General features: G+C 34.4%; 1 protein-coding gene across 2 annotated transcripts; it reads right to left on the bottom strand.

Moving 5' to 3' along the window:
- Positions 1 to 63,971: 63,971 nt before the first annotated feature.
- On the bottom strand, positions 63,972 to 141,161 carry ABCD2 (ATP binding cassette subfamily D member 2). Of its 2 annotated transcripts, none has more exons than XM_027093463.1 (10): positions 139,793 to 141,161; positions 138,111 to 138,291; positions 125,517 to 125,632; positions 122,621 to 122,789; positions 121,797 to 121,891; positions 118,185 to 118,330; positions 93,535 to 93,680; positions 83,421 to 83,505; positions 74,914 to 75,039; positions 63,972 to 65,369 (listed from the first exon to the last, which is right to left on the bottom strand). In XM_027093463.1, exons 1-10 carry the CDS (start codon positions 140,726 to 140,728, stop codon positions 65,150 to 65,152), a joined length of 2,220 nt encoding a protein of 739 aa, XP_026949264.1. In that variant the 5' UTR covers positions 140,729 to 141,161; the 3' UTR covers positions 63,972 to 65,149. The 2 variants fall into 2 exon arrangements, with proteins under 2 accessions (XP_026949264.1, XP_026949263.1); XM_027093462.1 differs by having other exon boundaries at positions 65,150 to 65,369; positions 125,517 to 125,638; positions 139,793 to 140,728.
- Between the last annotated feature and the right edge of the window lie 609 nt (positions 141,162 to 141,770).

The raw sequence follows: 141,770 nt of genomic DNA, 5'->3' as shown, positions 1-141,770 counted from the left end.
ATATATATATATATATATATATATATAAAGTCACTGTGCAATACACCTGAAGCTAACACAATGTTGTAAATCAATTATACTTTGTTTAAAAAGAGTAAAGTGTACATTAAAAAAAAGAATAATTTTGCCTGGATATTTGCAGGGTTTTGCTGGCTTGTTTTTGCTTTGCTTTTGCTTTTACAAATTTCTGGAAATCTGAAGTTTCTGGATTATGTATGGACTGCTAGAATTAAGATTTATGAGGATGGAGGTTATGTTCTTCCCTGCCGAACTCTCAGCATTTCATCCTGAGCTCTGTAAATATCTAAATTAAAGAATGAAGTAAAGGGAAGAAATATATTATTTTTTGTTTGAAGCTTGGTCTGATTATATATGAAGTCCTAGAATTCATAAACTGCCTTTATCTTTCTTTTACTGCCTCTTCTTTTTTGCAGTACGTGGGTCACTCACTGTTGTGGCCTCTCCCGTTGTGGAGCAAGGCTCCGGACGCGCAGGCTCAGCGGCCATGGCTCACGGGCCTGGCCGCTCCGCCGCATGTGGGATCTTCCCGGACTGGGGCACAAACCCGTGTCCCCTGCAACGGTAGGCAGACTCTCAACCACTGCGCCACCAGGGAAGCCCCTGCCACTTCTATAGAATTAGAAGGATATCTCCAGAGCCATGGATTACTGCAGGATCCCTCTATGAAATGCCTCTGCTTCCTTTCCCTTTATTGTTAGATGTGCTCCTAGAGGGCTTTAAGTTACTGATTAGGGGATGAGGTTCCAGAGTTTATAGAAGAAACTTTGAAGGCAGCTTTGTTGCTCATTTCAAGTGTGACATTGGGCATGTTACTAAACCTCTCCCAATGTTCGATTTCCTGTAAAATGGGGATAGTAATAATTCCTATCCCAGAAGGCTATAGAGGGTGATAAATGAGATAATTCATCTAAAACATTTAGTGCTGCTTGGCACCAAAGGAATCACTCAATAAATATTAGGTATTATCATTATTATTACTAGTACTACAATTATATGTCTATTTAACTGTAAGTTCCATGAGAGCAATAACCATTATTTTTTAAGCTTCATACCTAGCATAGTATTTGGTACATGTGTGTTGAACTGAACTATGCTTATGATCTACAGAGAGAAATGTGAAGAATAAATATTCTTCATTTTTTCCTGATCTCTTGGATGGGGAAGTGTAGGAAGAAAACAATAAGTTTGGCCTATTGAACCATAAGGGCTGATTGCCTGATCTATATTTCTAAATTAAAAGTTAAATTCCCCAATATTTAAAGCTGTGGAAATTGCCTTATAACATCAAAGTGAGAAAACTTAAATTTGAGCAAAAGCCAAGCAAGGATACTTGCATGCCTATGATCTGTTTTTCCTTGCATATACTTCTTAGTTTTAAAAGCAATACAGGTGAAGTAAGAGATGATCAGGAAGAGAGAGGATGAAGTGCTAGAGAAATGTGTTTATTTACTTTATTTCACCCTGTTATTACATTAAGGGAATATTCCAGTTGTCTTTGTAGCAAAGCAATTTCCCCCACCCACATAGAAAACTATCACAAGGTGATTCTTCCACCATGGCTAGATGCAAATCTTTCCACATTACTTGGAAGAAGTTTCAAGAAAGTTTCCTTAAATAAACTCACTGTGTAAATGCATGATAATAATGAGTTGTAAGTTCATTAGAACTTCTTCCCCACTCATGAATTGTGAATTCCTTGCCAAATCAACCTTTATTTGCACAACTGCATGTTTTAAACAACACATACTAAGTGCCATAAGTGGGGATAGTGATATTTTAAAATTCTCAATACAATTGATTTTTCTGAATTCCTTATGCAGCATAATAAAAGAATTTAAAATCTCATATATAGTCCACTTTGAGTACCCTCTTAGAGCTGTCAGCCCATAACTCAACTGATAAAGTGACTCCACCAGACTACAGTGGAGCCCATTAAAACATTACATCATGCTGTACACACTGAACCAAGAAAGGATCTTCTCGTATGGTACCTCCATGAGTAGCTTGTCCAGTGAATATTTCAATGACTCAAGCAGTAATGATTCTACTCTTGCTTGAGAAAATATTTTGTAAGCTACTTATCTTGGTCTTAGGAAATTGAGACACATTGACTCTTCGAGCTACACAAAACATTTGTGATCATCAAGTCCAATCCTCTTGTTTTTGAAGCTTATCCAGGATCTAGTTGGTGGAAGAACTGGAACTAAAGCCCAGGTTTTCTGTTCTTTTCACTCCCTGACACTGATTCCTATTTATTTAATGTAAAAATAAGTGAGTTTATTTATATCACTCTGTTCCTTCTGTAATATAATTAAGGATGTATTTTCCAAGCAATTGTTTTCACATGAGAAAGTTCTTCAATTTCATATTTATGTTTTTGATGATATAGTATCTCTTCAGTTTTTAAAATATGCAAAAATTTAGAATTTTTTCTCTTTCAGATAAATGGTCATTTGATAAAAATTTATTACATTTAAGTTCTTTAAAATACTAAAACTAAGTGAAATTAGTGCTACTCAGTGAAATGTCAGTTACTGATTTGGGGAATGTAGCCTAGGACCCATATTTTAAAGTAAGACTTAGGTATAAACATATGGACATGAATGAATATCTACGTTTTTACAACATTGTAGGTAACTGTTTCATTGTGTAGTAAACTTACAATCCCATTCTTTTCCAGTGACTATACTAGCAATGCAAATATAATTTGAAGTTATAATTTCATTTCTCTTAAGTAGTCTGTGAAAACTTAGGCATTAAAATTCTTAAGATTGTCCATATAGAGTCAAATATTTTCCATGTGACTCTTATGGCATGAAATTCATGAGGGTCACATGCCCTTAACTGCTTTAGGGAGCATAGCCCTTGAGATGACTCTGTTTCTCTCAGAATTCTATAAGGCTTTTCCTTTATGAACAGCATCTGACTCCTCAACCCAAGGGACAAAAATCTCACTGGCTAAAACATCCAAGGAATTATTTGTCCTCTTTATTACCATCATCAAATAAGTTCTCCTCTTAGAATAGTATCAAATCCAGACTGCATCATCCCCCTGTAACCTAGAGTGACATATCTAGGGTTTGGAGTCAGAACAGACCTGGGTTTAAATGCTGACCCTACCACTTAATAGCTGTGTCACTGTGGGAAAATTAAGGAATCTTGCAGTGCCACAGTTTACTAATGTGTTTAGAAGACAATAATTCCTACCTTTCAAGGTGTATGTACATAAAGTAATATATATAATCTGCCGGCAGATAATGCCTAAAACATAGTTGGTTCTGAATAAGTTTTATGACTTATATTATTACCCTTTATACAACAAGTAATCCCTGCCTTCTAAGTCTTCAGGTACTTAAAAATCCTCACATTTCAAATGACCAAAACTAATGCTGATCATTAGGTGGCCATATTTTCTCAATATTTCTTTCTAGGCTATTTTATCTTCTTTTTAACACTTAGCTATCACATTTCTGGCATGTGCTCATTATGGTAAGACTTTTTAGTCTAGTGCTTTCCCTCTGTGGAAGACCAGAATCCTTAATTATGTACTTCCCCTTAGCCACATAACCAGGAATTTTGGAGCCCCTTAAGAAGATTAATTCAACTTGCTACCTTTGTCATAAATTAATTGACATTATGTGCATGGGTTTATTTCTGGGCTGTCTATTTTTTCCATTGGTCTATGTGTCTGTGTTTGTGCCAATACCATACTGTTTTGATGACTATACTTTTACAGCATAGTTTGAAGTCATGGAATGTGATACCTTCAGCTTTGTTCTTCTTTCTCAAGATTGCTTTGGATATTTGAGGTCTTTTGTGGTTCCACTACAATTTTTAGAATTCCTTGTTCTAGTTCTGTGAAAAATGCCATGGGTATTTTAATAGGAGCTGCACTGAATCTGTAGATTGCTTTGGGTAGTATGGGCATTTTAACAATATTAATTCTTCCAACCCAAGAACACAGGATATCTTTCTATTTATTTGTGCCATCTTCAATTTCTTTCATCAGTGTCTTATAGTTTTCAGAATATGGGTCTTTCACCTCCTTGGTTAAATTTACTCTTAGGTATTTTATTCTTTTTAATGCAATTGTAAGTGAAATTTTTTCTTAATTTCTCTTTCTGATAGTTATTCTTATATAAAAATATAACTGATTTCTTTATATTTACTTTGGGTGAAATAGGTGAAGGGGATTAAAAGATACCAGTTATAAAATAAATGTCATACTGGAATGTAATGTACAGCACAGGGGAAATAGTCAATAATATTGTAATAACTGCATGGTGTGTAATGTATTAAAATATCAAATCACTGTTGTACACCTGCAACTATACTTCAATAAAAACAAAAACAAACAAACAAAACCTGATACCATTTCTGCACCAAAGCTGCCTTTATTTTAGACTGCTGAACTGAGGGCTGTTTTATCAGCAAATCAATGGCAAATCTGGATGTGGAAGCCAACAAGCTAGATTACCAGCTCTTTGTGACACTGAAAGAACACTTCCATTGACTGATTTCTTCTTCTGTGGGGTTTCAACAATACCTTAGTGAGAATCTGCCTAGAGACAGGAGCACCTTCCTGTATTTCGATATGATGCATCCGCACACTCACAGACAATTCTGGATTGGCCTTAACTGAAGAAATGGGAAGCCGAGCACTCTACTTAAGAATGGCAAGTCAACCTAACTAATAATTGCACTTACTTCTAGCTTTCCTACAGCAATAGTACTTCGTCTGTATTACTTAACCACTGAATATTTATGGTGTGGGTTTTTCTGCTTAGAAATAACTAGCTAATATTTATCAAATCCAATTTAGTTTTATTAGATAACTTAATTTTGTCTAATTTTCCAGATCCTTAGCATAATAAATAATCTGGCTCTAATTTCAATATATTTCCCCTTGGCACATAAATGGAAATGTCTCCATATTCTTCAGCACTTAGTGATTTTTGTTTGTTTGTTTCCTCATGGAGGCTGAAAGGAAGAGAAAATATACCCTAAATTAATAAATGCTTATGTGATTTACTTTAATAATTCAGTTTTGTGCCAAAGCCCAGAATGAATTATCCTTTATAAACATTAATAATTTAGTTTTGTGCCAAAGCCCAGAATGAATTATCCTTTATAGACAATCTCTAAAACTATGAATTTAATGTTTTAATAGTTGAATGTTATTAATGAGTGATGAAGAGAGATTTGAATAGAGAAAAATTATCAAAATTATCAAATGCAATATTTATGTAACTTATAATATATATAACTATTACCTAGGTGTGTGTATGTGTGTGTGTGTATATAAAATACATTGTTGAGGTAAATTTTGAATTGAAGCAAAATTTAATCCTATGATACAGACTGCTTATGGAGACACTATACCTATGAGGGTTTACATATCATTTTCTTGGCATTTTGAATTTGGGCTCCTCAATAATTAAAAATATTTTCCCTCCCAGTATAAGCTCAGTTATGTTTAAATGTGTAATTTTTAAATGGAGGAAATAAATAGAAAAATAAACCAAATACTCTCCTGTTCAACCATCATTATTTATTACCTCAGATCTTCAGCCTGATGAGCACTTTTGCTTTATAAAATCTGTCAATCACTCTAAAGTGTTTATCTGCAGGTTTGGAATAAGGAGAATTTAATCTGAAAATAACCCAGTTCATCCTCAACAATTTGGAGGTTCTGAATTACCTATCCTAATATACAATTTTAGTTCATAATATTGGTACATACTTAATAACAAATATGCAGAATTCCTGTGGCTGTTTATTCTTTGTGATAAAATTCAAGATAGATTGTACTATAAATTTTTTTCTTGATTATTCATAAATATAGAGGGTGAGAAAAAAAGTATTAAGCTGAAATAGAGTTTTTAAAAACTTATGTTTGCTCTCATTTAATGCTATCAAACTGTTGAGACATTACCAAGAGCATGTTTTTCTAGCTAGTAAGCTATGTTCAGAAATGCTTTCCAGTTTAATACAAATACATGCATTCAGAAAAGGAAATTGCTGTGTCAGGTGTTGTTAGGTCCCAGGCAGATTGTTTCCTGTTTTGGAAACCACTGTGCCCAGTCATTCAGAGCTAAGATGATTCTATTTGCCCTCTAAAAGGGGAATTGGCTAGCTCAGTGAGAATGACTTCCAAATATTTCAGTGGAATTGAAGCTTAGCGTGTAAGACTCACTAGATACCTAAATATAAAACCATTTTGCTCTTTTCCTATAAATTGAAAATCTGCATTTTTATATTCTGTGATTTTTTACTTCTTTCATAATTAGTATCTTCATACCAAAAGAATTTAAATTTTAATTTATGCTATCAATCTTATGAAATCTCTTCTAGTAAGATGAAACGTAATTTTATAGTTACAGGAAATTCTTGGCTACTCACATTGATAGAGACTCAAAGTTTTGGAGATCATATTTTAGTCAGTAACCCACTTTCCCAATCATGTTTTCTATATAATCTGTTATTAATAAGCAAATTAATTGATGTAAATTTTATATTACTCCCGACTTTTACAATATAATTTGCTTTGTATACCCAACACTCTAACCTTCTTTCCTTTGGTAAATGCATTATATATATTTTTTTTGTAGAAATTTTCCTCTGACCACCTTTTTCTAGTAAGAGCTGCCAGTTACTACCCAGTCACCTCTAGTTACAGTGATTGCACCAAGCCAGGCTAATAGCAAGCATTCCCCACGATTTTTCTAATTTAATCAGGGAAGGGACATGTGTACGGAGATATTTGTTTACTAGATGCATTAACTAATTTGGGAATTTTCTGTGATCATTTATTATTTAGTGTTTTTATAAATTGATAACAAATTTCCTCCTTACATAACAAAACTAGAAAGAAACATATTGTTATATTTGCACCTTATGTTAATATGGAATTTAACATTTTTAGGTAACCAAACGTGTTTTATTTTATTACCACTAAGTTTGTAAAGTTTTCTTGCTGCAGTGTTTGATTAATGCTCTCAATAATAGATTACACTAATACTTTCCAAGTTTTGAGCATTTGTTCATTTACTTTTGCCAAGTAGTAGATCATGTGGCTTCAACTCTGCAATGATAGAAAATGGCAATTATTTTGCTGAGTTAATTCTGGAAAGTAATAATTCCTACCTAATAAGCAGAATTCAGTAACAAGGAGACTATTTCCTCACTTCCTTGCTTTGTTTAAGGCTCAGGACCACCTACTGAGTGGGTGAAGTTAGAAAGGCTATTTGCAATTGCTTTTAAAAAGAAAAAAAATTTATGCACCTGTTGTACAGCTGTAGTGACAGCCTAAGAGGGACAAAGCAATGAGGGAGTGTGCTCAGTAGTTATTTCTTTCACATGAGGTGCAAATGCTTTGCTGTTTTAAGAATTCACATACAAAGCATGAGACTAACAATATCCTCAATGAATTTTTCTGTGAGAGAGTCTATTCTGCCTTTCATCTTTAATTTGTGGAAAGTAATAAAGTGTAGCTGATTTCCAAAGGTATTCATAGGATAACTTCATAAAAGAGCTCATAGAATGAAAAAAATTTTAAGGGAAAAATGAGAGAAAAACAGAGAAAGTGATTTTTGAGCCACTTCCATCATCATGGAAAGTTCTATTGAACAATATCGCTCTGGAGAGATTCCTTTTTTATAAAAATACAGTTTCAAATAGAGCTTTGGATAAAATTATTAGATTCATTCCCAGTTTTATTTTCTCTTAGATCTTAAGATTTGTCTATCAAAAATAGAACAAAACCCAAAAATCATGATATGTTTTTACACTGGAATATTACTGAGCAATAAAAATGAACAAATTATAGGTACACACAAATATGGATAAACCTTATCTTTTTATTTTTTATTTTATTTATTTATTTATTTTTGCGGTACACGGGCCTCTCACTGTTGTGGCCTCTCCCGTTGTGGAGCACAGGCTCCGGACGCGCAGGCTCAGCGGCCATGGCTCACGGGCCCAGCCGCTCTGTGGCATGTGGGATCTTCCCGGACCAGGGCACGAACCTGTGTCCCCTGCATTGGCAGGTGGACTCTCAACCACTGCGCCACCAGGGAAGCCCTTATCTTTTTTTTAAAAAAAATTATTTATTTATTTATTTGGTTGCACCAGGTCTTAGTTGAGGCATACGGGATCTTCGTTGCCACATGCAGGATCTTCATTGTGGCATATGGGATTTTTGTTTTTTAGTTGTGGCGGCATTCAGGATCTTTAGTTGTGGCATATAAACTCTTAGCTGTGGCATGTGGGATCTAGTTCCCTGATCAGGGATCTAATCCAGGCCCCCTACATTGGGAGCGTGGAGTCTTAGCCACTGGACCACCAGGGAAATCCCTGGATAAAACTTATAATTGTAACGTTGAGCAAAAGATTTAAGATACAAAAGAAAACTATTAGTATATATCCCTTTACATAAAGTTCAGAAAGAGGGATGTATACACAGTTGGTAAAAACAACTATAACAAAATCAAGGAAGGAATTATTATAAAATCATAATAATGGTTATGGGCAGAAGGCAGAGGGAGGAGGATATACTCTAGAAAGCATACATGGGTGGGCTTGTAGGTTGCCAGCAATGTTCTATTTCCTACCTTGTGTGGCAGTAACATCTGCGTTTTTCTATAAACTCTCTTGAATGTGTTCTATTTTGCAGTAAAAATAAGCTAAAAACCACTGTCATAGTTAGTTGAAACTGCCTACTTTTTTGAAGATATAAAATAATTTTTAAACTGATACACTGAGGGATTATTTATAACTGCATGAAGTGTACAGATTTTTAGTATGCAAGCTACAGTGTTACCTTTTAGTGATGAGAGGAAATCCTTCATTTAAAAAATGTAGGCAGTAGATTATGGTACACATACTTAAGTAGAAATAAGACGTTATTTCTTGTTCCCTGGTGGTTTACATAAATTGGATGGCATATTTTTATTCTATAAGCATCTAGATGCTCTAAATATCTTTACTAAGTTTGCTTTCATTTTCTTCTAGATGTCATGTCAAATAAAAGATTAATTGAGGTGTTTATGGATTTAAAAGTTGATACTGATTCAGTTGGAAGCATTAATTAAGAATAAGTTAGCACAAAAAATTCTCCTACTATCACTAAATCCAGATTAGACTCAAAATTTTCAGTTGAAAATGCTTCACGTATTCAAAATAATCTCTTGTGCTATAAAATGTAAGGCTTTGGAGGCTTCATCCTCAGATAATTGTACAGCAAGAAGGATGATTTGCACTCAATTATTCCTATAACCCGAGGTGGTTATTTATAAGGAGATAAACCTGAATATATATAAGAACCCATGATTTGGAGCCTAACTACTCTTCCAACTTAATTCCTTGCTCCTCTACACTTCCCACTATGAGCTGATGGATATTAAGCTACTTGATGTTTTGTATCTCCATGCCTTCAACTGTTGTGTGAAGATTCCTTTGGTTACATGTTAGAAAAGTCAATTCAAGCTAGGTTAGGAGAAAGTAAATTTAAAAAAAAGTTTGAAAAAGATATTAAATACTTACTGTACAATTCCAAATCAGAAGTAGTAAATATTATTAAAATTTGATGATGTGGTTCCCACCGCATGGACTGACCCCATGCAAAAACACCTGCAACAGTTGTGGTTGAGCCTTACAGCCAGTCATACTAGGGGGCCAGCCCAGCACACAAGCATACATGTAGTATTCATAGCCCAGCCACAACAAGAGGGTACATGCAACCCAAACATGGGACACTTCTGGAGTACCTGGTTCTGGTGGCCAGGGGAACCATGCTACTGGGTCCCACATAAAGCCACTCTTTCAAGACTGGGAGATATAGCTAATCTACCTAATATAGAGAAACAAACACAAAAAAGAGCTAACTAAAATGAGGCTACAAAGGAAAAATTTCCAAGAGAAAGGACAAGCCAAAACCTCAGAAAAAAAAAAACTAAACAAGACAAAGATAAACAAGCTACCAGAAAAAGAGTTAAAAATGGTCATAAGGATAGTAGCTGAACTCAGGAGAAGAATGGAGGAATACAGTGAGAACTTCAACAAAGAGATAGAAAATGTAAGAAAGAATCAATGACAGCTGAAGGATACAATAACTGAAATTTAAAAAAATATGCTAGAGGGAATCAATAGCAGATTAGATGATGAAGAAAAGCATATTAGTAATCTGGAAGACAGGGTAGTAGAAATCACCCAAGTAGAATAGCACAAAGAAAATAGGTTTTTGAAAAGTGAGACTAGCTTAAGGGATTTATAGTACAACATCAAGTGTACTAACATTCATATTATAGGGACCCCACAAGGAGAAGAGAGAGAGAAAGGGACAGAAAACATATTTGAAGACATAATGGTTTAAAGCTTTCCTAACCTGATGAAAGAAGTAGACATCCAAGATCAGGAAACAAAGAAGTCCCAAACAAGATGAACTTGAAGAGATTCACACTATGACACATTATAATTAAAATGTCAAAAGTTAGAGACAGAGAATCTTAAAAGGAGCAAGAGAAAAACGTATAGTTATATAAAGGGGAGACACCAAAACAGTATCAGCTGAATTTTCAGCAGAAAATTTATAAGCCAGATGGGAGTGACACAACATATTCAAAGTGTTGAAAGAAAAAAACTCACAAAGGAGAATACTCTATCCAGCAAGGTTATCATTCAGAACTGAAGGAGAGATAAAAGTGTTTCCCAGACAAACAAAAGCTAAAAAAAGTTTATCACCACAAACCACCCCCCTTACAAGAAATGTTAAATGTACTTGTTCAAACTGAAAAGAAGAACAAAAACTAGATATACAAAAAAGTATGAAAGAAAAAATCTCACTGATAAAGGCAAACATATAGTAAAGGTATTGATCAAATACCTATATAGCTACAAGGCTAAAAGAAAAAAGTAATACAATTATCTACATCCACAATAATTAGTTAAGGGATACACAAACAAAAAGATGTAAAATATAGCATGAAAACCATAAAACATAGTGGGAGGAGTAAAAATGTAGTGCTTTTAGAATTCACTCAAGCTTAAGCAGCCATCAACTTAAAATAGACTGACACATACATAGGTTGTTATATAAAAACCTCATGGTAACCACAAACCAAGAACCAATAATAGGTAAACAAAAATGAAAGAGAAAGGAATCCAAATATAGCACTGAAGAAAGTAATCAAATTGAAAGTGTAGAGAGCAAGAGAAAAAGAAAGGAATAGGGAACTACAAAAACTACCAGAAAACAAGTAACAAAATGGCAATAAATATATACCTCTTAATAATCACTTTAAATGTCTATGGACTAAATGTCCCAATCAAAAGACATAGGGTGGCTGATTGGATAAAAAACAACACCCATCTATATGCTACTTACAGGAGATTCACATCAGAGCTAAAGACACACACAGACTGAAAGTAGGGGATGAAAAAAGATATTTCATTCAAATGGAACCAGAAAGAAACCTGGGTGGCAATATTTATTTCAGACAAAATAGACTTTGATACAAAGACTGTAACAAAAGACAAAGAAGGGTATTACACAATGATAAATCAACCAACAGTAAGATATACTACTTATAAGTATATGCATTGTAGGAGCACCTAAATACATAAAGCAAATATTAGCAGACTTAAAAGATGAAATGGACAATAATAAAATAGTAGTAGGAGACTTTAACATCCCACTTATATCAATGGATAGGTTATCTAGACAGAAAATCTATAAGGAAACATTGACCTTAATGACACATTAGAGCATATGACTTAATATATATGTATAGAACATTCCATCCCAAAGCAGAAGAATACACATTCTTTTCAAGTGCACATGGAACATTCTCCAGAATACATCACATGTTAGGTCAACAAACAAGTCTCAATACATTTAAAAAGACTGAAATCATATCAAGCATCTTATCCAACTACTACAGTATAAAAATAGAAATCAAATACAGGAAAAAATAGGATAAAACACACAATCATTTGGAGTATAAACAACTTGCTACTAAACAACGAATAGGTTGCTAAAGATATCATTGAGGAAATAAAACCATACCTTGTGACAAATAAATATGGAAACCCAATGGTCCAAAATCTTTGGAATGTAGCAAAAGCAGTTCTAGGAGAAAAGTTCATGTAATACAGGCTTACCACAGGAAATAAGAAAAATCTCAAATAACTATATAACCTTACATCTAACAGAACTAGAAAAAGAAGAAGAACAAAACTAAATGTTTGTAGAAGAAAGAAAATATTAAAGATCAGAGAGAAATAAATGAAATAAAGACTAAAAAACAACAGAAAAGATCAATAAAACTAAGATCTGGTTCTTTGAAAATATTAACTAGATTGACAAACCTTTAGCTACATTCATCAAGAAAAAAGAGAGGGCCCAAATAAATAAATTCAGAAATGAAAGAGAGGTTGCAACTGACATCACAGAAATGCAAAGGATCATAAGAGATTGCTATGAACAATTATATGTCAACAAATTGGACAACCTGCAAGAAATGGGTAAATTCCTAGAAACATATAGTCTTTGACGACTGAATCAGGAAGAAATAAAAAATCTGAACAGACCAGTCATTAATAATGAAATTGAATCATTAATCAAAAATTCTCAACAAAAGAAAGTCATGGACCAGACAGCTTCACAGGTGAACTGTACATTTAAAAAAGAGTTAATATCTATCTTCTCCAACTATTTCAAAAAATTAAAGATAAAGGAATGCTCTCAGCCTCATTCTATGAGGCCAGTATCACCCTGATACCTAAACCAGACAAAGACAGTACAAAAAAAAAAAGAAAAAGTAAAAGAAATTTACAGGCCAATATCACTGATGAACATAGATGTAAAAGTTCTCAACAAAATACTAGCAAACCAAATTCAACAATACTTTAGAAATATCGTACACCATGATCAAGTGGGATTTATCCCAGTGGCTCAAGGATGATTCAATATCTGCAAATTGATCAATGTGATATACCACATTAAAGTGAAAGGTAACAAATCTTAAGATCATCTCAAGATAGAGAAAAAGCATTTGATAAAATTCATATCCATTTATGATAAAAACTCTCAGCAAAGTGGGTATAGAGGAAACATGCTGCAACATAATATAAGCCATATAAGCTAAACACACAACAAACAGCATATTCAGCATGAAAAGCTGAAAGCATTTTCTCTAAGATCAGGGAGAGGACAAGGATGCCTACTCTTGCCACTTTTATTCAATATAGTATTGGAAGTCCTAGCTATAATAATGAGAAAAGAAAAAGAAATAAAAGAATTCAAAATTGGAAAGGGAGAAGTAAAACTGTCACTGTCTGCAGATAACATAAAACTATATATAGAATACCCCAAAGATGCAACCTATTAAAACTAATAAATGAATTCAGTAAGTTACAGAATGCAAAATTATTATATAAAAATATGTTGCCTTTCTATACACTGTCAATGATCTGTAACAAGATACATTTTTTTATAAATTGCATCAAAAGAATAAAATACCTAGGAATAAATTTAACCAAGGTGTATGAAGACCTGAAAACTCTAAGACTGATGAATTAAATTAAAGATGATGCAAATAAATTGAAAGATATATTGTGCTCATAGATTGGCAGAATTAATATTGCTGAAATACCCATGCTACCCAAAGCAACCTACAGATTCAATGCAACCCTTATAAAAACACCCATGACATTTTTTTTAAAGAAATAGAGAAAATAATTCTAAAATGTGTATGGAAACACAAAAGACCCCAAATAGCCAAAACAATCTTGAGAAAGAAAAACAAATCTAGAAATACCACAATCCCTGATTTCAAACCATACTTTAAAGCTATAATAATCAAATTCGTATGGTATGGGCACAAAAACAGACACATAGATCAATGGAGCAAAATAGAGAGCCCAGAAATAAACTCATGCTTATATGATCATTTAAACTATGAAAAATGAGGCAAGAATATATGATGGGGAAAAGACAACCTCTCTTAAATAAGTATTGTTGGGAAAACTGGACAGCTACATGCAAAAGAATCAAACTAGACCACTTTCTTACACCATAACAAAAATAAACTCAAAGTGGATTAAAACCTTAAAAATATAAGACATGAAACCATAAAATATTTATCCTAGAATAAAACATAGAAAACCCTTTAACATTATTCTTAGTAGTATTTTTTTTTTAATCTCTCTCCTCAGGCAAGGGAAACAAAAAGCAAAAATATATAAATGGGACTCCTTAAACGAAAAAGCTTTTGCACGGTGTAGGAAACTATGAACATAACAAAAAAGCAACCTACTGAATGGGAAAAGATATTTACAAATGATATATCTGATAAGGGAACAATATCTAAAATTTGTTTTAAAAATTTATACAACTCAAAATCAAACAAACAATTCAATTAAAAAATGGGCAGAGGACCTGAATAGTCATTTTTCCAGAAGACATATAGTTGGCCAACAGGCACATGAAAAGAAGTTCAACATCATTAATCAATTTTCAGGGAAGTGCAAGTGAAAACCACAATGAGATACCACCTCACTCCTGTCAGAATCGCTATCATCAAAAAAAAAAAAAAAAGAAAAGAAAAAAGTGGTCAGAAGAGCCTAGGGGCAAGATGGGAATAAAGATGCAGACCTACTAGAGAATGGACTTGAGGATATGGAGAGGGGGAAGGGTAAGCTGGGACAAAATGAGAGAGTGGCATGGACATATATACACTACCAAACGTAAAATAGATAGCTAGTGGAAAGCAGTCACATAGCACAGGGAGATCAGCTAGGTGCTTTGTGATCACCTAGAGGGGTGGGATAGGGAGGGTGGGAGGGAGGGAGTTGCAAGAGGGAAGAGATATGGGGACATATGTATAACTGATTCACTTTGTTATAAAGCAGAAACTAACACACCATTGTAGAGAAATTATACTCAAATAAAGATGTTAAAAAAAAAGACAACAAATAACAAGAGTGATGAAGATGTGGAGAAAAGGGAACCATTGTGCACTGTTGGTGGGAATGTAAATTGGTATTGCCATTATGGAAATCAGTATGGAGGTTCCTCAAAAAATAGAAAAATATAACTATCACGTGATTCAGCAAATCCACTTCTGAGTATTTACCCAAGGAAAACAAAAACACTAATTAGAAAGGATATATGCACCTCTGTGTTCATTGCAGCACTATTTACAATAGCCAGGATATGGAATCAACCTGAGTGTCTATTGATACATGAATGGATAAAGAAGATGTGGTATATATACATACACACAATGGAATATTACTCAACCATAAAAATTTGAAATCTTGTCATTTTCAGCAACATGGATGGACCTAGATAGTATTATGCCAAGTTAAATTAATCAGACAAAGACAAATACCATATCATTCCACTTATTTGTGGAACGTAGAAAACAAAACAAACAAAACTGAAACAGAAACAAACTCATGGAGACAGAGAAACTAGTGATTGCCAGAGGGAAGGGTGTTAGGGGTTTGGGAGAAATGGGTGAAAGGAATTAAGAGGTACAAACTTCCAGTTATAATGTCACAGGGTTTAATAAATTTTTATGGTAATAGATGGTAGCTAGACTTATTAGGGTCATCATTATGTAATGTGTTTTAATGTCAAATCACTTTGCTGTATACCTAAAATTAAGATAATATTGCAGGTCAACTATACTTCAATAAAAAGAAAAATATTTGGCTTTGGATATTCACAAATTTTACGTATACTCCATGGGTAATTTTTTCTTCACATGAGATGATACCATTTATATTGCTCTTCCAATGTTTTTTTTCATTTAATGAACAACATTCCAAGACATTATTAAAGAGTAAATTAGATGAATTCCTCATTTTGTAATGGCTGCATTGTGTAGTTTGACATATAGTTACAGTTTTAAACAAGAATTTATGGACATTATACTGGGACTATCTCATGCAAAATTCAAGGTAAAGTCAAACAACTATCAGGGAGAATAGAGGAAACAAGGAAACTCTGCAGCTGGAATCCTTTGACATTCCTTCTAGAGCTGTGTGATTATTATGTCTCTCAGGTAAAATTCCTCGAAGAGTATTGGGCTGGTCTAGCTGAAGTCAGGTGCTACACTTTTTCCAATGAGGTTTGACCAAGGGGTCAGGATCACATAGAAAATAACGTGGCTGCCAACAACCAATACCTGAGGTGGGATGCAGAGCCTATGTCTTAATTTTGTCTTTCTGGTGTTTATCCAGTGTCTTACCATCTCCATAGAAAGAGTTGTGACAAAGTATCTCTCTGTAATAAGTTGTCCTCCCCTAATATTTTCCCTTTACTTCAGTGTTTTACTGATATCATGTGCTAAATTAAAATATTATTTGTGTGACAGGCCCTGAAATTCAGGTTCAGAGTAGGCCAGCCCTGTGAGCAGCAATGAGAGGAGGGAAAGGAAGCCTGTATGAGACCTGAGTCATAGATCCTTGCTTTCCGTATCCAATACACCCTCCCCCATTTGCTTTGTCTAGCTCCCAACCTGCATGTCCAACTGCTTACCAATACCTTCATCTAGACATACAATGGATACTTCAAATCAGCATTTCCAACACTGAATTAACTTCTTTTCACAGATTTCTACTTGTTCTGGCTTACCTCAATTAATAGCACCTCCAGACAACTCCTTCCTCACTCTGCTTTCCAATCAGTCACCAACTCCTGTCAGTTCTTCCTTTACGGCCTCTCAAATCACTCCACTTTTCTCCAGTCCATTGGCAGTGTGCTAGTTTCGGCTACCATATTCTCTAGTCTGGACAACTGCAATCTCTAACTCATCTAACTTATCTATTGCTTCCAGTCATGCTCCCTACAATCAGTTCTCAACCCTGCAGCAAGTGACAACAAAATTTTTCTTGCAACTATTCTCTCTTCAGAATAAAACCGGGAGTCCCTAGCAGAGCCTGACACAGGATAGCATCGCTCAGTCAGCTAGGCATTCCACAAATTGCCATCTTCTTCCATCTTAGCCTCTATCTTCCTTCCTTATTACCCTTTTTCTCTATTTTCTTTTAGCTCCCTGATTTCTTGCCTCTAGAGCAATGATTCTGAGCTTTGACTGCACATTAGAAAACTCACCTGGAGAACTTTAAAAAATCCTATCACCCTGGTCATCCCAAGCCAAGTAAATCAGAACCTCTGGGGGAGGAACCCAGGGATCAATACGTTTTTAAAGCTTCCCAGATGATTACAACGTGCATCCAAGTTTGCGAGCCTCTGCATCTTGTTTATGTTTTCTTCCTCTACCTGACCCAATCCCTATCCCCGCTTTGTTTATTCTCTCTCCCCCTCCCCAAGCTGCCTAGCTCCTACTCATCCTATAGATTTTAGCTTATAACATGGGTGCACCGGGAAACCCTTCTTAACCACAAGGAATAAATTATGGGAATAGACGCAGAATTTTGAACAATAAAACTCTCAAGATCTCTAAATTCATATCTATAAATTATCCTTTGGACCATTTGATATCTATGTAATACATATTTTGCAGATTTAACTGTGTTTATCAGGCCAACAATATACATTCCTTAATTTATTACCAACTGTCAGAGTTTGTTCTAGATGATTTGTCTACATTATCTCATTTAATAATAAATGAGATTTATTTATGATTTTCAACAATCTTAAGGAAGTATTCAAATCCTATTTTATTGCTGAGAAAACTGAAGCTTGGACAATTTAATACATTTCCCAAATAAACACTAAAACTAAAGTCTAGATACCAATACAAGTCACAAAAAAGCAGAATATAAAATATTTCCCAGTCTAATTTTTTTTTAAAAATCAAAGTACTGTGTAGTAGCAAAAACATAATTTGCAGATATGTATTTTGAGTTTCAACTTTTCTAAAAATTTAAATGTCACAGAATAAGTCAATTTTCATTGTAGTATAAAATTAATCAGACACAGTTAGTTGTTACATATTTTACAAAATATAATCTGTTGATCAAGTTACCTGGTTTTTTCCTGATCAACCCTTTTTTATAAAACTCCTGGCAATGAAGTTGATGCATTATTGAGATAAATTGTATGTCTTTTTAAAATAAATTATGTCTTTCTGTTGGTTTGAGTGCTGTAAAAAAAATCACAGTATGGTGAATAAAAAGTTTTGAAATCCTTTAAACAAGAAACTTTTTTGAAATGTATGGTTTTTTTTTTTGTTTGTTTGTTTGTTTGTTTGTTTGCAGTACGTGGGCCTCTCACTGTTGTGGCCTCTCCCGTTGTGGAGCACAGGCTCCGGACACACAGGCTCAGCGGCCATGGCTCACAGGCCCAGCCACTCTGCTGCATGTGGGATCTTCCCGGACCGGGGCACGAACCCGTGTCCCCTGCATCGGCAGGCGGACTCTCAACCACTGTGCCACCAGGGAAGCCCGAAATGTATGTTTTTTAAATGTTAGATGCTTATGGAAAAAACTACTCAGCGGCATAGCAGAAGAATAATAAAAATGCCTAAATATCAGCTAATGATTTTACGACATACACCAGTGTGTCTGATAAGCACAAGATTCAGATGAGGGAAATGTCAACTTAGTTTATTTTGCTTTAAATTAGGAAACAGTTCCTTTACAGTTCTAATGTATACTTAATGGGGAGCCTTGTAAAAACAACAGTTAGGAATAAAAGCTTAAAACAAGATTTTTAGCAGTTTTAATGCTTCAGAGATCTTTGTATCTACTGCATTGTTAATAGACATTAAGGTTTCAGAACCAGAACATATACCTCATCCTTTTTATTCACTATCACTTCCTCTCTCCTCTCCTCTTCTCCCCTCCCCTTAGTGCTCATAATCTCTCTTTATTTTTTCCAGCTTGCTCTGTGTGCTTACCTCCTGTATAATTACCATAAATAATCAGCAATATAGGAGTGGTGTGGTACAAATGGCACACCTTGGTTGTGTTGTCAGCAACCACTTCAAGTGGTGGTAGTCTAAACATTTGCACTCTTCTTGTCACAATGTCTCATATTTAAGTATTTCATCACAAGTAATTCTTTTAAAATCCAGTAGGTAAAATATCTGTATGTCTCTCCATGGTTAATACCTGACCCATAAGCCACCTTTCCCTATCCATTGAAGTGTTGACTGGCCAAAACACTTGACTCTACATGCCTGGAAAGGGTGTTAGCTACAGCTCAGAATTATTCCTTCAAATTAAAACAAAGCACAAGAAACCAAAATTGTTCTTCCCTATTAAGAAGTGAGCAGAGGAAAACAGAGGATTTGTTTAGCTGTAAACCAAGTAAAACCAGGGCTATGGTACCTTCTACTTTGCCAAGGCTAAAGTAAGGCCATGACTTCAGGGATTACAAGATTCCAGGAAGGGAACAACCTGGCACTTTCTGGAGCCAGTTATTAATGTGATAGATAAAAAAATAGCAGAGGTTCCCAGTAAATAATAAAATATTCAGGAAAATCCCTTATTATTTGTTTCTTTGCCCATTCCCTGTCTTCACTGCCAGACTCAAGATTCTGGAGTTACTATTTCCCCTCCTTGTGCTCTGTTGAGTATTCTGTGGGTCTTCCCAGCTACAAGACAATTTTTCATCCCCAGTCTTCCCAAAGAAAGTGTGAGCTTCTTTAGCATGTAATAATGAATTCCCAGTTTTGAAGAGGTAGAAAGCTCTAATTTCCAAATCACTAGTACTACTCCGCACCCTCCTCCATCCCCACACATATATGGGGCCCAAGATGTGTAAAAGGACAAAATTATACTGTTAGATAGTACTGTACAAACTAGTCAGATTCCCTAACTCAAAAGTGAAGAAATTGTGGGTGAGAGAATTCATTTGCTCAAATTCACACTAGTTACTGGCTAACTAGAATAGGATTTAGAGTTCCAGTTGAGTATATTTCCTAACTATTTATCTTAGTAAACTAATTTTGTTTACAAAATTTTATGACATCTTTTAATATAAGTTGGAGACACCTGTGTCATCACAAAACTCGGGGTGGGATCACTGCCAAAGAGAAGCATAGGATTTAATTGAAATTTTAAAAAATTCAATTTGTGCTGTGCTTATTCACAAGCTTCACTGATGCCAGATTTTTTTCCTTCAGTGTCTGGGTTTTGTTGGCACAAAAAATTACTCCCCTGGGTGATCTGTTTCTTTTCATAAATTTGCAATGCAATTTCAAATGTTGCATTTTCTTGCATTTCCTTTGATTTGTCATTGTCATCCTTTCCAGTATTGACTAACCATTGCACATCGTTTTCTTTTTTTTTAATTTAATTTATTTATTTTATTTATTTTTGGCTGTTTTGGGTCTTCGTTGCTGCAGGTGGGCTTTCTCTAGTTGTGGCGAGTGGGAGCTACTCTTCTTTGCAGTTCACGGGCTTCTCACTGCGGTGGCTTCTCTTGTTGCGGAGCATGGGTTCTAGGCAGTGGGCTTCAGTATTTGTGACCCGCGGGCTCAGTAGTTGTGGTGCACGGGCTTAGTTGCTCTGCAGCATGTAGGATCTTCCTGGACCAGGGATCTAATCCATGTCCCCTGCATTGGCAGGAGGATTCTTAACCACTGTGCCACCAGGGAAGCCCGCACACCCTGTTTTCAAACAAGATGGTACAGCTTCCTCAGAGAAACTACTGAGAAACTTGAGGAAGATTACCTGCTTATCTAAGGTAATTGCCTCTTAACTCTCTGTTTTTTGTAGCTCTTCTTCTTGACCCAGGTAGGTGGCTTCTGGAATAAACCAACTGGACCAAACCCATTCTGAAAACCTGTCTTAAGAGGTCTTATATCAGCTTTGCTTCACACTCATTTGCCAAACATCAAATAGATCCCTTCTCCTCTTCCTTAGGTCTCCAATGACCAGCTGATTTAGATGTAGACTTCATGAAGTCCATGCATAATTGTTCTTACTTTGAAGCATTTAGTTCAATGACATATCTATGATGTATCTATGTTAAGTGCTAGCTCTGTAAGCACATGTGATGAGTGCTTCCCAAACGTAATTCCAATATGCAATTCCAGATTCTCCAGTATCCAGGACACCCAACAGGTACTACAAAATATTACTTAGCTGCAGCCTGTGCTCTGGATCATGACACTTCTTCAATCCCAACCAGACCTTTACATTGGAAACTATAGATATCGTTTTCCCTACTTTTAAATTTAGATATAACTAAAACATTGCATGCTTATCTTTCAGACTGTGAGTTCCTTAAGGACAATGACTATAGAGTATTTAACTTTGACTTCCCAGTGACTAAAAGCCTGATGTTTTAAGGGTATTTAATAAATGATGAATCAATAAATGAATGAATAAATAAGAAATGAATGAATGTGCTTCAAATCCCTCCCATACAAAGATAATGCTATTGATATTATACATTAATTAAGGCCAATTTTCTCTTCTGTGATAATTGTTTCTTTGCCCTTTCCCTACCACAGCTCCCTTTCTTCATCTCCACCTCAAAAGGAACTATCCCTTTTCTGCTATGGTCCAACACTGTAGGAAACTGCAAGGCTTGTAGAAGATGCTGGTTTCATATATCAAAATAATAATTTGGCATGGCCTAATAAATTATCGGATATTAATCAGGGACAATAATCAGAATTCCAATCTGTAAGCAAAACTAACATTCTTCATTAACAGATTATCTGGGGCCTGAGCATTGAAAGGGGGCACACCATTTCAAAGTTAGGGAAGCTAGACTGGAACTCAGTTAGGAAAGGAATTGGAAGCAGAGTAAGACGGAGTTATAATACCAACTGGTGCAAAAATAGATGGGAACTTCTAAATGCAACCACAGAGACAACTCATATCTTCCCCACCCCCTGAAAGGAGATTGGATTGTTGATGGTTACTCAGCAACCACACTCTTTTGCACATACCCATCTCAGTGACTTCTCACTTTTTTCCCTTTTAGAGCTGCCTTTGATATTCATTTATTACTCACATTTCAGATATCAGCAAATGTACAGTTTGTTCTGAAATCTGAACCCTACTCAAGATGGTCCATCTGCTACAGAGAGTTCTGTGTCACTGACCACACAGACTAAGGACAATAGCTATGGCAGAGTATTTAAAATGTACAAATCCTTCACTGCTGAGTTCCACTTCTAGAAATTTAATCTAAGGAAATATTCAGAAATGTGCTCACACTGATTTCTCATTATTTATAATGTCAAAAAACTGGAAACAATCTTAAATAAAGTTGTACACTAGAAATTGGTTTAGTAAATTATGATACCTCCATACAATCAAATACCTTCAACTAAAAATCAAGTCATGATGCCATATTAACATTTTTATTATCATGAAAACCTGATTATCATATATTCTTTTAAAATGCATACTATTGAGTTATTTTATTACATATGTAAATATGCACATGAAAAAATCCTAGAAGGATAAAAGTAAAATGTTAACAGTGGTTATCTTTGGGTGGTAAGATTATAGTAAGCATTAATAACTTTTTAGTTTTGGGGCATTTTCCTAGGTTTCTGATTTGAAAATATATTAACTAAAGCATTAATTTAAAAAAATAGAACAGGCAAAAGAGGAGATTAACTATTTGTTGGGAATTCAAGAGCAATGAAATTTCTCCCTTGTCTTCAAAATTATCTCTGCAATAAGCTTATTGATGTCTAAAATTTAAATTTAGAGACTCATTTCTTTGTTCTTACTATCTTTTGCTATCTTTCAATATCTATATTGAAAATATATCTAAAAGGCAAAACATTCATTCCACTAAGCATTTATACAGATAGGAGGCCAATGCTTTTTAAGCTATGTCTGTGAAATCAATTTATTAGATCTTAGCTTGAATATGAAATAAATTAAATGGAGTAGAATAGAAAATATCTGAGTTTATCCTTCCTAATAAAGGAAGGTATTATTTCAGGATACTTTAACTTCAGTTATATATGTGTGTATCGGGACATGAGGTAAAATGTATTCTTTATGGAAGGACATGGTTGATCAGTTTGAAATTCACTGTGATAGTGTGAACACATAGACTAGATCTTCTGAAATGTGTTTTTGATGGTGGCAGAAGATATTTGTGAAAGGGCACTGGATGCTTCAAGTAGTTGAAAGGGAAATTCCTAGGTTTTAAGAATGCAGAAAGGGAGATGAGAGTATCAAAGGACACAATTCATTCTGTGGCTGTCTTTAGCTCCCTTTGGCTCCCCTGGGGAAACTAAAATATAGCACAGAACCCCATTCAGCAGTTGTAGCGGATAGAACTTTTATAGTTACTAAAGTTTAGGAGTATAGGATCAGTGTAACTCATTGAGCTCTTTAAGATCTTATTATCTGTTGGTATCTACAATTTGTTGGTACTTGTTCTGTGGTGTGAAAGTGAAACCATACACCTCAGGTTAGGATTTGAACCCAAGGGCTGGGACTCAAACCCAGCCAAAATCCATATTGGGACTTGAACCCATGGTCTTTTAATTAGAATTGTTCACCTGGTGTCAGGGCTTACTGCGGCTCAGGTTCTTTGTGTTTCACTGCAGAATGAATTCAGCAAGAAGCAAAGTGATAGGCAAGAAGTAGATTTATTAATATAGGATGCTTGTGAGAGATGTAAGTGAGCAGGCAAGGGGGCTCTGCCCCAAGAATTAAGTAGGCTACATTTTTATAATCAAAAGAAAGTGGGGAGGGGAAGAAGACCAACTTCTTCCTCATTCTTTGAGTAGATGTCAGGCTTACATCATTAGCTCCTTCTCAACGAGCAGGAGAGTGTTTGACCCTATAAGGTCAAACTAGGACTGTCTTGGCACTTATTCAAATCAGCAGAAGGGTGGTACTATATACTAAAATATGTTAAGTCATCTCAGGTTTCAGTATAATGAGAGTCTTCCTTCTACTTTGGAATGTCACCTTTCCCTTGGTTATTCCTATCCTTGGTTCTAAGGATCATTATCTTGCTGGACTGAACTAGCAGAATGCAGGCCTCATTTTTTCACTTAATGACCTGGGGCCTTTCTTGTGCTTTTATTGATGGCTTTATAATTAAGCAAGCCTGCTTTGTTCCACAACGTTCTGATAGTTTTCTTGAGTGATCATTAATGTACAGTGGTTTCCCAAAGTTCCCTCTATGTATAATCCCCTAATGGGATTTCTAAAACTACCTGTGTAACTATCCTACTCTTTCCCTATCAAAAGTGGTACTAATCTGTATAAACCACATTTATGGTAACTGAATGATCAAATATATTAATATACTTCCAAATAACATAAGGAAGAGACTGTAGTGCCTTCTTTGACCTTCTAGAATCCAAGATTCTAAACAGTTTGGGAAGTCAAAATTTATCCTGACTTCTTATTCTGCACCAGTTCATGGATTTGCATCCTTTCTTGGATATTCTTTGTTGCTATACAGCCCAGAACTTCTCATCTGAGCAAAGGAATCTGGGGAAAAATACAGTAAATTGTCATGATTTTATGTGTTGCCTCTTCAATGGATATTTGCATTCAAAGGAGGACCTAGTACTGTTGAGAAAGATCTTTAGCACACAAAAATGAGTCCAATCTGTGACAGACCAGGAATAGATCTGTAGTGGATATTTCTCATGCTTTGACCTTTGTAATCTTTTGACATCCTCCCCCAAGGTAGACATCTAAGCCACAGACAAGTGACCTTAGCTCTGCTAATCACATGCATTCAGTTGAGACTTTCAGTTGGAGGAGAGTATGTGAGGAGGCAGGCATTGTATTAAATACATTTTTCTAGTGAAGGTGGTTGCAGTGGCATACAGTTTTCAGGGGGGCAGTCGTAGAGTCCTTGGTATCTAATGCCCAAGGTCAGTGGTGTGAGTTGGGTTGTCTGTGCCCAGTAGGAGAGCAATGAGATCTTGGCTGTAGTGGTTCTGCAATGTGATTGGGGCTTTGTTTCTGGCTGCATTGTTTACAAACCTGAAATCTGTGCCATTTCTAGTATCTGTTAACATACTTCTTGCTGTTTAAATTAGTTAGAATGAGTTTTGTTGTTTGTGACTAAAAACTTCAGTTGGTTACTGTCTTCCTTCAAATCATATTATGTAGACAAAGGTGGGCAAACTATGGGAAAATCCACCGGTGATGTCAGATGGTTCTTCCATGTACGTTATCTAATACTTACCTATGTATATTTTCTTTTTGGGAAGGACAGAGAACAACTGATGGAAATCTATTATTTAACTTTTAATTATTTGTATAAGTGATGTTTGGTTAGAGTTCTTAAAGGTGAATTATTGAAGACTAGGATGAAGACCTTGAGATATAAGTCAACTCTTCCTTTTGACATTTGCTGGAATGACTACTTTTTTTCATGTTTTGTTCTACTAGGAAGAAATTGTATTATTGAATTTACACTAATTAATGGATTCTGTTCATGTGTACAAGAAATAAAGTAAAAGAGTTATAAAGTAGATAAGAAGATAAAAAATTTAAAAATGACATCCTTTTATTCATTCATTATAGTCTTTAAACTATAGAACATTACAAGCAAAATAAAAATTTCAAAGTTGTTTTCACTTTTGTATTGACCCAGTCTATCTGATAAATAATACAAAAGTATAATTTAATCTACTGCTTGGCACGTAGAGATCAACAAATACTTTTAACTAAAAGAATAAATGGCTTAGTAAGGAGAACCGAAGGTCATGCAATTTTCATTAATTCAATGGGCTTTACAATCACAACAGCCAAACTTGCTGCACCATTGCTTCAAGAATTCTGCTCAATTCACATATTGGGAGGAGCATAGTGAAAACCAAACATTCAGGTCATTAAAATGTTACACAGAAAAGACAATTTTAAAGTTTTTATTCAATATGCATTAGTGTGTGTGTGTGTTTTCTTTTTTAAAACTATTTCTACTTTTAATTCTGAAAGATGAAGCTAATCATTTAGGAATTGTCATATTACCTTTTTCTTATAATTTGCTAAGTGGAAGAGTTTTTGAGATTAGGCTTAAGTCTTCTAAGGCCCAATAAGCAGATGAGTAAATATCAGTGACTAACATTTGAACTTTAATCATGATTATGATGGTTTAAGTTTTTATTAGCCACTTCTACTATAACTCTCATGAGCAAAGAATCTGAGTTTTGGTGCTATTTATGAAGAAAAATGGCTTCAACATTGCAATACACAGAATGAAAGCATTGTGTGTACCATGAGACTTTTTAGGTACATATCAAATTAGTGTAACTGTTAATTACATTTGGAAAAATGGGAGGAAAGTATAGATTGAAAATTCTGACCTGGAGTAGGCTGACAGTGAAAATAATTAAATAAAGTAAAATACATCTTGTCAACTCAAAAACTATCTATTTTCAAGGTTTTCTGGGTTAGACGGCATTTTTCAAATTGCTTTGAACTAATGTCTTTGAAATGTTTGCAAAACTACTTAGAGAAGCTGAGCTGATGTTTCTTAAGCAAGGAGCTGGAAGGAAAAGAAGGGTGGTAGCAGGCTGCTGAAGTAAAACACTTCTGCACGGAGTCAAGTTTATGGTGGCATTAAAGAGCAAAACTCTGGAGCTGGACAGATTTGGTCTCTGTGTTATTTAATCTCTCTATTTTTCAGTTTCCATATTATTAAATGCACTTACCCTTCAGGATTTTAAGTGTTAAATGAAAAGTACTTTGCATAGTACATGGAATGTAATAAACTCCATAATAAATGGTGATGATGTGGTAATAATAAAGGTAATGATAATGCTATTTTGAGGGAAGCAGGCAAGAGGAGGGCAGTGTTTTTTATATGTGCTTGTCAATTCTCATGCTGCACATAGACCTACTAAAGCAGAACTTCAGGGCTTGGGACCTAAAAAAATATATATATATATATATATTTTTTTTTTTTTTTTGCGGTATGCGGACCTCACTGTTGTGGCCTCTCTCGCTGGGGAGCAGAGGCTCTGGATGCACAGGTTCAACGGCCGTGGCTCACGGACCCAGGTGCTCTGTGGCATGTGGGATCTTTCTGAATTGGGGCATGAACCCATGTCCCCTGCATCGGCAGGTGGACTCTCAACCACTGCGCCACCAGGGAAACCCTAAAAATATATATTTTAAAAAATCCCCTGGAGACTGTATTAATAGGCTAACTTTGACGACCACTGGAATTTAGTAAAGGTTGCTGGCATCTTATTGACTTTTGTGGTGTGAAGAAAACTGTAACCAAGAAAAGAACTCATACTTCTTTACACCTATGTGAATCTCTAGATGTGATATGAAACTACCTTACGGCTACACACAAAGCTTGTGTGTTAGCTTAAATAATCTCTTCAATTAAAAAATAAGTAAATAAACAGATCTTAACATTCTTAAGACCAATAAACACATTGAAAAAGCAAATAGCTAAGCCTATGTTGATTCATAAATAATATCTCTGACCAGTGAAGGTATCAGCTGTGGGTGGTTTGGAACTCAAGTGAGACCTGAGGCAGAGTTTACAAACACTATTTTCCTTCATATTCCTAATAGTTGTCCTCTAATCCTATTCTAGAAAGCTCAGTGTCACCATGGGGCTGCAATCCTAACTCTGACCCCATAGTTTTCTTCTCTGACAGATAAGGTGGACCCATGGACACTTCTCTGCATCCTTAAGTGGATAAGACCAAGCTCTGGGGGTAAAAAGTGTTGTTGAGGATGTGGAGAAAAAGGAACCCTTGTGCACTGTTGGTGAGAATTTGGGCAGCCACTATGGAAAACAGTATGATAGACTCCAGCAATCCCACTTCTGGGTATATATCCAAAGTTATTAAAATTAGGATTTCAAAAAGATATCTGTACTCCCATATTTATTGCAACATTATTCACAATAGTCAATATATGGAAACAACATAAGTGTCCATCAAAAGATGGATGGATAAAGAATATGTAGTAGGGCTTCCCTGGTGGCGCAGTGGTTGAGAGTCCACCTGCCAATGCAGGGGACACAAGTTCGTGCCCCGGTCCGGGAAGATCCCACATGCCGTGGAGCAGCTGGGTCCGTGAGCCTTGGCTGCTGAGCCTGTATGTCCAGAGCCTGTGCTCTGCAACGGGAGAGGCCACAACAGTGAGAGGCCTGTGTATCGCAAAAAAAAAAAAAAAAAAAAAAAAAGAATATGTAGTATATACATTGAAATATATACAATGAAATATTATTCAACTTTGAGAAAGAAGGAAATCCTGCCATTTGCAACAACTTGTGTGCACCTTGAGGGCATTATGCTAAGTGAAATAAGTCAGACAGAGAAAGACAAATACTGTATAATATCCATTATACGTGGAATCTCAAAAAGCCAAATTCATAGAAAGAGAGAGTAAAGTAGTGGTTACCATGGCTTGGGGTGGGGAAAATGGGGAGATGTTGGTTAAAGGGTACAAACTTCCAATTATAAGATTAACACAGGATTAAATATACAGGATTATATTTAATTACATAATTAAATATATTAAATCCTGTATATTAAATATACAGGATTATATTTATATTATGCTGTATATTTAATCCTCAGAATATATAAGATTTTCTGTGTATATAAGATTTTATATGCACAGAAAAATATCTATAATCTATGCTTATAGTTAATATTGCTGTATTATATACTTGGAAGTTGCTAAGAGACATCTTAAAAATTCTCACCACAAAAAAGAAACAGTAAATATGTGACAGGACCAAGGTGTTAGCTAATGATACAGTGGTACAGATTTTGCAATATATAAATGTATCAAATCAACACATTGTACACCTAACCTTACACAATGTTATATATCTATTTCTCAATAAAGCTGGGAAGAAAGGACTAAACTCTGAGATATCAGTGAATGTTTACTGGACTGTAAAATAAAGCAAATGAAAATTGCTTCACTTATTTTAAATGACTGTGAAGATTTACTGAAGTCCATGCATTTGCTCCCAAACTTGAGTCCATGCAATGCATTTATTTTAGGTACTTTTGGAATAATTTGTATTCTCTGAAATTCTCAATTCTTGTATTCTCAAGTCAGTCACATGTTCTGAGATATAGTCTACATAGGAGCATTACCTACTGTGATATACTCAAGTTTACCACTCAGGGAAAAACGTCCTTTTAAAACATAATTTTAAAAGGATAAATCTGACTTCTGGAAGATTGAGAGGGAACTAGACAATGACGCTTTAGCAGCACTTTTTGGTGAGCATCAAAGACAAGACAATAACATTAATAATGTAACATTTGTATAACACTTTACAATTTAGAAAAGGCTTTGCAAATGCTGTTTTACATTTTGAGTTTTGAGAACACTTATTTTATTTAGTTTGATTTCTGTAGTCAAAAAGAAAAGGAAAAGAGAGCAACATTAAGGAATTACCCGCCCAAATATACAGGTATTAACTGCTGGAGTTGGATCTTTAGTTTCAATGCTCTATTGACTAAATGATGTTCATGACTTCAAGTCCAATATTTGCATTGTAAAAAGTTTATATGATCACGGTTTGTGTGTAGTAAAGAAATACTAGCTTATCAACTTTTGGTGTTGATTCTAAAATTAAGTATGATAGTTCCTTTACAGAGGTTTTACTAATTGGGTCAAGGAGCTAACTTATTGAATCCTCAACTAGGAGATAACTTCGTATCACAATTCATAGTGTTTCATAATATCCTCTGTGTCCACATAGAAATTTCATTGGTTTCAACAATTCTTTCTCAACAGATAGTTAGAAAAAGAAAGCTACCATATTAAGCACACAGATATATTGCAGAGATTCTTGTATGAGGAATAAAATTCTAAAATTAAAAGGGTAATAATAAAATTCTCATTGAATTAATTACATAGAATGAGACTCAGATCCAATAATAATTACATAGTGTTTTAATAACACTCTATAATCTCTAACTAGATAATTCAAACATCTTCCCTACAAAGTAGTGTGAATATTATCTTTGTGGTTTAGAATAATCATTTCTGATAAAATGTTTTTATAAAAATCATGCCACTTCATTGTATTTATAGCTTGTTTCTTCTCACTAATTTAAAGAACTTAACTTAGACATTAATTAAGCCGTCTGTCATGATTCTGTAGCCATGTGTTAATTTTCTGATAGGTATGGAGGGGAATAGAGGAGAGGCATAGATTTACACTATAGGATATGTATACATATACAAATGCGTGTGTGTGCACCTATGCTAGATTGTGAAAACACACATATACACACATATACATAACCTGTGTAATTCATAAAGTCTCTCAGAATGTACTACTAACCATTTTAAATGGAAATCATTGGGAGCTGAAAGGGTGGCATGAAAAAATATTTGTAGAAATGAACTAAAGAAGAGGTAGCAACTTTCTTAACCTGAACTAGATACAACAGCAAATCATTTTTGGTTTTGTTCTATTGTTGGCATACTCCTTTAGCTCCAGCAAACTTTTCTGATAATGATACCTAACCAAAGAAGGCAGCATATATTTTAAGAGCACTGGTTTTGGAGTTCAAAGACCTGGTAACATTAGGGAAACACCTTGACCATCATTTTCCTCATATGTAAAATGAAACTAATTATCTAATTAGTGATTATAGAGTGTTAGGTGAAATGGTATGAAGTAAATCAAAACTGAAAGGGACACAAAATCATGCTTATGACAGTTGATTAGAAAATAGTAAGCAATCACTGCAATTCCCTTGGCTTTTTAATGGAGCATATATTTCAACTAAACTTGAATGTAATTTAACTGTAATATTGTTTAAGTCTATAGTAGAAATGTGCATTTTCTAGATTCAGGACACAAATTCTTTTCCTTAATTAAAAAAAATTATGCCTTGTTTAAAATCTCCAACAATAAAGGCAAAACACACTCTTGAGTGCTTGTCTGTTCCCACAGAATATCCTCTCAGAGAATTTAACTTCTGTCTTCAATTTTCAGAATGAGTGGAGAAAATTTAACTTTATATGACATTTCCTTTCCTTTTATTTTTCAAATTATGAGAGATTTCAAACTTACGAAAAGTAATAATAGTAGCAAATAGTGGCACCAGGTTTGGTTCTCAAGCATTTTACATGTATTGAGTCATTAGATTTTCACAGTAACACTTTGAGGCAAATACATCAATTCTCTTCATTTTACAAGTGAAAAAAGTGAGGTTTGATGTAAGGTAGCTAATAAACAGCAGAACTGGGATGTGAATGCAGGTCACGTGACTCTGCAGTCTGGGTCTTAACCATGTCACAATACTATCTACTTTGTAAAAAGAGAAAGTAAGCCTCAAAATATGATAAATGTTAAATTTTGCCATGTTTTCTCCAGATTACTTTCTTCTTTGGGTGGCAGTAAGAAGATGATAAACAGAACAGAGGTAGTTGACCCCCATCTTGTGCCCCTTTCCAAATTCAATATCCTCCACAGAGCATTTCCACAGAGGCAACATTAGTCAGGAAACTAGTAGTTTCTTCATCAGTGGCACAGTGTGTCTTTGAAAATTTAAGCCTGAAAATGCCATAAGTATATTAGAAAATTTGGTTTAAAAAGTTTAATTACTAGTTAGATGTTAAAAAAATCATTAAGTTGTTTTACAATTTTTGGTGGACAATTTGTTCTTCATTAGAAACATTTATCTTCCATTATACTAGAAGAAAATAGAAAGAACTGTATAAAATTCAGAACCAATTCAGCCTGATTTTATCACAATTCAGTCATTATAATAAACTCCTTATACAACATTCTTCTTTCCAAAGTATGCATTCTTTATGGGTTTTACTGTGGTACTCAATAGCAAGACTTTTATTATCAGTGTTTCTGCATAATTTAGATAGTGAATTTAAGAGTTAAGATTTAAGAATTTCCACAGGGAGAAATTAAGATGGTGGGGTAAAAGGATATGGAGGTCACCTCCTCCCATGAACACACCAAAAATACATCTACATGTGGAACAATTCTCATTGAAAACTAACTGGAAACTGGCAGAAGGACTCTTATACAACAAAGGCTGAAAGAAAGATACACATGTAATTGGAATGAGAAGACCTGTGCCCCTGGGAGGAGACTCAGAGTAATAGGTAGATTGCATGAGTGAACACCTGCTCTGGAGAGTGAAAGGGTTGAGCCACAGACTGGGCATCCCAATCCTGAGGCCCTATGCATAGTAGACAAGCCCCTTTGGCTGGTTGGAGAACTTCTGGAACAGATAGAAATGCTGGAGAATCAGGGACTCCACTAGAGAGGAGTGTGCAGGTGCTGGATGCCCTCAAGCAAGGCAGAGAGGGATCTGCCCTAGAAGCTGCTAGGATTCCCAAGAAACTGCTTCACCATGCTCCCCAGCCCGAGGTGAGTGAATGCCCAGACCCCACTCGCTCTATGCCACAGTGCAACACTGGATCTAGGGTGACTGGAACCTGGGAAAAGACATGACCTTGGGGCACAGAGGTAACCTGGTCCTCAGGCAGAGCCCAGGTGGGGCAGCAGTGGTGTTGGCATTTACTCAAGTGGTACACTAGAAGCAGCCCAGACTTCTGATGATGAAAAGCTGAAAACTTTCCTGCTAAATTCAGGAACAAGACAAGGATGCCCACTCTCACCGCTTCTATTTGACAAAGTATTGGAAGTACTAGCCACAGCAGTCAGACAAGAAAAAGAAATAAAATGTATCCAAATTGGAAGAGAAGAATCAAAACTGTCACTATTTGCACTACACTACACACTACATAGTGAACCCTAAAGTCTCCACACAAAAACTACTAGAACTAATAAATGATTTCAACAAGGTAGCAGGATACGAGTAATATACAGAAATCAGTTGTGTTTCTATACATTAATAATGAGATATCAGAAAGAGAAAGTAAAAAAAAAACCCCAATCCAGTTTCATCAGAAGAAAGAAAGAAAGAAACCTAGGAATTAACTGAACCAAGAAAGTGAAAGACCTATACTCTGAAAACTATAAAACATTGATGAAGGAAATTGAAGATAATACAAAGAAATGGAAAGATAACCTGTGCTCTGGGATTGAAAGGATTAATATTGTTAAAATGGCAATACTACCTAAAGCAATCTACAAATTTAACAAGATTCCTATCGAAATACCTATTATATTTTTCACAGAATTAGAACAAACAATCCTAAAATTCATTCCAAGACCCCCGTTGATTTCCCAAGTGATTTTGTGAAAAAATTAGAGGTTATCACTCTCCCAGACTTTACACTACATAGCAACAGTAAACAGAACAGCAAGGTACTGGCTCAATAACAGACATATAAATCAATAGAACAAAATAGAGAGCCCCGAAATAAACCCATGTTCCTGTGGTAAATTAATCTATGACAGAGGAGGGAAGAATATACAGTGGAGAAAAGAGAGTCTCTTCAATAAGTGGTGCTGGGAAAACTGGAAAGCTACGTGTAAAACAATGAGATTTGAATATTCCCTCACACTAAATACAAAAATAAACTCAAAATGGTTTAAAGACCAAATGTAAGACATGAAAATATTAAACTCCTAGAAGAGAACACAGGGAGAACTATATTTGAAACAAATAGTAGCAAAGGACAAAATGACAAAGATAAACTACGGAATGGGAGAAAAGATTTGCAAATGATATGACTGACAGGTGTTAATATCCAGAATATACAAATAGCGCATACAATTCAGTATCAAAGAGGAAACAATACAATAAAAAAATGGGCAGAAGATTTGACTAAACATTTTTGCAAAGAAGGCATACAGATGGCCAACAGGCACATGAAATGATGCTCATTGCTAATTTTTAGAGAAATACAAATCAAAACCACAATGAAATGTCACCTCACACCTGTCAGAATGACTATTATCCAAAAGACCACAATAACAAATGTTGCAGAGGATGTAGATAAAAGGGAACACTTGTACGCTGTTTGTGAGAATGTAAATTTGTGCAGCCACTATGGAAAACAGTATGGAGATTCCTCCAAAAGCTAAAGATAGAATTATCATATGATTCAGCAATTCCTCTCATGGATATATATCTGAAGAAGACAAAAACACTGATTCAAAAAGATACATACACCACAATGTTCATAGCAGCACTGTTTACAATAACCAAGACATGGGAGCAAACCAAGTGCTCATCAACAGAGGAATGGATAGAGAAAATGTGGTGTTTATATACTATGGAATACTACTCAACCATAAAAAAAGAATGAAATACTACCATTTGCAACAATGTCGATGGATGTAGAGAATATTATGCTTAGTCAGATAAGTCAGACAGAGAAAGACAAATACTGTATGTTTTCACTTATATGTGGAATCTAAAAAATAATACAAATGAATGTTATGAAAAACAGAAACAGACACACAGATATAGAAAACAAACTTATGGTTACCAAAGGGGATAAGGGGATAAGGAAGGGGGGAGGGACAAATTAGGGGTATGAGATCAACAGATACAAACTACTCTCTATAAGTAGTATAGTTAAGTAATAAGGATATATTGTATAGCACAGGGAATTATAGCCATTATCTTGTAATAACTTGTGATGGAGTATAATCTGACAAAATACTGAGTCACTATCCTGTACACCTAAAACTAATATACTATTATAAATCAACTATACTTCAAAAAAATAAATAAAACATAATAAAATACACAAAGAGAATTTAATATCTCATATTTTTATATAGCAAACTGTTTTCCCTACATTAGGAAAAATTCATATTTTTCTTACTGCCCAGCTCCTCCTTTAGAATAGGATTTTTATGATTTGTTGAGGTCTAATTGTCCATTTTTCTTAGTGCTTTTAAAAGTCTTGGCAATGTATTTTTAGCACTTTGGAAAGTTAAAGCAAAGTTTTATCTGGCTAGTTAATGGTTAGTATAATATCTACAATCCAATGATTTATGAATGTGAGCTAAAGATTTCCCTTTTTGACAAGATATATTCAAGCTCCATTTAAAGCATTTAAAGTCATTTAACAAACATTTAACAAACATCTAACAAGTCATTTTAAGTCATTTTTTAAGTCATTTAACAAACATCTAACAAGCTCCAGTTCCAGGCATTCCATTCTAGTGGGAGATTTTGTATTTTATTGGATTTGTCATCTCTGTCTTAAGTGTCCATAAAAATGGATTGTTTTCATACATTAAAATGAAGCTACTGACCTTGTTTAGGAGAGTGTGCTCATGAAATGGCATTTGAATACCAAGGATGTGCTTGCCTGAGCTATTAGTACTCTTTAATCTGTTATAAATCAGTTTTTCTCTCATGAAAAATGCTTCATTTAGGGATCCAACAAAAAGGTAATGAAGTCAGATAAATTTATCAGCCACTATTAAAGCTCCAACTCAGGTCTTTAATATTTTAAAACAGATGTCCTGTTATCTTATTAAGAAAGCAATCTAATTTCTATACATTTTGATATGAAATAAAAACAAAATAAAAGACCTTCTACTTATATATTCCTTTCTTGAGGTCTTAGAATAATTAAGATATTTTAAGAAAGATTCTTGTATAATTACTACTGTCAAATTAGTATTTTATATCAAATGTGAGACTGACAAAGATGTGCATTTTAAAATGGGTTGTTCAGTCTAGCCACAGTACATACTTTTACAACAATGTGAGTAAATATGATTATTTTATACTAAATGTAATGCATGCTGAAATAAAGAATGATAATAAAAGCCAATGCTTTGGGACACTATAATGAACTGAATGTTTTGGTCTCATCTAAAATTCATATGTTGAAATTACAACCCACCCCACACCCCCCAGTGTGATGGTATTAGGAAGTGAGGCCTCTGGGAGGTGATTAGGTCATAAGGGAAAGGGAACAGTACCATTATAAAAGAGTTCTCAGAGAACTCCCTTGTCCCTTATGCCATGTGAGGGCACAGAAAGAAGACAGCTGTCTATGAAATGAAAAGTGGGTTCTCACCAGACACCGAATCTGGGGGGAACTAGACCTTGAACTTCTCAGCCTAGAGAATTGTCAGAAATAAATTTCCATGGTTTATAAGCCACTCAGTCTATGATATTTTTGTTATAGCAGCCCAAACAGAATAAGACAGGATTTACAGTAAAATTAAACAAATAAATTGACTTAAACTATTGCTCTACTCAATAGCATTTATGAGGATATGTGTGACCTGATGCAGTTATATAAATCTTTTGTTTCAACTAGTGAGGAAAACACTCCACAAATTAATCTAAATATTAATTTATGTCAAAAGTAATTTTTAAGTATGAAGCTATTATAGTAAATATTAATGTGACTATCAGTGAAGAATATAACAATTTTCTGGATAATGAATGCAAACCACTTTGAGGTGAATTGGTTATTAGTCTTTTCTTTTAGGTCAATAGAAGTCACAAAATTATTTATCATATCTCATACAACTTTGCTTGTAGAAGCCTAATTAAAAATTATTTTTTTCAATTCTAATATTTTTAGGTATAGTTGATTTAAATATTATTTACAATATTATATTAGTTTCAGGTGTTTTATAGTGATTCCAAATTTTTATTTATTATACTCCATCATAAGTTATCACAAGATAATGGCTATAATTTCCTGTGCTATGCAATATATCCATGTTGTTTATCTGTTTTTTTTTTTTTTTTTTTTTTGCGGTGTGTGGGCCTCTCACCGCTGTGGCCTCTCCCGTCGCAGAGCACAGGCTCCGGACGCGCAGGCTCAGCGGCCATGGCTCACAGGCGCAGCCACTCCGCGGCATGTGGGATCTTCCCAGACCGGGGCACGAACCCGCGTCCCCTGCATTGGCAGGCGGACTCTCAACCACTGCACCACCAGGGAAGCCCAGGCTACATCTTTTGATTGGAGCATTTAATCCATTTACATTTAAATTAATTATTGATGGGTATGTACTATGGCCATTTTTTGGTTTTGTAGTTTTGTTTTTTTTTTGCGTTACATGGACCTCTCACTGTTGTGGCCTCTCCCGTTGCAGAGCACAGGCTCCAGACACGCAGGCTCAGCCACTCACAGGCCTAGCCACTCCACGGCATGTGGGATCTTCCAGGACCAGGGCACGAACCCATGTCCACTGCATTGGCAGGCGGACTCTCAACCACCGCACCACCAGGGAAGCCCTGTAGTTATTTTTTTTATCCTTTCTTCTATTTTTCTTTTGCTTTCTTGTGATTTGATTATTATTCTTTATTGTTATGTTTGTTATATATTTTAAATTGATGATCTCATTTTGAACACATTCAAGCCACTCTACATTTTTGCATCTTTGTTTTGTTCATCCCTTAACTACTTATTGTGAATATAGTTGCTTGCTTTTTAACTCTCCCACTAGTTTTATAAGTGGTTGATCTGCTACCTTAACTATATGTTTTTCTTTACCAATGAGATTTTTTCCTTTCATAATTTTTATGTTTGTAATTGTGGTCTTTTTCAGACTGCTTAGAGGAATTCCTTTAACATTTCTTTTAAAGCTTGTTTACTGATGCTAAACTCTTCTACATTTTGCTTGTCTGTGAAAAAATCTTTTCCTCTTCAAATCTGAATGATAAACATGCCTGGTAGAGTATTCTTCATTGTAGTGTTTTTTTCCTTTCATTACTTTGAATATTATGCCATTTCCTTCTGGTCTGCAGAGTTTCACCTGAAAAGTTAGCTGATGTTCTTATGAGCATTCTTTGGGCTTCTTTAAAAATTCTTTTTCCCTTGCTGCCTTTAAGATTTTCTTTTTCTTTTTAGTTTTTGCTATTTTTATTGTAATGTGTCTTGATGTGGACCTCTTTTTGTTCATCTAGTTTGGTACTCTCTATGCTTCCTAGATTTGGCTTGGACCCTTTGCTTCTTGGGGAGATCCTCTGCAATTTGTGATTCTTCTTCTGTTTGTGCACTGCCTACCCAGGGGTGTGGGTCTTGACTCTAGTGTGTCTTCACCCCACATACCTGTCTCATTGTGGTTCCTGTCTATATCTTTAGTTGTAGAAAATCTTTTCTTCTAGTCTCAGGTTACTCTCATAGCTAGTTGCTCTGTAAGTAGCCATAATTTGGGATTTTTTGTTTTTGTTTTGGGGATTTTTTTGGGGAGTAAATAGTTGTAATTTTGGTGTGTCCATGGGAGGGACAGAGTTCAGTGTCTTCCTACTCCACCATATTGACCACCTCCTCTCTCCATGTATGGTTTTAACTAGCATTTACTTACTACACATTAGGGAATAATCTGAAGATAAATTGTACATTAGTCCATAACTTCAAGATGTTGACAATCTGGAGGCTAAATTTATGGAAAAACAGGTAGTTATTGATTAACTCCTTTTTCATCTGGAGAAACAATGGTATCTAGGATAGGCATAGTCCTTTTCCTCATGGACTTTACTTTCTATTGAAAGATTCAGGCAGTAAATGTATGTGTAAATAAAGAAAGTAATTACATCTTGTGATAATTGCTGAAGGAGAAATGAATAGTATGTTGTTAAAGAAATAAAAAGGGAGATATTTTAGATGTAGTCAAGGCATGGTGCTGTGTCCTGTGGGACATGGACCCAAATATGAAAAAGGGATAGCTCTGATCTCCAAGAGTTTACTGTCTAGTGAAAGGCATACATTAAATATACAATAAACTACATGTGACATAATCAAATAAAACCATAAAAGAGATAAAATTATTTATCTCTTTTGAAAAATCACTAAATAATTCTAAATCACTAAATAATTCTGATTGTAGTTAATCAGGAAAAGAATTTATGGACAAAATAATGCTGAGTTGGGTTTTGAAGGATGACTATACTTCCGCTGATAGAATAATGAGTAAAAAAAAAAAAAGGTTTGACAAAAAGCAAAGAAGGGTGAAATACATTCCAAATCCAGGAGATGGTGACCAGTTAAATATGATAGAAGCAAAGGGAGTGAAGGTATGTGGAGAGATAAAAAAGAGATGACATAGTAAATGGAACTTAAACCATATTAGAATGAACAGCAATTTTTATATATCTAATTAAGGAAAGAAGAAACAACTCTACCCAATTGTGAGGAGAAGAAAATTTAGTATACTTGTTGATGCTTTACTCTATGTGAATATGTTCCTTGTGAAGATTAAGAACATCCTTAAAGTCTACAATTTATCTAGATTGTCCAGGGCACTGTGAGTCCTAACTAATCCCTTTTCAAGGAACAGAAGGAAAATAAATTTTCTCAGTAATACATTCTTTAGGCAGAGAAGGAAATAGAAGAGGGCATTTATAATTAATAGTAATATTGTTACACAAAATCTGTGCATTTTATAGTGTCTTAAAAATTATTCTTAGAGTGGTGAAGTTCTTTGTGAAAATTATAACATTTCAGCCATTGTATGGAAAAAAATATTGAAGGGGTTATTGTATTCATGCTTAACTAGACTTTCCTAAAAGACAGAAAAAGAGGAGCAGTTTATTCTGTGGGGTTCAAGCATGACAGGAAGATCAACATGAGGAAGCTTTGCAAGAGTTGAATACTGCCAATTGTATTTTTAAATACTACCTAATTTATGCAAGAGTTTTTAAATCTGGGCTCCATTAATGGGCATCAGGGGTCAGTAGAACCGCTTAAATCATAAAACAATGTATTTACATCTGCATTCCTCTTTTTAATCAGATTATTAAGGGGGGTGGAAAGACTCATTCACTAGAGGGCAGACAGCAGAAGCAAGAAGAACTACAATCCTGCAGCCTGTGGAACAAAAAACACATTCACAGAAAGACAGACAAGATGAAAAGGCAGAGGGCTATATACTAGATGAAGGAACAAGATAAAACCCACAAAAAACAACAAAATGAAGTGGAGATAGGCAACCTTCCAGAAAAAGAATTCAGAATAATGATAGTGAAGATGATCCAGGACTTCGGAAAAAGAATGGAGGCAAAGATTGAGAAGACGCAAGAAATGTTTAACAAAGACGTAGAAGAATTAAAGAACAAACAAACAGAAATGAACAATACAATAACTGAAATGAAAACTACACTAGAAGGAAACAATAGCAGAACAACTGAGGCAGAAGAACAGATAAGTGACCTGGAAGACAGAATGGTGGAATTCACTGCTGTGGAACAGAATAAAGAAAAAAGAATGAAAAGAAATGAAGACAGGCTAAGGGACAACATCAAACGCAACAACATTTGATTTATAGGGGTTCCAGAAGGAGAAGAGAGAAAGGACCAGAGAAAATATTTGAAGAGATTAGAGTCAAAAAATCCCCTAATGTGGGAAAGGAAATAGCCACCCAAGTCCAGGAAGCGCAGCAACTCCCATACAGGATAAACCCAAGGAGAAACACACCATTGGAAAAAAGTAAAGCTGTCACTGTTTGCAGATGACATGATACTATACATAGAGAATCCTAAAGATGCCACCAGAAAACTACTAGAGCTAATCAATGAATTTGGTAATGTTGCAGGATACAAAATTAATGCACAGAAATCTCTTGCATTCCTATACACTAATGATGAAAAATCTGAAAGAGAAATTATGTAAACACTCCCATTTACCATTGTAACAAAAAGAATAAAAGACCTAGGAATAAACCTACTTAGGGAAACAAGTGACCTGTATGCAGAAAACTATAAGACACTGATGAAAGAAATTAAAGATGATACCAACAGATGGAGAGATATACCATGTTTTTGGACTGGAAGAATAAATATTGTGAAAGTGACTATACTACCCAAAGCAATCTACAGATTCAATGCAATCCCTATCAAATTACCAATGGCATTTTTATGGAACTAGAACAAATCATCTTAAAATTTGTTTGGAGACACAAAAGACCCTGAATAGCCAAAGCAGTCTTGAGTGAAATAAACGGAGCTGGAGGAATCAGACTCCCTGACTTCAGACTATACTACAAAGCTACAGTAATCAAGACAATATGGTACTGGCACAAAAACAGAAAAATAGATCAATTGAACAAGATAGAAAGCCCAGAAATAAACCCACACACCTATGGTCAACTAATGTATGACAAAGAGGCAAAGATATACAATGGAGAAAAGACAGTCTCTTCAATAAGTGGTGCTGGGAAAACTGGACAGTTACATGTAAAAGAATGAAATTAGAACACTCCCTAACACCATACACAAAAATAAACTCAAAATGGCTTAGAGACCTTAATGTAAGACTGGACACTATAAAACTCTTAGAGGAAAACATAGGAAGAACACTCTTTGACGTAAATCACAGCAACATCTTTTTTGATCCACCTCCTAGAGTAATAGAAATAAAAACAAAAATAAACAAATGGGACCTAATGAAACTACAAAGCTTTTGCACAGCAAAGGAAACTGTAGATAAGACAAAAAGACAATCCTTAGAATGGGAGAAAATATTTGCAAACGAATCAATGGACAAAGGATTAATCTCCAAAATATATAAACAGGTATGCAGCTCAATATTAAAGAAACAAACAACCCAATCCAAAAATGGGCAGAAGACCTAAATAGACATTTCTCCAAAGAAGACATATAGATGACCAAGAAGCACATGAAAAGCTGCTCAACATCACTAATTATTAGAGAAATGCAAATCAAAACTACAATGAGGTATCACCTCACTCCTGTTAGAATGGGCATCATTAGAAAATCTACAAGCAACAAATGCTGGAGAGGGTGTGGAAAAAGGGAACCCTCTTGCACTGTTGGTGGGAATGTAAATTGATACAGCCATTATGGAGAACAGTATGGAGGTTCCTTAAAAAACTAAAAATAGAATTACCATATGATCCAACAATCCCACTACTGTGCATATACCCAGAGAAAACCATAATCATAAAGACACATGCACCCCAATATTCATTGCAGCACTATTTACAATAGCTAGGTCATGGAAGCAACTTAAGTGCCCATCGACAGATGAATGGATAAAGAAGTAGTGGTACATATATACCATGGAATATTACTCAACCATAAAAAGGAATGAAATGGAGTCATTTGTTGAGCGTGGATGGATCTAGAGACTGTCATACAGAGTGAAGTAAGTCAGAAAGAGAAAAACAAATATCATATATTAACGCCTGTACGTGGAACCTAGAAAAATGGTACAGATGAACTGGTTTGCAGGGCAGAAGTTGAGACACAGATGTAGAGAACAAACGTGTGGACACCCAGGGGGGAATACCATGGTGGTGTGGGGATGGTGGTGTGCTGAATTGGGTGATTTGGATTGACATGTATACTCTGATGTTTAGAAAATTGATGTCTAATAAGAACCTGCAGTATAAAAATACAAGGAAACAAAAAAAACAACAACTGATACTTAACTTTCTTTGAGTTATTTGTATGTAAATATGCTAATATAAATGTTTCAGTCATTACATGAAATTTCTAAAAATCTTATACGTTCTGGTATAATGTTATAAGTCATAATTTTAGTTATTACTTTAAAATGTATATCTCAGAAATAACTAAATTTCCTTGTCAATTGCATTATTATGAACTTTCATCAAATCCTCAACCATGGTCATTTTTAAGTCTTTGGTCATTTACAGACAGTTCTGTGTGTACTCTGAGGCTTTTGCAAAAATGTTCCTATAAAGTGGTTTCATCTTCAAGTAATTTATGGAAAAGACTCTGACGAATACAGGTTTCTGGTAAATGATTATACTGCTGAACTGAATGAATAAGCATTTTCAGAGCTCTAATGGAAAACTAATGAATTCATAAAAGTGCTAACAAAAGATCAAGATGAAAAAATATTAATTGCATGGGACTGAGTGAACTGATGAGGATGATTAGAATTTTTGTGACTTTCTGTTTGAATAAAAAAAGAAAATCCCACAAGGACTCAGAGGGAAAAATATACAAATCAATTTTCACTGCAAAGTAGAGGAGCTGTTACAGTGGAGGATTACTGGACTGAATGTCAATATTATGACATAGTATGAGTGTGTTTCATGTTTGGTAATTACAATCATTGTTGCTTTTGTTGTGGTCATCCTTTTACAATGCTTGGTGTCAGTTTATTTATCTCTTGTAAAAATAAAATACAGTGTGTGTGTGTGAAAAAAAAATCTTGTATCCTACAGATTTGCTGAATTAAAAAAAAAAAAAGGGAGGTGGTGTTTCTTAACAATGTCCATTGTTAGTATGTTGGATGGGATAATACTTCTTTGTGTGGAATAGTTCCAGGTTTTGAAGGACATATACCATTCTCCTAGAAGCCTGTCTCATATATCAGTAGTGAACCCTTAGTATTTGTGATAACCTGAAACAATCCCAATATTTCTAAACACTCCCTACAGCTCCTCATATTGAAAATCATGGATATTATATTATCCCAACGAAGATATTATATTATCCCAATGAAGAGTAAGAAACATTGCTTTCCAAAGCTTTGATTGCTTCATTTTTTGAAGAGCAGAGCATTCTTGCTTATGAGATGATCTTTTTACAGAAAACAAAGAGATGGGACTGGAAGTCTCAATTAAGTGGATTAACAGCTATTGTGGGAGTATCTGAGAAAGGGAAGGAGAATAACTGAAAGAATGTGGTATTCTGAATAAGATATCTAAATTTAGTTTAGAAGTTCAAGTAGTTCCAGATGATGACAAGTTCATCTGTAGCCATGGAAGTGGATGGCTTATGCAGGTGGAGGTGAATATCATTAGAGATGAAGATGCCAAGGAAAAAAATCGCCATGTTTTTGGATGATTAATTCACATGTACATTGAAAAGATTCAGAATGATGGCAGGACTTGGGACAAAGAAGAAACTATGTGAGGTAATAGAGATTTAAAAAGGGACATGTGAAAAGATATTTGTCACCTCCAGTAGTCAGGAAGAAGCAAATTAGAAAATAATAGGGTATTATTTTTCACCAGTTTGGTAAACATTAAAAGATTGATAATGTTCTGTACTGGGAGCTGAGCAGGCAAACAGATATTCTTATGTATCCCTGAAGGGAGTGCTACTATCTTTTTGATTAGACATTTGAAAATATCTATTAATTCTCCCAGTCCATTTTTGAGAAGTTATTCTGCAGGAACTTACCTACAAATCTGTTTTTTTAGTTACAATTAACATAAAATATTATATTATTTTCAGGTGTACAACATAATGAATCAATATGTTTATGCATTATGAAATGATCACCGCAATAAAGTTCCATTACCCTCTACCACCATACAAAGTTGTTACAGTTTATTGACTATATTACCTGTGTGTACATTACATCCCCATGAATTATTTATTTTTATAGCTGGAAATTTGTATGCCTTAATCCTCTTTACCTATTTCATCCATCCTCCCATCCCTCTCCCCTCTGGCAACCACCAGTTTATTCTCTGTATCTATGAGTCTCTTTTCCATTTTGTTCTGTTTATTCATTTGTTTTGTTTTTTAGACTTCACATATAAGTTAAATCATACAATGTTTTTCTCTTATTTCACGTAGCATAATACTCTCCAGATCCATCCATGTTGCCTCAAATGCAAGATTTTATTCTTTTTTATGGCTGAATAATATTCCACTGTGGTATATGTGTGTGTGTGTGTGTGTATATATATATATAATATATATATATATAGCTATCACATCTTTCTTATCCATTCATCTATTGATGGATACTTAGGTTGCTTCAATATCTTGGCTATCATAAATAATGCTGCAGTGAATATAGTGATGTATGTATATTTCCAAATTAGTGGGGGTTTTGTTTTCTTCAGGTAAATTCCCCAAAGTGGAATTGCTGGATCATATGATAATATATCTTTAGTCTTTTTGCGGAATCTCCATACTGTTTCCATAGTGGTTGCACCAATTTACAATCCCACTAACACTCACAAGGATTTCCTTTTCTCTACATCCTCTTTAGCACTTGTTTTATGTCTTTGTGATAGTAGCCATCCTGACAGTTGTGGGATGGTGTCTCATTGTGGTTTTGATTTGCATTTCCTGATGACTAGTGATGTTGAGCACATTTCCATGGGCTTGTTGACCATCTATATGTATTCTTTGGTGACTATTCAGATCCTCATCCCATTTTTCCTTGGTTTTTTTTTTTTTTGATGTTGAGCCGTATGTATTTATTTATATATTTTGGATATCATCCTCTTATCAGATATATCATTTGCAAATATCTTTCTCCATTCTGTAGGTTGCCTTTTCATTTTGTTGGTAGTTTCCTCTGACGTGCAAAAGGTTTTTAGTTTGATGTAGTCCTTTTAGTTTACTTTTGCTTTTTGTTGACCTTGCCCCAGGAGACAAATTTTTTTAAATGTTGCCAAGATTGATGTCAAAGATGTTACTGCCTATATTTTCTTCTAGTTTTATGGTTTCATTTAAATCTCTCATCCATTTTTGAGTTTATGTTTTATATGATGTGAGAAAGTGGTCCAGTTTTATTCTTTGCATGTAGCTGTCCAGTTTTTTCAACAACATGTATTGAACAGACTGTCTTTTCCTCATGGTATATGCTTGCCTCCCTTGATGTAGATTAATTGATCATATGAGCATAAGTTTATTTCTGGGTTTTCTATTCTGTTCCATTGGTTTATGTGTCTGTGTTTGTGTCAATACCATACTGTTTTGATGACTGTAGCTTTGTAGTATAATTTGAAGTCAGGGAGTGTGATACCTCCAGCTCTGTTCTTCTTTCTCAAGATTGCTTTGGATATTCGAGGTCTTTTGTTGTTCCATTACATATTTTAGGATTGTTTGTTCTAGTTCTGTGAAAAATGTCATGGGCATTTTGATAGGAGTCACACTGAATCTGTAGTTTGCTTTGGGTAGTATGGGCTTTTTAACAGTATTAATTCTTCCAACCCAAGAACACAGGCTATCATTCCATTTATTTTTGTCATCTTCAACTTCCTTCTTATAGTTTTCAGAGTACAGGTCTTTCACCTCCTTGGTTAAATTTATTTCTAGGTATTGTATTCTTTCTGATGCATTATAAATGATATTTTCCTCTTGATTTCTTTCTGATAGTTTGCTATAAGTGTGTAGAAATGCAACAGATTTCTGTAAATTAAATTTTTATCCTGCAACTTCACCAAATTCATTTATTAGTTCTAAGAGCTTTTCGGTTGGGTACAAATCTTCTTATAGCAGTGTTAAAAAATTGATAACAAAATATTTATCAATAGTGGGACAATGCATTGGTAGTATAGAATAATATGCTCCTACTAAAATGAACATTAGAAATAAGTGATTTAAGAGCAAATATCTATAATAAGAATTTTTTGCAGTTACAGAATTATATGTGGAGTAAGCAATAAAAAGGAAATAAATCTTGTATATATTGGTATGAAAGTAGAGAAAGGTTTGGAGATTACCCACCAATTTGATCACATGGGATATATAATGGGATAGGATTAAATGGAAAAGATAGAAATTATGAATGCTTTCCTTATACACTTTGATTTTTTTGACTTGTCAGTACTACTTTTACTTTTAAAAATAAAATTAACATAATAAATAAAACATTTTCTTCAAAGGAAATTAAAATCTTATAAAAGGATAAAAGAAGTATACAGGGCTTCCCTGGTGGTGCAGTGGTTGAGAGTCCACCTGCCGTTGCAGGGGACATGGGTTCCTGCCCCAGTCCGGGAAGATCCCATATGCTGCGGAGCGGCTGGGCCCGTGAGCCATGGCCACTGATCCTGTGCGTCCAGAGCCTGTGCTCCGCAACGGGAGAGGCCACAGCAGTGAGAGGCCCGCGTACCGCAAAATAAATAAATAAATAAATAAACATATTCAAAATTCTAAGTTAGATAGTCAAGTAGGCAATATACAAGTGAGATCTACCTTACAGGAAATTTTTTTCTTTATATGTGTTAGGAGTTCCTTGAAACATTAAGAAAAAAAAAATGCTTCAGAAAGCAATAAGCTCTAGATTTTGACAAGCAGTATTTAGAATTTAACAGGCATTGCTTGGTACATGTTTCATTGCCTGAGACATATCCTTAAAACTATTCACTATGTCTAGATATTGCCTAGAACCAGTGTATTGTTTTACTAAATACAGCCCATCCCTAGCCTTTGTTTATAGGTACAGTATTTTCATGACAGTATTACATGTCATGAAAATGATAAAGAAAAATAAGAAATAACAGGCATATGTGAGAGATGAAGGCTATTATCTCTCTTAACCCAAGGTCATGAAGAATTCCTGCATATGAATACTATGTTTTGCAGAACTAGGATATACAAACTACTTCTTTAGCCCAAATTGTCATGGTGTTGCTGGGTTGTTGGTTTTTTTTTTTCCTTCATCTATTTAAACTAATGTATCATGTTTGGAGCTATGAACCTGGATGTCATCAATGAACTCCACCCCTCATTTCCAGTTCCACAAGAACCATAAGTAGGTGGATAGGTGTGTTTTAGGGTGGTAGCCCTGTCACATCCATCTATCATATCCTTGCTCATCCAGTTGTTGAGCCAACAGGAAATTGCAACCCTATAAGGAATAAAGGAAAACATCCACTTAATCGTCAATGTTTCCAACTTCACTGAATATTAAGGGAATCAAATTCCAATTCTACAGCTTCTAATTGTATGATTTGAACATGTTATTTTATCCTCTAAGCTTCAACTTCTTTGCCTATGAAATAGTGATTGTATCCTCTTTGTAGAGCTTTTGTGAACATTAAGTGAGAAAATACATAAGTTCCTGGTGCAATGTTTGCTAGAAAATATTGACTCATCTCCTTATCTACCTATTTTACCTACCTGACTTCTTATTTAAGTTTTCTCTCACTCTCTAGTTCATTTACTTTCTGTTCTTCCTGACCCTTTTCCTTCTCTAAATGCATATTCTTTCTCTGGAACAATTGTGATTCTTTTTCTCCCTTAATATTGCACTCCTTTTAAATTTTAGCCACTAGAGGGATATATAATAAGATATAATTCCACTCATCCTGATCACACTAGGATCAGAGGATAAAATCAAAGAATCAAAGAAGAATCAAATAACTACAGAATGTTGAAGAGATATTAGAAAACATCTAATAAAACACATAATATTAAATATGAAAGAACTAGGTATTTAAACAAATATGAACAGGTAAATGTTATATTTTTTAAATCATTCCCTCTACAATATATGTAGTTAAAAAAATAAATTTTATTTTTCCTTGAAATTTTCCTGTAAACCATTTTCTGAAAAAAAAAAAAAGACAAAAGACAAATGTGAGGGCAGAAAGCTTTTAGCAGCAAAGCCAGTTTGCAAGTTGTTCAATTCAAATAATTTAAAGTCCAAAATACATCCATACATTCAATTACAAATGTATAATTTCTATTGCACAGCAAAGGAAACCATAAAAAAAGAAACAAAAGACAACACTAAGAATGGGAGAAAATATTTGCAAATGAAGCAACTGACAAGGGATTAATCTCCAAAACATACAAACAGCTCATGCAGCTCAACATCAAAAAACCAAATAAACCAATCAAAAAATTGGTGGAAGATCTAAATATACATTTCTCCAAAGAAGACATACAGATGGCCAAAAAGCACATGAAAATATGCTCAACATCATTAATTATTAGAGAAATGCAAATCAAAACTACAATGAGGTATCACCTCACACTTGTCAGAATGGCCATCGTCAAAAAATCCACAAACAATAAATGCTGGAGAGGGTGTGGAGAAAACGGAACCCTCCTACATTGTTTGTGGGAATGTAAATTGATGCAGACACAACGGAGAACAGTATGGAGGTTCCTTAAAAAAGTAAAAATAGAACTACCATATGACCCAGCAATCTCACTCCTGGGCATATACCCAGAGAAAACCATAATTCAAAAAGATACATGCACCCCAATGTTCATTGTAGCACTATTTACAATAGCCAGGACATGGAAGCAACCTAAGTGTCCATCAACAGAGGAATGGATAAAGAAGATGTGGTACATATATACAATGGAATATTACTCAGCGATAAAAAGAACAAAATAATATCATTTGCAGCAACATAGATGGACCTAGAAATTTTCATACTAAGTGAAATAAGCCAGACAGAGAAAAACAAATATCACATGATATCGCTTACATGTGGAATCTGAAAAGAGGGTACAAATGAACTTATTTACAAAACAGAAGTAGAATCACAGATGTAGAAAACAAACTTATGGTTATCAGGGGATAAGGGGGGGGAGGGATAAATTGGGAGATTGGGACTGACATATACACACTACTATATAAAAAATAGATAACTAATAAGAACCTGCTGTATAGCACAAGGGTAATGGCCTAAGTGGGAAAAGAATCTAAAAAAAAAAAGAGTGGGTATATATGTGTGTATATATATATATATATATATATATATATATATAAAAAATATCAAATACCCTATATGATTAAAAGTATCAACTAAAAATGTAAACAATAAAGAAATGAAAAATTCATGTAAAATATCCAATCCAGAAGTTACACTTTATAGTTATTCACCGACTTTTCACACATACAGCAGCGTCTTATTTCTGTGATGCTACTTTGTATTTCTGTTTGTTATTTGTTCATTATTCTCTTATTTAAAAAAATGTTGCTCTGATAATTTGAGGACAATCTAGGCCCCACATAGTTTTACCACAGGAATGCTGCTGGTAGTGAGAGTCCTGTCTGTACCTTACAGCTGCACTGGAGAGGACCAAATAGTTGGAGGCTCCAAGATTGACATTCCATCAAGATGGAAGTGTTCAAATATATTCTCGTAATTAAGTTATATTTTAAGAAAAGGCACTTATATATTTGTCCATATAATTCTGTGTATAATTGGCTATATTTAACTAACATTTTAAACAGCAGTTATAAAATGGCAATAAGTACATACCTATCAATAATTGTTTTAAATGAAAATGAACTAAATTCTTCAGTCAAAAGACATAGAATGGATGAGTGAATTAAAAAAAAAAAAAAGACCCATCTATATGCTGTCTACAAGACACTTGCTTAAGATGTAAGGACACACACACGTTGAAAGTGAAGGAATGGAAAAGGGTGTCTCACACAAATGGAAACCAAAAGAAAGTTGGGGTAGCTATATTTACATCAGACAAAATAGACGTTAAAATAAAAGGCTTAATGGGGGACAAAATGGGCATTATGTAATGATAAAGGGGTCATGACAAGAAGATATAACATTTGTAAATATTTATGCACCCAATATAAGAGCACCTATATAAATAAAGCAAATATTAGCACATTTAAATGGAGAAATTGGCAGCAATACAATAATAGTAGGGGACTTTAATCCCCCACTTACATCAATGGATAGATCATCCAGGTAGAAAATCAATAAGAAAATTGTGGCATTAAATGAGTTTTACACCAAGGAACTTAATATATATGTACAGAAAACCCTATCCAAAATCAGCAGAATACATTCTTATCAAATGCACATGGAACATTCTCCAGGATAAATCATATGTTAAGCCACAAAACACGTCTCAATAAATTTGAGAATGTTGAAGTAATATCAAGCACTTTTCCCAATCATAATGGTATGAAACAAGAAATCAATCACAAGAAAAAAAATTTTTAAATCACAAATATGTTAAGACAGGGCTTCCCTGGTGACGCAGTGGTTGAGAGTCCACCTACCGATTCAGGGGACACGGGTTCGTGCCCCGGTCTGGGAAGATCCCACATGCCGCAGAGCGGCTGGACCTGTGAGCCATGGCCGCTGAGCCTGCGCGTCCAGAGCCTGTGCTCCGCAACGGGAGAGGCCACAACAGTGAGAGGTCCGCGTACCGAAACAAACAAACAAACAAACAAACAAATATGTTAAGATAAACACCATGTTACTGAACAACCAGTGGTCAATGAAGAAATCAAAGAGGAAATTTTAAAATTCTTTAATACAATGAAAATGAAAATAAAACATACCAAAATCTGTGGGGATGTAGCAAAACCTGTTCTAAGAGGCAAGTTCATACTGATACAGGCCTAGCTCAAGAAGCAAGAAAAATCTCCAGCAATCTAACTTTACATGTAAAGGACCTAGAAAAAGAAAAATAACTGAAGCACAAATTTAGTAGAAGGAAAGAAATAATAAAGGTCCAAGCATAAATAAACAAATGAGAGACTAATAAGACAATAGGGAAAAATCAGTGAAACCAAGAACTTGTTCATTGAAAAGATAAACAAAATTATCAATCCTGGGGCTTCCCTGGTGACGCAGTGGTTGAGGGTCCGCCTGCCGATGCAGGGGACACGGGTTTGTGCCCTGGTCCGGGAAGATCCCACATGCCGCAGAGCAGCTGGGCCTGTAATCCATGGCTGCTAAGCCTGTGCGTCTGGAGCCTGTGCTCTGCAATGGGAGAGGCCAGAGCAGTGAGAGGCCTGCGTACTGCAAAAAAAAAAAAAAAAAAAAAAAAAATCAATCCTTTAGCTACACTCACTAAGAAAAAAGGCAGGGCCTTTTTTTTAGAAATTAGAAATGAAAGATGAGAAGTTATAACCAGCACCACAGAAATAAAAGAATCATAAGAGACTGCTATGAAAAAGTATACACCAACAGATTAGACAACCTTCTAAAATGGATAAATTTCTAGAAACATATAATCTTGCAATACTTCATCAGGAAGAAATAGAAAATCTGAACAGCCCTATTACTTGTTAGGAGATTAAAGCAGTAATCAAAATCCTACCAACAAACAAAAGTCCAGGACCAGATGCCTTTAAATGGTGAATTCTACCAAACAATCAAAGAAGATTTAATACTTCTCAAACTCTTCTAAAAAATTGAAGAGGAAACACTTTTGAACTCATTTTATGAGGCCAGCTTTACCCTAATATCAAAACCAGGCAAGAACACTACAAAAAAAAAGAAAATTACAAGCCACTATCACTGATGAACATGGATGCAAGAATCCTCAACTAACTATTAGCACACTGAATCCAACAATACATTAAAATAATCATACATCACGATCAAGTGGGATTTTTTCCAGTGATCATTCAACACCTGCAAATCAATCAATGTGATACATATTAACAAACTGAAGAATAAAAATCATATTATCAGTTCAATAGATGCAGAAAAATTTTTTGGCAAAATTCAACACCCATAAAAATTCTCCACAATGTTGGCATAGAGTGAACATAACTCTACATCAGAAAGGCCATATATGACAAGTCTATAGCTAACATCATACTCAATAGTGAAAAACTGGAAGGATTTCCTCTAAGATTAGGAAGAAGACAAGGATGTCCACTTTTACCACTTTCACTCCACATAGTATTGGAAGTCCTGGCCACAGCAATCAAACAAGAAAAAGAAATAAAAACATGCAAATTAGAAAGTAAGAAGTAAGAAGTAAAACTGTCACTGTTTGCAGATGACATTATTTTACATATAAAAAACCTTAAAGACCCCACCAAGAAAAACTTATAACAAATGAACAAACTCAGTAAAGTTTCAGGGTGCAAAATCAATATACAAAAATTTTTTCCACTCTATACACTAACAGCAAACCATCAGAAAGAGAATTAAGAAAACAATCCCATTTATAATTGCATCAAAACGTTAACCAATAATTTTAACAAAGGAGGTAAAAGACCTGTACACTAAAATTTATAAGACATTGATGAAAGGCATTGAAGAAGACAAAAATAAATGGAAAGCTATTCTGTGTTTATGGATTGGAAGAATTGGTATCATTAAAATAGCCATACTTCTCAAAGAAATCTGCAGATTCAACACAACCCCTATCAAAATTCCAATGTCTTTTTTCACAGAACTATTAAAAAACACTCCTAAAATTTGTATGAAACCACAAAAGACTCTGAATAGCCAAAGTAGTCTTGAGGCAGAACAAAGATGGAGGCATTATACTTCTTGATTTTATGACTTTACAAAGCTATAGTCATCAAACTGTATGGTATTGATATAAAAACAGATATATAGACCAATGGAATAAAATAGAGAGCCCAGAAAGAAACCCACAGATATATAGTCAATTAATTTATGAAAAAGGAGTGCAGATTGTATAATTGGGAAAGGATAGTCTCTTTACTAAATGGTGTTGGTAAAACTGGACAGCCACATATGGAGAATAAAATTAGACTACTGTCTTACACCATACACAAAAGATCACTCTAAATTGATTAAGGACTTGAATATAAAACCTGAAACCATAAAAGTCCTAGAGAATACATGGGTGGTAAGCACCTTGACATCAATCTTGGCAATGTTTTTTGGGGGATCTGACTCCAAAAGTAAAGGCAACAAAAGCAAAAGTAAATAGTAGGATTACATCAAACTAAAAAGCTTCTGCACAGGAAATAAAACCATCAACAAAATTAAAAGGCAGAATGGGAGAAAATATTTTTGCAATTAGATATCTGAGAAGAGGTTAATATCCAAAATATATTTTAAAATTTATACAATTCAACAATGAAAAAACAATCCAATTTAAAAAGGGGCAGAGGAATAAACATATTTCTAAAGAAAACATACAGTTGGCCATCAGGCACATGAAAAGATGCTCAATGTCACTAATCATTAGGGAAATGCAAATCAATACCACAATGAAATATCAACTCACATTTGTCAGAATTGCCATTGTCAAGTAGATAAGAAATAGTAAGTAATAGTAAGTAATGGCAAGGACGTAGAGAAAGGGAATCCTTGTGCAGCCATTATGGAAAACATTATGGAGTTTCTTCAAAAAGTTAAAAATAGAACTACCACATGATGCAGCAATTTCACTTCTGGGTATATATCTAAAGAAAACAAAAACACGAATTCAAAAGGATATGAGCACCCCTTTGTTCATTGCAGTATTGTTTACAATAGTTAGGATATGGAAACAACCTAAGTGTCCATCAATTGATGTATGGATAAAGAAGATGTGAAAGACCCTGTGACAAGCAGGTATGTTTCCCATTTCAGGGAATGAAAGAAGAACTTGGAGCAAAGAAGGCATTGTTCAAGAAGAGGCTCTGGAAGGAGAGAATCCAGATTATGCAGGGTTTTATAGGCCAAATTAAGATTTTAGTTTTTCCCAAGAGTTATTGAAAGTCATTGAGAGAAGAACAATAGGATTAGAGTTGCATTAGGAAAATCACTGTGACTATTGTGACTAGAGTGGATGGGCCCAAGAGAAATGTGTGCCCATGTGTAGCATGAGACATGTAGAAAAATGTTCATAGCAGTTTGCTGTTCTTAACGGCCCTAAAGTAGAAACAGACCAAATGTTCATCAAGAGTAGAATGAATAAGTAAATTGTCACTTACATATAAAATGGATTTCTATGTAAAATGGGAATGAACAGACTAAGACTGAACACTACTACATGGATGAACTTCAAGCACATAATGTTAGATAAAAGCCAGACACAGAAAAACACATACAGTTTCATTCTATTTGCATAAAATTAAAAGCAGGCAAGACTAATGTGTGGTGTTAGAAGTTAGGATAGTAGTTATACTATGAGTGGTGAAGGAGGGAATAGTTATTAGAAGGAGCATTAGGTGGGCTTCAGTGCTGGCAATGCCCTATTTGTTAGGTGGTGGTTAAACAGGTGTTGGATTTGTGACAATGTATTTCACCGTATATTCACACTTTGTGCAGTTTTCAGTATGTGTACAATATCACACTGAAAAACATATTTAAACTTTTTAAAAGAATAGATTGAATTTTAAGAGTTATTGAATGGATACTATGAGATTGGTTGGGAAGCAATGGCAGTAATCCAAGTGAGAGAAATCATTTCTCCTTGAAACTTGCTAATGTGAAGATGGAAAGGAGACTTATTTGAGAGTTATTTTTTAGGCTGCAAAATGAACAGAATTTGGTGCTAAATTAGATAGGGACTGTGAGGAATGAGGAAGTAACAAGGAGTATTCCTTGGAGCAACTGATTGAGGAAACAAAAGAAGCAGTCCTCTGTTTGTGAGAAGGGACAAGGGGTAGAACAAATGAGCTGTGAGAAAAGGAGAAGGAGGTAGGGTTGCATTTGTTCAGAGAGCAGAGAGTTGTTGAGAGTGAGAGAGTGAATGAACTAAAGAAATATGATAGAATTGCAGAGTGGTACTGAATCATCATAACTTTCTAGTGAAGATTTTACTGTGAAGAGTGACTTGCTCCATCAACACTCAGCTGTTCCTGTCTAGGCATGAAGAGAACCAGTGATTAGGATCACACATGATTGGAGTTTTGCTGGATGGGTGTGATCAATATAGTTTTCAGGTAATATGATAAGTCAAAATAGATCAGTAAGAGGTTGGGGTACATTCCAACTTTCCATCCTCATCATAATGAAAGAGGATTTTCAATGAGCATCTATTCAGGTGTTCCCTGGGAATCTGGAAATTCACTTGAGAAGGTAACAGAGATGAGGGAAGCCAGTGTGATGAAGGTCATAGGTCTCCAGAATTACTATTCCTCTCCTCTCTAAACATACCTTCCTTTGTACTACAACCACAGTCTCATATTACTGTTTTTCTTTCTCATCTTTCTCTTTATTTTTCTTTTTCTACAAGTCCCTTTCTCCTCCTCATGTCCTTTTCCCTTTAGGGGATTGTATGGAAGAAATAAAAGAAGTGGATTTGCCAAAATTGTCTTGGGACACTGGCAGACTTGGGACTGGAGAAACTAAATTGAGAGGAAGATTAGTGTTTTAACTTTTTGGACACATCAGTTTATACATAATTTTAGGCTTTAGTAACCAGTGGACCCATTGCAAAGACCCAATGCAAAGTCTATACAATTTAAGTGATATGCCAACTAGCATTTGGACACTAGGCAAAATTGCAAAAGAAAGAATTTTTACCTTTTTTTGTGTGCCTATCTCCCTTTTTCTTCTGCTAATAGCTAATTTATTCATTCAGTTATTCCATCGTTTATTCCACAAACATATTGAGTAACTACTGATGTATAGTAATATATCAGACACTAAGCTAGCTGTCTTCTAACAAGTCAGACCTGGGGGGGGTCTCTTAATCCAAAAGGACCACCCCTCTCTTCTAAATTAGCCCTGTCTTTTCCATGACTCAATCAAAACCAACCATTTCCTGAGGGATGCTGATTAGATTTTTATTTAGATAACTCATACGAGTATATGCATAAATGGTAATAACTATAAGCATATGCCAGGCTCTCTCCTGAGCACTCTATAAGTATGAATACATTCAATCTTCACAACATACTATGAGGTAAATAGTATTATTATCTCTACTTTAAAAATGAGAAACCCAAGGGATGGAGAGATTAAGTAACATGGTCATCAAGGAGGTGGCAGAGGCAGGACTCAACAAAACAGTCTTTCTCCAAAGTCTGTTTTCCTAATGTTACTGCTCAGGTTCAGCTGCTCGCCACTTGAAAGCCAATACTCAAGAGATGAAAGGGAAAAGGAAAAAACTACTTTTTTTCAGGAGACCAGCAACCTGGGGAGAACGTGGATTCATGTCCAAAAACCAGCTCCGAATATTCTGCTCAGCCATGAAAGTTTTTAAAGGGAGAATCACCTGAGGAGGGGGGTCAGAGTCATTGTTATCTTCCACTGTGTGCAGATTTTCTTCTGATTATTTGGTGGTGAGGTAACCAGGGCAGTGTTCCAGGACCCTTGTTCTCAGTCTCAAGTTACCATCCTCCACGTGGTTGGGGGTCTTTTCTCCTTCAGAAGAATTCAAAGGTATTCTGTTATATATATTCCTTGAGGAGGAACCAGGACCCTGCCCCATGGCTGCACTACTGTTTCTTGACTGCTCCTCTTTGTTTCTGCATTCCCTCCATTCTCTGATAAGCAGCTGTTTGAATCTTCCCTCTGGAACTCAGGGAAGGTCAAGGAGGCTGAACAAAGCTTATTTCCTACACAAAAGAAACAGGGGACACAGAAAGAATTTATACCTGGGAGGACCCCACAGGGTCCTGCTGCATTTCACAAATCACTGCCCAACATAGCCACACCTGAGGCTTGTTGTGAGGAGAGAAGAAGTGCTGCATTCTAATAGACTCTGTTATGGGTCGGAATTAAATTGCTTTAGCCTTAGAATTCACCCTTTTGTTCTTACCATCAGGAGTCTAGTGGTCCTTAGGGTGAAGTTGTTCAGTTGCTAATGAATTTTATGTAAACATTAAAGAAAGCAAAAGTCTATTCATGTCTCTAGTTTGGAGAAAGACCTCTTTATGGTCATTGGGATTGATAATGAGGGTATAGGATCTACGAATTCCTGGGCCTATTCTACCTGACATGAGGGGTGTTGACACCTATTCAGAGAAGTAGAAAGAGGAAGGATATACACTTGTGGGATCTCAGAAAGAAAGAAAACATGCAGCTATGTGATCCAATTAGACAGTTAATGTGATATCTAATTTCTACTGAATCAGCAAATTATGGGGAACTTTTATAATCAGCATCCTGTTGGGAAGACTGAGACCAGTGTATTACTTCTTAACTTATTCTAGAGAAAAGGAAAGAAGGTGGATGAAGCAAATATATGAAATCCCAATATGCTCAAGTTTTTTCAGCAGAAAAGAAAAAAAATACACATTATAGTTTTACCTAGCAGTATGGGTTTAGTTTATGAGGATATGAAGGAGAGAATGCACTTCTTTTTATATCTCTTCCTCAGTGATTTCACTCATTCTCATTAATATTCTTTCATTCATTCATTTTTGTTCTTTTGCACTATTTTTATTCATTTGTTTACTCATCCATTTATGCACCTATTGAACAAATACTTTTTAAATGTCCTCCAACTGCCATGTATTGTTCTAGGTGCTATAAATATTGCCATAAATAATACAAGCAAATTCCTGGTCCACAGAGTTCACAGTCTACGGAGGGCAAAGGTAGTAGACAGAGAGAAACAACTAAGAAATTAATGAATAAGATAAATGGAGAAATAAGTTTCATAAATAAAACTGATGTGATAGAGAGGAACTTGTTGGGGGGTTATTTTAGATTATGTGACAAATGAATAAAATTGAATAAAAGGTAGCATGTGATAAATGTGACGACAGGATTTTAAATAAAGTGCTCTGTAAGCATTAAAAAAGAAAGTTTTGTATAACTGGAAAGAATTTAAGACATCCTTAAAGCTAGATAGAGTTTTGGTAGATGAAGTTGGTGGAATAAAGACATTCCTGATTTGAGAAAGAAAATGAATAAGGGAGGAAATAAAAGGGAACACCTGCCATGTACAGCCAAAGGAATGAGGTGCAGAAGGATGGATGAGGGGTAAGGGGAGACAGCTTTTGGAAGCAAAAGAAACAGACTGCAGTCCTAAACATCATGAAACAAGTTTTAATTAAAAAATTCTTCAGGCAAAGGACTTGAATAGACATTTCTCCAAAGAGGATATACAAATGACCAAGAAGCATGTGAAAAAATGCTCAACATTACTAATAATCAGAGAGATGCAAATCAAAACCACAACGACACATAACCTCACATCTGTTAGAATGACTATCATCAAATAGACAACTGATAACCAACAAGTGTTGGTTAGGATGTGGAGAAAGGGAATCCCTGTGTATTGTTGGAGGGAATGTAAATGGGTATAGCCACCATGGAAAATAGAATGGAGGTTTCTCAAAAATTAAAAACAGAACTACCATATGAACCAACAATTTCATTCCTGGGTATATATCCGAAATAATTGAAAGCAGGGTCTTGAAATATTTGCACACCCATGTTCATAGCAGCACTATACACAATATCCAAGAGGAATAAGCAACCTATTCTTTCAACGGATGAAAACATAAACAAAAGGTGGTAATACATACAATGGAATATTATTCAGCCTTCAAAAGGAAGGAAATCTTTCACAAGCCACAATATGGATTAAACTTGAGGACGTTATGCTAAATGAAATGAGCCAGTTAAAAAAAGACAAATTCTGTATGATTCTACTTAGATGATGTATCTAACATTGGCAAATTCATGAAAGTAGAATGATGGTTACCAGGGGCTGGGAGGAGGGGGAAAGAGGAGTTATTGATAAAGTTTCAGATTTGTAAGATAAAAAAATCCTAGAAATCTGTTTCACAACAATGTGAATGTAGTTAACTCTACTGAAAAATACACTTGAAAATGGTTAAGATGGTAAAGTTTATGTTTTTTATCACAATAAAAAAATTATTCAGTTACTTTAGTTCTCAAGATCGTTATGCTGCTTTTGTATTAAACTATTAAACTTCTAAGGTGTGTGTGTGTGTGTGTGTGTGTGTGTGTTAGGTTGCAGGAAAATATATGTATCTGTTTGGATCTATATTACCCTCATTTATCTAAACCCCACTTACATGGATCTTGGAAACTTTTCCCATATTGAGCAACAAGCTGTCCTAAACAAGGGGACTTTGATTATTGTTTCAACCATTTTTTATTACTCTTGAATTATCAATATCTGTGTTGCAAAAGTTCCCATTACATTAGTTTCCCAATAAAATGTCATCTGATTATAGGACTTCTTTTACCTCACCCTTTGTGAGTTCTGACACGTTTCTAGTGTAAACTTGTCTAACTTTATACATCTGCATAATGTCTAGACCCAATACTTTTTAAGTATTAAGTTTAATATATTCAATATGTAAAAATTAAATAATATATTTGATATATAAAGTTGTCTCCTCTTTTATACAGATCAAGCTGTAATTAAATGATAGAGCCAAGAGAATATCATTCAGTGTTTAATATTTCATTGCCTCATTGATGCCTTATCTATTTTATAGGCATTAAATTACATAAAAATACATAAGGTGAATACTTAATCACCATATCACCTACATTAGAACACAAGTACAGAGATAAAGCATATAGTTTTAAATATGCTTAACTCTGGAACCCTTGTCTATTTACTTTTATAATTATTGGGGATTTTTTTTGGTTGTTTTTGTTTTGCTTTGTGTTTTGCTTTTTAGAACTTTTCTGCTATAGTTATCTTCATTTTGTGTTAACACGAGAGAGATGCTTTTCATTGTACAAAACTGGCTCACTTTACATGATCTGAACTTGAGAAGCTCATATTTCTCAGGTTTCAAGACAACATGCTAAATGTATGGGAGCAGCTACTGGTGAAGGATGATATAGTCCTACAGACTGGTTTTATTGGACCTTGTAATTTAGACCAAGTTGGAGGGCATGAGGCTTATGAAGCCCTTAAGTGTATAATCAAGGGAATTCTGCTGCCAAAAAATGCTTATTGCTTAAATATTGCAAGAGAGTGGTCTTAGGCAGGAAATATAAGAACTGAGAAGACACTATAAAACAAATATACCATTTAGATGGGACCACAATATCTAACAGGAATAAAATTGTTTAGTATTGAGGTACTAAAATGTTTCATGAGGGCTGAGAAAAGGTTTGTCTCCTTCACTTCTGAATCCCTAGCATGGTAACTGGTACCTTGAATGTGTCAATAAATATTTACTGAATTAATAAATGTTAACCGATTTGGAATTTCTTCCTCAAAATATCTGAAAATTTGCCTTCTGTTCTCCTTCTCCCATAGGACCATATCCATCGTTTATAATAAAAACAAGGAAAAATATAATTTGTGTGACAAATTTCCTTTTTAGATGAAAAAAAAAGCTTCTTTTTGGTTAACCAGAAACCCTGAGACAGTTAAAAAATATACTACAACTTTAGAGTTAAAAACTGTAATAATGAAAAAATGACCTAAACGAATTAAAAGGAAGGTGATGGGGAGTTGCAAAGGCTTTGTAATCAAATATTTCTAGGTTCAAATTTCAGCTCTATAGCTTAGTAGCTGCATTAGGTTGGATGAATTGCTTAACTTCTCTGTTCTCACTTTCCTTTTTTATTAGAGTTTTGTGAAGATTTAATGAGTCAATGTATATGCAATGCTTTGTGCCTACTTGGTAAATAATAAATAGCAGCTATTGAATTTTTCTCCGAATGAAGGTACTCATTTTTCTAATTTTCAGGGGACCGTATGCTTCTTGGGAGAGGGACCATATTTTATTCATTTCTAGAACATAGCACAGTGTCTGGCATAAGTTGGTACTTAATAAATAAATGTGTTGAATTAATAAAGAAAATAAATATTTAAACAACTATTTGGTGACTACTGTGCACAGTACTTGACAAAATTGTGCATCATACAACTTGTAACTGAGGTGTATGTAGACACCCAACAGAATCATTTAAAATATAGAAATAGGATATTTTCTATCACTGGAATAATCTGTAATTGCTTTGATTAATCAAGTTTTTTTCATGATGATTTAGGAATTCACAAGTAATGCTGAGCTCAAATAACTGCATACTGGATGGAGACTATATTATAATGTATTCACACCATAACCACATTGTAGCTTAGCCACATAGTGATTTTTACCATTAAGGGCATTTTTCTCATTTGCTTTCATTAATACAACTACTACTCAACCCCTGCTTATAAGTATAGATAATTGGTTTTGAAAATTTCACAATAAAAACTGTAAAGCCGTTTTGTACTTGGTAATCAGGAAAGGTACCAGCAATGAAGAAGGGATGCTTTTAATAAAAATATTTTATACATCCACCTGAAAGTGCTCATGTGGCAAACATTACAACTCTTAATCATACCTAAATGTAAATCATCAGACCTGTAAATACTCTGGGTTATGTGAAAGTACTTTACACTTCTAAATGAAAATAATTTTGCCCATAAAGTAGTTATATCAAAGACATCTCTTTTAATCGATGGTTTAATAACCATTACCATTTTATGCATATCTCAGAAGTGCGTAACATTCTCTGGATCGGTGTTCCAATGTGTAACAAATTTTTCTAGGCTTATGGAATCAAAAAACTATTCCAAACAGGTTTTAATAAGCTAAAACTACTGCCAAATATGAAATTATATTTGGAAGCAAAGTCTCAAAAAAAACTAACATGTTCATTTATATCTTTACTGGAAGAACAAAATTTGACACAAAAACTAAATTACTATCAAGGGAAAACCATTCCCATTGGAAACAAATGTAAACTCGGGTTGAATTTCAAGATATATCATTCTCCTTGAGATTAATGGAGAAAGATTTTTACACATTATCTTGTCGACGAGAATGCACACTATTTTAGACTCATGCTTGGCATAACATTACATGCTGTAGAAATGTAACACAACATTTTCATAGAATGCAACTTATTTTCCAAGTTTATAAGTTAACCAAAAAAAGCACATTTAAAAATCAAGCTCTATAAACTTACAGCTCTTTTTGACCAAAACAAAACAAACGGAAGTCAAAATAATTGGGGAAAATAGATAACATGGTAAAACTTGTTTGAAAATTGAAATATTCTCTCTTTTTCCTTTCCTCATCTATATTCAAAGATGGCTACTTCATTTCTCACTTTTGTCACATTTTTCACAAAATATAACTATAAGAATAGTAAAATATGGTATACTCATTGGACCATTTTGTAAACAGTTAAATGAAACATAAATACAAGTTCAAATTAAAGATTTTTTTCCCCTGCAAGTTAGAGGATATTGGTCATGGAAGAAAATTCAGAAAAAAAAACAGGCACAAAAAAGCGCATGCAAAACACGTTTCTCTCGGGCTTCCCTGGTGGCGCAGTGGTTGAGTCTGCTTGCCGATGCAGGGGACATGGGTTCGTGCCCTGGTCTGGGAAGATCCCACATGCCGCGGAGCGGCTGGGCCCGTGAGCCATGGCCGCTGAGCCTGCGCGTCCGGAGCCTGTGCTCCGCAATTGGAGAGGCCGCAATAGTGAGAGGCCCCCGTACCGCAAAAAAAAAAAAACAAAAAAAAGAAACATGTTTCTCTTAGAACTTTAACATTTAAACTGCAGTGTGTATAGCTTTTAATAAAGAATTTTAAACATCCTTGAATCCTGTACATTATAAATAATGAGTTCTTTACTTCAGTCAGTTGGTAGGGTATATTAAATAAGGGCTAATTAAAAATCTAATATTTGTTTTGGCATTCTTTTCAAAGTTTCAAAACACAATATATTGGTTCCTAAAAGCTTTATTTTTCAAATTAAGAAAATTAAGGCATAAAAATTATGTACATGTTTCAAATGAGGACTTTTCATTTTCTTCTTATATCTTTAAAAATTAACTTAAGCTATTTGCCCCAGAATTTTCCCTACAGCCGTATAAACTGAATAACTGCTAATATAGAACTTAGATTAATGAATAATTTTTATCAAGTTTAATTTTTCGTTCCATGCTTTTTTTTTAAACCTTTGATGTCTGCCTCACTTTTCTAATAGGAAGTAGTAGTAACTGACAAATGAATAAATGAACAGCTAATGATACTAACAGAAAAACTTAGATGTACTGGTTTTGATTTTACATTACATTCCTTCACATAAGGTGGTTACATTTATTGATAATAAAAATGTCTTAGCATGGAAGAATTGAAAATATGAAAATGTCACGATTCTATTACATGTTCTATTACAAGCATCATGAATGACATACAGGTACTCTACCAGCTGAAAAAGTCTGAGAATCACTGACTTAGCATCTATTATGGCTGTGTCTAAATATGCAAATAAAATCCTAAACCACTAATAACAGCATTTCCATTTTCTCTGGCCTATAAACATGGTGGCATACGCAGTAGGAGATTAAAATGGTAGTCCTGGCTCTCATACTTCCAACTCCAAGGCAATCGAATATATAAGATTTATTTCATATGACTATTCCATACAGATTCTTTCTCATTATGTTCAATAAATATTAAATTGATTTATAACACAATTCCCCTTCTGAATGCTGACTGTAGGGGTACATTAATATTGCGTATGAGTGCATAGGTGCTGAAAGATTTGGTAACTTTCCTGCCCTATTTTATTATTATTTTTTTGCGGTACACGGGCCTCTCACTGTTGTGGCCTCTCCCGTTTTGGAGCACAGGCTCCGGACGCGCAGGCCCAGCGGCCATGGCTCACGGGCCCAGACGCTCCGCAGCATGTGGGATCTTCCCAGACCGGGGCACGAACCCGTGTCCCCTGCATCGGCAGGCGGACTCCCAACCACTGCGCCACCAGGGAAGCCCTCCTGACCTATTTTAAACCACAGATCAATAACCTTTCCATTTTGTACTTAAATTTCCATACCTTGTAAACAATAATCAAATAACAATAACACTAACATTACTAAATTTATTCTCTTTTCAACATCTCATCTAACTTTTATTGCTATTATAGCCCAGTTGAATTTCAAGGATAATACTGAAAATAGCACTGAACCAGGGAAACAGGGGACATTCATTTGACCCCTGGATCTGCCCCTAAATAAACTGCATGATTAGAGCAAATCTGAGTGTCAATTTTCTCAAAAGCAAACTAGGAAAAAAAATATTTGCCTCAAAAGTTTGCCACAGTATTAAAATTAATTGATGTAAGTGAGGATTGTAAATTATAAAGTACTATTCCAATGTATGTTATTACTACTATGATTTTGAAAATCCCTCTATTCTATTATAGCACTGCTATTTTCAAAATGTGGTGGACTCCTCCTTTGGGGACAAAAACAAGCTAAGTATTTCTGGACAGAATTTGCAATATATAATCCTTCCAAGTAAAGTAACAGGCTGAGACAAACATTGTTTGGATACTCCTTTTCTGTATTGGCAATTCTCTTTTCAAAATGAAAGTTTATTAACAAATATGTAAGATTCTCATTAAAATGAATTTATGTGCCCATGAGATGCTCAAAATCTAAAATTAAAAATAGGATATTTTATACATATAAAAGAAGTATAGCCATGCTTCTTTCTTTCAACCACTGCCATTAAAAGAATTTCTTTCGTATTGAAATTATTTATCAAACTGTTAGAGGTTTTGTACACAGGTTTAGTTGACCACTAGCAATAAAGGAACATGAATTCTAGCTGTTAAATCTAAAAACCATAAATGGATAGAAATGTTACTCAAACTTCTAACTTTATCACCTTGTTTCAACCCAAACACTGCTCTTAAGTTGTCCATTCTCAAGATATGTCCCATGTTTGTTAAGAATTTCAGACACAACACATACACATTAGCAAATCTAGTATCCATTATGAAGTTACCTAGAAAATCCTGTTTTACATGTGAATTAGGCTTTCACTAGGAATTAGTATAAGCCATAATGACGAATCTTACATAATGCATTCATTTATTTTCTTCTGAAAAGTCAGATCTTATATTTCCTTGATGCTAAAATCTTATAAAACATTTCTTGCTGTCTTTTTTTCCTCTGTGCTTAGCTTAACACAATGCATGCCCTATAAATGTCTCTGAGCCTTTAACTAAAAATTAACTTTTAAAACATGTCAAAATAAATTAGGAGGTCTCATCTTCATTTTTTATTGTTTTCAGCACCGAGTCTTCTCCCAAAATTTTACATAGTTCATTGAGTCTCTGCTGCATTTTGGGAATTCCAGCTAGCTGAGATTCTAGCTTTTGTTTTTCTTCACTTAGTGTTAAACGAATAGCAGTGTCCAATTGTTCAAAGCGCCAACCTCCTTCACCATCAAACTGTAATAAATGAGTGTGGTATTTCCTGCATAATCAAAATGAAATAATATTATTAGCAATAATTACAAAAAGCCATTTTAGTTATAGATTTATCATTCTAATTGATATCCAAAGGCAAATTTTAAGTAAGGTGCCTATTTTACATTTGATTTTCAAGAATCCCTCAAGAGGTAAAATATTGTGAATTTTTTTACTCCAAAAGTCATTAGTCTAGCCTCTAGGAAGTTCTATTGCTTGTATTAAATTTATTTTATATTGTGAATATACATGAATTGCAAAGGAAGACATACTGTTGCATTTATTTATATTCATAGCCCAGTATGAATAAATATCAAAGCACACTTAGAATGGGAATAAGGAAAGGAAGCAGAGGGAAGAAAGTAAAAATTTAAAAGGCTATTAAAAAAATAACTAAGAAAAATAAAGGAAATACAATACCAATTCATTAGTACACTATCCTTTGGGAATGAGTTAGTCAACATAAATAAAAATTTCTCAAAAATTAAAGTTTTAAAACATTAAAAAAAATGAACTGATAGAAATCTTCAGCTATCAATACTTCCATGTTTTCATATAATTTAATCTCTTTTCTCATGGCTCAAGTTCATAATTAGGAACTTCAGAGAGTATAGAGATGACTTTATTGATGAGACAGAAGGCAGTTCACCTTCTTCTAAATGAAGGCTAAGGTCACCAATCTCTGGGAATTGTGGGGTGTGTGTAAAAAGGGTAATCTGGCAGAGCTGTCCTTGCATGGCTGAGCCACTGCATTTTGTCACTATGCTGAAGAGGCACATGTTCTTATGTGTCCTCAGTTTTTTCTCTTACAGTTTTTCTCACTTCTTGCCCTCTTTTAAGCTCTCATCAGTCATTATTTACTATGATCAGTGGGGGTATATCAAATAGCTTTTACCTCCATTTTTAAACTGAGATATGATTCATATACCATAAATTCATCCTTTTAAAATGTAAAATTCAATGATTTTTGGTATGTTTACAAGCTCATGCAACCATCAGCACTATCCAATTCCAGAATAGTTTCTTCACCCCAAAAAGAAAGCTCATACACATTAGCAGTCCCTCCCAATTTCTCCTTCTGCTCATCCCCTGCCAACCACCAATCTCCTTTATGTCTCTATGGATTTTTCTGTTCTGGACATTTCATATATATGGACTCATACAAAATGTGGCTTTTTGTGACTGACTTCTTCTACCCAACAAAATGATTTCAAAGTTCATCTAGTTGTAGTGTTAGTACTTCATTCATTTTTATGGCTGAATAATATTCCATTGTATACACATTTTATCCATTCACCAATTGATAGAAATTTGGGTTTCATCCCATTTTGTTTGGGTGGTTTCAACATGCTGTAAGATGGGGAAGCTAAACTAAGTTAAACTATGTCTAAAAGAGTAAATATCACTCTCAAGCTGAAGGCTGAAGTTCATATGTTTGATAACATATGACAGAGATTAATCTTTTCCATATGCTTTTGAGTAATTATCTTTAGGGTTTTAAGTTTTCCAAAAATTTGACCTCACAATGGGTGGGACCTGACAAAAATTAAATTGAAAACAATGTATTCCTAAATCAAGGGAAAAAATTTAAATGTGACAAAAGTGCTACTAAAATATGAGAGCTAAAACAAAAGTAATGGAAAAACAAAAGAAGAATGGTGATATAAGAGAAATAATAGTAAAAAAATCATTTTGTTTATTACATTCTCAACTTCTCTTGGGCTTTCCTAACCTTTGATCTACAACCAGGAGCAATTTTAAAACACAGTAGTTCAGATCTTGAGCAACTTCCATCTTCAATTTATATTGGAGGTTTGGCTCATCACTCTGGTCCTACAACATTATTTGGTTTTTACATGGGGGAAGAAACTGTATAGGTGTTTCATGACCTGATATTCAAAGGTGTGTTCTATATCATGGGCTAAAATAATATTTCAGAGTTTATCTTAGTCAGAGGAATTTAAAAGAAACTACTATTTTAACAGAGCCTCATTGGAAATAATCTGCAGACATTCTACACAAATAAGATAAACCACTGGATAGTGATAATTATAAAACTGTAATTCTATTCAAGAATCAGATAATTTAATAAACTTCTATAATTTTTGACCTCTTCTGATACTGGTATTGATTTTCATCTTTACAATCAACAATTACCCATTTGTTGTTATGGAGGAAAATATAATATATATTTTTCCTTTTCTGAAATCTTTTCAGGTAAAATAAGAATTTCATGTAGGAAGAAAGGATAATCAGAAATAATAGGTTTCTACAACGTAAAATGACTAAACTAGTTCATAAAGCAGAACTAATGCGCTTTTCAGTTTACGGGGAAATATACTATGGGTAGCTGCAATTAAAAACATGTTTTTCTTGTTAGAAAGTATAAAATTGATTTTATTATTTGTTTAAAAAATTGTCCACTACCTACCTATTTGAATGGACAAAATCCAGAATACTGACAACACCAAATGTAAAGCTGTGGACCCATAGGAACTCTCTTTCATTGCTGGTGGTAATGAAAAATGGTAGAGCTACTTTGGAAGAGAGTTTTGCAGTTTCTTACAAAACTAAACATACTCTTAACAGTATGATCCAGTAACTGAATGCCTTGATATTTACCCAAAGGACTTGATAGAACTCATGTCCACACAAAAACCTGCATATGAATGTTTATAACAGCTTTATTCATAATTGCTAAAACTTGGAGGCAACCAAATGTCCTTCAGTAGGTGAATGGATAAACAAACTGTGACATCAAAACAGTGGAATATCATTCAGCACTAAAAAGAAATGAGCTAGCAAGCCATGAAAAGACATGGAGGAAAATTAAATGATTATCATCACCAAGTTAAAGAAACCAATTTGAAAAGGCCACATACTGTATGGTTCCAGGTATATGACATTCTGGAAAAGGAAAAACTGTGGAAACATTAAAGATGAGTGGTTTCTAGGTGTTGCGGAGGGAGGGATAAATAAGCAGAGCACAGAGGATTTTTAGAGCAGTGAAAATATTCTATATAATACTATAATGATAGATACATGTAATTATAAATTTGTCCAAACCCACAGACTGCACAACACTAAGTGAACCCTAATGTAAATTATGGACTTTGGATGATAATGATGTGTCAGTATAGGTTCATCAATTGTAACAATTATACCACTCTGGTGGGGGATGTTGATAATGGGGGAGGCTATGCATGTTTGGGCAGAGAGTATAAGGCATATTTCTGTTCCTTTCAATTTTTTTGTGAACCTAAAACTAAAAAAAAGTCTTAAAAACAACAATACCAACAACAACAACAAAAACTTCTTTGTTCTTAAATTAAGAAAAAAATGGCTGAATATGCTTCCAATGCCTCTTTAGGCTACTTGAATAGGAACTAAATGACAGGAAGGCATAATAAACCCATTGATAAAAGTCAGAAAAACACCAAGACTAAGAGCCAGAAAGGACTCAAGAGTTCATCTGGCCTGGTTCCACAGGCATATGTCATGACTGTCTTAAACCAGTTCCTGTTGGTTTTATCCAAGGGGAAATCAGACCAATCACACTCATTGACATGGACTCTACCTCATCCTGGACTAGATCCAGACTGCCTCTGGGGAGACTGGCAAATCAGGGTCCTATCACTCCAGATGCTAATTAATTCTTTAACAACAGAGAGACAAACTACAAAATTCTGTAGAAAGGGTCACTTCATGAAATCCTCTATTTTCAGGTAAACTATCTGAGGAAAGAAAAATATGAATGTTTAAATAAAGTGTGAAATAGATTATTATCTTCTCTATAGAAGTAGAATTCAGTCAAAGAAGGTTGAACAATTAAAGCCTGATCTGCATGGAATGCTCAGCTTACTCACAATTTTAAAGTAAACATTTCTATAAGGTAGAGGGTCTGGAAAGGCTTCAAAGACCCAAAGGCTTTAACTCAAATAAAGCTTGCTACTTAGTCTAGGTTTGAAGTCGTGTATATAATGACAGATTTGGCATAAATGTGATCAGCCACATGCCAAAGAATGCTCCAGTCAGAGAGAGAGGAAGAATCCTTCCTGTCCCTTGGGAAATAGGAGGCCAAAGCATATAGAGTCCATTATATCGTTACTAACTTGTCAAAGGAAAAGATTTTGATTTATGAAATAGAAATGCGAATGTAGAGATAGAACTCAGTGTGAATGAAAAAGTGTTTTTATGATTTATGCATGAGATACATTTTGAGTTCCTTAAATACGTAGAGCAATATAGTAGAGTATAGGGAGTATGATCACAGTAAATTACTTTTCTCATTTTTCTAGCTCTCAGTTTCTTCATCTGTATAATGGGAATAATTAGACTACCTGTACTCTATAGTGTTGTTATTAGGCTTAAATAAAATGAGCCTGGAATAGAATAGGTGCTGAATCGGCATTAGCAACTATTATTATGATGATGAATCAATAAAAAAGTAGGGGAATGATAAAAATGGTATCATAATTTTTTAAAAAGGAAAAATACCATTAGGTTTTTTTTTTCTCCTGCCCATTTTTGGATTGGGTTGTTTGTTTTTTTTAATATTGAGCTGCATGAGCTGTTTATATATTTGGAGATTAATCCTTTGTCCATTGATTCGTTTGCAAATTTTTTCTCCCATTCTCAGGGTTGTCTTTTTGTCTTGTTTGTAGTGTCCTTTGGTTTACAAAAACTTTTAAGTTTCATTAGGTTCCCATTTGTTAATTTTTCTTTTTATTTCCATTACTCTAAGAGGTGGATCAAAAAAGAACTTGCTGTGATTTATGTCAAACAGTGTTCTTCCTATGTTTTCCTCTAAGAGTTTTACAGTGTCCGGTCTTACATTTAGGTCTCTAATCCATTTTGAGTTTATTTTTGTGTATGGTGTTAGGGAGTGTTCTAATTTCATTCTTTTACATGTAGCTGTCCAGTTTTCCCAGCACCACTTATTAAAGAGACAGTCTTTTCTCCATTGTATATCCTTGCCTCCTTTGCCATAGATTAGTTGACCATAGGTCGGTGGGTTTATCTCTGGGCTTTTTATCCTGTTCTATTGATCTATATTTCTGTTTTTCTGTCAGTACCATATTGTCTTGATTACTGTAGCTTTGAGGTATAACATGAAGTCAGTGAGTCTGATTCCTACAGTTCTGTTTTTGACCCTCAAGACCGTTTTGGCTATTCCAGGTCTTTTGTGTCTCCATACAAATTTTAAGGTTTTTTTGTTCTAGTTCTGTTAAAAATGCCATTGTTAATTTGATAGGGATTGCATTGAATCTATAGATTGCTATGGGTAGTAGAGTCATTTTCACAATATTGATTCTTCCACTCCAAGAACATGGTATATCTCTCCATCTGTTTGTATCATCTTTAATTTCTTTACTCAGTGTCTTATAGTTTTCTGCATACAGGTCTTTTGTCTCCCTAGGTAGGTTTATTCTTAGGTCTTTTATTCTTTTTGTTACAATGGTAAATGGGAGTGTTTCCTTAATTTCTCTTTCAGATTTTTCATCATTAGTGTATAGGAATGCAAGCGATTTCTGGGCATTAATTTTGTATCCTGCTACTTTACCAAATTCATTGATTAGCTCTAGTAATTTTCTGGTGGCATCTTTAGGATTCTCTATATATAGTATCATGTCATCTGCAAACAGTGACAGTTTTACTTCTTCTTTTCCAATTTGTATTCCTTTTATTTCTTTTTCTTCTCTGATTGCTGTGGCTAGGACTTCCAAAACTATTTTGAAAAGTACTGGTGAGAGTGGACATTCTTGTCTTGTTCCTGATCTTAGAGGAAATGTTTTCAATTTTTCACCATTGAGAATGATGTTTGCTGTGGGTTTGTCATATATGGCCTTTATTATGTTGAGGTAGGTTCCCTCTAGGCCCACTTTCTGGAGAGTTTTTATAATAAATGGGTGTTGAATTTTGTCAAAAGCTTTTTCTGCATCTATTGAGATAATTATATTGTTTTTCTTCTTCAATTTGTTAATATGGTGTATCACATTGATTGATTTGTGTATATTGAAGAATCCTTGCATCCCTGCTCATGGTGTATGACACTTTTAATGTGCTGTTGGATTCTGTTTGCTAGTATTTTGTTGAGGATTTTTGCATCTACATTCATCAGTGATATTGGTCTGTAATTTTCTTTTTCTGTAGTATCTTTATCTGGTTTTAGTATCAGGGTGATGGTGGCCTCATAGAATGAGTTTGGGAGTGTTCCTTCCTCTGCAATTTTTTGGAAGAGTTTGAGAAGGATGGGTGTTAGCTCTTCTCTAAATGTTTGATAGAATTCACCTGTGACACCATCTGGTACAGGGCTTTTGTTTTTTGGAAGATTTTTAATCACAGTCTTAATTTCAGTGCTTGTGATCGGTCTGTTCATATTTTCTATTTCTTCCTTGTTCAGTCTTGGAAGGTTATACCTTTCTAAGGATTTGTCCATTTCTTCAAGGTTGCCCATTTTATTGGCATAGAGTTGCTTGTAGTAGTCTCTTGGGATGCTTTGCATTTCTGCAGTGTCAGTTGTAACTTCTCCTTTTTCATTTCTAATTTTATTGATTTGAGTCCTCTCCCTCCTTTTCTTGACGAGTCTGGCTAATGGTTTATCAATTTTGTTTATCTTCTCAAAGAACTAGTTTTTAGTTTTATTGATTTTTGCTACTGTCTTTTGTTTCTATTTCATTTATTTCTGCTGTGATATTTATGATTTCTTTCCTTCTGCTAACTTTGGGGGTTTTTTTGTTCTTCTTTCTCTAGTTGCTTTAGGTGTAAGGTTAGGTTGTTTATTTGAGATGTTTGTTGTTTCTTGAGGTAGGATTGTATTGCTATAAACTTCCGTCTTAGAACTGCTTTTGCTGCATCCCATAGGTTTTGGATCGTCATGTTTTTATTGTCATTTCGCTCTAGGTATTTTATGATTTCCTCTTTGATTTCTTCAGTGATCTCTTGGTTATTTAGTAACGTATTGTTTAGCCTCCATGTGTTTGTGTTTCTTACTTTTTTTTCCCTGTAATTGATTTCTAATCTCATACAATTGTGGTCAGAAAAAATGCATGATATGATTTCAATTTTCTTAAATTTACTGAGGCTTGATTTGTGACCCAAAATGTGATCTATTCTGGAGAATGTTCCATGTGCACTTGAGAAGAAAGTGTAATCTGCTGTTTTTGGATGGAATGTCCTATAAATATCAATTAAATCTATCTAGTGTATTGTGTCATATAAAGCTTCTGTTTCCTTATTTATTTTCATTTTGGATAATCTATCCATTAGTGTAAGTGAGGTGTTAAAGTCCCTCACTATTATTGTGTTACTGTCCATTTCCTCTTTTAGAGCTCTTAGCATTTGCCTTATGTATTGAGGTGCTCCTATGTTGGGTGCATATATATTTATAATTGTTATATCTTCTTCTTGGATTGATCCCTTGATAATTATGTAGTGTCCTTCCTTGTGTCTTGTAACATTCTTTATTTTAAAGTCTATTTTATCTGATATGAGTATAGCTAGTCCAGCTTTCTTTTGATTTCCATTTGCATGGAATATCTTTTTCCATCCCCTCACTTTCAGTCTGTACATGTCCCTCAGTCTGAAGTGGGTCTCTTGTAGACAGCATATATATGGGTCTTGTTTTTGTATCCATTCAGCGAGCCTGTGTCTTTTGGTTGGAACATTTAATTCATTCATGTTTAAGGTAATTATTGATATATAAGTTCCTATTACCATTTTCTTAATTGTTTTTGGTTGTTTTTGTAGGTCCTTTTCTTCTCTTGTGTTTCCCACTTAGAGTAATTCCTTTAGCATTTGTTTTAGAGCTGGTTTGGTGGTGTTGAATTCTCTTAGCTTTTGCTTGTCTGTAAAGCTTTTGATTTCTCCATCGAATCTGAATGAGATCCTTGCTGGGTGGAGTAATCTTGGTTGTAGGTTATTCCCTTTCATCACTTTAAATATGTCATGCCACTCCCTTCTGGCTTGTAGAGTTTCTGTTGAGAAATCAGCTGTTAAACTTATGGGAGTTCCCCTGTATGTTATTTGTCGTTTTTCCCTTGCTGCTTTCAATACTTTTTCTTTGTCTTTAATTTTTGCCAATTTGATTACTATGTGTCTTGGAGTCTTTCTCATTGGGTTTATCCTGTATGGGACTCTCTGCACTTCCTGGACTTGGGTGGCTATTTCCTTTCCCATGTTATAGAAGTTTTCAACTATAATCTCTTCAAATATTTTCTTGGGTCCTTTCACTCTCTCTTCTCCTACTGGGACCCCTATAATGCGAATATTTTTGCATTTAATGTTGTCCCAGAGGTCTCTTAGGCTGTCTTCATTTCTTTTCATTCTTTTTTCTTTATTCTGTTCTGCAGCAGTGAATTCCATCATTCTGTCTTCCAGGTCACTTATCTGTTCTTCTGCCTCAGTTATTCTGCTATTGATTCCTTCTAGTGTATTTTTCATTTCAGTTATTGTACTGTTCATCTCTGTTTGTTTGTTCTTTAATTCTTCTAGGTCTTTGTTAAACATTTCTTGCATCTTCTCAATCTTTGCCTTCATTCTTTTTCTGAGGTCCTGGATCATCTTCACTATCATTATTCTGAATTCTTTTTCTGTAAGGTTGCCTATCTCCACTTCATTTAGTTGTTTTTCTGGGGTTTTATCTTGTTCCTTCATCTGGTACATAGCCCTCTGCTTTTTCATCTTGTCTATCTGTCCGTGAACATGGTTTTTGTTTCCTAGGCTGCAGGATTATAGTTCTTCTTGCTTCTGCTGTCTGCCCTCTGGTGGATGAGGCTATCTAAGAGGCTTGTGCAAGTTTCCTGATGGGAGGGCCCATTAGTTTTATGAAATATTATTTATAAAACATTTTTGTTCATTTTTCCTTAAAACAAAGCAAAAACAACCATGCTTTATTTTCCTGTGCTTTCTCCAACTTAATCATTTGGAGGGATATCAAGTTGTGGTATTTCTTTTTCCTGGACATTTAAAAAAGAACTAAAAAGATGATGTAAATTATGTAATATATTCTTTCCCAGTGTATGCTATGGAATAATGACTGTTTCAGTTTTAAAAAATCAGTGGATTTTTCTACTTCCTTGCAGAATTATTGGAATGTGATGATAATTTTCAAAACATTTATTGTTATAATGTTAGGTTTGGTGTACCTTTTGTTCTTCCATTACTTTTATTTTAGCTCTCATATTTTAATAGCAGTATTTTCACATTTCAATTTTTCCCTTGACATAGAAATACATTGTTTTCAATTTAATTTTGGTAAGGTCCCACCCATTGGGCAGTCAAATTTTTGGAAATCTTAAAAGCCTAAAGATAGTTACTCAGAAGTATACAGAAAAGATCACTAATCTCTGTCATATGTTATCAAATACATAAACTTCATCCTTTATCTTGAGATTGATTTTACTCTTTTAGACATAGTTTAACGTTAAGAGAAATACAGGCAGAAAATAACTGAAATGTCTTATGCTCTATAGTAAAAACTTTGGCAAAGTTATTCTTTCAGAAATATAAAGAAAAATCATCTATCATAAATGAGCATTGGAAACACTTACCAAAGAGAAGGCCTGTGTGTTATAGAAAGTAAGGAAATTCCAGCCCCTTTCGCAGCCTGAAATATCTTTCCTTCAACATCAATGCTGACAGCGCTGGTGCATTCATCCAGCAATGCATATTTTGGTCTTAAAAATAAGCACAAATACATTAAAATTTTTCATTTTGAATTATAAATCTTTCTTTGGGCAATATGAGCTGCAAGGTTAACAATTTTAAAGGAGCAAAAGAGAAAAATGACAATATTAATGGTGATAAATAATAAAGCAAAAAAGAAGTCATTACCCCTCTTCAGACTAGAATTTCATATTTTCTTAGATTTTACTTTTTTAATTAATTTTTATTGGAGTATAGTTGCTTTACAATGTTGTGTTAGTTTCTACTGTACAGCAAAGTGAATCAGCCATATGTATACATATATCCCCTCTTTTTTGGCTCTCCTTCCCATTTAGGTCACTACAGAGCAATGAGCAGTTTCTTGAGCTATACAGTAGGTTCTCATTAGTTATCTATTTTATTATCAATAATGGATATATGTCAATTCCAATCTCCCAATTTATCCCATCCCCCTTTTCCCCCTTGGTGTCCATATATTTGTTCTCTACATCTCTTCTTAGATTTTAAAATAGATTTTTTGATACCTGCTCATAATACAATATGCTTTATTGCAGATGGGTGAATCGTGAATATGAGGCAGAGGAAAAATAAGACAGCTTACTGAATGCACTTTCCTGCAGCACGCAGGTTCATTCTTGGTGACAAGGTTCTGACTAATTAACACAGAAAATACATTACACATAGTAGCTAACTATCAAACAGGTCACAATCCTGTTGGCAAACATTTATTGAGAAGATAATTTTATCAACAATGTGAGTACCTAATCACAATTAATGGAATTTCATTGATCGAAGACCCTACAAAAGTAAGTATGCTTAATCTGACAAATTTAGAGTAGGTATTTAACCTAGTAACTTTGAGACCATTTTCTTAAGGAAAAAAATCAGTAAATATTTTTCTGATTATACTCAACAATTTTATTTCCTAGCTCAATTTTTACTCTGGAAATGATTGTTTACTACTATCAGAGGCACCTATTATTTGCCACCATTTCCTCCTGATAACTCTCTCCCTTTCATTTTCACCCCAGAGCTCTTTATCTTTTTTTCCTTTTCTCTGTTTTCTTTCAAGCCTGTCCGGGCTTATTTGGTACTCAGTAGCATGACTTAGTTTTGTTAATGGGACCAAAGGTCAACTCATGCCTGTCATTTATTGTTTATTTCAGGGTTGAAAATCAGTACCAAGTATTTACCAGGACAACTTCCTCTGAAGAAATTCTGATATTTTAGAATAAATGCCAATGAAAGTCCAGGACCAGATGGCTTCACAGGAGAATTCTACCAAACATACAAAGAAGAACTTACACTGATCCATCCCAAACTCTTCCAAAAAGTTGAAGAGGAGAGGACACTCCCAAAGATATTCTAATGAAGCCACCATCACTGTGATACCAAAAGCAGACAAAGACACCACCAAAAAAGAAAATTACAGGCCAACAACTTTGGTGAATGTAGACACAAAAATTCTCAAAAAATTAGCAAACCTAATCCAACAACACATTAAAAAGTTCATACACCACAACCACGTGGGATTCATCCCAAGTTCACAAGGATGGTTCAACATAAGCAAATCAATCAATGAAATACACCACATCAGCAAAAGAAAAGATAAAACCACATGATCATCTTGAAAAATGCAGAAAAAGCATTTGACAAAATTCAACATCCATTCATGATAAAATCACCACCACTATTATTCAACATAGTTTTGGAAGTACTGGCCACAGCAATCAGAGAAGAGAAAGAAAAAAAAGGAATACAAATTGGAAAAGAAGTAAAACTGTCACTGTTTGCAGATGACATGATACTATACATAGAGAATCCTAAAGATGATACCAGAAAACTAGAAGGAGTAATCAGTAAATTTGGTAAAATAGCAGGATACAAATGAATGCACAGAAATCTCTTGCATTCCTATACACTAATGATGAAAAATCTGAAAGAGAAATTAAGGAAACACTCCCATTTACCACTGCAACAAAAAGAATAAAATACCTAGGAATAAACCTACCTAAGGAGATCAAAGACCTGTATGCAGAAAACTATAAGACACTGATGAAAGGAATTAAAGATGATACAAACAGATGGAGAGATATACCATGTTCTTGGATTGGAAGAATAAACATTGTGAAAATGACTATACTACCTAAACCAATCTAGAGATCCAAGGCAATCCCTATCGAACTACCAATGGCATTTTTCACAGAACTAGAACAAAAAATTTCACAATTTGTATGGAAACACAAAAGACACCAAATAGCCAAAGCAATCTTGAGAAAGAAAAACGAAGCTGGAGGAATGAGGCTCCCTGACTTCAGACTATACTACAAAGCTACAGTAATCCAAACAGTATGGTACTGGCACAAAACTAGAACTATAGATCAATGGAACAGGATAGAAAGCCCAGAGATAAACCCATGCACATATGGTCAACTTATCTTTGATAAAGGAGGCAAGAATATAAAATGGAGAAAAGACAGCCTCTTCAATAAGTGGTGCTGGGAAAACTGGAAAGCCAAATGTAAAAGAATGAAGTTAGAACACTCCCTAACACCATACACAAAAATAAACTCAAAATGGATTAAAGACCTAAATGTAAGGCCAGACACTATAAAACGCTGAGAGGAAAACATAGGCAGAACACTCTGCCATAAATCACAGCAAGATCCTTTTTGACTCACCACCTAGAGAAATGGAAATAAAAACAAAAATAAACAAATGGGACCTAATTAAACTTAAAAGCTGTTGCATAGCAAAGGAAACCATAAACATGACAAAAAGACAGCCCTCAGAATGGGAGATAATATTTGCAAATGAAGCAACTGACAAAGAATTAATCTCCAAAATATACAAGCAGCTAATATAGCTCAATATTGAAAAAAAAAAACAACCCCATCCACAAATGGGCAGAAGACCTAAATAGACATTTCTCCAAAGAAGATATAAAGATTGCCAACAAACATATGAAAGAATGCTCACCATCACTAATCATTAGGGAAATGCAAAATCAAAATTACAATGATGTATCACCTTACACCAGTCAGAATGGTCATCATCAAAAAATCTACAAACAGTAAGCACTGGAGAGGGTGTGTAGAAAAGGGAACCCTCTTGCATTGTTGGTGGGAATGTAAGTTGATACAGCCACTATGGAGAACAGTATGGAGTTCCTTAAAAAACTAAAAATAGAACTACCATACTACCCAGCAATCCCACTACTGGGCATACACCCTGAGAAATCCATAATTCAAAAAGAGTCATGTACCACAATGTTCATTGCAGCACTATTTAGAATAGCCACGACATGGAAGCAATCTAAGTGTCCATTGACAGATGAATGGTTAAAGAAGATGGGCACATATATACAATGGAATATTAGCCATAAAAAGAAATGAAATTGAGTTATATGTAGCAAGGTGGATGGACCTAGAGTCTGTCATACAGAGTGAAGTAAGTCAGAAAGAGAAAAACAAGTACCGTATGCTAACACATATATATGGAATCTGAAAAAAAAAAAAAAAACGTTCTGAGAAACCTAAGGGCAGGACAGGAATAAAGATGCCGATGTAGAGAATGGACTTGAGGACACAGGGAAAGGGAAGGGTAAGCTGGGATGAAGTGCAAGAGTGGTATGGACATATATACACTACCAACTGTAAAATAGATAGGTAGTGGGAAGCAGCCACATAGCACAGGGAGATCAGCTCAGTGCTTTGTGTCCACCTAGAGGGGTGGGATAAGGAAGGTGGAAGGAGACGCAAGAGGGAGGGGATATTGGGATATATGTATACATATAACTGATTCACTTTGTTATACAGCAGAAACTAGCACAACATTGTAAAGAATTATACTCCAATAAAGTTGTTAAAAAAAAGGAAAAAGTACCCCCCCAAAAATAAAAATAGTAATCCTTTAAGAAAAATTAAAATCCTCTCAAAAAGAGTATACAACTTTGATACTTAATACTCCTTGCGAAAGTTCTCCATTTTAGTTAGCTCAAGTGTTCCACATTACAACTCAAATCTTGTTATTAACCCTTTGAGAATGAGGGGAGGCACTTTCTCATTATTATACTTTTCCTTCACTCGATTTTTTAAAAATTTTACTTAAAAAATTTTATTTATTTTATTTATTTATTTTTGGGTGCATTGGGTCTTTGTTGCTGTGTGTGGGCTTTCTCATTGCGGTGGCTTCTCTTGTTGTGGAGCATGGGCTCTAGGCATGCAGGATTCAGTAGTTGTGGCAGGTGGGCTCAGTAGTTGTGGCTTGCAGGCTCTAGAGGGCAGGCTCAGTAGTTGTAGTGCACGGGCTCAGTTGCTCCATGGCATGTGGAATCTTCCCACACCAGGGCTCAAACCCATGTCCCCTGCATTGGCAGGTGGATTCTTAACCACTGTGCCACCAGGGAAGCCCTATTTTTACTTTTTATTGAAGTATAGTTGATTTACTATGTTGTGTTGATCATTGCTCTACAGCAAAGTGATTCAGGTACACACACACACACACACACATTTTTTTTTTTTCCCCCTCAGCCACGCTGCGTGGCATGTGGGATCTTAGTTCCTTGACCAGGGATCGAACCCGCACCCCCTGCATTGGAAGCATGGAGGCTTAACCACTGGACTGCCAGGGAAGTCCCTATACATTCTTTCTTTTTAATTTTTTTTTTTTTTTTTTTGCGGTACGCAGGCCTCTCACTGTTGTGGCCTCTCCCGTTGCAGAGCACAGGATCCAGACGTGCAGGCCCAGCAGCCATGGTTCACGGGCCCAGCCACTCCATGGCATGTGGGATCTTCCCGGACCAGGGCACAAACCCGCGTCCCCTGCATCGGCAGGAGGATTCTTAACCACTGCACCACCAAGGAAGCCCCTATACATTCTTTTTTGATATTCTTTTTCATTATGATTTATCACAGGATATTGAATATAGTTCTCTGTGCTATATAGTAGGACCTTGTTGTTTATCCATTCTATATATAAAGCTTATATCTGCTAATCCCAACTTCTTACTCCATCCCTCCCCCAGCCCCTCCCCCTTGGCAACTACCAGTCTGTTCTTTCTGTCTGTGAGTCTGTTTCCATTTCATAGAGGAGTTCATTTGTGTGATATTTTAGATTTCACATATAAATGACATCATATGGTATTTGTTTTTCTCTTTCTGACTTACTTTCCTTAGTATGATAATCTCTAGTTGCATCCATGTTGCTGCAAATGGCATTATTTCATTCTTTTTTATGCCTGAGTAGTATTCCACTGTATATATGTACCACATCTTCTTTATCCATTCATCTGTTGATGGGCATTTAGGTTGTTTCCATGCCTTGGCTATTGTGAATAGTGCTGCTATCAACACAGGGGTTCATGTATCTTTTTGAATTATAGTTTTGTCCAGATATATGCCCAGGAGTGGGATTGCTGAATCATATGGTAATTCTATTTTTAGTTTTCTGAGGAACCTCCATACTGTTTTCCACAGTGGCTGCACCAACTTACATTCTCACCAACAGTGCAGGTCCTTCACTGGATTTAGCATTTCTATTTCATTTTATTTTTTTCTCAATAAATTCTGCTTTTCAACTTGCTCATCTCCCCTCATCTTTCTGTGGAGCACTAAATTCTTTCCACTGTTATAACTTTATTTTTATTCAGTACCACATTATATCCAAAATATTTTAGATACAAAAGTTTCAAGTACTTATTTTAAGTTATAGGTACTTAAAATCTATTTAGGTTAGCATCTTTTATTAATGCCTGTTGTTTTTTCTTACAGAGCTTATCTTATTAACACACTGACACAGTGAGAAATTTATGGTCATACCTTACATTCCATCATATTACATTTCACCAATTATGCTGGGGATCATATTAGTGAGTATTTATGGATGAGGCTCAAACAGATTCAGGGTAATAGTGGGTAACAGCTAGTCATAAACATCACACTGTAAAGTTTACTCTTGAATCTCACCAAATCATCTCAAAATGGTCATTCCAAAATGCACTTCACTAAAAATTCTGAGTTCACAAGTTTTGGTTCATACTTCTTTAGCTTGCCATATTCTTGAACTAACTGTGTCATTATTACAAATACCATGTTATTACACAATATTTTTTCATTAATAAAATCCAGGTATAACACAAAAATAATACATATTTGTATGATTTAATTTATATGAAATTGTAGAACAGGAGAAGTAATTTATGAGGATAGAAATCAGAACAGAAATTGTCTGCAGAGAGATTTGACTGGAAAGGGGCATGAGAGACTTTCTATGGTGATGGAAACATTCTTTATGTTAATTGGGATATTGGTTACATAATGTATATACATTTGTCAAAAGTCATAGAATTGTATACTTAAATACATTTATGTATTTGGTACATAACTGTTATAATAATAATAACACTAATGATAATACTAATAAATAAACCCTGGCTAGCTATTACATAATAGTACACATAATAGCATACAAAATAAAAAGAGAGATATAGGGAATTCCCTGGCAGTCCAGTGGTTAGGACTCTGTGCTTTCATTGCCACAGGCCTGGGTTCGATCCTTGGTCAGGGAACTAAGATCCTTCAAGCCGTGTGGTGTGGCCAAAAAAAAATAAGAGGGATACAAACTGCAATATACGTATGAAAGTAGTTACATTAAAAAATAGCAACCAACTTTTGTATACCAAAATAGAGAAAAAACTATACCAAAATTTTATGTGTTACAGGTAGTGAGACAACAGATTTTTTCTTATCATATTTTCTACTTTTATAAAATAAACATATAATTATATTTAATAAAGTTGTTTAAATTATTTTTTTAATGATAAATATTTTATGTTATATTCTTACCAAAAAGCCTGAACCTAAATATAATCAAGCTTTTAGCTCTAATTTCCAGTTTACAAGACAAATAGGAGATTGAGGAAAGAGGTAAAGGGATCTCATGAGGAAGGAATCAGACCAATCTACAAAGGACAACATTCTTACAGGACAACTGACCCAGTTTCTTTAACAAGTCAATGGCATAAAAGATGGGGGAAGGGGACAGAGGCAGGGAGAAGAAGAGACTCTTTAAAAAATAATTAAAAGATATACAACAACAAAATTCAGTATATAAAATTTGCTTGGATCTTGGTTTGAACAAACCAAGTATAAAAAAATATTTTTGAGACAATCAGGGAAAATGAATATGAACCAGGTATTAAATGATTTTAAATGATTATTATCAAATTTTTAGTTATGATTATGATATATTATGTAAGAAAATATCCTAATATTTCAGAGATTGATGCCAAAGTATTTAATGAAAAAATTCCATGATTTTGGATTTGCTTTAAAATGCTTCATAAATAAAAAATAGATAAATCAAGTGCTGTATTAAATCAGTGTGATGAGAATATGGGGTTCATCTTACAATTTTCTCTTCTTTGATGAAGTTGTAATGGTTTTTCCATAATAAAAGATTTTTAAAAAATTGGTAGCCAACTTGTTGCTAAGTGTTTAATGAGGCTTACTTGATAATTTTTTTGTGTGTGGTTTTTATCAGCTTTTAAATGTTCCCTATGAAGATATTATTGTTTCCACTGCAGCTTCTTCAAGAGTATGGCATATGCCCCAGCTTATGGTCTATTCAGGCATTCATGTACATAACTCTTGGGCTTTTTTGCCCAAGATAAAAGTATTAAAAGTGAGTAACAACTCAGGTTTTCATTGCCAGAGGCCTAATGTAAAAAAAAAAAAAAGTGGGAATTTATTTTTCACAGAAGAATAGGACAAAAAAGAGGAATAAATCAGAATAGCTTTAATACTTCTTCTAATACGTCTTAGGTTTGGTACCTTGAATTCAAAAGGCTATGAAGCTGGTTGCAAATAGAAAAGTTTTATCAAGAGAAATTTTTTCCTGCATCTCTTTATTTCTGAGTCCATGAAGACTTAGGCTGGCTGGTTCCTTTTTCCATTGGATATGCCTCTGATTTTCAAGGAGGAGAGCACTACTAAGTTTTATAGGCTACTGAGTGGTTAGAAAGTTAATTTAGTTTGAATTTAATAATTTAATTGAGAAGTATTACTGAATGTCTACCTCCTGTGTTCACAACAGTATAACAGTGGTTATATATTCTTCACATTTTAAAATTAATAATAATCCTATTTTCAAACTTAGGACATATAAAAATTTAATTTTTTCATCTAACATTACTCAACAAAAAATTTTTTTTAAATACTTGGAGATTTCTGTCACATTAAAAAAATAACCTAGGAAATTAAAAAACTGTAAATTCTAAGCACTAGTTTTTCAGAAAAATATTTTCAGACTAAAGATGAGGGCACGGAATCCTATTCAAACATTTTTTGGTTACAACAATGGAATAGTCATTACTTGAGTATAATATACTTACCTATGGTAAAACATGCGAGCCATGCCCATTCTTTGCTTTTCCCCTCCTGACAGGACATCTTTCCAGTCCATAACAGCATCCCATCCTTTAAAATATATATAAGTATATATTTTATAAAGAATCTTTTAACTAAAGAGAGCATCTTTTACAGTTTTTATCTAGACAAGTGATTCCTAGCAAGTTTAAGTTATTAACACAAAGAACCTGATATTCCTCAGAAATGCTTGGATAAGCTAGAGAGCCTTATTTTTAAGCATTTTAATTTAGATTTGATATTTTTTACAAGTAATAATTACTTACATTGACAAAACGTCTTCTAAGAATTCCAAATACTGACACTTTGAAAATGTGTTTGTTTCTGAATATCTCCAAAGAGTTGATAGACTTATTTTGGAGGGTGGTGGGAGAAAAGATCAACAGATTTGCATAGGCTTACTGCAAAGTCTACAAAGGGTATGACAGGAGCTAACTTAAATGGTTTCCATCTGACTGGCACTGTATATGAGTTTTCTCATTATATATTTCACAACCTTATTAGGTAGCTATTATTAGTTTTATTTTATAGGTCGATAAGCTGAAATTCATGGAGAAATTGATATATCAAATTTTACACAGCTATATATTAGAGCTAGGATTTATATGCAGATCTATTTATATGCAGGACTTTCTGTTGGCTATTTATTCAAAAAGCAAGCCTTCTATTTTTTAATAAAATAGGTTAGATCAATACATACTGATATAGAAATGTACCTAGAATATTTTTTATATGGAAAACCAAATTGCAGAATTGTGTGTGTATTTGTATACAGATTGAACTGTGAAATACTTATACAGGTATTTTTTTCAATAGTAAATACTACAGTACTATACAATTTGCAGTTGGTTTAATCCACAAATGCAGAATGGCAGATATGGAGGAAACTTGGTTAAAGACAGTCTACTATAAGTTATATGCAGATTTTTCGATTGCCTGCTAAAACTTTTGAGTTTAGTGGAACAAAAGACATGATTTATATAAATATGTAAAATTAAAGTTTCCTTTGACTCAAATACTTTTCTCTTTCGCCTTCTCAGTTGGCAGGGGGAAAATTTTTTAAGCCCAGAACACTTATCTACTGTATAGCAATCTGAATCTATTTTTCAAATCCTCACTTATGTTTCATAAATGTTATACAATTAAGTCATAGAGAAAATTTTCTTTCTATGATTTTCACTAGAAGAACACATATACATATATAAATTATGATTGCATTTCTGTAAATAAATACACATACACAATCTCTCTGGGAATAGAATTATGAGACATTTACTTTCTAAGCTATACATTTTTATAATATTTGAAAATTTTATTATTTTAAAATTATTTTTATGGTCTTTCTTAATTTTGTAATAAGAAAAAAATGTTACTTAGAAACAAAACCATGGGGCCTATTAGGAAGACAGCCATAGCAAGTATTTTTCTGAAGTGGGAATATCATAAAATGGAGCAGACTAGGCAAAACCTGATTTTCAAAGAGGAAAATGACTGTCAAAACTTCACACACACACACACACACACACACACACACACACACACACACACGACATTTCCAAGTCCCAGAGTATTCAAGGCTTAATTTTTCCATTTGGAAAAAATCCAGGCTCTTTGCTTTCTTTATTCTTCCTCAGCTGAACTTTCATCTTTATTAAAATTTCTAAATAAACTTGGTCAAAGGGAAAGGAAATAAGAAGTAGAGTTTCATTGTTTCTTGTGCCCTGGATTGAAAATAAGACTTTCCCTGTTTCCCAATGATACTCCCCAGTAGGGACCAGTGTTCATTCTTGGGCAAACTTCCAGGGATTTTCTATCTATTTAAAACCATAATTTTAAATTAGGAAAAAGCAATCTCTAAATGCCATGTGGTTCAAAGTTCTTGCTTCTAGTGAAAACTGTTGAAATAAAATTTTCTCTATGACTTAACTTTATAGCATTTATGAAACATAAGTGAGGATTTGACAAATAGGTTCAGATTGCTACACAGTGGAGAAAAATTCTGGGCTTAAAAAAATTTCCCCCCTCAACTGAGAATGCACAAGACAAAAGTATTTGGGTCAAAGGAAGCTTTAATTTTATGTATTTTAAATAAATCATGTCCTTTGTTCCACTAAACCCAAAAGTTTTAGTAGGCAATATTTCATGATCAGAGAACATATAAATCAAAACTCTAAGTCATAATATCATATTTGATGTTGAAATGGTGAGAATAAGTCAGCTAAGAAGTGAACAGTATTCCTGCTTCCTAAAGATGAACAAACTGCTTTAGTTCACGTCTATTCATTAACACTTCTACTCCTTTCTATTTTGTAATATCTTTGATGGATAAAAACATAGTTTTAAAATCCATCTTTTACTAAAGCAAAGAATATCTCTAAGCAAAGTGTTAGCTAATCTTACTAGAACTTCAGCATGCTTCTTCCAGAGTAAGTGATGTCCTTGCAAATTTAAATGCTTTCCTGCTTTACTTTAAAACACGTTTCAGGTTTTAAGGACTAGGCAAGTAAAGTGGGTTTCCTTAGCATTTGTTTTTTTATGTGTAAGGATATAGCAAATCTTATTAGTATCTAAGAACCTAAGATAGCATAGCGCAGTGGCATAGCCTAATATAGAATATTGACTTTCACGTCCCATCGGTGTTTGAATCCCTGTCCCACCACTTGCTGAGGGCCCTGGGGAAGCTACTAAACTTCTGAATTTCATCTGTAAAAGAGAGTTGGTAAAACCCACATCATGAGGCAGTCACAAATATTAAACAGGATGACACTGTAAATTGCTTAATATGTTATATTCTGCAGAGTAAGTACTCAATAAACCATAACAATTACTATTACATTATTAAGGTTGGAAAATTCTTAAAAACAGTTCCAGAATTTCTTTTGACTTCTAAAAGGATAGAATATCTCATGTTTACTATAAATTTCTATTCAGATTGTTCGATTTCAAACTTACCCAAAATAACTTACCCCAAATTAACAGGCAGTTGTTATTCAGCCACAGTGTTTTAAAACTGGGGAAAAGTTGACCATATGAAACAAAAAGACAACCTGCTTTCCATATTTACAGCACTTATGAATTATGATATTATAAACACAATAAAATAAATAGAATAATGCCTCTTTTGCCTAACTCATTTGCTTATTGTAAGGATCAATAAAATAATACATGTGAACTTTCTATATAAAATATCAAGTACCATCACACAAAGACAAAACATCATGGTATCAATATCAACTAGTTCTATTACCTTTAGCAACTGATTCTTGCACATTTACTATGTGCCACTGTTCTAAATACTTTACATACAGTCTAACTTAATCTTCACAGAATCTTTATAAGGTAGATATTTATCCCCACTTTACAGGTGAGGATACAGAGAACAGAGCTATTTAAGATTTTTTTTCAACATCTTTATTAGAGTATAATTGCTTTACAATGTGTTAGTTTCTGCTGTATAAGAAAGTGAATCAGCTATACGTATGCATACATCTCCATATCTCCTCCCTCTTGCGTCTCCCTCCCAGCCTCCCAATCCCACCCCTCTAGGTGGACACAAAGCAGCGAGCTGATCTCACTGGGCTATGTGGCTACATCCCACTAGCTATCTATTTTACATTTGGTAGTGTATATATGTCCCTGCCACTCTCTCACTTCATTCCCAGCTTACTCTTCCCCCTCCCTGTGGCCTTAAGACCATTCTCTACGTCTGTGTCTTTATTCCTGTCTGGCCCCTAGGTTCTTCAGAACCAATTTTTTTTTTTTTTTTGGATTCCATATATATGTGTTAGCATTCGGTATTTGTTTTTCTCTTTCTGACTTACTTCACTATGTATGACAGTTTCTAGGTCTATCCACCTCACTACAAATAACTCAATTTCGTTTCTTTTTATGGCTGAGTAATATTCCATTGTATATATGTACCACATCTTCTTAATCCATTCATCTGTCGATGGACACTTAGGTTGCTTCCCTGTCCTGGCTATTGTAAATAGTGATGCAATGAACATTGTGGTACATGACTCTTTTTGAATTATGGATTTCTCAGGGTATATGCCCAGTAGTGGGATTGCTGGGTCATATGGTAGTTCTATTTGTAGATTTTAAAGGAACTTGCATACTGTTCTCCATAGTGGCTGTAACAAGTTACATTCCCACCAACAGTGCAAGAGGGTTCCCTTTTCTCCACACCCTCTCCAGCGCTTACTGTTTATAGATATTTTCATGATGGCCATTCTGACCAGTGTGAGGTGATACCTCACTGGAGTTTTGATTTGCATTTCTCTAATGATTAGTGATGTTGAGCATCTATTCATGTGTTTGTTGGCAAACTGTATGTCTTCTTTGGAGAAATGTCTATTTGGGTATTCTGTCCATTTTTGGATTGGATTGTTTATTTTTGATATTTATTGCATGAGCTGCTTGTATATTTTGGAGATTAATCCTTTGTCACTTGCTTCATTTGCAAATATTTTCCCCCATTCTGAGGGTTGTCTTATCGTCATGTTTATGGTTTCCTTTGCTGTGCAAAAGCTTTTACGTTTCATTAGGTTGCATTTGTTTATTTTTGTTTTTATTTCCATTTCTCTAGGAGGTAGGTCAAAAAAACCTTGCTGTGATTTACGTCATAGAGTGTTCTGCCTATGTTTTCCTCTCAGAGTTTCATAGTGTCTGGCCTTACATTTAGGTCTTTAATCCATTTTGATTGTATTTTTGTGTATAGTGTTAGGAGAGTTCTAAATTCATTCTTTTACATGTAACTGTCCAGCATTCCCAGCACTACTTATTGAAGAGGCTGTCTTTTCTCCATTAGATATTCTTGCCTCCTTTATCAAAGATAAGGTGACCATATGAGTGTGGGTTTATCTCTGGGCTTTCTATCCTGTTCCGTTAATCCATATTTCTATTTTTCTGCCAGCACCATACTATATTGATTACTGTAGCTTTGTAGTATAGTCTGAAATCAGGGAGCCTGATTCCTCCAGCTCCATTTTTCTTTCTCAAGATTGCTTTGGCTATTAGGGATCTTTTATGTTTCCATAAAATTGTGAATTTTTAAATTCTAGTTCTGTAAAAAATGCCGTTGGTAATTTGATAGGGATTGCATTGAATCTGTAGATTGCTTTGGGTAGTATAGTCATTTTCACAATGTTGGCTCTTCCAAACCAAGAACATGGTGTATCTCTCTGCCTGTTTGTATCATCTTTAACTTCTTTCCTTAGTGTGTTATAGTTTTCTGCATACAGGTCTTTACCTAGGTTTATTCCTAGGTATTTTATTCTTTTTGTTGCAATGGTAAATGGGAGTGTTTCCTTAATTTCTCTTTCAGATTTTTCATCATTAGTGTATAGGAATGCCAGAGATTTCTGTGCATTAATTTTGTATCCTGGTACTTTACCAAATTCATTGATTAGCTCTAGTAGTTTTCTGGTAGCATCTTTAGGATTCTCTCTATATAGTATCATGTCATCTGCAAACAGTGACAGCTTTACTTCTTCTTTTCCGATTTGGATTCCTTTTATTTCTTTTTCTTCTCTGATTGCTGTAGCTAAAACTTCTAAAACTATGTTGAATAATAGTGATGAGAGTGGGCAACCTTGTCTTGTTCCTGATCTTAGTGCAAATGGTTTCAGTTTTTCACCATTGAGAACAATGTTGGCTGTGGGTCTGTCATATATGGCCTTTATTATGTTGAGGTAAGTTCCCTCTATGTCTACTTTCTGAGGGTTTTTATCATAAATGGGTGTTGAATTTTGTCAAAAGCTTTTTCTGCATCTATTGAGATGACCATATGGTTTTTCTCCTTCAATTTGTTAATATGGTTTATCACATTGATTAATTGCATATATTGAAGAATCCTTGCCTTCCTGGGATAAATCCCACTTGATCATGGTGTATGATCCTTTTAATGTGCTGTAGGATTCTGTTTGCTAGTATTTTGCTGAGAATTTTGCATCTATGTTCATCAGTGATATCGGCCTGTAGTTTTCTTTCTTTGTGACATCTTTGTCTGGTTTTGGTATCAGGGTGATGGTGTCCTCCTAGAATGAGTTTCGGACTGTTCCTCCCTCTGCTATATTCTGGAAAAGTTTGAGAAGGATGGGTGTTAGCTCTTTCGTAAATGTTTGATAGAATTCACCTGTAAAGCCATCTGGTCCTGGCCTTTTGTTTGTTGGAAGATTTTTTTAAATTTTATTTTATTTATTTTTTTATATAGCAGGTTCTTATCATTTTTCTATTTTATACATATTAATGTATATATGTCAATCCCAATCTCCCAATTCATCACAACATCCCTACCCACCTCTTTCTCCTTGTGGTGTCCATACATGTTGGAAGATATTTAATCACAATTTCAATTTCAGTGCTTGTGATTGGTCTGTTTATATTTTCTATTTCTTTCTAGTTCAGTCTTGAAAGGTTGTGCTTTTCTAAGAATTTGTCCATTACTTTCAGGTTGTCCATTTTATTGGCATATAGTTGCTTGTAGTAATCTCTCCTGATCCTTTGTATTTCTGCAGTGTCAGTTGTTACTTCTCTCTTTTCATTTCCAATACTGTTGACCTGAGTCTTATCCCTCTTTTTCTTGATGAGTCTGGCTAATGGTTTATCAGTTTTGTTTATCTTCTCCAAGAACCAGCTCTTAGTTTTATTGATCTTTGCTACTGTTTCCTTCATTTCCTTTTCACTTATTTCTGATCTGATGTGTATGATTTCTTTCCTTCTGCTAACTTGGGGTTTTTTTGTTCTTCTTTCTCTAATTTCTTTAGGTGTAAGGTTAGGTTGTTTATTTGAGATGCTTCTTGTTTCTTGAGGTAGGATTGTATTGCTATAAATTTCCCTCTTAGAACTGCTTTTGCTGCAGCCCATAGCTTTTGGGCCATCGTGTTTTCATTGTCATTTGTTTCTCAGTATTTTTTGATTTCCTCTTTGATTTCTTCAGTGATCTCTTGGTTATTTAGTAGTGCATTGTTTCGCCTCCATATGTTTGTATTTTTGACAGTTTTTTTTCCTGTAACTGATATCTAGTCTCATAGCATTGTGGTCCGAAAAAATATTTGCTATGATTTCAATTTTCTTAAATTTACAAAGGCTTGATTTGTGACCCAATATATGATCTATCCTGGAGAATGTTCCATAGCACTTGAGAAGAAAGTGTATTCTGTTGTTTTGGATGGAATCCTATAAATATCAATTAAGTCCATCTTCTTTAATGTGTCCTTTAAAGCTTATGTTTCCTTACTTATTTTCATTTTGGATGATCTGTCCAAAGGTGAAAGTGGGGTGTCAAAGTCCCCTACTAGTATTGTGTTACTGTCAATTTCCCCTTTTATTGCTGTTAGCATTTGCCTATATATTGAGGTGCTCCTATGTTGGGTACATTAATATTTACAATCATTGTATTCTTCTTGGATTGATCCCTTGATCATTATGTAGTGTCCTTCTTTGTCTCGTCTTTATTTTAAAGTCTTTTTTGTCTGTTACGAGAGTTGCCACTCCAGCTTTCTTTCGATTTCCATTTGCATGGAATATCTCTTTCCATCCCCTCAGTGTCAGTCTGTATGTGGCCCTAGGTCTCAAGTGGGTCTGTTGTACATAGCATATATACGGGTTTTGTTTCTGTTTCCATTCAACCTATCTATGTGTTTTGATTGGAGGATTTAATCCATTTACATTTAAGGTAGTTATCGATATGTATGTTCCTATTACCACTTTCTTAATTGTTTTGGGTTGGTTTTTGTAGGTCTTTTCCTTCTTTTGTGTTTCCTGCCTAGAAAATTTCCTTTAGCATTTGTTGTATAGCTGGTTTGGTGGTGCTGAATTCTCTTAGCTTTTGCTTGTCTGTAAAGCTTTTAATTCCTCTGTTGAATCTGAATGAGATCCATGCTGGGTAAAGTAATCTTGGTTGTAGGTTTTTCCCTTTCATCACTTTAAATATGTCCTGCCACTGCCTTCTGGCTTGCAGAGTTTATGCTGAAAGATCAGCTGTTAACCTTATGGAGATTCCCTTGTAATCTGTTGCTTTTCCCTTGCTTCTTTTAATAGTTTTTATTTGCATTTAATTTTTGATAGTTTGATTAATATGTATCTTGGCATGTTTCTCATTGGATTTATCCTGTATGGGACTCTCTGCACTTCCTGGACTTGATTGACAATTTCCTTTCCCATATTAGGGAAGTTTTCAACTATAATCTCTTCAAATATTTTCTGTCTCTTTTTCTCTTCTTCTTCTGGGACCCCTATAATTAGAATGCTGGTGTGTTTAACATTGTCCCAGAGGTCTCTGATACTGTCCTCAATTCTTTTCATTCTTTTTCTTTATTCTGGTTAGCAGTCGTTATTTGCACTATTTTATATTCCAGGTCACTTATCCGTTATTCTGCCTCAGTTATTCTGCTATTTATTCCTTCTAGAGAATTTTTGATTTCATTTATTGTGTTGTTCGTCATTGTTTGTTCGCTCTTTAGTTCTTCTAGGTCCTTATTAAACGTTTCTTGTATTTTCTCCATTCTATTTCCAAGATTTTGGATCATCTTTACTGTCATTACTCTGAATTCTTTTTTAGGTATACTCCATATTTCCTCTTCATTTGTTTGTTCTGGTGGGTTTTTTACCTTGCTCCTTCATCTGCTGCATATTTCTCTGTCTTCTCATTTTGCTTAACTTACTGTGTTTGGGGTCTCCTTTTCACAGGCTGCTGGTTCATAGTTCCTGTTGCTTTTTATTGTCTTCCCCCAGTGGCTAAGGTTGGTTCAGTGGGTTGTGTAGGCTTCCTGGTGGAGGGGACTGGTGCCTGTGTTCTGGTGGATGAGGCTGCATCTTGTCTTTCTGGTGGGCAGGCCTGCGTCCAGTGGTGTGCATTGGGGTGCCTGTGAACTTATGATTTTAGGCAGCCTCTCTGCTAATGGGTGGGATTATGTTCCTGTCTTGCTAGTTATTTGGCATGTGGTGTCCAGCACTGGAGCTTGCTGGTCCTTGAGTAGAGCTGAGTCTTAGCGTTTATATGGAGATCTCTGGGAGTGCTTTCACTGACTGATATTACATGGGGCCGGGAGGTCTCTGATGGTCCAATGTCCTGAACTTGGCTCTCCCAGCTCAGAGGCTCAGGCCTGACACCCAAGCGGCACACTGAGACCCTGTCAGCCACACAGCTAGGTACGTGGGGAGTTTCTTGCCTTTTTGGAAGTCTGAGGCCTTCTGCCAGCATTCAGTAGGTGTTCTGTAGGAGTTGTTCCACATGTAGATGTATTTTTGATGTATTTGTGGGGAAGAAGGTGACCTCCATGTCTTACTCCTCCGCCATCTTGAAGGTCCCCCAGCTATTTAAGACTTGATTCTAGAACTCTGACTTTGAAGCTTACATTCTTAACTACTGTAGTATGCTGCTTCTTTTGATAATGTAAATGGGCTAAAAAGTAAAACATAAAACCCATGCAAAATTTAACCTAGAATTCTAGCTTGCTACTTCATTAGTTTTTCTAGGCTATCAAATTATATTTTTATCAAGTTATTTGAAAGTAATTCTGTGTTTTTGAAAGTAATTCTTTTTTGAGCTAATATGTATAACTGTTATTCCTTATCTTTCAAAAGTATGTTTTATGTTGAAATACTACAGTACAGAAGTTTCTATATTTTATCTAATTCTCTGTGTGTTGCTTTAGAGAAAAAAAAATGTATTGGTAAGACTGTGGTTCTGAAAATAAATAAGTTTGTGATACCTACTTCTCAAATTATTACATTTAATATAAGCCGAGAGCTTGACAGGAGAATATTTCTGTCATGAACTTTACATACATTTAGATTGACTATGGCCTCAGGGACACATGTACATTAAAATATGACCAAAAAAAAAAACTGTTTTCAAATGCTAGCAGCAGACTTAGTAAAAAGCTTAGTGTGCTGCATGAAATATAACATAAGCAGAAAAGAGCATGTCAAGAATGGAAAAGCAACAAAAGCTGTAAACTCCATCTTTACTTGTGTGCTTATGTTCCAACAACAGCATACATTCAAATTAAACCCAAGTTTTCTTTTTAAAAATTAATTTAAATACATGAAAAAACCACAAATTATAGACTTTACCTCCTTCTCTTTGAACTATATGATAGAGGTGAACATTATGTAGAATACAATCTAGATCGTGGTCTGTATAGCCTTTATCATGCATGTCATCCACTGAATCTGGATAAATGACTTGATCCCGAAGACTTCCAAGAGACATGTACGGCCTGTAAAACACCAAGAACACAAGAATCTTAGTACAAAATCAGTTTAGTTTACTCAATGTGACATCCTGGTGGTCTGAAAACTCCAGAGCAGACTTTAAATACCATATTTCTAGGATTATATTTATTACCTGGTGATGAGTATTTCTCTCTCAGGCGTGGCAGGATAAAACACTGTTATATTCATGTAAAAACATATAGAGACATAGCCACACGAAAAGTTTCTACAAGAAATACTTGTATATTTTCAGCATAGAAATACATACTTGTTCTGTTGTATTTTATAAATGTTGCTTCTGTATTTCATCTAAAACTATTTGCGTTAAACATAAAATCTGAGGTTTTGACCCAGCAATGTGAACAAACAAAACTTAAAAAGTATCATTCAAAATAAGAGAAATGCAAATTAAAACTATACTGAGTTTCTTACTTATCACATTGGCAGAAGTTCAAAAGTTTGACAACTCACTCAATTGGCAAGCCTATGGAGACACAGGTATTTTCATACAATGTGAAAATGCAAAATGGTACAACCCTTTGGAGAGGATTCTACAAACCAATATATCATGTGGTCTTTGACCCACTTCTAGGAATTTATTTTAAAGATATACTTCCAAAAATACACCACCATCAACAAAAAAATGTGTAAAGTTATCCATTACAGCATTCTTTGTTATTGCAAAATATTGAGAACAACCTAAATGTGCATACAAAGGAGACTGACTGAATAAACTATAGAACCTGCACTATGCAGCTATAAAACAGGATGTGGAAGATCTCTATGAATTGATATAGGGTGATTTACATAATATATTGTTAAGTTGAAAAGCAAAGTGCAAAGTAGATATATAGTTGGGTTTCTCAACAGTGGTATTATGGAGTTATTAAATCAGATAATTCTTTGTCACTGAGGTATATCCTGTGTATTATAGGATGTTTAGTGGAACACTTGATCTCTACGCACCAGATGCTACTAGCATCCACTGCAGCAGTGACAAAAAAAAAAGTCTCCAAATATTATTTTGTCCCTTTAGGGGACAAAAGCATCCCCATTTGATAGAACCACTATTATGTAGTATACCACTTCTATGTAAAATGAAAGCAAAATAAGAAAATATACATCTGTCTGCTTATATTTACAAAAGGAAACAGTAAACCAGAAACTAATGAAATCAGTTACCTATAGGAGATGGGAGGAACAAGGCAGAATAGATAAGGGAGGGAAAAGACCTCTTTAAGAATACTTTCTATATAGTTTTTACTCTTAGAATCATGTTAAAGTGTTATTATTTTTTTTAATTTAACCAGTAAAATGAAGGCAGAAACCCTAAAATTGAATACAAACAGAAACAAATGAACTGAAAAGTATATCAAATGAATAACATAACCACATAAAATGGGGAGGAGGGACTGATCCAAGTAACTTTCAAATTTGGTTACATAATTTCAGTTGAAAACCCTAAAGAAACCTTAAAACTAATTGTTCATGTTTCTTGTTGCTATAGGCTAGCAATTCTGAAACTATGTTGTAGGATTGATCAAATAAGTAAACATTTTAATAACGTTAGGAGGTAAGGTTCTCGCCGTGGAAGAAGGAAGATACAAATATGAAATGTGGGAAGGTGAGAAAAATATTCTGTAACGTTTAATTTGAATTAGAATATCAGCATGAATTCATAATTTTTTGAACAAAAATCTATTTCCTCGTTCTGTGTACATTTGCTGCATCCTGATACTACCCTTTGAGAAGATCACAACAGCATTTAGGAAGTATACAGGGTTGAATTGTGGACCTCAAAGATATGTCCAAGTCCTAACCCGTATTATTTGTGAATGTGACCTTATTTAGGAAAAGAAAAGGTGTTTGCAGATGTAATTAAGTTAAGGATCTTGAGATAAGATTATCCTGGATTAACCAGATGGGTCTTAAATCCAATAAATACCTTTAAAGAAGAGGAAAAACACAGGGAGGAAAGTCATGTGAAGACAGAGGCAGAGATTGGAGTTATGCTGTCACAAGCCTGGCACCACTGGAAGCTGGAAGAGGTAAGAAAAAATTCTCCCCTTGAGCTTCCAGAAGGAGGGTGGCCCTGCCAACACCTTGATTTTGGACTCCTGGCCTCTAGATCTGTGAGAAAATAAATTTCTGTTGCTTCAGACCAGCAAGTTTTTGGTTTCAGTAGATCTTGAAAACTAATGCAGGTAGTATTATTGCAAAAAAATGTGTAAACTGTATTGTTTCATTAGGAAGCTATCAGATAAACCCAAATTGTGGGATTTTATGAATATACAACAACAACAACAGTCCTGCACTCATTACAAATATCAATGTCATAAAAAACAAAGAAAGGCTAAGGAATTCTTTCACATTAAAAGAAACTAGAGCAACATAGCAACTAAAATACAATGTATGATGATGGACTGAGAAAAACAAGTTATTATAAAGAATAGTATTATGACAATTGGCAAACTTTGAACGTGGAAAGTTGTTGGAGGAGGTAATCAAGAGGACTTCACTGCCAGTTGACCTCTGAGCTGGACCCAGGCAATCTGACACTCCAACCCTCTTCCCTGACCTTGGAATGTATGCTCAACCCACAGTTCCCACAGCTGCCAACTATTTTCAAGGACACAGACTTGAGGGAGCAATGTGGTGTTGAGACCATATGGATGGTATACATGACCGAACCCCATGAAGGCCTCTACATAAACTTTTAAGATTCTGGTGGATAGAAGTGGAGAGGCTCATCTTGAGGCTGCCCATGACAAGCCTCAAATGTAAATTTCCTTGCTTATTAAACCTGCCATCCACCAATCTGGAGTGGTCTGCCTCTTTCTTCTGTCTCTTCTTGCCCACTGTGTACAAGGGCCGGTTTGAGAACCAACAAAAGTATGTTCAGATAATATTATATCAGTGTTAATTTTCATAAATTTGATCATCATACTATGTCTATATTAGAGACTATTCTTGCTCTCTGAAAATACTGTTCCTCATTGAGCAACATGGGTTTGAATTGCATGGGTCCACTTATACATGGTTTTTTTAAAATAGGAAATATTATAGTACTTTACAATCTGTGGTTGGTTGAATCTGCAGATGTGGAACAGTAGATATAAAGGGCCGACTATAAATTATACATAAAGGGCCGACTATAAATTATACATGGATTTTCAACTGTGCTGGGGTCAGCGCCTCTAACCTCTGCATTGCTCAAGTGTCAACTGTACACCCTAAAGAAGTTGGGGGTGAAGATTTATTTATAGCAACTTAAAAAAAATGTGTGTGTGTGTGTGTGTGTGTGTGTACAGAGAGAGAGAATTAAAGGTTTTAAATACAAACTGTGTTTGTAGATCAATTCTCTACCTATTTTCCCATAACATGCAAATGATTTAGTTGAAGCACAAAAATTTATTTTATAACAGATTTAACAAATATTTGAAAATCAAAATATTTATATTTCAATTATACATATATGCATTCATGTAATAAGATTTTCAATGGAGTCTTTGCAAATATAAGGAATCTCTAGTCATATTTTTTAAATTGAGGTATAATTCACATTATAAAATTCACCCTTTTAAAGTGTAAAATTCAATGATTTTCAGTATATTTACAAGCTCATGTAAATATCCACAGTATCTAATTCCAGAACATTTTCTTCACCCCCAAAAGAAACTCCATACCTAAGAGCAGGCACTCCTAGTTCTTCCCTCCTCCTAACAGCTGGCAATCACTAATCTACCTTCTGTATCTGTGGATTTGCCTATTCAGGAAATTTCACATATTTTCATATGTGTGGAATCACACAATATGTGGTCTTCTTTCTGTCAGCATAATATCGTCAGGTTCACCCATGTTGTAGCATGTAGCAGTATTTCATTCCTTTTAATATCTGAATTAAATTCCATATTTTGTTAATCTGGATATTTCAGTTGTTTCCACTATTTGGCTATTATGAATAGTGGGCATACACCTAGTAGTGGGGCATATGGTAACTCTGTTTAACTTTTTGAGGAACTGACCAATTGTTTTCCCAAGTGGCCGCACCTTTCTAGTCACTTTTCTTCTACCATATTCCGTATGTCTTCTCCTGCTCTCTGATTTTTTTCCCTCTCCAGTCTAATCATATATTTTTTAAAAACAGAATTAGGACAAAAAGTTATTTGTTTATTTCCATCACTTTAAGCATTTATATAATGTGATATTATCTTAAATTAATATCTGGTAATAATAACAGTAGCATAAAATAGATACTGACCATCAGGGCCAGTGAACAAATTTTTAGTTGGTATCCTGAGACTACTAAGAAGAAACACAAGGAAATATTAGGAGTCAGTACTTTAGCTAACTTACAAAGTGATGCCAGTTCCAACTTAATGTAAATCAGAAGTATAGACAGCCTTAGCATAAACCCCAAATATAATTCAATCCACAGAACAGCCATGACACAATACATAACTGAGACTGCAATGATTAAAATACATCTGAACATTCACTTCAATGGTGTTTCTACAGGATTCTACCATAAGACTTGATTAACTGGAAATATTTGATAAAATTATATTTTATATCTACATTTTGGGGAAGACAGTATAGAGTCATGGTTGTGATAATAGGCTTTGGGGAGATGGTTCTGGACTGGAGTCCCAATCTCACCATTTACTAGCAATGTGACCCAAATTCTGAGCTATAGTTACGTCATTTGTAAAGTAACTCACTTTATTGCATTTGTTATGAGGATTAAATGAAGCAGTAGGTTTTTATAAAGCAATGTAGAGCACTTAGTACAGCACTACAGGCACATAGTAGGCATTCAATAAACCATTATGGAGACAAAAAAGTTCATTTCAACTTAGTTATCTACCTATGTGAAAGGGCAATATCTTAAAAAAGGGCATAAGTTTGTTTTCTATGTCTGTGTCTCTTTGTATTTTGTAAATAAATTCATTTGAAAACAAACTTATGGTTACCAAAGGGGGAAGGGGAAAGTGAGGGATAAATTAGGAGTTTGGGATTAGCAGATACAAGCTACTATATATACATAAACAGTAAGGTCCTACCATACAGTACAGGGAGCTATATTCAACATCTTGTAATAATCTATACTGGAAAAGAATATGCCACAAACCTACAGTCAATTTATCTTTGATGAAAGAGGCAAGAATATACAATGGGAAAAGGACAGTCTTTCAGCAAGTCGTATTGGGAAAGTTGGACAGCCACATGTAAATTAATGAAGTTAGGACACACCCTCTCACTGTACAAAAAAATAAAATCAAAACGGTTTAAAATCAAAATGGTTTAAAGACAATAAAACTCCTAAAAAGGAACATAGGTAAAACATTCTCTGACATAAATTGTACCAATGTTTTCTTAGGTCAGACAATAAAAATAAAAACAAGAATAAACAAATGGGACCTAATCAAACTTACAAGCTTTGGCATAGCAAAGAAAACAATAAACAAAATGAAAAGACAACCAACAGAATGGCAGAAAATATTTGCAAATGATGTGACTGACAAGGGCTTAATTCCCAAAATATACAAACAGCTCATTGAACTCAAATACAAAACCAAACAAACCCTATCCAAAAATGGCCAGAAGACCTAAATAGACATTTCTCCAAAGAAGACATACAGATGGCCAAAAGGCACATGAAAAGATGCTCAAAGTCACTAATTATTAGAGAAATGCAAATCAAAACTACAATGGGGTACCCCCTCACACCAATCAGAATAGCCATCATTAAAATATCTACAAATAACAAGTGCTGAAGAGGATGTGGAGAAAAGAGAACCCTCCTACGCTGTTGGTGAGAATGTAATTTGGTGCAGCCACTGTGGAAAACAGTAAGGACGTTCCTTAAAAAACTAAAAATAGAATTACCATATGACCCAGCAATCCCACTACTGGGCATATACCCAGAGAAAACCATAATTCAAAAAGACTCATGCACCCCAATATTCATTGCAGCACTATTTACAATAGCCAGGTCATGGAAGCAACGTAAATGCCCATCGACAGATGAATGGATAAAGAAGATGTGGTACATATATACAGTGGAATATTACTCAGCCATAAAAAGGAACAAAATTGGGTCAATAGAGACGTGGATGGATCTAGAGACTGTCATATAGAGTGAAGTAAATCAGAAAGAGAAAAACAAATATCGTATATTAACACATATATGTGGAACCTAGAAAAATGCTACAGATGAACCGGTTTGCAGGGCAGAAATAGAGACAGATTTAGAGAACAAACGTATGGACACCAATGGGGGAAAGTGGCATGGGGGGGCGTGGTGGTGGTGGTGGTGGTGGTGTGATGAATTGGGAGATTGAGATTGACATATATAGAGGCTTACGGGAAGATGGCGAAGGGTAAGACGCGGAGATCACCTTCCTCCCCACAGATACACCAGAAATACATCTACACGTGGAACAACTCCTACAGAACACCTACTGAATGCTGGCAGAAGACCTCAGACCTCCCCAAAGGCAGGAAACCCCCCACGTATCTGGGTAGGGCAAAAGAAAAAAGAATAAACAGAGACAAAAGGATAGGGACGGGACCTGCACCAGTGGGAGGCAGCTGTGAAGGAGGAAAGGTTTCCACACACTAGGAAGCCCCTTCAACAGGCGGAGACTGCGGGTGGCAGAGGGGGGAAGCTTCGGAGCCGCGGAGGACAGCACAGCAACAGGGGTGCAGAGGGCAAAGCGGAGACATTCCCGCAGAAAGGATCGGTGCCGACCGACACTCACCAGCCCGAGAGGCTTGTCTGCACACCCACAGGGGCGGACGGGGCTGGGAGTTGAGGCTCGGGCTTCGGTCTGAGCGCTGGGAGAGGACTGGGATTGGCGGCGTGAACACAGCCTGCAGGGGGTTAGTGCACCACGGCTAGACGGGAGGGAGTCCGGGGAAAAGTCTGGACCTGCTGAAGAGACAAGAGACTTTTTCTTTCCTCTTTGTTTCCTGGTGCGCGAGGAGAGGGGATTAAGAGCGCTGCTTAAAGGAGCTCCAGAGACGGGCGTGAGCCGCGGCTAAAAGCGCAGACCCCAGAGCCGGGCATGAGATGCTAAGGCTGCTGCTGCCGCCACCAAGAAGCCTGTGTGCGAGCACAGGTTACTATCCACACCCCACTTGCAGGGAACCTGTCCAACCTGCCACTGCCAGGGTCACAGGTTCCAGGAACAACTTCCCCAGGAGAACGCACGGCACGCCTCAGGCTGGTGCAACGTCATACCGGCCTCTGCCGCCGCAGGCTCGCCCCGCCCTCCGTGCCCCTCCCTCCCCCCCGGCCTGAGTGAGCCAGAGCCTCCGAATCAGCGGCTCCCTTAACCCCGTCCTGTCTGAGCGAAGAACAGACGCCCTCTGGCGACCTACATGCAGAGGCGGGGCCAAATCCAAAGCTGAGCCCCTGAGAGCTGTGAGAACAAAGAACAGAAAGGGAAATCTCTCCCAGCATCCTCAGAAGCAGCGGATTAAAGCTCCACAATCAACTTGATGTCTGTGCAATACATGAATAGACAACGAATCATCCCAAATTGAGGAGGTGGACTTTGAGAGCAAGATTTATGCTGTATAGCTTTGCTTCCACCATTTGTCCCAGGGTTCTATCTGTCCGTTTTTGTTTTTTAAAAAAATTCTTTTCTTAATAATTATTTTTTTATTTTAATAACTTTATTATATTTTATCTTATTTTATTTTACTTTATCTTTTTTCCTTCCTTCCCTCCTTCCTTCCTTCCTTCCTCCCTCCTTTCTTTCTTTCTACTTATACTAATTCTTTCTTTCTAATTTTTCTCCCTTTTATTCTGAGCCATGTCGATGAAAGCTCTTGGTGTTGCAGCCAGGAGTCAGTGCTGTGCCTCTGAGGTGGGATAGCCAACTTCAGGACACTGGTCCACAAGAGACCTCCCAGCTCCACATAATATCAAATGGTGAAAATCTCCCAGAGATCTCCATCTCAACACCAGCATCCAGCTTCACTCAACGACCAGCAAGCTATAGTGCTGGACATCCTATGCCAAACAACTAGCAAGACAGGAATACAAACCCACCCATTAGCAGAGAGGCTGCCTAAAATCATAATAAGTCCACAGACACCCCAAAACACACCACCAGACGTGGACCTGCCCACCAGAAAGACAAGATCCAGCCTCATCCACCAGAACACAGGCACTAGTCCCCTCCACCAGGAAGCCTACACAACCCACTGAACCAACCTTAGCCACTGGGGACAGACACCAAAAACAATGGGAACTATGAGCCAGCAGCCTGCAAAAAGGAGACCCCAAACACAGTAAGATAAGCAAAATGAGAAGACAGAAAAACACACAGCAGATGAAGGAGCAAGATAAAAATGCACCAGACCTAAAAAATGAAGAGGAAATAGGCAGTCTACCTGAAAAAGAATTCAGAATGATAGTAAAGATGATCCAAAATCTTGGAAATAGAATGGACAAAATGCAAGAAACATTTAACAAGGACCTAGAAGGACTAAAGATGAAACAAACAATGATGAACAACACAATAAATGAAATTAAAAATACTCTAGATGTGATCAATAGCAGAATAACTGGGCAGAAGAACAGATAAGTGACCTGGAAGATGAAATAGTGGAGATTGACATATATAAATTAATATGAATAAAATGGATAACTAATAAGAAACTGCTATATAAAAAAATAAAATAAAATTCAAAAAAAAAAGATACATGAACCCCTATGTTCATAGCAGCACTATCCACAATACCCAAGACTTGGAAACACCCTAAATGTCCATTGAAAGATGAATGGATAAAGATGTGGTGTATTTATTCCATGGAATACTACTCAGCCATAAAAAAATAATGAAATAATGCCATTTGCAGCAACATGGATGCAACTAGAGATTATCATACTAAGTGAAGTCAGAAAGAGAAAGACAAATACCATATGATGTCATTTATATGTGGAATCTAAAATATGACACAAATGAAGCCCTCTATGAAATGGAAACAGACTCACAGACATAAAGAACAGGCTGGTGGTTGCCAAGGGGGAGGGGTTTGGGGGAGGGATGGAGTGGGAGGTTGGGATTAGCAGGTAAGCTTTTACATATAGAATGGATAAACAATAAGGTCCTACTGTATAGCACAGAGAACTATATTCAATATCTTATGGAAAACCATAATGGGAAAGAATATAAGAAGAATGTATAGATATGTATGAATGTGTGTGTGTGTATATATATATATATATATATACATATATATATATCTGAATCACTTTGATGTACAGCAGTAATTAACATTGTAAATCAACTATAGGTCAATTTAAAAAAGAATATGAAAAAGAATATATATGTAACTGAATCACTTTGCTATACACTAGAAACTAACATAACATTGTAAATCAACTATACTTCAATTTAAAAAAACAAAGAAAAAAGAAGATACAAAAGAATTTCTATTTAGCCAGCTAAAAGACATGTGGTTTTATTCCCATAGTAAATTTGGATTATTCTCAACATGATTAATAAATAATAAATACATAACTACCTAGATTTTAGAGAGTATATTCTGTTAAACACTTAAGTATCTCGTTTACCTAGAAATATTTCTTTTAGTAACTGGAGCACCACTTAGTTCACTGCAGCAATTTATGGGACCTCAAAGGTATCAATATGCATAAGGCTGCCAAATGTTTTCTTTGTAAAAGGAATTTGAAGAAGCAAAACTTTGTAACTTCTAATTGGGAGATTGGGATTGACACATATACACTATTGATACTATGTATAAAATATACAACTAATGAGAACATACTGTATAGCACAGGGAATTCTATTTAATCCACTGTGGTGACCTAAATGGGAAGGAGATCCAAAAAAGAGGGGATATGTGCATATGTATAGCTGATTCATTTTGCTGTACAGTAGAAACTCACACAACATTGTAAAGCAACTATACTCCAATAAAAATTAATTTAAAAAACTTTGAAACTTCGGGACTTCCCTGGTGGTGCAGTGGTTAAGAATCCGCCTGCCAATGAAGGGGACATGGGTTCCAGCCCTGGTCCGGGAAGATCCCACATGCCGCGGAGCAACTAAGCCCGTGTGCCACAACTACTGAGCCTGCGCTCTACAGCCCGCGTGACACAACTACTGAAGCCCGCGCACCTAGAGCTGGTGCTCCGCAACAAGAGAAGCCACCGCACTGAGAAGCCTGCGCACCTCAACGAAGAGTAGCCCCGCTTGCCCCAACTAGAGAAAGCCCACACACAGTAGTGAAGACCCAACGCAGCCAAAAATAAATAAATAACTAAGTAAGTAAATAAACAAATAAAATTTATTTTTAAAACTTTGTAACTTCTTTAAAAGATTCATTTAATATTATTTATGACTTCTGAAATCTGTCAATTCTCTTTGATGAACAGATATGAAAATTTATCTCATAAAAACTCTTAATTATAATTGAGTTTTGCTTTGCAATGCTTAATTTCTTATTGTGTTTATAAGCCTAATAATATGTTGAATATGCATTCTCAAAATCTAAAAAAGTAAAAACAGAACTAAAAAGAAGACACTCTTAGCTACTAAGTTTTAAAAAATTCAATCAGGATGAGATTTAAATTAAATGTCTACATAATTTGTTATTTGATTTACTGTTACTCAAAATGATTTAATAGAATATGAAAATTGCTATTTTGAAAATTTATGTGAGCGGAATATTGGTGAAATTATACAAAAATATTTCGTAAAAGTATATATTCATTAAGGACCCAAAAAATATTGCTTTATTAAAGTTCCATTTTTTTCTCAATTGTTTTATGATCATGTGAAATGGTAAAAATAACACATTCTATATGTGTTTATTGAGGTACATAGCAACTAAGGATACTCTAATAATAGATTTTATTAATATAATTATTTAAAAATACTACTATAAAGTTACAACTGAATTCTCTGGAAAGGCTACATCAAGGAAATTTGGGTTGATGTTGAATCTATTTGAAAGCACAAAAAAATGGAGGACCCTATATCCCATGTTTATACGATTAGTTTGCATGTGATCCTTTTTCCTGCTCATAGGCCTGGAATTTAACATTTTAAGTTAGCTCAAGTTTCTCTAGTGCTACCACAGTTATACATAATTGATAAGGACTCAAAGTACTCTTTACTAAACTTTCCTTTCTAGATATATAGACCTATTCAGATTATCTTCTAAATATTTCAGGTAGATCAATTACCACAACACTTGCTCTGGCCCATCAGAAAGTATAAACGTAGTCCAAACAAAAGAAATAGATTGCTTACAATTAGTAGATATCAAAAAGAAACATTATCTAGTTTCAATTTACTTTCTCTAAGTAAAATCCAGAATTACCTCTATTTGTTGTGGAAAAGATATTGGAATAAAGCTACAGGTATCATACTATAATTTAGATTATCATTATTTGAGCAATTATCAAAATTTCCTTTGTAATCTGAAATTACTTTGAATGCATCTATATTTAAAACTGTTAATTATAATAGTAAAATTAAAGTAAAATTATTAGAGATCAAATCCACTCCCAGGGATTATGGCTCTTTACAGTTATATTACAATGTCTCAGGGTACTTCTATAATTTGTATTATACTGCCTACTTTTCTATATTAAATATCTGACAATATATGATTCTTGGCAAAATGTATTGACATTTATTAGGGTTTATACTATTCTCTCTTTTTCTCTTTAATAGGGACAAAGTAGGAAGAAGACTGAGAAATGTTAGCTCTGTACTTGAAGTCTTTGGAATGATCACCCAAAATGCTAAATATTTCATAGTCATCTAGAATTTAATTGTGAACAATATTGATAAAAATTTTACAGCAATACTCATGTATTTAAGGCATGAGATGTGTTAAGTTTAAGAATAAGGTACAGCTAAGTACTGCTGTGTTACCATAGTAATAAGTTAGCAGTTTGAAAGCCATAAAATCTAGCTATTAATAATTCATATAAATGTACATTCTGGAACTAATCATGTCATCAGAATTTTTTCATGAACAGCAACAACTAGATTTGAGTCCTCAATGCATAAGTCACTCATAATAGTCTTAAAATAAATATGTAGCAAAAAAGAAGAAATTCCCAACTGAAAAGATATACTTACCATTCCTGAAATTACATTTCTAAGATAAGATATTTCTAGGTACCAAAGGAGATATGTGCACAGCCTTTTAAGAGCAGGGACTGTGTTTATTTCCAAGTAGTAATAAAAATACTGTTAGTGTAATAATCAAAGTACTCCCAAACTGGGAAGAATGCAAACTTTTTAAAAGTCAACTTTGTTGTATTTATCATTATATTAGATTACTGTATGAAATTCCTGATATTTGACCTTTTGACCTACAAAAATTGCAATTCCATTTGGTTTAACTTAATAATTGACTCATAAAATAATGAAAACTTTTATATGCAAAGGAAGATTTTTCCATTATCATTTTTATAAATTAGCCTATAAAAGAGTTAAATATAAAAAAAATGTATCCTTAACATTTTTCCAAGTGATAAATAAAAATTAAAGCAAAAAAAAAAAGCTATGGGAAATCATTTTTATATTTATAGATCTCTAAAAGAGATTTTTAAAAACTGAACTGTACCAATTATTACACAGGACGTACTAAAATGTATAGTTTATCATTCTGAGCCAAGTGTCCAAAGATATTTATGCAAAGTTTACTTGATTTGAATCTAATAGTCAGAAAGCAAAGGAATAGAAGTGAATTAGCTATAGCAATACTACTGAGCCTTATTCATGGCTAAAATAATTTCTTTTAAAAAAGATATGTTGGACTTCCCTAGTGGCGCAGTGATTGAGAGTCTGCCTGCCAATGCAGGCGACGCGGGTTCATGCTCTGGTCCAGGAAGATGCCGCAGAGCGGCTGGGCCCGTGAGCCATGGCCGCTGAGCCTGTGCGTCCGGAGCCTGTGCTCCAAAACGGGAGAGGCCACAACAGTGAGAGGCCCGCGTACCACACACACACACACACAAAACATATATGTTAAGTGACAAATATTTATTGCCATCACAAAGAAGATTCTGTGACATATCTAGTGCAAGCAAGAAAATAAATAGTTTGCTTCCTAATTAGTATAAGAAGTCAGACCAATTTGGCAGTAGAAACCAAATCAGTGGAGATGTTCATTCACTCCTTTATTAAATCATTCATCATTCATTGCACAGTTACAGTATGCCAATAGGTATACTACAGACTTAGTAGAATACCCCCAGTGCTGTACAGAGTGCTGTACAGAGACATGCCCTTTCTAGCTTATATTCTATAAAGATTTATTCAACAGTGACTCAAAAAGGGCAAAATCTGTTCCAGTGACAACTCCCTCTCCTCAAGTCCAGATTTGTCTAATTTGGGGGCAACAAGATCAGTGTATGTATAACCTTTTAGGTATGGGGCTCCATGAATATGCCTGGATTAAGCCATATTACATTTTTCCTTTACTACGGTGCCCTTTCAGACCAACATTCCACTCAGCCTAGCCTGCATCTTACTTAAGTTAATACACTCCTTGTCCTTCAGAGGCTCTCCCTATCTCGTTTTGGCACCTAGAGATTCATCAAAAAGAATCAAAAAGTCTGAAAGCTAGAGACTCAATAGAAAACAGTCATCAAGATATCTAAAGTAGCACGACCCCATATTCTTATGTACGTCCTTTTCCAGATCACACCCTCATTTTTTAATCTGAGATCTTAGGCAAAAAGAAGAAAAGTAAGGATCACACCAAAAATTCTTTACTATGAGGGCACCCTCTCTTCCATGGAGAAAGGAGGCAAATTTGGTCTTCTAACCTCCTTTCTGGTCTCATGTGCTTTCTGGTTCCTTAATAGTCATTATCTAGTTTTAAATGTGTGGATTAAACAATGCTGTTGTATAACATAGTTCTCTTATCCCTCCAAAGAGGAAATCCTGGATTTGGAAGGCATTCATAAAGAAACAATTCAAAAGAAAGTTCATATTTTAAAATATCTACAGAACTTATTTGACACAGGCACATCTTAGCATGCAGTACAGTTGTGGCAATGCTGCTGTTACTAGTGTTATTTAAGTATTCTGTCCATTCTGCTGAACTTCCTAACACAAAACACAGTCTTTGTTGCAAAAGATAATCTCTTCTTTTGACAACTTAAAGGGTAAATAATAATTTTTTATGCCATAATGCATCATGAAAATTAAGATTTGCTTATTTTACATTTCTGCAAGAAGTCTGATTTAAAACTATGGGTATATTTTTGAGAGATTATTTTATATTTTATAGAGAAATAGATTTTAGAAGAATAGGAAAGAACAGAGAACATATTCTAATTTGAAAGTGATTTTAACATAGTTTAATTTAAACGAATTTCACTTTTACACAAGAATATAACTTCTTTCACATTAACATAAATGAATGACAGCCAAGTATCTGTGCTAAACTTTATGCTAAAATTGGCTTGGATTGCCCTATACCCCAAGAATTATAAGGACCTCTGCTTCCAAACAATAGCTTGATATTAGTACAGATTCAGCATACCAAGCAAACAACCTTAACTGGTGATACTCACTTTCAAGGGCAGGCAGGAGAGTAGTAATTTTTCAGAAACATGTACCCTGCTGCCAGCAATAAGCAAGACAAAGTGACTTTAGAGTCAGACACACCAAAGTTCAAATGCTGGCTCCAAAAGTTATCAGTGGAATGACTTCAACCTCTCCAAGTTTTCTCATCTATAAAATAGGGATACTAACACCAACTTTATGAGTTGTCATACAGAAAAATCAGAAACATGTAATATATGTAAGCAGTGACTAATATATAGTAATTGCTTGTGTTAGTAGTAATAGACCAGAGATGCTCAGCCCTTGCTCAAGATGCCCTAGGATCCACCAATTATCTCAAGAGGTCATAAGATTGTCAAAATAAAAATCAATATTAATTCACCTTATTTAGAAAATACATAACCTATATTATTAAAGGGATGTGTGGAAATGCCATCAAAGAAAACAATGGATTACATGTTGGCACTTCTAAAAGATGAGATTTCATGTCATAAACTCTTCTAAGAGAAACAGTTGAAGAATATAGAAATTTTTGGAAGTGAATGCAAACTATAAAAGAATGATAGTTCGTTATTCCCCATATATTTGGGACAGTGTTAGAGAATCTTTTTATTTTATTAATTAAGACTGTCTGAGAAAATATTTTAAGGTCAAACAGTAGGGCTTTTTTATTTTCTACCTGAGGTAGATGTTTTTAATAAGATTATTTTATTAACCTGCAATAAGAGGCAGTGAATACAGAGGATTTGTATCCAAAGATTTGGTGAACTCTGACCCTGGCTTTAAACTGGTGTGCAACTCTAAGTACTAAAGTTTATAATCCCTTTGAACTCAAATTTAATCATTTAAAATAATCTATTTAGCATGACATGCAGAGAGTGATCAATAGGTACTGTTCATATGTTAAAAGATAGAAGTGATGTTATCTATATTTAATTCTCTGTACAATCTAATTAGTCATGCTATTATTCCTGTGTACAACCAAATTTAGGATTTTAATGTTGTATTTAATTTAAAACTCTGCTTCATAACTACTTTATCTATTAAGCAGCATTTACATTTAGTCTAGAAGATTAAGTAACATGATACTTGAATATAATACCTTGTGAATGAAGTAGTTAGTAAATAAATACTGAGCTGATAATATGTTATTTATAATTTCAGAATATCTTCTGACCAAAAAAAAAAAAAGAGTGTTGTAGAAACAAGTTACTGTCATCTTTTGCTATGTTTTGCAAGAAGCACTAGTAGACTAAAATTTAACCTGTTAAGACTACGTCATTTATTCAAAAAGAGGAGACGAGCTTCTTAGGTGGATACTAGGGAAAGGGCAGACCCCCAAAGCACTAGAGAACTTTAAAAAGTAATTCAAAGAAATTCAGCTGAAAGAACATCTTAGGAATGATTAAGGACCTAGGGGATGGATGCTATTATCTTCAGTATGTACCAATGACATAATATTAATAATAAATAATTGCTTTCCTCAGCTTGGTGTATTAGAAGGAGGGTGAATAGAACAGCCCTGCTTAGAAGGAAGTATCCAAAAAACAAAACCAGAAGACTCATGCTTACTTGAATCTGTGGCATTTCTGCTCTACTTAGACATTTGAGAAACATCCAATTTATGACAATTGTTAAAATTCTAACTTTCAAAACCCAGGTCAAGTGACATGCTGTTCTACAATATTTTTTCTCATTTTGAATATTTCTATAGCATTTCTTGTCTTTCTTGAGGCATTTGTTCTGGGTTTTTATAGGACATAGTTGCATGTTTTTGTTTATAACCAAATTAGACACAAACACACATTGAGAGTGACTGTCTTTACTCACTATCCTCTAAAGCATCTTCTAGCAGGGCATTAATAAACATTGATTTAAAAAAAAAAGAGTAGAGCATTGACAAAGAATAAAGTACAGTAATTTTCCCAAGATATGAAATAAAATATCCTTACTATTCCACCCCCATTTTTTCTTTTCTTTTCTTTTTCTCTTTCTTTTAAAAAATGTTTAGTCAAATTTAATTCAATCCTTATAATCCTTTCACTTTCTTAACCTTTTACTTCTCATATTTCAAAGTCAAGTACGGGCAGAAATGTGTACAAATTATCTTTTCATGCAAATTTGTGGGAAGTCTGAATCTATTTTAGATCTGTTGGCCTTAGTGTAAGTATTTGGGCATAAAGTTTACAGTAGTAAGAATATCATGGTTAAAATTTCTGTCCCTAGATATTTCTACCAAGAAAGGATAGTGACAGCAGGAGCTTTGGGAACAGAATTACTGGTGGGTTGTTGCCAAACTGGAGACTGTTGCTAGGGAGAAATATGTGATGTATACAACTGATACCCTGGAGAGTTTTTTTAAAAAATAGTACAAAGGAACCCAAGATTTTGCTGCCTTTTGTCAGTGAACACCTATTATCTTCTGTCTTGCTTCCTGCCCTCCCTTCCATCCTCCATCCCTTTCTTCTTTCCTTCCTTCTTCCCTCCTTCCCTTCCTCTCCTTCACGCTCTGTTTCCCCAACCCCCACCAAATGTTTCAATTTCCCATTTTGGTAAGTGTTAGCATACAATAGTATTTTGTTAGCAAGTGAACTAAACAAATTAAAGATTGGGCTTCAGGGATTCCCTGGTGGTCCAGTGGTTAAGAATCCATCTTGCAATGTGGGGGACACCAGTTTGATCCCTGGTCAGGGAATTAAGATCCCACAAGCCGCGGGACAACTAAGCCCGCAAGCTGCAACTACTGAGCTCATGAGCTCTGTAGCCCGCGCACAGCAACAAAGAGCCTGCGTGCCACAACTAAGACCAGACGCAGCCCAAAAAAGAAAAAAAAAAGAAAAAAAGATTGGGCTTCAGAGTCTTTAATGGCTGAAGACAGAGATGTACTAGGGAATTACTAAATGACTAATGAGCCATAAATTTGTGGATTAGTGAAAGCTAGAGCAGATCATAAATCAACCTTTAAGTGGTTAAGACAAAGTGCACCAAGAACTGACAAAAGAAATTCAGGATCTGTATTCAAGTGTAACAATTTTCCTGAGGGTCAGATGGCTAATACAGTAGGGAACAGTAAGTTTCAACTATCAGTTTAAAGAGTATAGTCACATTGCTCAGGAAATTCAGTCTCAAACAGCCTAAGATTGCCAAAATAGTTTAAGAACTATCTGAGCAAAACTAAGAATTTTACCATCTACCATCCCAAATAACTTTTTATTTGTATTCTTGAACAAAGGCCAAGATTTTTTTTTATCTGGTTCTCATTATTAACATTGCTGAAGTATCAGAAGATATTAACTGGGAAAATATTGAGGTGATTTCACAATTTCTCAGGAATTCAGGTTTCCCAACTTGAAACTGAGCCATAGCAACTCTTCAAATTCTCTGCAAATTTCATTAAAAAAATAAGCAGTCTCAATATACTTAATCAGAACATTTTTTCTCCCAGTTTACTTTTTCTTCTGTACACTACATGACATTATTAGAAATCCACTTTAACAAAACCCACTCCTTTTTCCCCATAAAAATAACAATTAATTTACATTTGATCATTGCATAAAGAGACTGATCCTCTACCAAGAAGTCTTTCAATCATGAAAAGTGAAAACAGGGGGATTATTATAAAGGTCTGTTTGTGACTTATGAAGTTTATTCTGTAGGTACATAAGACTCAATTCTATATTTAATTTACAGGGTTTTTTTCTGCCAAACTAGTACTTAACCTATATTCTATTGCTATAAATTAATGCAATAAGATACTAGATAATATTCATTAATAAGAATATCCTAAAAAGAAAAGTTTAAAATTACCTACTGACAAATATTTTGAAATAGGTTGTAGCAGCTTTCTTTCTTTTTTTTAAAAAACTTTTTATTTTATATTGGAGTATAGCCAATCAACAATGTTGTAATAGTTTCAGGTGCACAGCAAAGCGACTCAGCCATACATATACATGTATCCATTCTCCCCCAAACTCCCCTCCCGTCTATGTAGCAGCTTTCTTTTAAATCATAAAAACACATAAGATTATTTTCAAACTTTTTTGAAAAAATCAATAGCTTTTAGAATACTAGATGTAAATACTATATTTAGGCTCTCCTAGTTTACATATACATTTAAATAAATTTTATGCTCTTTTGCAAGATATTGGTCCTATAGGATTTTAAACAAATACAAGTTTTCATGTTTCTAGAAGCTTTATAATCAAGATAAAATGACTTTTAACATTATTAAAAAAAATTAAGCCTTAAAAATAGACTTTCATTCTCATTTTTCTTAACTAAGTTGTAGTTGACCTTTTGCCTAGGCAACAGTAAATTTCATAATTAAGAAAAAGTTTCCTAGTGATTTATGTTTGTTGCAAAATAACATAGGTCTCCTGAGGGCAAAGACTAGAATTTTTGCACTTTTTTTCTTTTTTTTTCCACTTTTAAAAACTGTGGTAAAATAAAATTTACCATATTAACCATTTTTAAGTGTACAGCTCAGTGATATTTTTTCCAGGTTTACTGAGATAAAATTGACATATAACATGGTGTAAGTTCAAGTTATAAACATGTTGATTTGATATACTTACATACAGCAAAATAATTATCACCGTATTGTTACCTGACACTTCTATTACTCACATAATTACCACTTTTTTTGTGTGGTGAGAACATTGGTCTACTCTCTTAACAACTACCAGTATATAATGTGTTATTAACTCTGATCACAATGGGGTGTATTAAATTCCCTGAGTTTATTCAACTTCTTACTGTAAGTTTGTACTCTGGACCAACATCTCCCCATTCCCCCCACTCTCCAGCTCCTGGTAACCACCATTCTACTCTGTTTCTACAAGTTCAGCTTTTTTAGATTCCACATATAGGTGATATCAATACAGTATTTATCTTTCTCTGTCAGACTTATTTCACTTATGTTGTCACAAATGTCAGGATTTCCTTTTTCATGGCTTAAGAATATTCCATTGTATATACATACATACCATATCTCTTTCTATTTATCTGTTGACAGACATTTAGGTTGTTTTCATATTTTGGCTATTGTGAATCATGCCTCAATGAACATGGGAGTTTAGATCGTACAGTAGTTCTATTTTTAATTTTTTGAGGAAACTCCATACTGCTTTACATAGTGGCTCCATCAACTTACATTCTCACTAGGAGTTCATAGGCGTTCCCTTTTCTCTACATCCTTGCCAATACCTGTTATTTCTTATCTTTTGAGATTAGCCACTCAGACAGGTGATACTTCATTGTGGTCTGACTTGCATTTCCCTGATGATTAGTGACGTTGAGCACCTCTTCATGTACCTGTTGGACAATCTGTATATCTTCTTTGGAAAAATGTCTATTAAGATCCTCTGCCCATTTTTAAACTGTACTGTTTTTTATTTCCTATTGAGTTGTATGAGCTCCTTATATATTGTGGATATTGACCTCTTATCAGATATAAGACTTGCAAATATTTCCTCCCATTCCATTGGTTGGCTTTTCATTTTGTTGATGGTTTCCTTCACTGTGTAGAAGATTTTTAGTTTGATGTAGTTCCACCTGCTGATTTTTGCTTTTATTGTTTGTGCTTTTGGTGTCATATCCAAAAAATCATTGCTCAGACCAATGTCAAGGAGTTTTTCCTATGTCTTAAGAGTTTTATGGTTTCTGGTCTTACATTTAAGTCTTTAATCCATTTCGAGTTCAGTTTTGTGAGTGGTGTAAGACAGAGGAAGTCCAATTTCATTTTTCTGCATGTGGTTATCCAATTTTGCCAATACCATTTATTGAAGAGATTATCTTTGAGTAGTCTTGACTCTCTTGGCAAATATTAATTGACCATATGCAGGCATTTATTTGTGGGCCCTCTATTCTCTTCCATTGGTTTATGTCTATTTTTATACTAGTACCATACTGTTTTGATGACTATAGCTTTGCAACAGAGTTTGAAAACAAGAAGTGTGATGCCTCCAACCATGTTCTTCTTTTTCATGATTGCTTTGACTATTCAGGGTCTTTTGTACTTCCACAAAAATTTTAGGATGGTTTTTTCTATTTCTGTGGAAAATGCCATTGAATTTTGATAAGAATTGCATTGAATCTATAGATGGCTTAGTGCAGTATGGACATTTTAATAATATTAATTATTTCAATCCATGAATATGGGATATCTTTCCAATTGTTTGTGTCTTTAGTTTCTTTCCTCAAAGTCTTATAGTTTTCAGTGTATAGGTCTTTCACTTCCTTGGTTAAATTTATTCCTAAATACTTTATTGTTTTTGATGCTATGGTAAATGCAATAGTTTTTCTTTATTTATTTTCAGATAGTTTGTAGTTAGTGTATAGAAACACAACTGATTTCTGTATGTTGATTTTGTATCCTTCAACTTGACTGAATTCATTGATTTTTTCTAAATGTTTTTGGTTAAGTCTTTAGGATTTTCTACATGAAAGATCATATTATCTGCAAAGACAATTTTACTTCTTTCCTTCTGGTTTGAATACCTTTATTTCTTTGTCTTGTCTGATTGCTCTATCTAAGATTTCCAGTACTTTGTTGAATGAGAATGTTCAGAGTGGGCACCCTTGTCTTGTTCCTGATCTTAGAGGGAGAGCTTTCATTCTTCACCATTGAATGCGATATTAACTCTGAGTTTGTCAAATGTGGCCATTATTATGTTGAAGTATGTTCCTTCTAGATCCAGTTTGTTGAGAGTTAATATTATGAAAGGATATTGTATTTTGTCAAATGCTTTTTCAGCATCTATTGAGATGATCATATGATATTTGTTTTTCATTCTATTAATGTGGTGTATCATATTTATTGATTTGCAATGTTAAACCATCTTTGCATCCCAGGGATAGGCTAAAGGCTCATCAATATTATCTTTACAAATAATCAGTTCTTAGTTTTATCAATCTTTTCTATTGGTCTTCTGGTTTCTATTTCATTTATTTCTGCTCTTCTCTTTATTATTTCCTTCCTTCTGCAAACTTTGGACTTTATTTGTTCTTCTTTTTCTAGTTCCTTTGAGATGTAAAGTTAGTTACTTGAGATCTCTTTTTTTCTTAACTTATTGCTATAAATATCCCTTTTAGAACTGCTGTTGCCGCATCAGATAGGTTTTCATATACTGTATTTCCATTTTCATTTCTTTCAAGATATTTTAATTTCTTTTTTGATTTCTTCTTTGATCCACTGGTTGCTCAAGAGTGTGTTGTTTAATTTCCACTATTTGTAAAATTTTCAGCTTTCCTCCTGTTATTGATTGCAAGTTTCATGTTGTTATAATGGGAAAAATACTTGGTATGATTTCAATCTTCTTAAATTTGCTAAGACTTATTTTGTGTCCTATCATATAATATTCTTAGAGAATGTTCCGGGCATGATTGAGAAGAAGTGTATTTGCTGGCATAGGATGGAATGTCTGTATATGTCTACTAAATCCATTTGGTCTAAATATTGGTTCAAGTCCAATATTTCCCTGTTGATTTTCTGTCTGCATGATCTACCCACTGTTGAAAGTGGGGCAGTGAAGTCCCTAACTATTAATTTATTGCTGTCTATCTCCCTTCAGATCTGCTAGTATTTGCTTAATATATTAAGGTGCTCTGATGTTGAGTGTACATATATTACAACTGTTATATCTTCTTGATGAATTGACCCCATTTTTATTATATAATGACCTTCTTTGTCTCTTTTTAGCAATTTTGGCTTAAAATCTAATTTTTCTGATATAAGTATAATTATCCCTGCTCTCTTTTGGTTTCCATTTAGATGGAATAACTTTTTCCATCCCTTCACTTTCAGGCTATGTGTGTCTTTAAAGCTGAAATGAGGGTCTTATAATGTCTTATAATGCAAATAAGTTGGGTCTTTTTTTTCATCCATCCAGCCATTCTATGTCTTTTGATTGGAGAAGTCAATATATTTACATTTAGACTAGTTATTGACAGGTAAGGATTTACTAATGTCGTCTTATTGTTTTCTGGTTGTTTTGTCTCTTGTTCCTTTCTTCCTCTCATGTAGCCTTCCTTTGTGAATTGGTGATTTTCTGTAGTGGTATGCTCTGATTTCCTTCTCTTTATCTATTGTGAATCTACTGTAGGTTTTTGCTTTCTGGTTCCTATGAGGCGTATATAAAACTTCTTGCAAGTTTTACTCTCCCCCTTTTATGTTTTTAATGTCATAATTTTCCTCTTTTTATATTGTGTATTCATTAATAAATTGTACTAGTTATAGTTATGTTAATACTCTTGTCCTTTAACCTTTATACTAAGAGTTAGATGGTTAACACACCATCATAATACAGTATTAGAGTATTATGAATTTGACTATATATTTACATTTACCAGGGTTGTATATTTTCATATGTTTTCCTGTTACTAATTAGCAGCCTTTCATTTCAATTTGAAGAACTCCTTTCAGCATTTCTTGTAAGGCATGTCTAATGAACATGAATTCCCTCAGCTTTTATTTGTCTGGGAAAATATTTCTCCTTCATTTCTGAAGGCTAGCTTTGCTGATAATGCACTTTCTTAAGTCTGAGAAATGTCTTTTATTGCTCAGGGTATAGCTATATTTAAGAACTGTATCTATATTATAAATGAAATCTAAAATAGTGAAAAATATAAAATTTATGTATACAATTTTATCTGCATTAAAAGAGTAGATTCTATGATGTAACAGAATATTTTCCTCATGATTCTATGCTTTAAAACCTAAATAAGAAATTAAAATCGGTCTACTTAATGCATTAATGTCTGAAACTTAAACTTTGGCAGTATTATTTAGTTTTCAGATCCAGAACATTTCCCAAAAGTATTCTAAAGCACAGACAGAAATAGACAATGATTCTGCTGTCTGTTATCTATTTTGTGTTAAATATAAGTATTCATAGCACTGCTCACATCCAATATTTTTTACTGCCAATACAGTTCTTCATCCTTCTACACTTCAGATAGCTTCCTACTACTCTGATAGGTCTTACTTTAAAGAAAAACCCCACAAAGCCTCATCTGCATAATTACAACATATGATCTAAAAATTAGTCCATTGGGCAGGACTGTACAAACACTTTCTAACAAAGGAAGAAGAGGAAGAGAGATGTGATAGCATCATACTTGATGTAACTTTTATATTTGCTCTTGTAATATAATTTCAGCATAGGTGCTCTACTACGTTCCACAGAATAGTCCTCTAACACAGTAGGAGTACTTTTGTGATGTCGACCTAACCCAGGGTGATGACAGATGGAAAAATTACTGGGTCAGATGAATTTAATTTTAATTTTATTTAAATTTAATTTTCTCTCACCCACAATGAATATTCCAAATTTTCAAGTATAACTTTCTGTTTAGACATCTGTAAATTGTTATGAAGGAAGATAGTTTAAAACTTCAGAAGAAAAATGTTCCTTTTAAATATTTCTATGCTTACTTTTACACTCATTATTAGAGTAAAATATTTTTAATTAAGGTAGTTTCAAATCATTAATTAATTATATAACAGAATTGTGATAAAGATTATTTCACAGAGGCTCTTAAAACATAATTGAACAATTTTAGAACATATGAACATATGCAGCCTGATGGAAAGACTACTATACTATCCAAGAACTATTAATTTTTTTGTGAGAAGAGATAATCTGACATCTAAGGCAATATACTTACTCTTTGGACTAGCCTGCTACTCCTTTAGACTAACATCTATAGTCTTTGAATGTTCATTACAATGATGTGAAAATGAAAAGAATTGTTATTATCCTGGAAACTATTATAATCAAAGCAGTAATAAAACTTTTAGGATAATTTTTATTTCCTTAATTGCATCTCTCAATAAAAACATGCTTAAAGATTACCTACAGAAGAGCTTAAGGAATCAAGATAATTCAAAAGCAAAAGGAAATTGTTCATTGTGATATAAGAAACTTTACCTACCTTTGTGGAATATAGAACATATGTTGTGGAGGTGGTTTATATAGGATTCCTTCATACACAGGCCAGAGCCCACTTAAAATTCTGAAGAGAGAACTTTTCCCACAACCATTGGGACCAGTTATCAAAAGATGCATTCCTTCTTCTACCTAACATAAGAAATAAAATTAGAAATTACAATATGTAAAAATGGTTTCATTTGGCAGCATTTAAAAGGGATTTGTTTTTAAACTTTCAAACACATGATAACCTAGGATGGGCAAGGAATCAAAGAAAAATATATCGGGATTGAGACCATCAAATCTGGCTTTTGACTATGCTCTGACGCTAAAAGCATCACAAAATAATCCAATTCCAAAGAAATGGATCTTCTTCAAATGAGCACTGACTTCCCAAAATTTTCATTGAGGTCTTGCCATCACATACTACACAAATACATAGGAACATAACCACGTGGAAATAAGAAATTGGAAAAATTTAATTTAAATTAAAATAGATTGAATTTATTTTATTTATATTAATATTTGATTAAATTTACTTCAATTAAGATACAACTTTGTTGTATTTGTAAGTTGGAGTTCTACAAGTCAGCTGGGTTGTTTAATTCAGTAGTCTGAAATGTTACAGAAATTACAAAAGCCCATAATGAGAGACATAAAATGATTCTAATTTTGGTTTATTCACAGATGGAGAAAATACGTTTATGAAATTAAGACAGAGACAAGCAAGAAGACTGTAATTTAGTCTTATGTCTAGGGATGAATTAAGCTATTTATTGATTGTTGATTGGATGATTCTCTTAGAACCTTTCAGCTTATTTATCATTTAAACAGTTAAATTTCATGACTTCTTATTCCACCCAATAGGATCAGGAAGTTGTCAATGTGCTATCTTAAAGGTATTGTAAGGGTCAAGAAAAAGGAACATTATTTAAAACTCTGATTTACTTCTAAGAACAAATGATATTTTATAATCAGTGACTAAATAATGAATATAGTATGAAAGTACGAGAGGCAGAAATTTACAGTATGCCTGTATATATAGCTTTGTACAGTATTAGATACATATATCTAAGGTCCATGATGTAGAATACATTATGTTGAAAACTCAAAGGTGAAAGAGCATTATATTACTTGTATTATGTCAGTATAAGGAACCATATCCATGTATATCCATTACTCATTTGCCGTGTATAACATAAGCTAAAATATTTTTGCTGAAAGAAGGTGGTAGGGAGAAAAAGCGGGGGAGGGAGGAAGGGAAGGAAAAAAAGGTTGATATGAAGGTTAGATAAAAGAACTAAGAATGTATGTAATAAATATATGTAAAGCAAAAATGGTTCAGATTTATATTCTAAGTAATTAGTCATTTCCTCGGCAAACATTGATTGAATATCTAAATGTGCTTGACATTCAGGCACAGAAGTTACAGTGCTGCTCAAGACAAAGTCCCTGTTCTTATGGAGTTTACATTTCAATGGCAAAGATGGCAATAAACACATGAACAAAAAATTAACTAGTCATAAATGCTATTATGATAGCAAAAACGGAAGATGTGTTAGGGAAAGATGGTGGCATTGTGAGGTTGGCAGGGGAAGGGGGCTTCTTTTGATTAGGTGGTCAGGATAGTCCTCTTTGAGGAGATACCATTTTGCCTTAGCCTGGTGACAAGAAGCAACAAGTAAGATCTGGTGGAAGAGCATTCCAGGCAATAAAGATAGCTACCACAAGGACATAAGACAGGTGCAAGCTTGAGTCTATAAAATCTGACCACAGATATTTTTTCTCCCTAATTGTAGGCAAACTGAAATGCCATTTTAATAGAATAAAGTTAAAAAAAATCCTGGGAAGAACCCAGAAAGGGTTTTGTGATTTGCTCTGCTCTTTCAGTAGAGAGAGGATTAAGAAAGTTTAATTTTATAGAAGCATAAACACTTTTCCAATGATTTTTTAAAGGTATGTGCCATGGAAAAGGTATATAAACAAAATATTTAATAGGGTCATTCTCTACTAGGAATTCTCAGAAATTTAACACATTTTGAGTCATAATAGAAGACTTTTCTACATTCATATTATTTTTTAGCATAAGTTCTCTGATGTTTAGTAAACAGTGTGAGGCAAAAGAATTCCCACATTTACTGAAATTTTCTTCTCCAAATGGTTTTTTAATTCCAAAAGGCTAACATAAGAATGAGAATGTTTTCCTCTAGAAACCTGTTTATTTATCAATCCATGCAGAGGAACAAAATTTTGTATTATACTTTGGGGACCTGAGACTTTAAATAAAACTCCCTGTCTGACTCAGAAATAAATAATTATCATAAAAGTATATTAACATATACCTTTGTAGAACCTCAAAATTTATGACACTTTCACTAGATTAAGTATTTTAAAATTCATTTTATATAAAAATATACTGAGCTCTGAATTTTTTCACAGAAAGAGTGTTATGTGTCCACAATAATGTATTTAGTTAGTAGGTGGCAGAATTCAAGACTCTTCCTCTATTTAATAAATGGAGCAACAAGAATTGATATTATGAAACCTAACCTGATGAAAAACCTCTATACAAAATCATACATTAAAAATTGCTAAAGTATTAGCAAATAGTTAAATATCCCATGTAGGCCTCTTCAAAGGCTTTATTTTAAATCTACTTAAGATTATGCTGCATCATTAGCACCTTATTGCTACTCTACAGGTCCATTAATGGAAAAATAGAGCCCAACCAAATTGTAGTTAAAATACAATTTCTCTTACGTTTATTAACACAGAATTTCTCCCTGTTCAGTACTTCTCATCCTCTTCCAGCAGGCTTATGCATTTTCAAATATATCTTTAATAATTAAACCTAGGCTAAGGTCCATATTAAAATCATTAAATGCACATATAGGGTCATGTTTCTAATTCTGTTATCAAGTCCAATCATGTCATTGTTTGAACTAAGCACAGATAACTCCATTATACTTATCAGCAAATTATTTTGTACTTGAATTCCAAAATGTGTGTTTGAATTTTACAATACTTTAAATCAGGGTCTCAGATTTATTAGCTATTTTTGCACCTTAGTTTTTGTAATCAAGACAGAGTATTAAATAACAAATAACCATTATTCTCAACAGAATTAAAAGCTAAATTCCAATTCATGAATCTTCTGATCATTTTTTCCTAATAGAAGATGTGATTATTGAAAATATAAATTAAATTTAGAGAATATAAACTTGCTGATGACTTCTCTCATATTTTAGTAAATATATAACAATATAGGCTTGTATTTTTTGAGTAACTCCTATAAGGAAAAAAAATAAAATGTATTTCCAGATATTAATTTCTGAAGAAATTTCCTATTGTTCCCAAAAGTTACTTTGTACAGGCTCTCAGTGTACTCTAATTTTGATTTTCAACCAGGCCATAAAGTGGTAGAAATCAAATTTTTCTTTCTCTCTGCTTTCTGAGGAAGTAACTGCTTCTGTAATTGAGCCTCTATGCATACCTTTCTCGATTTCCCCTCCTTTCCATATGCTCCTCCAAGTATTTAATATAAAGTACATGAATTCTGAGTTGTTTTGTATTATTGTGTTGGCAACAATCAGAAGATTCTTGAATATCATCTTACTTTGAACTTTAGCTTGGAAGCCACCACTTCTCCCGTTGGTGTAATTATGGGAACATTTTCACAAATAATTCCATGATCCACATCAATAACTTTTCCTATAAGTTAAGGAAGAGTTTAAGTTTCAAAAGCTATCATGTGTTATTGCTAATTAAATAACTTAAAGTATAATGTAGCATAACAGATAAATTCACTATAAAGATAATTCACATTAATGAATCATAGAAATAAATGTAAATATAGATATCTATATCTAAAGAAAGTCTAATGTAAATTTGCACATTTTGACATATCTATTTGGAAAATCTTTCTCAGAAATATTATTTTACTGTAATATGATGTTAATATCATAATAAGAGCAAAGCTAAACTCTATCTGGTATAACCCAGCCACACTGTTTATAACTACTTATTTCTCTCAATTAAACTTTCCTATAGAAAAAAACAGTTGTAAAAAGGAAATTAAGACATAGAAAACTATAATTTTTAAAACTATAATAACCAAACCAAATGACAGAATGATGGAGAACAGTATGACATTAGCTCTAATTCTGTTATTTGAATTTTAAATGCAAACAATTCATTTTGCCATATGTGCAGTTTCTAAAAATAATTCTAGACATTTTGTCCTAAATAAAAGTAGCATAATATTTTTTATGGTAACATTAGTCACTACTTCTCAAAATGCAACACTAACTTTAGGAATAACTGTTTAAATAACTAAATGTTGGTTCCTTACATCTGTTCAAAGCTATCTTCTAAAAAACTTTGGTTCTGTTGATAAACATTTAAATATAGAAAAAATATAAAAACATTTGAGTTTAATACCTTTGATTTCCAATGTCTCACTGAGGGGTAATTCTATGTTAACTCCACTCTTGCTATGGTTTTCAGACTCTTGCAAGACAGCAGTTCTCTTATAAATGCCTCTTTTTACTTCATCAAAGACCCAAAACATGTTGTATACTCGAGCAGTATAGCCTGCTAATTCAGTTATCTAAAACCAACATAGGGAGATAAAACAGTATACTCAAGACAGACTTTTAAACAAATATGCAATCATATAAGCTTCTTGATTTAATGTTAAAGATCCTATTTTATTATACTTGAAAAGTAGATAGTACATCTGATAACTAAAGCCAGTAACACTAAAAAACTTACCAAGAAAGCAGCATAGCAAGTTGACAGCTTAAGTTTGATTGGAATTAAAAAACACATAAAAATTATTCATTCACGTCAGGGTTCAAAGTGAAATGTAAAGACTTCAGAATATTAGTGAGACTTAAAAATCTTTCAATCAATTTTCTGATTTGGCCCCTGTTTGCAAGAAAATTTGATTTCCAGAAATTAGAAGTTTTGTGAAAAGCTTAAATCCATTCAGTGAAATAATGATTCTTTATTTTGATATCTTTTTTCAATTAAAAATAGATTTTAAATAGAAGAAAAATGCATATTTTTCTTATTATGAAATGACATTTCTTAGTCAAACTGATTGTCAAAATTCCTAAGTTTAGCCAGAGAAAATACCCCTGCTAGTGGATACCAATATTGGGCGTGAGCTCAGTGAAAAGCTTTAAATCCTTTTCAGTCCAAATCCCACAAAATTCAGCTTCTTTTCAAGCCAAACATGATTTATATGCCCAAAGAAAAATATTAAATATGACTTTTTTCTAGATGAGATAAATCTCTGCTTTAGTTCAAAAGGCTCAATAGAGTGGTATATTGCTCCTATTCTGCCAGTTGTCCAATTTAGGTTGAATCTCTGCTGCTTTTCTATTAAAAGAACACCTTGTTATCAAGGTGACTCATCTGAAAGGTGACTCATGGCCTGTCAAGACCATCTTTCTCAGTGAAAAGGAAGCAACAAAAACCATTCCCTTACAGAACTGTTTAGTAGGAAATTGGTATCAATAAGCAAGGCATGTCACTAATAAATGTCTCTTAAACAATAAACTATGGACTAATACATTACCAACATTGTGTAAGATTTTTGTGTGTGCAAAACTTAAACAGTGAATGAGCAGGTATTATTGTTAAAAGCTTTCTACCACATGTCTCTACTGTGTGAGAGGTCTATAATTAGATTAGTATTTCATTTCTATATATTAATGTTATAGCTATTATATAGGATAATTTCTAAACTGTTATCTAGAAGAATCTCTTGAGTTCCCAAGTAGAGGAAATCAGAACTAAGGATTAACAAAATATGGATCCAAAAGAAACCTAAGTAAATATAGTTGCATTAAAAAAGTCTGAAACAAATGTGGAGGTTAATTAAAGAAAGGCAGGGGGCATTGAGTTAGTAGACCAGGATGCAGGGATGAATGGGCAAAGAGTGTCAAAAAAAAAAAAGAAATGAGAATGTGACTGTGGACAAATTACTTTGGGATATAAGACAAGGGGGTTTGTCTAAAAAGAAACCTTGTTCCCTCTAGAGCTAGTGGAGAATCCATGATGCTTTCATGTGCTTTCACAGGAGTAATAAGATTCTTTAGAAGTAAAAGTTCTATGATTCAATGTACATACAGGCAAAATGAATTGAATGTGAGATATATAAAAATTTTGATTTCTCATTTAACTTTAATAATAAGTAATTTATTAGCTGAAAAAGCTATCCCCAAAACTGTGTCTCCAGATTATCAAAATTACTATTTGAAAAAAACGTTTTAATTGAGTTGTCTTGCTTTGTGGCCCTAAACAACTGGTTTTACCTTTTTTAAAAAAACCCAATTCAACAAATCAGTTGTTAAATGAGATTGAAAAGTTTTGTCAGCAAATCACAAACTTTGCAACTATCTTATATAATTTATTCAAGGATAATTTAATAGGTAGCTAAATTTATAATGATGCTCTGGCAATTTATATTGATACAAAAGCCACAAGAGTAATTAATAGTGAGAATGACTGTCCATGGGAATGTTATTTAATATCTGAATTGAATAAAGTGATTTTTAATCTTAACCCTGTGCTATCTGTAGGTCTTATTACCATTCTCTCAGCAAATATTTACTGACCATATACAATATTCCAAGCATTAAAATAGATATTAGGAATGTAAAGATGAATAAGATAGTTCCTGCTTTCCACTCAGCGTCTTATGCAAAAGACAGATAATTATAATGTGGTAAATAAAGCACCAGATGTACTATGAACACAGAGGAGGAAGACCCAGACTCTGCAGGGAAGTCAGAAAGAAAGTAGAATCACAAAAGGGTTTTTTATACGTGGTTGGTAAGGCTTGACTTGTCCTGAAGTATAAGTAAAAGTTTGCAAGGTATATAAGTAATATTATTGGCTAACACTTATTAAAGTGCTTACTATCAAAACAACTCTACAAAGTCATCACTATCATTATCCCCATTTTACAGATGAAGAAACAGACACAAACAGGTCAAGTTCATATAATTTGTAAATACTGCAGCAAGAATTTAGATTTAGGCACTCTGGCTCCAAAATCCATACCAAAGGACATTTTAGTAAAATTTAAGAGCAAATATGTCATACTATAGACAGAAAAAGGAGTTGACAATTGAGAGTATAAAAACTGAAAGGTATTAGCAGCAATAGACTTGGGAGTTGTTGTCCTTTATCTTGATTATACTCTTAGCAATTTTTGGTAGAGAAAAGATGTTTCCAAAATAATAAACATATGTGGTAATTTACATTTTTGCTTGATTTCCATATATCTTATTTTAATCAAATTGATAACAAGAAATGCAAGTACCTCTTTGTATGAAGACATAATCCTTTCAATAGCATCAGCTCCAGAGGCCAATAAATTTCGAGCAGTGGTAAACGCTTCTGTCCGCTCACTAACCATAGCTTGCTTTTGATCATCCTCTAGATCTAAAAGCAAATTACAAAACTGTTGAATTTTTTAAGTAACTAAATGTTTTGTTTTGTACTATGAGACTGTGACTAAAACAACCGCATGAAAATTTTTCATTAGTATCAGCAATTTCCTAGAAATTAATGAATTATTTAAAAAATAGTGTTTGTAGCAGATTTTATTTAAATCTTCCTTTGTCTTATTATTTTTCTAGAAGGAGAGTTAGAAGAATTAAATCTATAGAAATTAAGACTATTTTCATTTAGCATTCTTTCAACCCTTACCAAAGTCAACGTCCTGCCCTTATTAGAGCTAGGTAATAAAATACTACTGATTCAGTCAATAAAATACCATTAACTAGAATCTAAGCAAATATTTCAAGTGTGATTTCTTTAATAGAAATGCAAAGTAGCTGACCCTCATAATCTAGCTCTGTCTACCTGTTTCAACTTTCACCCTACAGTTTAGCAACACCCCAACCATGCAATATTCTGCTTACTCTCTGGTATTTGCATATATAATATTTTCTGACTTTAATATACTTTCTTTTTTGCCAAGCTCTTTCTTAAAGAGTTAACTCTTTAGTACAGGTTTCCCTGGAAACACTTGTCTGGATTTTCCAGTGGACTATAAGTTCTTTAAGGGGCAAGACTGTATTTTATTCATTATTCCTAGTACTCACCAGAGTGTCTAGAACACAATACTCCTTAATGTGTATTGAATGGATGGATGGATAGATAAATATCCTAAATTACTGTCAACGCAGAATTATGGTTAAAAGCCAGAAGTCAGACTAGGTTAGAGTCCAGACTCTACTACTTATTGGCAAGTAGTAAGGTTAGTGGAGCAAGCCACTAATCTTCTCCATGCTACTTCCTCATGTGTAAATGAGGGAATTAATAGTACTATCTCAAACAATTCTATCTCAGAGGGTTGTTGTGAGATTTAAAGGGGAAATGTAAACAAAGTGTTAGCCTAATTCATAGTTTATAATAATTGCTCTTAAATGTTAGGTGTTATTACTTTCTCTAAGTGTTATTGTTATTATTGTTATTATTATCTACTCCATTTAGTATTATTCTTTAAAATTAATCTTTCCAGGTCATTACTTTAATCTTGGCATCAGTTTTATTCTCTATCCAGTCTTTCTATGGACTATCACCAAAATTCTAAATTGAAAGCTGTAAATTAATGAAGAAATTAGAATAATATAAATAGCCATGAGCCCACTTTGCTATTTATTTTGCTTGGATTTATCTCAGTGAAAGGTTTTTTTTTTTTTTTTCTCCATGACATGCAAATATTTAACATGTGCCCTGCTATAACTACTGGATACTTTCACCTTTACTTGCTCATAGACAGCTCAGCTGAGTTTGAAAGAGATCCATGCATAATATAAGGTAAAATTCACTCAGCAGATATTTACTGAACAGCAGGATTTACAAGAAATTAGGCAAGGTGTTACAGGATATGCAAGGATTAAATGTAATTTTCAGATTCTTTCCTTAGGAAGCTTACAGTTTGATAGGAGAAAGAAGACAAGTTCCCAAATAACAATGCAGGGCAGCCTATGAGGAGAGTTAATATGACACATTTGAAGGATGCAAAAATAATTTCTCTGCAAGAGACAAGAAATGCTTCATGGAGGAGTAGACTGGGAGTGAGGCCTTGAAGACTGCATACAATTTTAAAAGATCACAAGTACAGCATAAGCAATGTCTCAAAGAAGGGAAATTTCAAGTAATGCCAATTGAATAATAACCTGGTCAAGTTACAGTATGGGTTGGTGTTAAGCACTGATTTTACTTGTGTATCAGAAAAACCATGAGTTCATGGGAACCTCCCAGTTCTAGAGTTAAGTACTGCTCTAGAAAACTATCTTTAGTTCCCTTGAAGTTAGTCTGTTTCCTTGAAGAATGAACAAAGAAAGGCTTTGACTGTTAGTATAAGTGATGAGAGAAAGACCTGAATGGCTAAAATGGCTGGGAACAGAATGTAGATATTCTTAAACACATTTAAATGTGGGATAAAATTTAGATAGCCACAAAAAATTAACAAAGGATTCTTGCAAGCTACCAAAATAGTAACTGCTGTATCAGTTAAAGTGCTAAGAATAGTTTTGGCTCAGAGAATCTGGCTGATGATCTAAAATAATTATGGGATTTTATGAATTTGGGTTAAAAGTAGTTTGAATAATAGCTTTCACTGATAGCCTCTGTTAAGAAGAAATAAAACTGATCAGAAGAAAAGAACTACAATACTGCAGCTTGTGAAACAAAAAACACACTCACAGAAAGACAGACAAAATGAAAAGGCAGACAACTATGTACCAGATGAAGGAACAAGATAAAACGACAGAAAAACAATTAAATGAAGTGGAGATAGGCAACGTACCAGAAAAGAATTCAGAATAATGACAGTGAAGATGATCCAGGACCTCGTAAAAAGAATGGAGGCAAAGATTGAGAAGGTACAAGAAATGTTTAACAAAGACCTAGAAGATTTAAAGAACAAACACCTAGAAGAACTAAAGAACAAACAAACAGAGATGAATAGTACAATAACTGAAATGAAAAATACACTAGAAGGAATCAATAGCAGAATAACTGAGGCAGAAGAACAGATAAGTTACCTGGAAGACAGAATGGTGGAATTCACCGCCATGGAACAGAATAAAGAAAAAAGAATGAAAAGAAATGAAGACAGCCTAAGAGACCTCTGGGATAGCATTAAACGCAACAACATTCGCATTACAGGGGTCTGAGAAGGAGAAGAGAGAGAGAAAGGACCCGAGAAAATATTTGAAGAGATTATAGTTGAAAACTTCCCTAACATGGGAAAGGAAATAGCCACCTGAGTCCAGGAAGCACAGACAGTCTCAGTCAGGATAAACCCAAGGAGAAACATGCTGAACACATAGTCACCAAATTGAAAAAAATTAAAGACAACGAAAAATTATTAAAAGCAACAAGGGAAAAATGACAGCTAACATACAAGGGAACTCCCATAAGGTTAACAGCTGATTTCTCAGCAGAAACTCTACAAGCCAGAGGGAGTAGCATGATATATTTAAGGTAATGAAAGGGAAGAACCTACGACCAAGACTACTATAGCCGACAAGGATCTCATTCAGATTTAACGGAGAAAGCAAAAGCTTCACAGACAAGCAAAAGCTAAGAGAATTCAGCACCCCCAAACCAGCTCTACAACAAATGCTAAAGGAATTTCTCTAAGCAGAAAACACAAGAGGAGAAAAGGACCTACAAAAACAAACCCAATATAATTAAGAAAATGGTAATAGGAACATACATATCGATAATTACCTTAAATGAGAATGGATTAAAAGTTCCAACCAAAGGAAACAGGCTCACTGAATGGATACAAAAACAAGACCCATATATATGCTGTCTACAAGAGACCCACTTCAGACGTAGGGACACATACAGATGGAAAGTGAGGGGATGGAAAAAGATATCCCATGCAAATAGTAATCAAAAGAAAGTTTGAGTACCTATGCTCATATCAGATAAAATAGACTTTAAATTAAAGAGTGTTATAAGAGAAAAGGAAGGACACTACATAATGATCAAGTGACCAATCCAAAAAGAAGATAAAACAATTATAAATATAAATGCACCCAAAATAGGAGCACCTCAATACATAAGGCAAATGCTAATGGCTATAAGAGAGGAAATCAACAGTAACACAATAATAGTGGGGGACTTTAACACCTTACTTACACCAATGGACAGATCATCCATACAGAAAATTAATAAGGAAACAGAAGCTTTAAATGACACAATAGACCAGATAGCTTTAATTGATATTTATGACATTCCACCCGAAAACAGCAGATTACACTTTCTTCTCAAGTGCACACAGAACATTCTCAAGGATAGGTCACACTTTGGGTCACAAATCAAGCCTTGGTAAATCTAAGAAATTTGAAATCATATCAAGCATCTTTTCTGACCACAATGCTATGAGATTAGAAATGAATTACAGGGAAAAAATCGTAAAAAAACACAAACACAAGGAGGCAAAACAATATGTTACTAAATGATCAAGAGATCACTGAAGAAATCAAAGAGGAAATCAAAAACTACCTAGAGACAAAATACAATGGAAATACAATGATCCAAAACCTATGGGATGCAGCAAAAGCAGTTCTAAGAGGGAAGTTTATAGCTATACAAGCCTACCTCGGGAAACAAGAAAAATCTCAAATCAACAATCAGCTTTACACCTAAAGGAACTAGAGAAAGAACAAACAAAACCCAAAGTTAGGAGAAGGAAAGAAATCATAAAGATCAGATCAGAAATAAATGAAATAGAAACAAAGAAAACAATAGCAAAGATCAATAAAACTAAAAGCTGGTTCTTTGAGAAGATAAACACACTTGATAAATCTTTAGCCAGACTCATCAAGAAAAAGACTGAGAGGACTCAAATCAATAAAATTAGAAATGAAAAAGGAGAAATTACAATGGACACCGCAGAAATACAAAGCATCATAAGAGACTACTACAAGCAACCCTATGCCAATAAAATGGACAACATGGAAGAAATGGACAAATTCCTAGAAAGGTATAACCTTCCAAGACTGAACCAGGAAGGAACAGAAAATATGAACAGACAAATCACAAGTAATGAAACTGAAACTATGATTACAAATCTTCCAACAAATGAAAGTCCAGGACCAGATGGCTTTAAATGTGAATTCTATCAAAAATTTAGAGAAGTGCTAACAGCATCCTTCTCAAACTCTTCCAAAAATTACAGAGGAAGGAACACTCCCAATCTCATTCTATGAGGCTACCATCACCCTGATACCAAAACCAGACAGAGATACTACAAAAAGAGAAAATTACAGACCAATATCACTGATGAATATAGATGCAAAAATCCTCAAAAAAATACTAGCAAACAGAATATAAAAACACATTAAAAGGATCATACACCACTATCAAGTGAGATTTATCCCAGGAATGCAAGGAATAAACCTACCTAAGGAGGTAAAGACCTGTGCTCAGAAAACTATAAGACACTGATGAAACAAATCAAAGTGGACATATATACACTACCAAATGTAAAATAGCTAGTGGGAAGCAGCCGCATAGCACAGGGAGATCAGTTCCGTGCTTTGTGACCACCTAGAGGGGTGGGATAAGGAGGGTGGGAGGTAGACACAAGAGGGAGGAGATATGGGGATATATGTATATGTATAGATGATTCACTTTGTTATACAGCAGAAACTAACACACCATTGCAAAGCAATTACACTCTAATAAAGGTGTTAAAAAAAAGATGACACAAACAGATGGAGAGATATATCATGTTCTTGGATTGGAAGAATCAATATTGTGAAAATGACTATACTACCCAAAGCAACCTACAGATTCAATGCAATCCCTATCAAATTACCTGTGGCATTTTTCACAGAACTAGAACAAAAAATTTCACAATTTGTATGGAAATTCAAAAGATCCCCAATAGTGAAAGCAATCTTCAGAAAGAAAAACAGAGTTGGAGGAATCAGGCTCCCTGACATCAGACTGTACTTCAAAGCTACAGTAATCAAGACAATATGGTACTGGCACAAAAACAGAAATATAGATCAATGGAACAGGATAGAAAGCCCAGAGATAAAACCACGCACCTATGGTCAACTAATCTATGACAAAGGAGGCAAGGATATACAATGGAGAAAAGACTGTCTCTTTAATAAGTGGTCCTGGAAAACTGGACAGCTACATGTAAAAGAATGAAACTAGAACACTTCCTAACACCATACACAAAATTAAACTCAAAATGGATTAAAGACGTAAATGTAAGACCGGACACTCTAAAACTCTTAGAGGAAAACATAGGAAGAACACTCTTTGACATAAATCACACAAGATCTTTTTTGACCCACCTCGTAGAGTAATGGATAAAAACCAAAAATAAACAAATGAGACCTACTGAAACTTAAAAGCTTTTGCATAGCAAAGGAAACTATAAACAAGACAAAAAGACAACCCTCAGAATAGGAGAATACATTTGCAAACAAATCAATGGACAAAGGATTAATCTCCAAAATATACAAACAGCTCATGCAGCTCAATATTAAAAAAAGAAACAACCCAATCAAAAAGTGGGCACAAGACCTAAATAGACATTTCTCTAAACAAGACATAGAGATGGCCAAGAGACACATGAAAAGCTGCTCAACATCACTAATTAGAGAAATGCAAATCGAAACTACAATGAGGTATCACCACACACTGGTTAGAATGGCCATCATCAAAAAATCTACAAACAATAAATGCTGGAGAGGGTGTGGAAAAAAGGGAACCCTCTTGCACTGTTGGTGGGAATATAAATTGATATAGCTACTATGGATAATAGTATGGAGGTTCCTTAAAAAACTAAAAATAGAACTACCATACCATCCAGCAATCCCACTACTGGGCATATACCCAGAAAAAAACATAATTCAAAAAGACACATGCACCCCAGTGTTCACTGCAGCACTATTTACAATAGCCAGGTCATGGAAGCAACCTAAATGCCCATTGATAGATGAATGGATAAAGAAGATGTGGTACACATATACAATGGAATATTACTCAGCCACACAAAGGAATGAAAATGGGTCATTTGTAGAGATATGGATGGACCTAGAGACTGTCATACACAGTGAAGCAAGTCAAAAAAAGAGAAACAAATATCGTATATTAATGCATGTATGTGGAATCTAGAAAAATGGTACAGACGAACCAGTTTGCAAGGCAGAAATAGAGACACAGGTGTAGAGAACAAACGTATGAGCAACATGGGGGTTGTGGTGGGATGAATTGGGAGATTGGGATTGAAATGTATACACTGATATGTATAAAACAGATAACTAATAAGAACCTACTGTATAAAAATAAATAAATAAAATAAAATTCAAAAAAGAAATAACACTAGCACAGATGGACTGGTGTTTGGTATGGCATGGTAATTTCTATGTTGCTTTGGCAGACTATTATCTACTGGGTTTTCTCCATGCTTTCAAAATTACAAATTTGTAACAAAATTACAAATAGCTCTGGAAAGACTTCATTTGACTTATTCTACTGGTTTTTCTTTGGCAGGTAGTTTGAGAGCAGTGCAAGAGTATTTTGTCATGTACACATTAAGCAAATAACTTCTATGACAAGGCCAGATTCCTTAGTGTCAGAGATATAAATTCATGACCTAAAGCACTCGCCTATTTTGTATCCTAGGTAAACATATTTCATTTTCCTCACCAAATATTTAAAATATTTTTTCAAAAGTTCCACATTTAAGGATTTAATAGTTAACATATCTGCTCATTTTACTGCTACTTTTCATCACTGCTAATAATAAGTATGTACTGAAACAGTCACATCTGTCGCTATTTCACTGAAAAGATGAGAAAGAATTTTATAACTCAGGTTTAAGTCTATTAATTTTTAAAAGTTAAAAAAGTAGGCTATTCTTTTGTACTTTTATCCTTTGCTTTTCTAATCTGAGCTTATTTAATTTCATTTACATTTTACCTTTGTCATCTTGACAAATCTCAGCAAAAACTATAGCTTACCCTACTTCATACCATATATAAATATCAACTCTAAATAGATTGATGATATCAATGTGAAAAGAAAAACCAATAAATTTCTAAAAGATAAAATTGGAGAGTACCTTTATGACCTTGGGTTAGACAAATGTTTCTTAAACAGGACATAAAACCATTAACCACAAAGAAAATGATTCATAAATTGAACTATATTAAAATGATAACTTCTCTTGGACACTGTTAGGAGACTGAAAAAGGAAGAATCAAGTGGGAAAAGATATTTGAGATTTTGCGTGTGTGTGTCTGACAAAAGACTTATTACAGAATACATAACAGCTTTCACAAATCAATAAGAAAAAAACAGATAAGCTAATTTAAAATTAATTTTAAAAATTTTCAGCACTTCATAAGAACAGCTATCCAAATGGCCAATAAATGAATAAAAAGTGCTTAATCTTATTAGTCATCAAAGAAGTTAAAACTAAGACCACAGTAAAGTACCACTATACACTCACCATATGCCTAAGCTGAAAAAAATGCCTAAACGAAAAAGACTGACGTCAAACATTGACAAAGATGTGGAGCGACTAGAATGCTCATGCATACTATACGATACTATTTATAGAAGATTCAAAAACCAGTAAATATTAATGAATGGTCAGTAAAATAATTATCTTTGCTGTGGCATGGCAAGGGCAGGAGTAAGTGGAGTTGGGGTGGGGGGCTAATGATGAGGATAGGACTGGGAAGGGGTATGGAGGCTTCTGAGATGAAGGTAAGGTTCTATTTCTTCTGAGTTGTGATTATGTATATGTCTTAACTTTGTGACAATTGGTTGAGTGGTACACTAATGATTGTGTCTTGTTGAGATATGTGTTATACTTTAAAATCATAACTACATATATGCATAGCTACTTACAACTAAAAGTATGTCTTTGATATATATTGATAATTACTGTTATTGGTCGACAGGAGAGTAATCATATCTAAACTGACCTATAATATAACATTTTATTCGAATAATTTGACATTGGAATATGAGACATACTAATGCAGCAGGAGCTATGGATAGAATCTTGTTGCAGGTACATTTTGAGAATACAAACATCACCCATGTTACTAGGGTGATGGGTAGAATATAGTTCTATTCCTAAGAACAGTATCTCTCAGTTGCTACTTCTGATGTGCCACCTCACACTAGCAGATTACCAACACTGGCAGTGCCAGTGGCTTAGCTGCTTTCTTCCCTACTCGTTAGGTGTCTGTAATAAGGTCTGGCAGGAGGGACCTATAAGTAGCTTTCCCTGGCCTTGCCCAGAACTGCTCTTGATATAAAGAGAAGAAAAGTGGAAGTGGCCTATAACATTAAACAACTGAGATTATAGCTCCCAAGTAACTATTTTCTTCACATAATTTCAGTCTTTCTCTTAATATGAAGCAAATAAAGGGGTAATGTTCTCTATACAGATAATAGAGATGATACAAAATCAACTATTTCAATGCCTTTTTCAACCGTTTGCTCCCATGATTACTTGGTCTCAAATAAGTTAAGTCCCTTATAGAATAAGTTCTAATATAGCTAATATAGAGGCAGCATAGTGAAGGGGAAAAAAGCAAAGCACAAGGAACTACATAATGTCTTCTATCCTTAGTGCTTCCACTAACCATTTGTGTGATCTTAGGCATGCCTGGGGCTCCAGACTAGATCACCTGTAAGCTCCGCTTCTGACATGAAAATGACATGATACCATATGCAGTTTTGTAATGTGAAGTTGAATATAAACATAATCCTGTCCTTACCGCAAGATTTTACTTAAAGTTGTAGCTAGATGGTGTAACCAATCTACTCCAGAACTGTTTTTCTTTTCTCCTCTCAAACAATTTATGTAGGCTATTCCTCCTATTTGCATCTTTACCTCCAACTTCCTAATCACTTTCAAATGCCTTGCTCTTTTAACAATGATCAGGCCAGCAAACATCTACTGAGCATTTCCTATGATGCAGGCATTGCTATAAATTTTACACATGGAATTTTCCTTAATCTTCATAGCAACCCTGCTATAATTTCCCCCATCTTGGAAATGGGGAAACTGAAGCACAAAAAGGTTAAATGATTTGTCCAAAGTCACAGCCCAATAAGCAAAAGAGCCAGCATTTGAACCCAGGCAATCTGATACCAGAGCCCGCATAGTAAGAATGTAATAAATATTAACCGTTGCTTCCACCTAAATTCTTACTATTTGCCATGGACTGTTTCAAGGCACATGAAATACATTATTTATAATTTCATAACAATTCTGTAAAATATATATTATTATTCCAATAGTTAAGAAAGGAAAACTGAGGCATATAAAGTTTCTGTAACTTTCTTAAGGATGGATAACTACTAAATAGCAGAGTCAAGATTTGAACAGTGGCCTGTTTCTTCCTTTACTCTTCTCTTTCTTTCCTCTTTTCTGCTTTTTCTCCCTTTCCTCTTTGCCATCCCTCTTATTCATCCATTTTTCCCATCTATTTTTGCATTAAAATATGTACTATCATGCGCTTAATTTATCTCTAATGTAAGAGACAACTCAGGGCATAAGTATAAATTAAGATTGAACACTAGATTAGGATAGATAGTATTTAATTCCAAGACCTAAAGCCTCAAAGATAATATCATTATCTAAAAAAAAACTTAATTATTTTGTCTGAGTAAAATGATAACTTAGTGTTTTCATGTGGTATGTCATCATAAGTCAAATATATTTCATAAATACATACATACAAACATTATAAGCATACACACAGTAACCTTAGAAATTATAGAAGATATCAAGACACACTCTCTTAATATTATCATATGAATTCATTTTATTCTTCTATGAAATTCTTACATTGCTTTTCTTTTTATAAAATTTTCTTTTGAAAAGAAGCTTTAAGAATTATTTTCTTTCACTTGCATCAATGTGATTATTATCACAATTTCAATCTAAAATTTTAACGCTGTTTCTTTAATTTACTATTGTATTTTCAAGATTTGTAGGATTTATTTTAAAATATCTTATTACATCACCCACAGAAGATTGTTAGATTGTTTGCATACATTGTTTACTTCTTACTGGTCTCTGTGGGGTTAATTTGTCACCATTAATAGCTGCATTTTCTCTGTTCTATGTTGAATACTCCAGGGTTTTCTAATAAGACCGGTTCTTCCAAAGGCTAACAGAACACCACCATAATTTTGTCACTGGGGTAGTTTCTAATATACATTATACATGAAACTTTTAAAATATCCATACACTGATGGATAGATATTCACTATGAATATCTGACAATTTTGTTAAATTTCTTAGTAAAACTAATCTTAAGACAATACATTTTTGTGTTTTTTTCTCTAATACTCTTTTGAAAAAGCAATTTATTTTATTTCATTATGAAAGGATTAAATCTAAAAATACTAACAATGCCTTTTTCAATAGAAGCTTTTAAAAATGATTAAAACGAATTTTGAAAACATTAAATAAACAGATAAAATTCAGTTTTCCTAGTGGTCTAAATACACTATTAGACACTTGAGTTGCACAGTACATTTGGTATATGTATAGCACTTAACACAGGGATTGACAAATCCTACTTTACCAAAATGAACAATTTTAGGTTAAGAATGACTCAAATTTGACAGGTGTTTTTGTGAGAATTGGTAAAGCATTAAAGCACTGTTTTAAAATATTAAAGCATATGTAATTTTTTACATGTTTTTATTGGATGACTTCAAACAAATAACTATTAATACTTAGTTCTACACCAAAAATAACTGTAAAATAGTGTGAATTCTGTTACATTTTTCTTAGTGTTGCCTTTTGTTTTCTAGGCAATAATTGTCACCATGTCAATATTCTTGATACATGCTCTTGATACATTATTCTACTAAATCCTCACCACCCCACTCTGAAGTAGCCTTTCTGATTCTCATTTTACAGATGAGGAAACTGAGGTTTAGACAGTTTAATTAACATGACTAAAAGGACACAGACAGAAAGAGGGAAAGCAAAGACTTGAGCAAAGCTCTGTCTCACCACAAAGTCCATGTTTTTGTCTAGCTCTTTCAACACTAAGACCAATTTTGGTCAAGTGGTTTTTAAAGAGGAGGGGGAATATTTTACTTTGGAAAAAGAGAGGAAAATGCTGCTTCTTTAATTAATCCCCTTTTGTCCTGCCAATTAAGACCCAAACTCCCATCTCAAGTATTACATAACATTTTAATATTGTCCTCCTTGTCTTTATCTTTCTTAGTTGTTCCAAAGGATGAAAAATGTTGATTAAAAAAAACACTGGGACAGTGGTAGGATAGAATTAGACCCCTGAAACTTGACAATCCCTATCCCCACAATACCACCAAATAGGAGGTTTTCTATATTACCTACAAGTAGAGGAGACCTTGTTCCATGGCATGAAGCTCTCCCTGAAACAGTATTATTAGTTGTCTTATGTAGTCAACCAACTATTCAAATCACAAATCAGGGCAAATCTAGTTATAGAATATTTATAGACTAAATGCATGCTATGTGCAGAACTGAAATTTACAACACATGGGGAGACTTTCTATTATCCTCCTTTTGAAGGTATTAATTTGTGTTGAGTTGAACTGTAAACTAGAGAATCATTCTATATTAGGCAGTATAATTAAAATTGCTCAAGATCATCTCCCAAAAACACTACATCAGAGGTTTCTGAAATATCACAGAACTGGAAAGGTCTTTTGAGTCACTTCTTTCATATTGCTGGTCTTATTACTGGATGTTGCAAAGTCTGCCATTGTTTCTGACCATTAAGGACTATAGAATGATGACTACACAATTCACTGACATAACTCCAGCAGTGACACCTTAAAGAGAAATAATCAGAAACATATATTTAATATTAAGCATAAATGCCATTACCACCATCTGCAAAGCCAGTTGCAGTGATAATAGGTAGAGCCACCATAATTAGTCCACTGCTGCTCCAAACATACTTCATCAAGAACTGCTCTATCATAATGTACCACAAACGTTTGGATAAAATGAGGTTCATCTGATTTGCTAAAGCTTTGTAACTTTTCTGGAGTTGCTTCATTTCTACCTATGGAGACAAAAAGAGATAAGAATTAACCTAGTATGAACTATAAAAATAAATAACGTATGTTTGAGGACTTTCTTTAAAGATAATTACATATTATTTTGTTTTACTTAGTATACTATTATCTGTGATTCTAACAACCAATAAATACAGATTAATGTCAGAATTAGTCATTACTTAGTTGTAATCACACCTGTATTATTTTTTAAATGTCGATATTCAGTAAATATAATGTTAAATATAAATATATACAAGTGATTTATACTTATGTTTTCAAATTTATATGTATAAGATGTTAAAATTAAATGATATTCCATAAGATATGAATAAACAGTTAGAACCTTATCCTTTTTGATTATAGCAAAAATATCTGAAAATAAACACATGACATGTTTATGTGTAATTAGACTCCACTTTTGAATTAACTCAATTTACTGGGTTTTGTCTTAAATGCAAGAAGCCTACAACATGCTATAATTTATATCACTGAGCTCAGTGATTCAAGAATGACATAAATATGATTACTACAACATATAAGCCAATTTTCAAGTGGGAATAGAAGTCCTAAATTTGCTTTAAATTTTCTTCTTCAGATTGGTACTACTATAAAATTTCTTTTTTTGTTGTTATTGATGATGTTTCAAAATTAAATAATTCTGCTTTTTAATTATAATACCATTTCAACTTTAGAATAACTTACTATTTCATTTGCAAGGTCATTTGTATTAAGATTTCAGATGCATCACCTTAAAAAGTCTTTAATGTACTGCAAGTTTATGTAATCAGGTTAACTATTTAAGGGACCTGCTTAATGTTGAAAATCTTTAATATTTAAAAATAACATTCTGGAGCTCCTTTTTTCCTCTTCATCTCTAATCTTAGCTTTTCCCTCTAAGCTAGACAAAATTTCATTTCACCACCTTTTTTAATTTGTGTCAAAACATGGTACTGAACATTAAGAGTAATGGAAATGCCATTTGTAAGCCACTCTCCTGCACTTCTTAGAACTGAGGAACTCCATCATGGACCAGGCATGCAAAACTGTCACACCTGTCTTTCATATGAAAGCACTTTTTTTTTCTCTTGATAAACAAACAATACCATCCTAAATTTTCCATCTCAGTGGAAGTATGTTTACTTAGTTTCTAAACATATATTTTCTTCAATGTTCTAGGACCATCTACTTAGGATTTCAGTTTTAAGAAAATGCTTTAGAGATAATTCTGAGCATATTTGGATAACTGAGACTAAGTAGACTGTTTTAGAATGCTGAAAATGTTATTTTCATGAAACTTTAGAAAAGTTTGCACTCTACATATAATTCTTTAACAGCTTGTGATTAAAAAGGGTAATGAAGCATATATTTTAATACAGGTTTGAATGTCATAAGAATCTAAAACCCTAAAGAAGTGGGTCCATCAACAGTACAACAGATGGTATCTAGCACTGCAGTGGCAGCTTGAACAGTCTCACATTTCACCCGTCACCTTAATTTCTTTCTTACCTTATGTCCTCTGTAGAAGGCAATTTCTTCAACATTGGCTATAATTCTGGAGTGCACATACCGCAAATAGCCTTTCCTATGAGCTTCTTCAGCCACCAATTTACCAAATTTGGGAGAGCAGGCTTTTAACACTTTAGCAGTGGCATATACCACAAGCCCTGCTAAAAGGGTGGGCCCAATTGGGCTTGCTCCTCTGGATGTAGCAGTCTTGATGAGCGTATAGGAAGTCAGGATTACATCTAAAATAGGTTTGGTCAGATTGGAATACAAGTGAGCCACAGATTGAGAGAACATCATAATATCCTCAGTAAGAGACTGGTCAGGGTTTGCCAGCCTCCCATCCATATTGATCACCTTATAATAAGTCTGATTTGTAAAATAGGTTTCATAGGCATGGTCGACTAGGCGAGTTCTGAAGGCCAAGGCCAATTTGCCCTCTAGGTACCTTATTGCACTGTTGACAAAGGTGGCAGGGATGGCAATCATAAGCCACTTGATTAATTTGATGATGAAAGTCCGAGGCTTCTTTTCCACAATGCTTTTCACGATTTTTCCATCCAAACCAGCTACATAGATAGACAGAAAGGTTCTTGAGATTAGAGCTACCGAGTGGAGGCAGAGCCATCCTGTCTCAGTGGTCACAAGTTTAGGGAAGAGAATTTTCCGAAGTTCTAGTAGCTGTTTGAAAAAATCTGCATTCACTCCAGGCGAAGGTTTTTTACAAGTGGCCTCGGTGCAATGCAGTATTTCTCTATTCTCTGCAGCCGGGTAAGCTTCTTTTTTCTTCCAGTGGCCAGATTGCTTTAAACGCTTGCCAATGATGGGACAGAGGGTTTTCAGAGCATATGCTGCAGCCACCACGCAGGCAGCCCTTTTAGCAGTCCTCGATCTGGTCCATTTCACTCGATCAGCTGCTGCATTTAGCATATGTATCATTTTCCCAGTTACCCAAACCGGCTTCAGAAAGAATTGGTTTTAAAAGATCATGCTCCCCGGGAATCCCAAGCAAATGTTTCAGAAAGTTCTATAGCGTTCCATACTCTGCAGCGTTTCTCCTCTTCTGTTTTTTGTTTTTATTTTTTAAGATTTTGTTCTGTGACATGCAGCACAGCTCAGACTCCACTGCGTCTAGTGAGGATGATTCCCTCAGAAGCTCAAGCTGCACCAAGCAGCCCCAAGCTCCTCCCTCTCAGGCCCCTCATTGGCTGTAGGGGCGACGGGACCCCTGGAATCCTCGCCGCTTTCCTTTGAACCTTGAAAATGAAGAGAGAGCAAAACGAATTACATCCTTAAACAGTTCAGAGAGTTAAATGTCTATTTTTGGAGAGGTCGAATCAGGGCAGCTGCTGGCGACAAAACCTGCCCTAGCGACTGAGCATGCTCAGCGTCACTTAGAAACCCACAGAAGTTTCAGAAAATACATCACTTCTCTAAGGTTTCAGCAGATACCACAGAGGAAGAGCAAAAAGAAAGGGAGATTTCTAAGAGCTTAAAAACGAATGAGGGAGGAGGAACTGGGGAGATGAGGGAAGAGAGACAAGAGGATCAACATATAATGAAAAGAGTATGGAATGAATCTGAAAGGGAGAGAGATGAAAGTGACAAATGGGAGGGGCACTGGAAAAAAACAAAGTATCAAGTACTTGGATCTGTTTTTCTGCACTCCTCCCTCCCCCATTAATTTTTTTTTTCCGTCTCTTTAATTTCACATGAAGTCCCAGAACCTATCAGACAAGTTGAGCCTATTTTTTGGTAAATAAATAGGAGATAAGTCTTCTGTATAATAGAAAATAATTCTTTGCTATGCGTCCATTCCAAAGTTTACTTGTCCTTATAATGAAAATCTTCCAGCCCCATAACTGCTATTTTTAGCAATAGAGATCTGATGCATTGGTGATTATTTACAAGGTGACTATTAAATAAATGAGAGCAGTGTTTCACTTCTACCACCCCCTTGGGTCCTTTAGAGTTGTTACTT

The sequence above is a fragment of the Aethalodelphis obliquidens genome, unplaced genomic scaffold (genome assembly GCF_003676395.1).
Source record: "Aethalodelphis obliquidens isolate GAN/ISIS:26980383/991018 unplaced genomic scaffold, ASM367639v1 scaffold84, whole genome shotgun sequence".
Classification (NCBI taxonomy): Eukaryota; Metazoa; Chordata; class Mammalia; order Artiodactyla; family Delphinidae; genus Aethalodelphis; species Aethalodelphis obliquidens.
The sequence above is the reverse complement of the archived record's forward strand: the minus strand, read 5'-3'. Positions and strand labels throughout refer to the sequence as shown.

Bases quoted from the DNA above. Each gene is read 5' to 3' on its own strand.
- ABCD2 (XM_027093462.1), bottom strand. From the start codon at position 140,728: ATGATACATATGCTAAATGCAGCAGCTGATCGAGTGAAATGGACCAGA. The intron at 121,892-122,620 runs GTATTAAACTCA...CTTAACTTATAG, and splicing joins TGAGACATTGGAAATCAAAG to GAAAAGTTATTGATGTGGAT. The intron at 118,331-121,796 runs GTAAGATGATAT...TTCTTATGTTAG, and splicing joins CTTCCAAGCTAAAGTTCAAA to GTAGAAGAAGGAATGCATCT.